Source organism: Microtus oregoni, unplaced genomic scaffold (assembly GCF_018167655.1).
Source record: "Microtus oregoni isolate MIOR12 unplaced genomic scaffold, Mior012 000006F_ref0000085, whole genome shotgun sequence".
Taxonomy (NCBI): Eukaryota; Metazoa; Chordata; class Mammalia; order Rodentia; family Cricetidae; genus Microtus; species Microtus oregoni.
The window spans coordinates 56,446,903-56,588,698 of NW_024543065.1; the positions used below are offsets into that span (position 1 = coordinate 56,446,903).

The 141,796-nt window shown below is 50.9% G+C and overlaps 5 protein-coding genes across 6 annotated transcripts; 2 read left to right on the forward strand and 3 right to left on the reverse strand.

Annotated features, from left to right (window-relative positions):
- Positions 1-7,369: 7,369 nt before the first annotated feature.
- On the forward strand, positions 7,370-15,526 carry LOC121449958 (interferon lambda-2-like). The gene is made up of 8 exons (XM_041654610.1): positions 7,370-7,379; positions 7,461-7,642; positions 8,129-8,206; positions 8,419-8,562; positions 8,661-8,747; positions 8,831-8,921; positions 14,626-14,741; positions 15,410-15,526. Exons 1-8 carry the CDS (start codon positions 7,370-7,372, stop codon positions 15,524-15,526), a joined length of 825 nt encoding a protein of 274 aa, XP_041510544.1.
- Positions 15,527-25,621: 10,095 nt separating this feature from the next.
- On the forward strand, positions 25,622-26,020 carry Sycn (syncollin). Its single transcript, XM_041654611.1, has one exon. The coding sequence runs from the start codon at positions 25,622-25,624 to the stop codon at positions 26,018-26,020; it is 399 nt and encodes a 132-aa protein (XP_041510545.1).
- A 3,477-nt stretch (positions 26,021-29,497) lies between these two features.
- Nccrp1 (NCCRP1, F-box associated domain containing) lies at positions 29,498-44,568 on the reverse strand. The gene is made up of 8 exons (XM_041654613.1): positions 44,511-44,568; positions 44,275-44,424; positions 31,870-32,226; positions 31,443-31,505; positions 31,302-31,353; positions 30,453-30,548; positions 29,763-29,901; positions 29,498-29,638 (listed from the first exon to the last, which is right to left on the reverse strand). The coding sequence occupies exons 1-8, from the start codon at positions 44,566-44,568 to the stop codon at positions 29,498-29,500; spliced, it is 1,056 nt and encodes a 351-aa protein (XP_041510547.1).
- A 558-nt stretch (positions 44,569-45,126) lies between these two features.
- Pak4 (p21 (RAC1) activated kinase 4) lies at positions 45,127-84,298 on the reverse strand. Of its 2 annotated transcripts, XM_041654678.1 has the most exons (10): positions 84,152-84,298; positions 57,256-57,329; positions 55,182-55,446; positions 52,057-52,509; positions 51,472-51,912; positions 49,701-49,834; positions 49,321-49,447; positions 46,973-47,098; positions 46,343-46,477; positions 45,127-45,984 (listed from the first exon to the last, which is right to left on the reverse strand). In XM_041654678.1, exons 3-10 carry the CDS (start codon positions 55,383-55,385, stop codon positions 45,829-45,831), a joined length of 1,776 nt encoding a protein of 591 aa, XP_041510612.1. In that variant the 5' UTR covers positions 55,386-55,446; positions 57,256-57,329; positions 84,152-84,298; the 3' UTR covers positions 45,127-45,828. The 2 variants fall into 2 exon arrangements, with proteins under 2 accessions (XP_041510612.1, XP_041510613.1); XM_041654679.1 differs by lacking the exon at positions 57,256-57,329.
- A 10,666-nt stretch (positions 84,299-94,964) lies between these two features.
- Positions 94,965-111,622, reverse strand: Acp7 (acid phosphatase 7, tartrate resistant (putative)). Its single transcript, XM_041653238.1, has 12 exons — positions 111,502-111,622; positions 102,189-102,389; positions 101,606-101,788; positions 100,699-100,822; positions 100,420-100,482; positions 100,203-100,317; positions 100,023-100,130; positions 99,889-99,946; positions 99,744-99,811; positions 99,564-99,635; positions 97,465-97,602; positions 94,965-95,062 (listed from the first exon to the last, which is right to left on the reverse strand). Exons 1-12 carry the CDS (start codon positions 111,620-111,622, stop codon positions 94,997-94,999), a joined length of 1,317 nt encoding a protein of 438 aa, XP_041509172.1. The 3' UTR covers positions 94,965-94,996.
- Between the last annotated feature and the right edge of the window lie 30,174 nt (positions 111,623-141,796).

Consider the following 141,796-nt stretch of genomic DNA (forward strand, 5'->3'; position numbering starts at 1 on the left):
TTGAGCTGTCTCCTGATTGCCATGTGTCCTTGGTGACATTCCAGTACCTAGACTTACACACACACCTTAAGCAAAAAAAAAAGTAATAAAAATTAACTCAAAATATATAAGGGAACTAAACACAGAAGGCAAAGGTGGAACGAGACAATGACACAAGGCTGGGCAGGAGTGCTGCACACCTTTAATACCGGCACCTGGGAGGCAGAGGCAGGCGGATCTCTGTGAGTTCGAGACCAGCCTGGTCTACAGAGTGAGTTACAAGACAGCCAGGTATCCACAGAGAAATCCTGTCGCAAAAAAAAAAAGAAAGAAAGAAAGAAAGAAAGAAAGAAGAAAAAGATGACACACAAGATATAATAATAGTGAACTTAAGTTTGTTCGTGACTTTTGGATAAAAATTCGCCAGATGTGGCAGTGTGCACCTTTAGTCCCAGTACTCCGGAGGCAGAGGCAGGTGTCTCTTTGTGAGTTTGAGGCCACCCTGGTCTACAAAGAGAGTTCCAGGCCATCAAAGGATACATAGTGAGACCCTGTCTCAAAGGAAAAAGGAACCCAAACCACAGTGGAAGCAGACTAGTGATGTGGCTCCGTTTTTGTTTGCTCATTGTGCTTTATGTTTTGGTTTCTCAAGTCAGGGTTTTACTGTAAAGCTCTGTCCTGGAACTTCTCTGTAGACCAGGATTGCCTCGATTTCATAGAGATCTGCCTACCTCTGCCTGGAATTAAAGGCATATGCCACCACCGCCCGGCATGACTCAGTTGTCAGTGCCTGCTGGCATGCAGGAAACCGTGGGCTTGGTTCCCAGCATGCCATAGACTAGGTGGGGGCGGCACTGGAAAGGTCTAGACAAGAGAATCGGGAGTTCAAGGTTATCCTTGGCTGCATAGCAAAACCAGCCTGGGCTATATGAGATGCCATGTCAAAAAAGCAAACCAAACAAAAATAAATGTAAAAACTCTTCACTCTGAGAAAGATGTTGCTTTGTTTTGAAACAGGGTCTCTCTATATAGTGCTGGCTATCCTGGAATTGCTATGTAGACCAGGCTGGCCAAACCATCATGGGAGCAGGACTAGTGATGTGGCTCAATTTTGTTGCTTTTTGTTTTTTTTTTTTTTTTTCCGAGACACAGTTTCTCTGTAGCTTTGGAGCCTGTCCTGGAACTAGCTCTTGTAGACCAGGCTGGCCTCAAAGTCACAGAGATCCGCCTGCCCCTGCCTCCCGAGTGCTGGGATTAAATATTTGTTTGTTTTTATTTTTGTTTTGTTTTTTCAATACAGGGTTTCATTATGTAGCCCTGTCTGCCCTCGAACTAACTCTGTAGATCAGGCTGGTCTTGAACTCACAGAGATCCACCTGCTCGTGCCTCCTGAGTGATGGGATTAAAGGCGCGCGCACCACCATGCCCAGTAAGAAAGGTACTTAGGAGATTGACTCTGCCTCTCCACTGAGAAGTAAGGTTCCAGGCAAACACAGGCCAGCCCCGTGCTAACCCACAGTCACTAGGCAAATCTGCCAGGGTGAGAGGAGGGACAGTGGTGTGTACAGGACACACTCCCCTGACCTCTCTGTTGTAATTTCAAAAACGCCATGAAGCGAAGTCACGCCATGCAACAAGGCTCACGTGGGAAGTTTATCGAAAAGGGGGTAGGGAACGGGGTAGAGAGGGGGCAGAGACTGGTCCCTGGGGACAAGAATGGTGGAAGAGAACAAGAGAGGGAAAGAGGAGGGGAGGGGAAGAAAGAGAGAGGAAGAGAGGGAGGAAGAGAAAGAGGAAACAAGAAAAAGATGGGAGGTGGACAGGCCCTCTTTTCTAAGGGAACGTAGGGAATGTGCACAGGACGTGCTCTTAGTGGCTGCAGCGAGGATGTATCCCGTCAGGACCCCAAAGGCCGGCCAGTACAGATGCCTGAACACTGACACTCCTGTCAGGACCCCAAAGGCCCACACTCCTGTCAGGACCCCAAAGGCAGGCCAGTACAGATGCCTGAATACTGCCACTCTCCATATTTCCCACATGCTCAGGACCACCCAAGACTTTTGGCTTTTACTGGGTGCAGTTAAGTCATAGGGCCAAGGACAGAGGAGGTAGGGTTCTCCTTGCAGAACCCCAAATGATCTGTTCTTCCCCTCTCCACTCCTCCTCCCCAAGTTGAACAATGACATGACCCTGTCCCCCTCCTCATAGACCTACCAGTGCCCTTCCCGGGCCCTTGTTGGCCCCCGGGTCTTGACTTCACCCCTGTCATTTTCTTCTACTGCTACCCCTTTCAAACTCATCTCCATTATCCTAAATTGATCAGGCCATCTGTTCCCTGCTGGGTCCTAACCCATATGCTATAATTAAACCGCGGGAGAACGCAAAGACATGGGAGAACGTAAAAAACGTAAAAGGCAGGCTACCAAACTGTAGACAGTAAGGATCCAATTTGGAAGACATTGCTCACAGACGGGGGTGGGGGTTGGGGGGAGGAAAGAACTGTTTACAAATTGTCAAAAATAGATGCACCTCCCCGAGGTGGGATTCAAGACTGAGTGCAGCTGTTCAGATTGGAAGCTTTGCTGGGGATGGCGTACTTATGAGCCAACACGGAAGCGCACTGGGACTCCCTGTGCACTGGAAAAACTACTGCGGGTGAGAAGTGAAACACGAGGGAGGCAATGGTACCGTGGAGTTCTGTGATTATCAAGCTTCATCCAGTGAACACAAATTGCTAATTTTATCAGGAAAAGAAGTAGGAGCTTTAATGTTTGAAGTAAAACAGAGATGTTGCAATAGAGACAAACATCCATGGGGTGTTTATATGAAAGAGAGGAGGAGGGTGGATGGATCCACAGGAAGAGATGGACAGGTATAGAGAAGACAAAAAGAGGGTCTATAAATATACAGGAGCAAAAAAAAATGAAATAGAGTTAGAAATAAAGGTCTTGGGCCGTAGCAACATTAGAAAAAAAATTGTCATCATTTCCCTTGCTGGAGATGGAACTCAGGGCCTTGCCCCTGCCAGGCAAGCCCTATATTCCTGAGCCCCAACTTCAGCCCCTCAAGATGAGTTAAAACAAGTGCTCTACCCTGAGCCCCACCCCCAGCCCCTCACTGGGGGACGTTAGCCAGGTGCTCTATCCTGAGCCACACCCCAGACCCTGACACTTAGAGAAATCTGTGTATGTAGGGGAAATCTATTTATGTTTTAGGGGCTCAGTGTTCCGTCTACAGGATTGCCTATGGTGGAACCTCACTTCTGGAAGCTTTCTGGTAATGAGAATATATGACCGGCATGCATCCGATGGTAAGAACTTGGTAGGCAGTGACTTCTATAGAAGAGCTGATTACAGTTACAGTAAAAAGAAAGAACACAGGCTGAGGCAAAGCCAGACTCAGGAGAGGAAAACTGGAGTTTGTTATCTGAGGGTTGGGCAGCTGCCACCCTGGCACAGGATTACTGGTTGGTAAAGTTCTCGCTGATTGAGACCACACAGGGCCTGGAGCCAGAGTTGATCATCTGAAAAGGTAGTTGGGGAAACCGGTTGTGAACTGTTTCTCATCTAGGCCCATAAAAGCCGCCACGGACCATCCAGATACCATTGGCCAAAGCGGGCAGCGCTCTGCACACCATCCAGGGGACAGTGGAGGACAGGCCCTGCTGTAGCAGCAGGCACTGAGTACACAGCATGGTGAGGAGGAGGGATGCTGGGTGGGAAGAGGCCACTGGAGTCCAGGCAGTCTCCTCCCCTCCATGTCACTATCACCTCCTTGGTGTGACCGTCACTGACCATCTGTGGATCCCGAGTCTTAGCCAACCTGAGAGAGTCTCTAGGGGAAGAGGTCTGACCTGTGGGGGCCCTGACCATGGTCTCTGATGCCATGGCCTCCTGAGGGCAGAAATGGAACCACATGGTGGTGGAGGTGGGGTTGGGTGTCCTGTGGACATAGAACAATGGAGGATCCCAGGAAGGTGACACTAGGTGCTAACACCTCTTCCTCTAGTAGTAGCTGGACCCCAGATTTCTGGCGGCCACCATGCCCAGGCCCATTGTGTATTAGAATATTAAATGGTTTACTAAAAAATGCAGTCGGGCAGTGGTGGTGCACACCTTTAATCCCAGCACTCAGGAGGCAGAGCCAGGAGAATCTCTGAGTTCAAGGACAGCCTGGTCTATAGAATGAGTGCAAGGACAGCTGGGACTACACAGAGAAACCCTGTCTCAAAAAAGCAAAACAAAAAGAAAAGAATCAGCCCTTGCTGATGGCATTTCCACTCAGAGACAAATGACCGAATTTATATAAAAGGTTTCTAAAGGGAGGTAATGTATGCTTGGCTTCTTCACACAGATTGGTTACAGAGAGAATCAAATCCTAGTATTTTGAAGCGAGTACAGGAGGTTCATGAGTTTGAGTCCAGACTGGGTCACATAGTGAATTCCAGGTTAACCTGTGCTATCAGAGCTGGCCAGGAACCGTTCACATAGATGCATAGCTTTTTCTAAATGTGTAAAAGTTATTTAACTATATTTTATGTGCATTGGTATGAAGGTTTCAGAGCCCCTGGAGCTGGAGTTACAGACAGTTGTAAGCTGCCATGTGGGTGATGGGAAGTGAACCTGGGTCCTCGGGAAGAGCAGCCAGTGCTCTCTACCACTGAGCCATCTCTCCAGACCCAGGTGCATATCTTTTAAAATATGCAGAATTCCTGTGAAATCAGTACATGTAAGCATCTTAAGAAATGGAAAAATTAGGTCTGAGGAGATGGCTCCATGGCTAAAGGCACTAAAGACCTGGGTTTGATTCCCAGCACCCACACAATGGCTCACAACCACCTATAGCTTCCAATTCAGGGCTCTCATGACATCTTCTGGCTACAAGAGATGCACAAACATACATGTAGGAATACACTGCCACACAAAGAATTAAAATAGCCAGGCAGTGGTGGCACACACCTTTACTCCCAGCACTTAGGAGGCAGAGACGTGGGGATCTCTGTGAGTTCGAGGCCAGCCTGGTCTACAGAGCTAGTTCCAGGGCAGAGAAACCCTGTCTCGGAAAACCAATAACTAAATAAATAATAAATTTTTTTTTAAAGAAAGCTCCATGATAAATGGTTTTCCTCATCACCTTGGACAAGGCTTTTGTCACACACACACCTACATGGAGATCCTGGTCACACCCATATCAGAGCAGATCTTCCAGGACGGGACGAGTAGGCAGAGGCAGGAGGGACAGAAGCTCAAGGTCATTCTGAGCTACACAAAGAACCCAGGCCAGCCTGGGCTACATAGAGAGAACTTGTTCCTCCCCTTCCCCAAAATACAAGGATGAGGAGAGGGTAAATGAACAAAAAACAAAAACAAAAAAACCCTCTGGAGTCCCCCAGAAAACATCAGAGCTGACAGACACTCGCAGCGACATCGCAGGATACAACAGTTTACACGCACCAGGAGCTGCTATGGAGCTGGGGCTGCACCCAACAGTAGGCGATGGAGTGTTGTCTGCCACGCATGAAGTCCTGGGTTCAGGTTCCAGGACGGCATAAACGGGACCTGGTGGAGCACACCTGGAATCTCAGCCTTCAGACAGAGGCAGGAGGATCAGAAGTCTGAGGTCATTACACGTTGATTTGAAGTCCAGCCATGCTGCACAAGGCCCTGTCTCAAACCATCAGTAGAGTTTTCTTTAACGCCAATAATAAATTTACTGAGAATGAATTAGGAAAAATTTTTCATTCACAGTTGTTTTGGTGAGATAAATAGTGGGGAATAGGTAGAAGAGGAGAGAGTGGTCCTAGCCATGTGTGGAATCAAATTTTAAGTAACAAAATTTCCTAACAAAAATAAGTAAGCAAAAATAAGTAAGCAAAGGTACACCAGGGAATAATCTAATAAGGGAGGCCACTCTACAGTGAAAACTTAGACTCTTAAAGAAGAAACTGAGGACAGCACTAGACGTTAAGAAGACATCTCTTCCAGGCTCCTGAACCTGCAAAATCAATATTGGGAAAATGACTATATTACCATATGTAATCTATATCTGCGCTGTAAGGTCCATCAGAATTCCAATGATAGAGGTGGAGGTAGTGGTGCACGCCTTTCATCCCAGCGCTCGGAAGGCAGAGAAGGCAGATCTGTGAGTTCAAGACCAGCCTGGTCTACAAGAGCTAGTTCCAGGACAGGCTCCAAAGCTACAGAGAAACCCTGTCTCAGAAAAAAATAAATAAATAAAATAAAATAACAAAACAAAACAACATAGAAAAGAGAACAACCAGCTTCACACCTGGACAAAACCCAAAAGGCTCCAAGCCCCACCACAGAGACGTTCGCACTCCTGTGGTCGCAATTGCCCTAGCCACAGCAACAGAAAAGGAGACCAGCACAGCTGTCTGTCAGCTAACAAATAAGGAGAAACGTGGGAAACATATATGGCAGGATTTCACTCAGCCACAGAGAAAAAGTGAAACTGCAAAAAGTTCAGGGCAATGAAAGGACAGGATATTATCACGGGAGAGAGTGGTACCTCAGACTCAGACAGCACACATTCCCGTCACACGGGAGCCTCCCACACAGCCTGAAACTAGAAAGTGGGCCTGGGGAGCGAAAACGAGGTTTTGGAGGAGGAGGGGGGCGGGGAGCACATGCAACATGAAATCGGAAAACTGGAAGTAGAAGAGAGGAATCCAGGGAGAATATCAACACAGACACTGGATGAAAATCCCGGTAGGAAGTCTAAAACTTTGAAGGTCTAAAGAGAGAAGAAAGAGTACTTCATGGTGCGTTTGGCCAACTGCATTCTCTCTCACAGGAAGTGGGGTCATGGGGTTCCTGACTCTGAGCCTCCCAGGCCTGCAGGCAAATCTATGTCCCCTGGGCGACTCTTGGGAATCCCTTCCACTCCCTGGGTGGGACACTGAGCAGAAGGCAGGTCTTTCTATAGCTGCAAAATCTCTGCATCCCAGAGCCGGACGTGGCACAGGACCCGTGCTGGGTCCTGAACGTGCCCCTGTTGGGCGCTTCCTGTGGGACTGACTCTCCTGACTCACTTTGCCCCAGGTGATGTTTCCTCCTCACTTTCTCTTTCGCTGGAGTCTCACCTGCTAGGGCCCCGCCCTGCTCCCGGGCTTCCCCAGTCCGGGCTGCTCTGGTGGCTGGTGTCAATCTCCAGCCTTGTTTTCGCTTTTCCTACATCAGCCGGGGCTGCCCACGAGGCCAGGTTAAAAGCATGGAGCTGGGATGGCAAGGCACAGAAAACTTACAGTCTCAGCCAGGACACAGCAACAGGCTGAGAGCCACAAAGAAACGCCGAGCAAGACCGAGGAACCCGGGGACAGCCTCGAGTGCACACCCGAATCCCCAACTCCTCACAGACCCCAGAGAGCAGCATGAAGCCAGGTGAGGCCCCAGACTGGTGCGTGGGGGCGTGTCCACACGGCCCCCTTCCTCCAGCCCTCACTCTGTCCTTCTGTGACTCAGAAACAGCTGGGGGCTGCCTGCTCCTCCTGCTGCTGCTGGCCGCGGTGCTGACGGGAACCCGCGCTCATCCTGTGCCTGGGGACACCAGGCTCCCACCAGATGCAAAGGAATGCCACCTAGCCCGGTTCAAGTCTCTGGCCCCGCAGGAGCTGAAGGCCTTCAGGAAGGCCAGGGATGCCATAGTGAGTCTGCGTCTGCCCTCCTGAGTGGATAGCCTCCAGTCCTCCCTTTCTGGGCTTCACCCCTTATGCTAAGTGTGGGATGAAAGTGGTCTTGACACTTCCTGCAGTGGGCAGACTTCAACTCTTCCTAGAGTGGGCTAACCTCAGCCCTTCCTGCAGCAGTAGGCCTAATCACCACCCTTCTTGAGTGGGGACAGATAATCCACTCTTTCTGTAGTATTCGAAGCCCACAGTCCTCCGGTGGGCTAATTTCCTCCCTCTCCTCAGTGAGCTAACCTCAGACTCCCACAGCAGGGACCTCCATCCTTCCCAAACTGGGCTATCTCTCACTCTTAGTACAGTAGCTGTCTAGTATCTGCAGCCACGGAGGAGCCACCATCTATCTGGCAGTGAACTTCCCTTTTCCTGTTGTGACCACCCCTGCCCCAATGCAGTGGTCTAACCTTGACTCTCCTATATGGGCTAACCTGTGTCTTTGCTCTCCAGGAAGAGTGGCTGCTCAAGAAAGATGTCAAGTGCAGCTCCCGCCTCTTCCCCAGAGGCTGGGACCTACAGCAGTTGCAGGTGAGCTGAGGCTAGACCCGGCCCGCCCTGAGCATCCCCCTGTTGGGCCTCTGCTCTCCCCGTCTCTGTCCACAGCAGATCTGTCATCTGTCCCCTGCCCTCTGCTTCTTTCTGTCCCTTGCCCCGTTCACTGTCCTGTCTCCTTGACCAGTCCCCCTTGACCTCCCCTCCCTGGGTCCCTCACGTGTTCTCTCTCCTGTCTCCTTGCTCAGGTCCAGGAGCGCCCCAAGGCCCTGCAGGCTGATCTGGCCCTGACACTGGAGGTCCTGGAGAACGTGACTGATTCAGCCCTGGGCCCCATCCTGCACCAGCCTCTTCACACACTGCGCCACATCCAGTCCCAGCTGCAGGCCTGTGTGAGTCCTGGGTCCCCAGCTCCTCCACTTTGTGCCTCCAGCCACGGGGACTTCCTGTGTCTCAGCAGCAGGCTTACAGTCCCCTCCTCTGTCCACAGACACAGTCTCAGCCCACAGCAGAGCCCGGGTCCCAGAGTCACCGCCTCTCCCGCTGGCTGCACAAGCTCCAGGAGGCCCAGGAGAAGGTGAGTCTAGAGAGGGGACCTGGATCTGCAGCACCTGAGAGCCCTGAGTCCCGGCAGCCCCTGAGCCAGCTCTGTCCTTTCAGGAGACCCCCGGCTGCCTGGAGGACTCTGTTAATTCCAACCTCATGCGCCTGCTCCTCCGGGACCTGAAGTGTGTGGCCATGGGAGATCAGTGTGCCTGAGCTCAGACCCTCCTACCAGCTGCACTGTGTGGACTCAACAAGCCCCCCGCCTTAATTTATAGCCCTTCGTGACTTTTTAAAAAGTATTTATTTATGTGTGTGGGTTCTCAGACCCACAAAATGTCTATTTTTCTACTTTTGTAAACAATCTGCAAATACAAGTTGAGAAAAGACCTGTGGTGTGTCGTGTGAGTCTTGGCGTCGAGTCTTTCTTTGGCTCTCATGGCAAAGGAGCCACCACTTCAGCTCTCCAGGGACACTCCTGCTTGCCTTGAGCCCCCGTGGTCTAGCCTGGGCTACTGTTTTCTGCATCTGAGATGACAGCAAGTCATTTGTATTGGGCTCTTCCTGGGTTTTCAGGGAGCATCTCGTCTCTGTGGTTCCAGGTGTTGGCAGCAGGCTTCTCTGTGCTATGCTTTGCTTTGGCTTTTGAAACGGGGCTTCTGGTAGCCTAGGCTTGCCTCCAGGTTGCTGTATAGCTGATGGCCTCAGACTCCTGTTTCTCCCATTTCCCCTCTGGAATGCTGGGGTTGCAGGAGTTCATCAGTGTGCTGGGCTCTAACAATAGCCACTCTCGCTTCACCAAAGACGCCCTGGTGGATAAGGTTCTCTGCACTCTGTCTTCTTCTCTTCTGGAACCTGCGTGGAGTCAGTGTGCTGCTCAGAGAGGTGACTCAGCATTCCTTTCCCAAAGACAAGGCTTCATGATGACACAGTCTCCTGTAGCCCAGGCTGGCCTCAAACCTACTGTGGCTTCCCTTGAGCTTCTCATCCCCTGCCTGCTGGGATGACAGGCATGAGCCACCACATCGGCGTTCAGGCAGTGCCGGGACCTGAACTCATAGCTTCATGCATGCTAGGCAGGGACTGACCCTCTGAGTCACGTCCTCAGCCTTGCTTCTCACGAGCCTTACTGTGGATGTCTGCAGCGTGTGCTGTCTACCACCTGCCCTTTAACACGGCAGCTTCTCTGGACCAGAGAGACCAGAGTAAACCAGGATGTGCATAGTCCATTGGTGATAGTCCATGCCTGAAATCCTGCACCCAGGAGGTGGAGGCAGGAGGGTCAGTTCAAGTCATCCTTGTCCATTCTTTGAGCTTCTCACCAGCCTGGACTACGTGAGACTCTGTAGCCCCCTCCAAATGCTCATCTATTGTCTACAAGGTGGACTGAAAACACTGCTCTCATGGACCGATGGTTACATCTGAACGTGTCTTCCAATAGGAGCATCCTAGACCCCTCCTCTCTCCCAACCCCTCCTCTCCTGTGCCCCACGTGATGTAGGCCTGAGTGTCAAACGTGATGGTGTGTTTTCTCCTGTTTTTATGTGCGTGTGGTGTGTGCTCATGCTTGCGTACATGCACATTTGTGCATGTGTGCATGCACGTGTGTGTGTATGTGTGTGTATGTGTGTATGTGTGTGTGCATGTGTGTACGTGTGTGTGTATGTGTGTGTATGTGTGTGTGCATGTGTGTGTATGTGTGTGTATGTGTGTGTGTGTGTGTTCGTGTGTGTGTATGTGTGTGTGTGCAAGTGGAGGATGTCAGTGGCCATCCGGTGTCTTCCTCCATCACTCTCCAGTTTGTTTACTGAGGTGGGGTCCTTCACTGAGCCAGAGCTCACTGTGTCAGAGAGACAGCTTTCCCTGGGGACCCCTGTCTCCACCTTTGTGTGCCAGGGTCACAGGCAGGTCACCAGATTCCACCAGATATTTATATGCATTCTGGGGATCCAAACCCCAGCCCTCACACTTGAGTGGCAAACACTTTACCCACTGAGCCATCTCCCTGATCCTTGCCATTTTGATTCTAAAATGTCTCCTTCAGGAGACAGCCTTTCCAGGTTTGCCAAATTGCTCTGTCACACAGAGAACCCACTCTCCTCTCAAAGCCTCCTCATCCTCCTCATCCTCCCCAGTGCCACTGAGGGCGCACAGGACAAGGGAACCCAGTGTTCGTCAGATGCAGAGATCAAAACATTTTCCCCATGATGTGCTAATTCCCATTTCCCTCCTCTGCACACTGAGAAGACGCCACTGAGGCAGTTGTCATAACTGCTGTAACTGAGAAGCAGAAAAAGAGCGTAGATGCGTGGCAGGAGGCAGTGTGGTGGGAGACAGGCTTCGGGGTCACCCAGGGACAAGCACAGGGGCGGCTGTGTCTGAGAGCCCAGTGTGGCAGGTGAGTGGAGCCTGAGCAGCAGCACCCAGGTGTCCCTCTCCTGAGCACCATGCATGTGCATGTCTCAAGAACACGGAGCTGTGACCCAGGGTGTGGGTGCTGGCCCTGCTGTCTTTAGAATAAACCCAGAGCCTCAGAGGAAAGCGACAGGTGAGGGCCTGGGAGCTGGGCAGAGAGGGGGCAGGGATTGAAGCCAGGGAACATGGCGCCTCAGTCCCAGAAGCAGAGCAGCCCTGAGATGACGCCCATCCCCAGTGCAGGCTACTTTCTCCATGTGGTGTCTGCTTCTAAGTGCAGGTTGCTCTTCTTTGTTTTGCTTAGCTTAAAACATTTAATATTTTCTATCTATACATGTGTGCATGCATGTGTAGCTTACGGAGCTAGAGTGAAGGTGGTTATGGACCGTGCAGTGTGGGATCTAGGAACCGAACTCTGAAGCTCTGCAAGAGCAGCCAGTGCTCTTAACCTCAGAGCCATCTCTCCAGACCCCACTTCAATTTTTTTTTATTGTGGAAAATACACATCTTACCATCATTTTAATTGGATCTTTTTATACTTATTATTTATTTGGGGGGAATGCATATGCCATGGCACACAAATGGGGATCAGAAGACAGTTTTGGGGAGCCAGTCTTCTCCACCGTGTGGATCTCAGGGATTGAGCTCAGGCTGTCAGGTTGGCTGCACGTGCCTTTACTCACTGAGCCGTCTCTCTGGCCCCACCATATTTGTTATTAACTGTGCAGTTTGGTGACCTCAAACACACTTGTGTTGTTCTGCAACGGGTTCCCCGAAGTCTTTACATCTTCCTGGGTGAGGTGGTTCACACCTAGAATCTCAGCACTTTGGAAGAAGCTGAAGCAGGAGAATCACGCATTTGAGGCCAGCATGGGCTACCTAGTTCTTCCCTATTTTTAAAGACACACACACACACACACACACACACACAAAACCCAAAAAATAGGCCGGGCGATGGTGGTGCACGCCTTTAATCCCAGCACTCGGGAGGCAGAGGCAGGCGGATCTCTGTGAGTTCGAGGCCAGCCTGGTCTACAGAGCTAGTTCCAGGACAGGCTCCAAAGCCACAGAGAAACCCTGTCTCGAAAAAGAAAAAAAAAATCAAACAAACCTATTTTTATTGTTGTTTGTTTTTGTTTTGTTTTGTTGTTTTACGAGACAGGGTTTCTCTGTGGCTTTGGAGCCTGTCCTGGAACTAGCTCTTATAGACCAGGCTGGTCTCGAACTCACAGAGATCCGCCTGCCTCTGCCTCCCGAGTGCTGGGATTAAAGGCGTGCGCCACCGCCGCCCGGCCCTATTTTTAAAGACAAAGCAGCAGGCTGGAGAGATGGTTCACCGGTTCTGAGCATGCGCTGCTGTTTTTGCACAGGACCTGAGTTTAGTTCCCAGCACCAACACGGGTGTTCACAATGGTCTGTAACTCCAATTCTGGACCAGAGGATCTGCTGCCCCCTTCTGGCCTCCACATGCAATAAAATACACAGGATGCACTTATAAACATGCAGCTTCTCATACACATAAAGGAAAAATAAATCCTTAAAAAACAAAACAGAGGGGCTGGAGAGATGGCTCAGTGGTTAAGTGCACCGCCTGCTCTCCCACAGGTCCTGAGTTCAATTCCCAGCAACCACATGGTGGCTCACAACCATCTGTGATGGGGTCTGGTGCCCTCTTCTGGCCTGCAGGCATACACACAGAATATTGTATACATAATAAATTAAAAAAAAACAGAATAGCAAGTCTTTTCACCATGTATTGAATTCTACTTCCATTTAAGCACTGAATTCCCTTCTTCTTCCTGGAAGCTGTCACTTTCCGGCCATCTCTGTGAAGCTGGCCTCACCAGGAGCATCATATGGGTGCAACCTCAGTGCTGGCCCTTTTATGCCTGACTTCTCTAGCTTACTATGGTGTCCCAGAGTTCATCTCTGATAGAGCGCGTGGCAGAACACGCTTCTTTTTGAATTATATTTTGCTGATCCAGCCTCTTATCAGCAGGAAGTCTGGTGGTTTTTTGTTTGCTTAATTGGTTATTTATTATTATTATTATTGCTATTATTATTATTACTATTATTGGCTTTTTGAGACAGGGTTTCTCTGTGTAGCCCTGGCTATCCTGACACTCACTGTATAGACCAGGTTGGCCTTGAACTCAGAGATTCTCCTGCCTCTGCCTCCTGAGTGCTGGGGTTAAAAGTGTGCGCCACCACTGCCCAGCTGTAAAGTCTGAGTTTTAAACTACTAAGTCTCTGGTGAGTTGTAACAGCAGCCACGAGGAACTCATGCAAGCAGCTTTTAAAGCCTACTTAGAATGAATGAAAATACGGGTGGGTTTTCTGCCTTCCATGGATGGGGGTGGTAAGTCAGAAGCCCTGCCCACGAGGTGGGTGTGGGAGTGGGGGTGCTGTCTCACACTCTGTCCCCTTTGGCAGAGCACAGGCTGGCTCTTAGGCATGGCTGGCTTCCATGTCCTGGAAGCATGGAGCTGGTGAGGGCAGCAGAATGATATTTCTGGAAGGTCTTTCACCTCTCGGCAGAGTCTCTATTTGAGTACCCTACTCTTAGAAAACATTGCCTGGGTGTCCAACATGCCTATTCCATTTTTGGCAGGAGGTGGGACATCAAGTCCTAACACACTCTCCCATACTGGCTTTCACGTCCTCCTCTTTGACTCAAGCCAAAATGGTACCAAGTCTGGTCCTGCAGTGAAGCCACCTTCCCAAGGGCCTAGGTGAGGTTTGCTTTTATTTCCCTTTCTCTCAAGTTCAGCAGGCTCTGCCAGGATCCGGTCTCCCCGAGCCTGAGGCTCCCCCTGGCGGCGGGTACAGACCTCACACCATTTTTCTCCTCTGCAGCTCCGCCTGGCTGACCTGGCAGGGTGGTTCCAGGCCAGGCTGAGATTCCAGAAAGAGCTGAGGTTTTCCACACTGTGAAGATGAAGAGGAGCATGAGGCCCGAGGTTCCCAGTGGGAGACTCTGAACCACCCAGAGAGACAGACACCCGGGTAAGAGGCTCAGGAGGTGGGGTGAGCGCAGTCAATCTTCAGGGGACACAAGACATATTGAAGCTAACTTCGTCCTTCCTGTGTGGGGTAACCTCCGTCTCTCCTACAGGGGCTAACCTCCTTACTTTTCGCATGGCAGAATATTCACCTCACCTGCAAGGGCTAACCTGTGACCCTGCTCTCCAGCAAGAGAGGCTGCTGTGGGGTGCAGCTTTTGCCTCTTCCCCGGGGGCCCCTGGGGACCAGGCAGCTGCGTTTGTGTTGGAGTCAGCCCCAGCCTGTCTTCTAATGGTCCCACGCATCTGCTTCTTTCATTGGTCCCTTCATCTTCTTCCAGTTTCTCGCCCCTACGCTGGGTCACATGTTCCCCCGCTGACCAAACTGTGTCTTCTCCGCTGGTCTTCCAAGCCTGTCCCTGGATGTTTTCCTTCTGCCTTTTCTCCCAACTGTGTTGTTCTCACCTGAAATCCTGTGTCTGTCTCCTTGCCCAGGTGTAGAAGTGTCCATGGCCTTGCAGGCTAAGACGCCCCAGACAATGAAGGTCTTGGAGAGTGGGGGAGTTGACTCAGTTCTGGACGACATCCTTGTATTCATTACCGTCATGTCGGTGTGACCGCTCTTCCGGAGAGAGACAACTTCAAGCAGCAAGGCTTTGATTTCACCCACGGGTTCAGAGTTTTAAAGTCCCCGTAGAGGGACAGCATATCAGATCAGCTCATTGCTGGGTAGTGGCAGCATGTAGCCCAGACTGTTCAAATCACAGACCAGGAGAGTAGAGAGAGAGGCAGGAACCAGGGCCAGGTACCACCTCTGGAAGTACCAGATGCTCTTACAGGGGACGTGGGTTTGGTTCCAAGCGCACAGATGGTGGTTCTAACGGCTTCAACTCCAGTTCCAGGGGATCTGACACCCTCTCTGACTTCTGGGGACACTGCACCCACATGGTGCACATCCAGGCAAAACACTCATACACATAAAATAAATGAAAAAATGCCTCATCATAGTGACATACTCCACCTCGCAGATTCCAGTCTCCCCAAAATAGTGACACCAGCTGGGAAGGAAGCATTCAAAAGTTAGCCTGTGGTTACATTTCAGATCCAAGCCAGTACCGACCAGGACTGGCCCCTTCCCACACTGCATGATAGCCACGCCTAGTTTTAGGACTGTGCACAGTCCTAGATCCTGGCCCCTGGGCCACCACGTCATGGTTTTTCCCACTCGAGCTTCCTCTGCGTCATGGCTGAGGCTCACAGCCTTCGTTGTCTACGACAGCCCACACCCCAGGCACCAGAGCCGCCTTCTCTTTTCCTAGTTGCACAGGCTCCGGGAGGTCCAGAAGACGATGAGTCTGGGGAGGACACTGGGGTCTGCAGCGCCTACGAGCCCTGAACCCCAATAGCTCCTGAGCCAGCCTTGTCCTCTCTAGAGACCCCTCACCAGGTGCCTCTGTCACCTTTAAACTTTTCCAACTGCTCCACTGTGACCAAAAATGTGTGCCTTAGACACCACTGTACACAATTCCAGGAGCCACCTCCCTCCCCGGGGTCACTGGATCTAGGTCTCCACTGCTCCCCAGATGTTTATACTAGTGACTGTAGACTCTGTGAAAAATATCACCTGGATTATTTTAAATTTTTTATTATATTAACTTATTTAGCTAATATACAAAAGGGTGGAGGTCAGAGGCTACGGTAGTGTGAGTTGGTTGTCTTCTTCCACCATGTGGATCCCAGGGTCCCAACTCAGGGCATTAAGCTTGGGGAAAACACTTTTACCAGAATAAGCCTGACTGTGGGGGTCTCTTCTGAGCAGGTGCGGTTGCTCTGATGAAAATGGCGAGAGGTATTATGTTCTGAGGACTATTCTACAGCGATGGTGAGAGACAGAGACAAAGACACGCATATACACACGCATACATACACACATACATATACACACACACACATACACACACGTACATACATACACACATACGCACATACATTTGCACACATGCATACACATGTGCATCTACATACACATATACATACATGCATATATACACATATACATACACAAATATGCACACATACATACACATACATATACACATGCACACATGAATACACACATGCACACGCATATACACATGCTTACACACACACAGGTGACTGGGGAGAGGGAAACGTGGAACAGGACAGAATGGCTGAGAGTGTCATAAGGGATTCTGACAGCCACATCATGGGATCTGTGCCTGCGTGTGATTGCAACAGGGATGAATAGTCATAGCTGACGAGCTGCCCAGAATGAGGCTGCATGTGGGTCACCCCAGTCTGAGTCTGTGCACTCCTGGCCTGGGAGCTGCTATGTGCATCTCGAGGGTCCCTAGGGATGCATCCAAATGTGCCTGTTCTCCCACCATCACTTCACGTAGTTTCGAGCCTGAGGCAAAGGCTCAAACCATCTTCCAAATGTCCATGATTGTGACTGGGTGGTTTGCAAAGAATGAAGATTCTGGGGGCTGGCGTGTTGCTCAGTGGCAGAGTTGGCATACTGAGCATGCGTGCTGCCCTGGGTTCCCCCTCCAGACTAAGTGGGTATGTTGATGTGGCTGTAAGTCCAGCATTCCGGGTCAAGGGGACCGTGAGTTTAAGGCCAGCGTGGGCTGCATAGTGAGGCCCAGGCACAGGCAGAAGGCAGGTTGTTTCTCAGCCAGGGAGGCTGAGGGGTTGCCCGTTTTCCTTTTCTCTGTCTCCAGCCGCTGAACTCACCAAGGAGCCCGGCCTGGCCTTGAGCTCCTGGCCCTCCAGCCGGTGCTCCAAGTGCGAGGATTACTGGTGTTTGCCACCTCCCTCGGCTTCAAAGAGGAGTCTCCGCGGTGTCTGTGCCAGGGTGAGGGTTCTTTGTGACGCACCTGAGAGCAGTTTCTGGCTTCTAGAACTTGCATACATTCAGCTTTGCAAGTCGATGCCAAAATGTTTCTGTCAGAGTCTCTCACATCCCTTTCCCTTATAGTACACTTCCCCTCACTAAAGCTACTTTGAGTGGGTTTCTATTGCTTCCAACCAAAATAAATTTTAACCTACTGAGCCATCAAGAATGACGACGGGCTGACAGCCGCGTCTGTGACATTCCTCCTGAGAGATCCTAACCCTACAGCTGTCACCTGCTGTGCTTTAAAACTCACGTGGAAAGTTGTCACGCCAACTGTATTGAAAGGTGGGGCTATAAGAAGTGACTACATCACAAGCGTGTCACTGTCACGAGTGGATGAAGCTGGCTGAGTGGGAGTGAATTAGTTCTAACAGGAGCAGAGGCTGAGAACCCCTCCCTTCGTGCACGCGCACACACACGCGCGCGCGCACACACTCACACACACACATACACACACACACATACACACATGCACGCACACGCGCACACTCCCGTGCACACACATACATACACACTCACACGCACGCACGCCCTCTGCCATTGCTGCACAGCAGGAAGGCACCAAGATCCTGCTAGCTAGCTCACTCCTGCAAGCTCAGCACGTGCAGGCAGAAGCAGGAGGATCAGGTAGAGTTTCAGCTGCATAGTGAAGGCAGTCTGGGCTGTAGGGATCCTGCCTCAGAAATGCAAAGTGAGACCTGGGGACAGGGCTCAGTGAGCAGCATGTCCATTGCGCAAATTTGAGGACTTCAGTTTACTTAATTAAATTAACTTATTTTTTTTTATTTTAACTTTATTATGTTCATTGGTGTGAAGGTGTCAGATCTCATGGAACTGCATTTTCAGACAGTTGTGAGCTGCCATGTGGCTGCTGGGAATCGAACCCGGGTCCTCTGGAAGAGCAGTCAGTGCTCTTAACCTCTGAGCCATCTCTCCAGCCCCTTAAATTAACTTGTTTATTTAGGTTTGTTTCTCTGTGTGGCCCTGGCTGTCCTGGAACTAGCTCTGTAGACCAGGCTGGCCTTGAACTCGCAGAGATCTGCCTTGCCTCCTGAGGGCTGGGATAAAAGGCCGCCACCACCTGGCGAGGGCTCACATTTAAAGCGTTGAGGTGCCCTGTGACCTCAGTGCTGGGGGTAGGAGGAAGAGGCACAGACAGGCAGCTCCCTGAAGACCATGGACCAAACGTTGAGCTGGTGGTGAGCTCCAGGTTCAGTGTGAGACTGGGTCGCAAAAAATGAGGTGGAGAATTGTAGCAGAACAAAATTCACATGCACGGGCAAGCACACACACACTCAAACACGTACTCATACACACAAGTACACAATTAACACATACACACATATACACACAAACGTACACATACACACAGGTAAACATACACGCATACAAACACACACACATACACATATATACACACAGGCATCCACACTTAAACACACACCTACACACTCACACACATACATGTACACATACACACAGGTATACACACATATACACAGTTATACATACACACATACACTTGCACACACAAGTCCACACACATACACACATGTACACACGTACACACACACACACACACACACAGGTCCACACACACAGTCCTCCTGTCTCTGCCTCTGAGTAGCTTGGAGGACAGTTATACACCGCCAGTTTCAATTCTTTTGGGTTGGTTTAGCTGGTATGGGCTCTGTTGCAGGTCAGGCAGGCACTGTGCTGTGGGCACACCTCTAGACTATATTTTATTTTATTACTTTAGGTTTAAGTGTGTGTGTATGTGTGTCTGTCTGTCCGTCTGTAACTTCTGTAGTCTGAGAAACCACAGCAAAAGTAGCGTACATCTCCTTTTTTCTTTCTTAGCAGATCTTAGCCTCCTCAGTAGGGGACTGCTTACTTCTCTGTCCTCTTGAGTTTTCTCCTTTTCACAGGAAGGGAGCCATCTGGGCTTCTCCTCTTCTGAGTTGCCGGCACAGATCCAGTGGGCAGGGATGCCGGCCACAGGAAAGATCAGGGCCCAAGGAGGGATTCATCTTGATTCTCACAAGGTTTGTAGATTTAACTGATGAATTGGGATAGGATGCAGCTCACAGGCAGCTTAGCACACTCAAGACCCTGGTTCCTTCCGCAGGTGGAGAGAAAACAATAAAACTTGGCTGAAATTGGGGTAAAGTAACTCAGTGGTAGAGCCCCTGCTTAGAGTCCACCAGTGAAGGACTGGGTGTGGCTCAGTGGTAGAGAACTTATCTAGCATGCATAAAGTTCTGAACTCCATCCTGAATACCAAAAAACCTAGTAATACACACACATGAGCACATTTACATACTCATGGCTCTCTAAGTGGAAGAAATCAAAATAAATAAATGCAGTATATGAATTAGGAGGCTGAAGCAGTTAAGAGCCCTGCTGCAGCTATAGAGAACCTGGGTTTGGATACCCAGGACCCTCATCAGGTGGCTCACAACCGCCTGCTGTGGTTGTCTCCTCTGAGGGCAGCCACATTCACATGCACACACCCACTGTAGACACGCGTATTTTAAAATAAATTCCCACTATGCCGAGAGGTGGTGGTGGCGCATACCTTTAATCCCAGCACTCAGGAGCAGAGGCAGATGGATCTCTGTGAGTTCAAGGCCAGCCTGGTTTACAGAGTGAGTTCCAGGAAGGCTCCTCAGCTACAGAGAAACCCTGTCTCAGAAAAAAACAAACAAAAAAAAAAACAAACAAAAAAAAGAGGAAGAGATTTCTAAATTCCTGCTGTGTATATTACAATGACGTTTCTGTCTGCAGGGACTATGTCTATGGCACGGTCCCCTCAGATGACATCACACGGTAAATCACCACCTCCCGGTGTGAGCAATCTGTGAAGCTTGCACAGCTCCACGCCCCAGTTCTCGGGATGTGTCCCCCCCCCCCCCCACCACCGTGGTTCAGTCACAGGGACTGAAGGAGACAGTTCCACTGGGTACCTCCCTTTCCCAGCAGCAGTGGCTACTGACAGCCTGGTGTGCTCAGGGTTGACTGTGTATTTTTCTGTATGCATGAATCACATTAAACATTTCCACTTATATAAAAAATAGTGGAGCAGTGTTGATGCACACTTTTAATTTCAACACTCAAAAGGCAGAGGCAGGTAGGTCTCTGTGAGTTCGAGGCCAGCCTAGTCTACAGAGTGAGTTCCAGGGCAGTCAGGGTTACATAGAGAAACCCTGACTTGAAAAAAAAAAACAGAAAAAAAAAATCACAAAACCAACCTTTTCCCTTTAATTTCTGTTTTATGTGTGGGGGTGTTTTGCCTGTATGTAGGTCTGTACACCACACACGTGCAGTGCCCACAGGGTGGGTCAGATCCCCTGGAACTGTAGTTAGAGATACGGTGAGTTGCCATGTGGATACCGGGAACTGAACCCGGGGCGTCTGACAGCAGCAGGTGCTTTTAGCTTCTGAGCTATCTCTCTAGTGCTCCATCCGCTTTGAGATAGGGTTTTTCTGTGTAGCCCTGGCTGACCTTGAACTCACAGAGATACACCTGCCTCTGCCTCCCCTAGTGTGCTGGGATTAAAGGCGTGCGCCACCAAGCCCAGCTTCATATCTACATTGTAAAACCTCGTATGTGTGAGCATGTGTCTGTGCATGGGGTTGTCAGGAGCCAGCTTTAGACACTGGTTCTCTCCTTCTGCCATACGTGGGTTCCAGGAATTGGACTCAAGTTCTCCGACTTGTCGCTCATTGAGCCATCTCTCCGGGCCAGGTTTGTCATTCAAATCCAGTGCCGTCCATAACGGTATTCATGTATTACTCTGAACAAGACACATTCCTTTTTCTCCCAGGGGTGATTTCACACGAGCAGCAATCTCCTTTTTTTTCTGGGCTGCTGGAAAAATGTCAAGTCAAGGTTGTGAGATCTAAAAAGAGGAATTCTTTTACTAATCAAAACGTATCACTGGAAATTTAAAAAAGCGAAAAAAGAAGAAAGCCAACCTTTCTTGTCACCGCATTCCCAGAATCCTTCGCGACGTGCTTGTTAGAACCGGTCTCACACAGTGACCGAGCTATCGATTTGCCGTCTGGCTCTCTCGGAGGCTCATAGATTCCTCAAGGGCAAGGCATTCTTGCATCCTTCCTCGGGGAGACGTTGTGTGAAAGATATTTCTTCTACACTTCGCTAGTGTCCGTGAACACGCAGTGAGGAGCGGAGAATGGTTCCCGAGTGGAGATACTGAGCATGTGCGTACATGAACCAGTAGGATGTGTACGTGGGGATTCGCAGGCCTGAGATTCTGTGGGATGTGAGTCTGGAATGAACAAGGAGTGGACCTTGCTGGTCATAGTGCCCTGATTGCACTGGGACCAGGAGGTTGGTGGCTGTTTATCTCTAGGCCTGTGTATTAAACCTGTGTTTGCCACACTACACTCAGAATGGCCTTAGAATCCCCTGGTGAGGGGCTGGAGTGGAGGCATGACTTAGTGGTAGAGCCCCTGCCTAGAATCCCCCAGTGAGGGGCTGGGGTGTGGCTCAGTGGTAGAGCCCCTGCCTAGAATCCCCCAGTGAGGGGCTGGGGCATGGCTCAGTGGTAGAGCCCCTGCCTAGAATCCCCCAGTGAGGGGCTGGGGTGTGGCTCAGTGGTAGAGCCCCTGCCTAGAATCCTCCAGTGAGGGGCTGGGGTGTGACTCAGTGGTAGAGCCCCTGCCTAGAATCTCCCAGTTAGGGGCTGGGGTGTGGCTCAGTGGTAGAGCCCCTGCCTAGAATCCCCCAGTGAGGGGCTGGGGTGTGGCTCAGTGGTAGAGCCCTGCCTAGAATCCCCCAGTGAGGGGCTGGGGTGTGGCTCAGTTGTAGAGTATTTGCCTAACACATCTGTGACCTTATACATCACAAAAACAAAACAGCAAAAGCACCAGAGACTAGATGACCAGCGTCTGTTCCTCTACCTACACGTGTGTTGGGTGGGAGTGCTATGCCCATGTCCTGTTCTGTACTCTCTGTGATGAGTGTGTGGTGTGAATCACATTCTTGTCTCTTTCTGGTGTGGGACATCCTTCTGTATATGTGATGCTTTCATTGGTTAATGAATAAAGAATCTGCTTTGTCCTGTGATAGGACAGAAGAGAGCTAGGTGGGAAAAACTAAACTGAATTCTGGGAGAAATTCAGAGTGAAGAGAAGCCATGTAGCTTCGTCAGAAAGAAACAGATGCTGGAGAGAACCTTGCCAGTCAGCCACAGTCATGTGGGGATACATAGATTAATATAATGGGTTAAATTAAGATGTAAGAGGTAGCCATAGAAGCTAGAGCTAACAGGCCAAGCAGTGATTTAATTAATACAGCTTCTGTGTAGTTATTTCGGGGCTGAGCAGCCGGGAACAAACAAGCGGCCTCCTACTTCCTAGGACCCTCCTGGTCGTATGCAGCTGTAGGTGACAGCACCACACTTGGTATCTATGGCTCCATGCCCACGGACGAAGAGTTGGGCCTCACTGACCCTGAAGTCCAAGAAGCTTTCTGGGAAGGTAGCAGATGGAGATTAGATTTCATGAATCACGAGACTGGAAAGAGGGACAAAGAGCTGGAACTAATCTGGGGCAGGGTGAAGTTCTCAGAATCTTGCTGAGGATAGTGGTGACATTCCAGCTGACACAGAAGGTTCCAGGCTTTAGGTTCTGAACTTTTAAATATTTATTTAATTTATTTAATTTATTTATTTTTTTTAAATATTTATTTAGGTTCTGAACTTTTATATATACAATTTCATGCTTACCTGATGTTTTCTATTAGGTATTTGCAGCATATTTATAAATATCAATGATGTGAATTGTTGTGTTGGTTTTTTTTTTTGATGTGGATTGTTTATAGTCAGTTAGGTTCATCACAAATGACATTATCGATTAGTCTTATCATTAGTGTTCCCACTGAGGACAAGAAGAAACCAAAGCTCAGAAAGATAAGTGCACCTGCCCAAAGTCACTCAGCAAGCCTTCGGCCAAGCCCTGGTTTCCTGGTTTAAGCTCCAGGCTGCAGAGATGGCTCCGTGGTCAAATGTTTGCCTTGCACGCGTGAGGACAGGGGTCACGGTGGCGCGTGCGTACCATCTCAGTACTTGGGAGGCAGGCACAGGACTCTCACACTTATTCCTTGCACCAGCACTGAGAAACAGATCCCGTTACTGTGAGGGGCAGGGCCATGAAGGAGTTGGGGTTTGGCCCCGGGCGAGCTGACTCCCTTGGCAATCCCTACTAGATGCTTTAATTTTTAAGTTATATTTATTAATACTGTGTGCATGATGGTTGGGTGTGTGTGCGCAGAGGTCACAAAAGAATGTTGTGGAGTTGGTGTTCTCCTCCCGCTTCTGTGTAGCTACAGGTACCGAACTCAGTGGCAACACCTTTACCCACGGGACCATCTCGGCAACCTCCGTACTTTCTGTTTTGTGTGTATGTTTATGGATGTTTGGTGTGCATGTGTGTTCATGTGTTTGTACATGTAAAGGCCTGAGGGCAGCATCTGGTGCCTTTCTCAGTCGCTCTTTACTCCCCCCTCCCTGAGAGAGGGTTCCTCTGTGTAGCCCTGACTGTCTTGGAACTCACTCCACAGACCAGGCTGGCCTCGAACTCACAGAGACCCACCTGTCCCTGCCTCCTGCGTGCTGGGATTAAAGGCGTGCGCCACCCCTCTCAGCTCTCCACTTCTAGTTTGAAGAAGTTGAAATCATTTTGGTCTACGTGTGTAGGTCCACCACTTGTGTATCTAGAGCCCATGAAAACCAGCAGAGGGTGTTGGGTCGGATAGAACTAGAGTTACAGGCATCAGGTGGGGGCTGGGACTTGAACCCAGGTCCTATGGAAGAGCAGCCAGTGCTCTTAACTTCTTCCAGCCCTGTCCATTCACTTTTGAGACAGGGTCTATCTGGCCCCTGGAGATGACCAGTGCAGTTTGAGCGCCTCCTGAGAGCCCTGGGCTCCGCCCGTCTGCTTCCCCAGCACACCTGTTTTTTTACATTGGTGCTAGGATCTGAACTCAGGTCCCCATGACAGAACCACCTTCCCAGACCCCAGATTTTATTTTCATACTTGGTGGTGCGAGAGAGGAGCTCCCCACACAGGCTAGGCTCGCCCTCCCTCGCTGGCTTCCATCTCGGGCACTAAGACACACTGTCAATCATCCATTGTCATCTTTACAGTGTGACAGTGTAGAAAACAATACGGCCCATTTCACAGGTGAGCAAACTGTGCGGCGTGGTGGTGCGTCTCTTTTAGTTAACATGCCAAGCCGCTTGGCTTCTTCAGCCAGTCTGTAGCCCAGGTTGGCCCAGAGCTCTCACACCTTGGTGTTGGAGTTAGAGGTTGCGGCACCATTTTCAGCAGCCCCCCCCCCCCGGTCTCTGTCTCTGTCTCTGTCTCTGTCTCTCTCTCTCTCTCTCTCGTGTGTATGTCTGTGGTATATGCACACACATGTGGAGTGTATACATCAGTGTGCATGTGTACACAGAGACCAGAGCACACGACTTATCCCTGCTCTATCACCCACTTATTCTGGAGACAGGGTCTCTCACTGAACCTGGAGCTAGGGTGCCAGTCAGCAAGCCCCAGCCATCCTCCTGTCTCTGCCCCCTGCCATGCTGGGATTACATTAGACTTTTTCCATGGGTGGTAGGGACTCCAAAGTCAGGTTTTCCTGCTGAGCCATCTCTCCAGCCCTCACATTTCCCATTTAAAAATACTTATTTTTAATTGCATGTATGCATGTGTGTCTCTGCGGGAATGTGTGATCGTGAGTGCAGGGTACAGGAGTGATGAATCCCTTGTTTCAGGGTCCTCTTCAAGGTTCTGAACTTCTGAGTCATCTCCTCCTTCCTATCATCCATCTATCTATCTATCTATCTATCTATCTATCTATCTATCTATCTATCTATCTATCATCCATCCATCTATCATCCATCCATCCATCCATCTATCATCCATCCATCCATCCATCTATCATCTATCTATCTATCTATCTATCTATCTATCTATCTATCTATCTATCATCTATCTATCATCCATCCATCCATCTATCATCCATCCATCCATCTATCTATCTATCATCCATCCATCCATCTATCATCTATCTATCTATCTATCTATCTATCTATCTATCTATCTATATCTCTGCTACTCACCCAAGATCTGGAATACATCCCAGGGTAGCCTCCAATTTGCTTTGTAACCCAGGATGACCCTGAGCTCCTGATCCCCCTGCTCCTACCTCCCCAGTGCCCTCACTGCTGCAGCAGCACTGTGAAGGTAGGAAGCCTCAAACCCAAGTCTTCCTGGATGCTAGGCAAGCCCTCCCAGCCGCATCTCCAGCCCTTGACTGCTTTTATAATGGTGTTTGACTAGTCAGACTCTGAGATGTTAGGGTCTCACTTCCACCTTGTGTTTATTATTCAGGGTTGTGGGGTTTTGCACGCTGACCAGCGAGGTCTCTGGCTCCTAAGGCAGGGGGCGTGTCCTCTTTCCTCCGCAGTTGCTCGCAGCTTCTCTCTTCCCACGGGTCAGATGCATAAATGCACCGCAGATCTCTCGTGGCCCATTGTCGCCATGTCACCCCTGTGCCCGCTGTTGCTGGCTCTGGCCCTGGTGGCCATCCCAGGTGCCCGCGGTGCTTGCCCGGCGCCCGCAAGCCTGAAGCTGGACGATGGGACGCGCACGTGCGCAAAGATCTATGACAAGAGTGATGCCTACTATGACAATTGCTGCCAGGGGGCAGAGCTGTCCCTGGAGCCGGGAACCGACCTGCCCTATCTGCCTTCGGACTGGACCAACAGGGCATCATCTCTGGTGGTGGGACAGCGCTGCGAGCTCACTGTGTGGTCTCAGCCTGGCAAGAAGGGCAAGTCGCGCAAGTTCTCTGCCGGCAGCTACCCCCGCCTGGAAGAGTACCGCAGAGGCCTCTTCGGAGACTGGTCCAACGCCATCTCTGGTCTCTACTGCAAGTGAGCCCTGGGACTTTACCACTCCGAACCCCCTACCCAGCCCCACCACCCAAGCTCAAGGCTCACCCAGAATCCAGAGCCACCCCGGCCCCGCTCCCCCCGAGACTAATATTAAGAAAGGTAGATTTTGCCCGGCGGTGGTGGCGCACGCCTTTAATCCCAGCACTCGGGAGGCAGAGGCAGGCGGATCTCTGTGAGTTCGAGGCCAGCCTGGTCTACAAGAGCTAGTGCCAGGACAGGCTCCAAAGCTACAGAGAAACCCTGTCTCAAAAAGAAAAAAAAGATAGATTTCCTCTAGAAACTGTTCCCGGAGGCCCTATCTCCGGGTGTACCCCTAGACTGGTGGGCCTCTTATCTTCCATCTATGGCCCTTGGCCCCTGAGTCTCTCAGACAAACTCTGAGCTCCCCAGACTAGGAAGCTGCACTCCACTCTACTTGGGCTTGGTAGTGCACTCTATTCTGTGCCTGCGTGAGATTTCCTGACCCGAGAATAAGGAGTTTATTGGTTTCTTCCGGGTTCTAGATTCGAACTCACCCCCCCTCATTGCATTTGAAAGTCCCCCCTAGACCCAACTCAGAATCTTCAGAATCCTCTCAGACCTCAAGACCCCAGGTCCAAGTCTCGAAGACTCCATCTAGCCTAAACGTCCACCCCCGAGCCCTCCCCTCTGTCTAGATCAGCCTCAAACCCAGAAACCATTTCCATACCTCCAAGACCCAATCTTGGGGATCCCCAAGCCCAGCAATCATCCCCAAATCCCATAGACCTCAGATATCCTCTATCTTGCTGTAGTAGCCCTGCTGAGCCCCTCAAAACACTCATCAGCCCCAAGCCCTCCCAGGCCAGGCCCCCAAGCTCCTAAGCCACAAGCCTTGAAGCCCCTCCCCTTCCACCATGGGGCAGCTCTGTGCCCTGGCACCCCCTGTTGAGAATTCCTGTTTCTGTTACAGGTGCTCTTGATGCCTCCAGGGCCTGTGATCTCTAATTCCCAGAGTGCTGAGTCGGCCCTGCCTGACCTTGGGGATTGCTGTGGCCCCAAGAGCCAGGAGACCAGATGGCCCTGCTGCCTGCCATCACAGCTGTCCTGTAATACAGCCCTTGAGAAGTTACCCCTGTGCCATTGCTTGTGTTTGAGACCCAAATCCACCCAGGCCTGGGTGAATAGGGGAGAACAGAATGATCAGGTCTGGGTCAGCCTTGGGACACAGCCTTAGATTCCGACTTGGGGTTAAGGTTGAACAAAGACACCCAAGTGGCAAGGGAGGGCAATGCTGTCTACTGTCTATATTTAAGCACTATTTACTTCAGGTAAATATCACTCAACCTCCCTGGGAATTTACAGACCCTCACCATTCAGGGGTCATTCTAGGACTTTATCCCAGGCTAGAGCCATGGTGTGTTAGGTGATGTGGTGGTCTTTGATTTCTGTCGCTGTTGTTATTGTCATTTTGTCTGTATTTATTTAGATGTTGGGGATGGAACCCAAGGCTTTGCACATGGTAGCAGGGGCTCTACCACTGAACTATGCTCCCAGGCCCTTACCAAGGGATTCTAGGCAGGGGCTCCACCACTGAGCCATGTCCCAGCCCCTCACTGGGGATTCTAGGCAGGGTCTCTACCACTGAGCCACACCCCAGGCCCTCACTGGGGATTCTAGGCAGGGTCTCTACCACTGAGCCACACCCCAGCCCCTCACTGGGGTATTCTAGGCAGGGGCTCTACCACTGAGCCACACCCCAGCCCCTCACTGGGGATTCTAGGCAGGGTCTCTACCACTGAGCCACACCCCAGCCCCTCACTGGGGGATTCTAGGCAGGGGCTCTACCACTGAGCCACGCCCCAGCCCCTCACTGGGGGATTCTAGGCAGGGGCTCTACCTCTGAGCCACACCCCTAGTCCTCTCTTTACTTTTAATTTGTGACAGGGTCTCACTAAATTGCCCAGACTATCTTTTAACTCCTTAGATGCTGAGATTACAGGCTTGCCTCTGGGTTGTTAATTACAGTTAATGTTCCTCGTCTGTCTGACACATGGGAGACACTTCAGTTCAAACTTTTGTTTCTGTTCAGGTTGTGATCTCTGCTTCACCTTTGCCCCATGCATGAGGGCTCTTAATGTCTGTCTGGTTTGGGTGGCTCTGGGGCTTCTGGGTACACAGTATCCTGGGCAGAGATACATGGGAACAACTCTGCCAGAATGAAATCTAGGGGGATCTGGAGACAGGTCTCAGATTTGGGGAGAGTCTAAGAGTTAAGAGAGGAGGGAGAACTGGTAAGTGGGAATCCTTCAGGAGCACACACCGCGGGATAGAAAAGAGATCGGCTGTCGGGCTATGAGATGGATCAGCGGGTAAAGGGTTTGTTACCAATCCTGATGAATTGACTTCGATCCCCAAGACTCATAAGGTGGAAAGAAAATAGAGGTCAGGCTAGGCCCTGTGCTGTAGACCTTTAGCCTCAGGTACTCGAGAGACTGAGGCAGAGGATTGAAAATCGAAACCAGTGTGAGCCACTTAGCTAGACCCTGTCTCAGAATCTCAATACGTAAAAGAGCTCTAGCGATGCATTTTAGTGGTAGAGAACCCATCCAGAATACACCAGAGAACCTGAGGTCGATTCTAAGCGCCGCAGAAGAGGTCAGAGTTCACTGTCAAAGTTCCAGAGGTCAGAGAAGTGCCCAGAGGTCAAGGACCTGTTGAGCGGGTGAGCCGTGGACCAAGGGAGGCTCTAAGGAGTGAAGACGGGCAGGTACCCAGGCTCTCTGAGCACGTGTGTTCTTAGAGCCACTCAGGGGAGGTTTATTGAACGCCTGCTAGGAGAACGGCAGTGGGTTTACAAGGAGCAACCCCAGCTCAGCGGCACATTCAGGGGATGTGGAGACATCGAAGATCCTGAGGTCAAGCAAGATCTGAGAGACTTTGCTAGAGACATTGTTAGGGGGAGCCAGGGGAGGGGAGGGAGCAAGGTAGGGCCACGGGGTGAAGGAGACAAGGGTTGAGCATCTTGGAGGGAAGCAAGGGTACAAAGAATGAGAAGAGGTCAGGAAGGTAAGGAGATAAAGAAAGGTCAGAGATGTGAGGGGAGGGGTTGGGTTAGGAGGGGGCGGGGACGAAGGGGGAGGTCAGGGGTTGAAGAAGAGCGAGGGGTGAACAGGGTTTAGGGAAGTAAGGAGGGGTCAGGGTAAGCAGGAATCAGGGGGTAAGGAGGGGTCAGAGGTGAACAGGGTTGGGGTGAAGAGGAACCAGGGAGGTAAGGAGGAGTCAGGGTGAACAGGGATAAGGGAGGTAAGGAGGGGTCAGGGGTGAGCAGGGGTCAGGGTGAACAGAGGTCAGGGAGGTGACCAAGGGGGTCAGATTTTGGCTATGCACACACATAGGGAGGGGTAGGAAGCAGTAGCATCATGGAAATGCTAAGGGCTCAGAGGTGACAAACACCAGGGACTTCCAAGGGTCATGATAGACTTGGCGAGCCGGTCAGTAGTCACTCCCGGAGCTGCACAGACACTGAGGAGTCGGTCACCCTTGTCCTCCGCAGCCCGCCAGCCTCCATGCGGTTCTTGGCCTTGTGCTGGAAGTGGACATAGCGCACTCCGGGACCGTACTGGCGGAAGACGTGGGACACCTGTGGCAGCCCAGGGTTAGGAAGAAAGTCTCAGCAGGGTGGCCACAGCCTGTTGTCCCTCCTCCCTCTGCCCAAGGTTTGGGAAAGAACACCTGTGTGGGCAGGACCTGTCAAGGCATCTCACCTGAACCCAACGGCCAGGGGGACCTCTGCCATTGGTCCGAGGGGCCACGTGGTGCTGGGCAATGACAGTGCGGCGGTCAGCTGCTAGCAACCAGACGTGCAGCTCGTAAACACACTGGTCCAGGCGGCTGTCCTCGAACCTGGAGGAGGGCAGGCTTTCACCACCATGCAGCTAGCCCATCATCTCAGCCCTCCAGATCCAACCCCATGCCCTGTCTAGTGGGGGAGTAGACATGTCACCAAAAGTGACACTATATATGTAGATGGGGAGGAGCAGGTGGGAATCAAGGTGAAATGGGGTACAGGCAGGGGGAAGAGCAAGATGAAGGTGTAGCGGAGGTTAGGGATGGGGTGGGGAATGCAGGGCACTGGAGCAAAGGTGGATGGCCCCTTCGTATAACTGGGGTAGGCGTCCAGGTGGAGCCCTGTGAAACTGCCCCTTAACAAGAAGAGGGGAATCTTGGAATCACAGAGGGGTGCAGTCTTCAGCGGGTAAAGGAACAGCCTGGCCCAGAGGGACCCCACCCAATTGATTCCTGAAAGACACAAAGGCTGTAACAAAGGGCCAGTGGAGGCAGGACCCGGTGGGACCACATGTCAAGGGGACAGGAAAGCCTGAGCTCTGGGGAGCCTGGGACAGCCATGATCAGGCAGCCAGGCAGGGCGGGGCATCCAGGTGGGTGGGGCTCACCAGTCCATGATGGTGATGTCAGGCTGTTCATCATCCAGCAGTTCTTCCCAAAGCTTCTTGGCCAGCAGGTTCACACATTGTTCCTTCACGGTCCAGCTGCAGAGGAACAAGAGAGGACATGGGTCTGGGCCTGAGGTCGCCCAGGGAGCAGGAAGCATGGTCACAGGGCTCTAGTGACAGCAGGGGAATCTCCCCGAATCCGTCCCTCCACCTCCATTCATGAGGGCCTGAAGTCTTGGTTCCTAGGAGACCCTAGAGGACAATGTACACAAGCCCTCTGCTCCAGAAGAGAGCTGACACTTAGTGCAACCCTATCTTAAAATAAGAAGTAAAGAGAGGACTAGGGGTCCTCAGTAGTAGAGCCCCTGCCTAGAATCCCCCAGTGAGGGGCTGGGGGTGTGGCTCAGTGGTAGAGCCCCTGCCTAGAATCCTCCAGTGAGGCCCTGGGGTGTGACTCAGTGGTAGAGCCCCTGCCTAGAATACCCAGTGAGGGGCTGGGGTGTGGCTCAGTGGTAGAGCCCCTGCCTAGAATCCCCCAGTGAGGGGCTGGAGGCGTGGCTCAGTGGTAGAGCCTCTGCCTAGAATTCACCATACAGGAGCTGGACTGTGGTCAGTAGAGGACCCAGGTCACTCTCTCCCAGGGAAAGAGGATGAGAGTAAGTTTTATCAAACACCTACTGTGTGCTGGCCAGACTTCTTGGGTGCCTAAGTTGCATGTTTAATAGGGATTCTGTTATGACTAATCCTCTCACCAGAGCAAGAAAGAGGTTCTTCTGCAGGAGAACAGCAAAGAAGGCTGGAGAAGGGAAGGTGGAATTCCACCCCATCCCCACCCCTGTGGCAACTCACCTGAGGGGCCCCTGCAGGTTCTCAGTAGTAATGTACCATCCGCGGAAATTACCTGGCCGGTGGGGAGGAAAAAAGCGTTGGTTGGTGAGACTTCATTCCTTGAGGGGCGCCATCCTCCCTGGCAGAGCCCCCAACACTTACCCAGGTCTGTCAGGGGCTTCCGCGTGGGACCCGTAGGGGGCGCCGGCTGGTAGATATTAATGCCTGAATCACAAAGGGGAACCGAGCCTTAGGTCAGTGCCTACCTCCTCCCGTCTTCCTTCCCCTGGAGCTAAACTGGAAGGGCAGGAACCCAAGCCGGGCTCGACCAGCCTAGCAGGGACTAAGGAGGACGGTGGGCGGTTATGGTGAGTCTCAGACGGAGCTCCAGACGAAATCTAGAGAAAGGGACCGAAACACAGGCCGAGGCGAGGGAGAGAGACAGGGTGAGACACGCACCGAGACCATATGCAGAGTAGGATAGAGATACGGAAACACAGACGTGCAGTGACAGACGAGGAACCACAGAGGAAGATGAAAAGACGGAGGGTCTGAGCAGCGCGCCAGGTGTCCCCAGCTGCGTCCCCACCTTCGGGGTTGGGTGAGCTGAGCAGGTTGCGGTAGAGCGGCCGCTCCAGAAACAGCAGCCTCCAGCTGAGGCTCGGGGGCAGCTCGAGCTTCCCGCTCAGGGGTCCCCATTCTTCCAGCAGCAGTTGCCTGGCTTCGACCTCGGTGGGCGCCTTGGGCTCTGGGAGCTCAGGAGTCTCCGGGGACAAGGGAGACCTTGGGGACGGCGGTGGTGGTGGGGACTGTGCAGGCGGTGGCAGCTCCTCAGAGTTCTGGGACCCCTCAGCTTCCATCCTGCCGCTGAGCGCGTCTCTGTCCTGTGGCTTCTCTAACCCTAAGGTTTGGTTGACTGGGTCGCGGTTCCTAGGATCCAGGTTAACTGGGGGTGGAGGGGTGGGACAAGTCATCAGGCATTTAAGAGAGGGTGTGTTAGGGGAAGGATCCGAATCCCGGGGGCCCTCCTCCCTCAGACCAGGAGTCCGGTATGCAAACTCCTCCTCCTCCTAACCTAGAGTTCTAGGTTCACAGCCTACCTTCCCAGATCCAGGGGTTCAGACACCAGCTGTCCTCCCTCAGATCCAGGAGTCCAGGCTGCAGTCCTCCTCCTTCAGAAGGGGTTCAGTCTCTGCCCCCTCAGCTTCTCACTCCACTGCCCCAGTTTCCCCAAGGCCAGCTGAGGACCTTTCCTAGCGCCTGGGGCTAAGTCAGGCTCTCTGATGACATGTAACCTCCTTAAGGCTGACCCCGCAGGACTGAAGCCAGTTAAAGCTAACCCCAGTGGGCTGGGGCAGGGGTCTAGCCTCCAGCACGTCTTCACCTCTCCTGAGACACTTCTCAGGTACTCAGACATTTTTGTTATTCCGAAAAACAAAATAGGTCAGGGTGAAGCCGGAAACAGAGATGTCAGAGGTGGGCGACCCATGGAGCCTGGAGGCGGTAGCCCCTGACTGGGCTACTCTGGGTGACTGTCCCTCCCTGCCTCCTCCCCCAGGAAGGATGGGGCACCGAGGAGGCAGGGCTTTGGGGCGTCAGGAACCTGTAGGGCCAGATACCCAAGGCCTCTTCCTGCCTGTAGCCCATCCCCACCCCGTTCTGGTTGGCCCTGAGTGGAGACCATCCCTAGCCGGAACTTTGGTGCCAGAAGGGCGCCTTAAACCTATTTCACTAACAAAGAGGAGGAGCAATGAGAAGATGGGCAATTTGGAAGCAGATCTGGGGCCTGAAGCCCCCCACCCAGATCTCACCCCCATCAGCCCTGGGCAAGCTACTACTGGCTTTTTGGTTATTTTGCTGTTATTTAGGGGCTTTTGTATTTTATTTTGTTTTGTTTCCAGACATAGTCTATACGTAGCCCAGGCTGGCCTTGAACTTCTGATCTTCCTACTTCTACTGTCTAAATGAGGTTGTTACACAAGCTGTACCACATGCCCTGTGTGTGCTGCCATTGCTATCCCATTCTCCCAGGCTAGACCCGCGCACACTTCCACACTCCCTGTCCTTCAGACTCTTGGAGTGGTGCTCATGCTCAGTTCACACTCCAATTATGATGCCTGCCTTGCTCTCATTGTTTCCAGCCTGGAAACAGGGTAAGCCATCCTGTCTCCTCATCCATCTTAGAAAGAACCCACCCTGTCGTTCCGCCCATTTTGCCAGTGAAGAAACAGAGACCCAGAAAGGTCTAGTGATTCACTGGAGGTTGCACAGCATGGACGTGGCAAGTTGGACAGACGCCCAGGAAGTCTCAGGTGTGCTCAACAGTGATCAGATTTGAATCAAGAAACAAAGCTACGGGCTCACGGTGACGAGGACTTCAGCCGATGATAGATGTTGATATTATAGTTATTAGAGTTCTTGACTTAGACCCATGCACGCGCAGCAGCGAGAGCCCGTGATAAAGCGTGGGCACAGCTCAGGGAGCTGAGGCAGGAGGCTGTTGGCTGTTGGCTGTTGACCTGCACACTGAAGGGCTGGGAAGTCACCAGGCCCTAGGAGGGCTGAGGTGACAAATATACCTTCCAGGTGCCACACCTCAGCGGATGAGCCCACGGCACACACAAGACTGCACGCACTCCTGGGGCCACCCCGGCCCACACTCCTTGTCCTAGCTACAATCCCGCCCGCCTACCTCAGGCCTGTCACGGTGGGTGGGAGGGAAGCCTGATGAGTGGGCCCAGAATCCGGGGCAAGGTGTGGCTGCAGCCTGCAGGAACCTGGAGGAAGAAGCCCAGGACTACAGAGGCTTTCTGTTCTTTTAAAAATATATTTAATCCTTCCCTAATTCATACATACATAAACAGATATGATTTAAAAATGTGCTTTGATTATATTATCCCCCATTATCCTTACCCACCCCTCCCTCTGGCCGAAACTAATATGCCCCGTCCTACTCTGAAGTATTTATCTGTTTGTTTTCTTTGAGAATATATTCTTAAGGAGCTCAGGCTGTCCTCCAAGTCCCAGCTATGGCGCTGGGCTGTCACACGGCCTGTGGAATGTGCTGGATTGTTTCTTTGTGTTGGGCTCTGTGAATATTCACCCAGATTGTGCCCCAGCCACACCCCCAGCCCCTCACTGGGGGATTCTAGGCAGGGCCTCTACTGTGGCGCTATCTTAGGCTTTTTCTTTCCTTCTTGTCTGTGCCTCCATGCTCAGTGGCCCCCAAATCCTGGGGTATATCTGATTCACAGGGGAGCTTCCTTGTCCCATCGCAGGAATCTGGCTGGGCCCCAGAGCCTCGGGTTTGCCTGATTATGGGGACTCAGGGTGTGCAGCTTTTGCTCTTTCAGAGAGAGTGGGTCCCAGTGCTAAGTCTCCAGCTTCTGCTCTGGCCACCGGAAGGCCAGGAATGTCTCCAGTGTGGCGGTTAGCTAAGAGCACTTAGAGCACATGCTCGCGCAGAAGCGCTCACGCAGAGGCTCACACGCTGGTCGTGGCAGCCCCGCACTGGAACAGCTCGTGCGCACACACCTGGATTAACACCCGGGGATGTAGCTGGAGTCTGGGTGCTCACCAGGGACCGTGTTAACATGGGCATGGTCTCCAACGTGGCACTGGCAGAAGGTGATTAGACCTTTCAGAGGTGGGGTCCAGAAGGTGCCCTTCAGAGGACAAGGGACTTCTACCTCTCTCCATTTTGTTCCTTCACTTCCTGACCACCATGTAAGTGTGGCTTGGCTCCACTGTGAGTCCTCACAGTGACCAGAAGCAACGAGGTCAGAGGTGATATAAGACCTCTGAGGCTGTGAACCAAATTAAGCCTTTTCTTTTTTACTAGTTTAGCCAGACAGAGATGACGTACATCTTTAACCCCAACAAAGGCAAAGGCAGGCGGATCTCTATGAGTTCAAGGCCAACCTGGTCTACAGGGTGAGTTCTAGGACAGTTCTGTTATATAGAAAAACCTGTCTCAAGAAACAAACAAGATGTATTGTATAGTGTTCTTACTACACTGGTTGGCTTAGGACACACTGTGCAGACCAGGTTGGCTTTGAACTCAGAGATCTGCTCTCTTATTTATTTTATGGGTATATGTTTGTCTGCATGCATGTTTGTTTACCACATGCATGCCTGGTGCCCTCAGAGGTCAGAAGAGGACATCAGAAACCCAGGAACTGGAGCTACAGATGGTTGTGAACTCCCCTGTATGTAGCTGTGTTGTTTTGCTTTGTTTTTTGTTGTTTGTTTTTTTAATATTTGGGAGCTCACCACCCAGCTACCAAATAAATACATTCTTTCTTATGAATGTCTAGCCTTAGCTTTGCTTGTTTCTAGCCAGATTTTCTTAAATTATCCCATCTACCTTTTGCCTCTGGGCTTTTCCCTTTCTCTATTCTATGTCTTTCTTTACTTCTTATTCCATGACCGGTTGTGTGGTGGCTGGCCCCTGGCATCCTTCTCTCCTCCTCTTCCTGTTTATTCTCTCTGCTTACCAGCCCCACCTATTCCTTTCTCCTACCTAGCTACTGGATGTTCAGTTCTTTATTAAAACAATGAGGTATTTCAGGCAGGCAAAGTAACACAGCTTTAGAGTTAAACAAACACAACATGAAAGAATGCAACATATCTCTGCATCATTAAACAAATATTCTGCAGCATAAAGGAATGTAATGCATCTTCAAGCAATATTGAAGAACTAATACTGAACACTGCAGGTTCTGGGAATGAAACCCCAGTCCTCTGGAAAAGCAACAGCTGCTCTCAAGTGCTGATGCACCACCCAGCTCCATCTCATTTTTCAAAGTTGAGGGTCTCAGGAATTTTGTTATAGCAGCAGAGAGCTCATCTTACTGCTACACCGATACACCGGGATTCTCTCTACTCAGCAGATAAAAGGAACGAACTATCCAAACACATGAGAATGTGGATGTGTGGACAAGTCTAAAAATCCCTACCAATAAAAAACAGGCACCGGGCAGTGGTGGCGCACGCCTTTAATCCCAGCACTTGGGAGGCAGAGGCAGGTGGATCTCTGTGAGTTCGAGACCAGCCTGGTCTACAAGAGCTAGTTCCAGGACAGGCTCCAAAACCACAGAGAAACCCTGTCTCGAAAAAGCGAAAATAAATAAATAAATAAATAAATAAATAACAGGCAAAACAATAGTACCTATAGCATGGTTTCATTTATATTAACAATGGCACCTATGGCATGATTTCCTTTATATAAATACTGGAAAAGGCGAGATTAACTAACATCACAGAAATCATGCTGATGGCCATTGGAGGCTAAAGGAATTACAGTCAAGCGGCATGAGTGACGTTTCATGGGCAATGGGGTACAAGGTCTAACTTTGTAGCCCAGGCTGTCCTGGAACTAGATGTGTAGACCAGGTTAGCCTGTAACTCACAGAGATCCACTTGCTTCTGCCTCTTGTGTGTTGGGATTAAAGGCGTGTGTCACTGCAGCCGGCCAGGGAAATTCTGTCTTAACTCTGGTTATCACATGGGTATATGTATTTGTCAAAAAACATTAATATATATACATATATATATATATATATATATATATATATATATATATATATTGAGGCAGGATTTCTCTGTGTAACAGTCCTGGCTGTTCTGGAACTCACTTTGTAGACCAGGCTGGTCTCGAACTCACTGAGATCTGCCTGCCTCTGCTTCCCAAGTGCTGGTATCAAAGGTGTGCGCCACCATTGCCCGGCCACATCTGGGATGTTTTTAAAATCAGTGTATTTATCAAGTTTTAATTATATCTTGATCGGAAACAAAACAATCGAGAATCCAGTCATTTTCTCTATACTCTAATTAAAGGGATGTAGAAAATAACTATAACAGTGGGCCTCATGGGCACTCATGTGACAGAAAATAAAAATAAAAGCATTTGTCCAAGGAGGCTTAAGTTAGCTTATAACCAAGAGGACTGGACTTGTAGGGTGCTGACTTGGCACACTCCTGGGAGTGAAGAAATGGAACATGGTGGAAAATGCCCCAGAAGGTAGAGGCAGGATTGCAGGTAGGGCGTTCACAAACAGCGCTGGGATCCATTGATATAGGTATGAATAATCTGCATTGGTGTGGATTTTAAGGTCAATTTTGCTATATGTATATGTATTTCTGCTCTTGATTAAGGTATTGTGATTGTGTAGTTCATTTTAAAAGTATAATGTATAATTAGAAAATATAGGTTGTTAATGGATAATCATTAATAATAGTCAAGCTTGTAGTCATGTTAGTTAGATTTTCTAGATATATAGAGATATATTTCAGTTAGATAGACATTCTTCATATCTTTCAAAGACTGCAGAATATGGCATTTAATGTTTTAATAACTTAGGACTTTTCATGACAATGAGACACTCTGCTCCTGGCAGCACCAATCTACTTCAAGAGGAAGATGGGCATCGAAGAGGATCCTTATGGAGTTTGATAGCCATTTGGGCAAGAAACTGCTCTTGCCTGGACTGATGCATGAACTGGACACAGAGAACCTGCAGAGAGAGGACTGCTGAACTTGCCTAAAGGTGAGATGGTCTTTCGGGGTTTCTGACTCATGAAAGAGTCTGCGAGACATTCTGCAGGATACAGCAGAAAGAGACTGAACTGTCTTTGGAATTTCCTGCTTGATGAAAATGTCTGCTGGATACTTTGGGCCTGAAGGCTGAAGATGGATGCCCCAACGGTACAAAAGAACTTTGGGTGACTGTCCAGGCAGCGAGATGTCTCTGTTATTTCTAAAGTTTTGGACTTCGTGTTTGTTAGGTAATATTATATCCTTCTGGAGTCTTTGATGGAGTTGAACAATGAATAGATAGTTATAGTTTTCCATTGTTATGATAAAATATAAAATAGATATAAATATTGTAACTGTAATTCTTGCTTGATAACTGTTTTGTTATATGTAATTTTGCTATGTTAAAGTTAAAGCCTTCCTTTTTTTGTTTAAACAGAAAAAGGGGAAGTGATGTGGGAGTGTCATATATCAATCTGTTGATTTCATTGGTTAAGCAATAAAGAAACTGCTTGGCTGGCCCTCATAGGTTAAAACATAGGTGGGAGGAGTAAACAGAACAGAAGGCTGGGAGAAAGAAGCTGAGTCGAGGAGTCACCATGATTCTCCCACTCCAGGCAGACGCAGGTTAAGATCTTTCCTGGTAAGCCAGCTCGTGGGCTACACAGATTAATAGAAATGGGTTAGATCGAAATGTAAGAGCTAGCCAATAAGAGGCTGAAACTAATGGGCCAAGCAGTGTTTAAAAGAATACAGTTTCCGTGTAATTATTTCGGGTAAAGCTAGCCGTGCGGGCGGCCGGGTGCCAGGGACGCAGCCCTGCAGCTCATATTACTACAATACATGAGACCCCAAGAAAGAAAGAAAAAAAGAACACAGAAAATTTATCATAAGTACCGCAAATGTAGTCCAGTTCATCACAGAAAAGGTTATTTTGGCTCACAGTCGTGAAGGCATCAGAAGTCACCATTGGCCTTGTTGGCTTGGGCCTGATTGACACTGTGTGGGGAGCATGGGTGATACAAGATCTTTGCCCATGGCTGGGAACCAAAAGAGGAACAAGATTAGGCCAGGGACAAGAAGATCTTTTGCTAGGCACAACCTTGTAGAGGTTACACATCCTCCCAGTATGGCTGCTCCAGGACCCCAAATCCCTCACTGGGGGATTCTGGGCAGGGTCTCTACCACTGAGCCACACCTCAGCCCCTCACTGGGGGATTTTAGGCAGGGTCTCTACCACTGAGCCACACCCCAGCCCCTCACTGGGGGATTCTAGGCAGGGGCTCTACCCCTGAGCTACACACCTCAGCCCCTCACTGGGGGATTCTAGGCAGGGGCTCTACCCCTGAGCCACACCCCAGCCCCTCACTGGGGGATTCTAGTTGTGTCTTCTGCTGCTATCCTCCAAGGTCTCTTTCACTTTATTTTGAGACAGAGTTGGATCTGGTGGCTCGGACTGGAATCCTAGTTCATCAGTGCATCAGGCTGAACAGCTGACTACTAACAAGCCCCCAGGGTAGCACTGCTGCCATGGTCTCGGATTCCTCACGTGGTAGATAGACCACTGTACTCCAAGCTCTAAGTTCCATTCCCATCACCACAAGAACAAAACCAAGATCACTGTTCTGAAGCAGTAGGCTGCCTGGGCCTTTGTCCTGGCAGTTGGCTTAGCTTCACCCTAACTACTCATTGAGGCCGTCCACACGGTGCCCCCCTGTTCCAGCTAGCGCTCAGGCCTCCACCTTCACCCCACTTTATGGTCTTTGCACATGCTCCTCCTCCTGTCTGCAAGGCTTTATTGATATTTCAGTGCCTGTCTTCAGTTTGTCCCTTCCTCAGTCTGGAGACGCTGTTCTTAATCTCTCGTACCAGTGTGGTGCCTGTGGACCCAGGCACAGCCCCATTGCTGCTGGGGCCCCTAGGCCAGGCCTGCTGTACCCACTCCACCCTTCAGTATTACACTTCCTGGCTTCCTGCCCTCTCTGTGATCTGTCTGAATGTGTGGCTCTCTGGGTCACCATCTGGCTCACCTTGCTAGAATGTTGCCTTGCCAGGGCAGGGCCTCCACAGGTTCTGTTTACTGTTTGTCTCAGTCTTGGGCTGTGACCATGCCTGCTGAGCAGGAAAGAAGTGGAGGCCAGACACTGCTTTGGAGAGGAACCATGCCCAGACATCCTGCATCCAAATCTTTACTCTGTGGCTAAATCAATATGTGTCCCATGAACACAGGACTTGTGCCTGCTGGGGGGTGGCATGCAGGGCTGGAAAGGGACATAAGTCAGAGATGCAGGAGTGGGAAGGGGCAGCCAGGCTGGTTGGGAAGAAAAGCAGATTGGGTTAAATATTGTTTGATGAGGTAGATGGATGTGATCCAGCTCTGCTCTGCAGGGAACAATATATGCATGCATCCAGCCCTTCACTAATAGGTCTAGGCAAGCCCTCTGCTGCTCAGCCACACCCCAGCCCCTCACTGGGGGATTCTAGGCAGGGGCTGTATCACTGAGCCATGTCCCCAGCCCCTCACTGGGGGATTCTACGCAAGGGCTCTACCACTGAGACATGCTTCTTCTGCATGCCTGCCTGTGTGCATGCGTGTGTGCGTGCGTGCGTGCCTGCATGTGTGTGTGTGTATTGGAGGTCATAGGAAAACCTCAAGTGTCAATCCTCACCTTCCACCTTGTTCGAGATGCTGCAGACCCTAGGCTGGATGGTTCACAAGCTTTCAGGGATTCTCCTGTGTCCACCTCCCATCTTACTCTAGGAACATTGAATTTACAGACATAATCTACAATACCTTAGCTTTCCCTGGGTTCTGGGGATTTGAACTCAGATCTTCATGTTTGCATGGAGAACACATTTGCCCATTGAGCAATCTCCTGAGCCTCATGCATTTAACTATCTGTCTGTCTATCTGTCTATCCATCTATCTATGGTTTCTCAAGACAGTGTTTCTCTGTGCAGCCCTGACTGTCCTGGAACTCACTCCATAGACCAAGCTAGTCTCAAAATCACAGAGGTCCTCCTGCCTCTGCCTCCCGAGTGCTGGGATTAAAGGCAGTGTGTCACCACACCTGGGATTTTGTCTTTTAGTATATATGCTGCCTAAGCAAGCACGGGATTTTGTCTTTTAAAAGGAAGACTTGGCTCGCAGTTTTAGAGCTTTCAGCCCACGGTCCCTACTGTCATCAATCCTGGGTCCATCTTGAGGTAGCAGCCAGTTTAGATGGGTAGTGTACAATGGCACCCCTTTTGGAACGTGCATTTCTTGGATAATGAATCAGGTGGCCTCACGTCCTTTGGGCGCTTCCTTTCCACCTAGTCTGGCTAAGCTATCACCCACGTCCCTGCTGTGCTTGTGTTCTTACGCTTGCTAGATTCTGTCTCAAGTCTCAGCAGGGCAGGCATGTGAGAAGTATTGCCTTCCTGAGGGGTCAGTGCAGCTCCAGGAGGCTCATGGGAAGAACTGCTTCATTCAGTCTGAGCAGCATCAGTGTTCGCGAATATTTTGCCCATTCAGAAACCCACCTATTACATTCTGAAGCCTGCTTGTTACACATGAAAATTATTTGATTACTTAGTTCATTTTGAGTCAGGTACTCACTATGTAACCCAGGTGGCCTGGGACTCTCTCTCTTCCTGCCTCAGCCTTTTGTGTGCTGGGAAGACAGCTGTACCGCCATGTCTGGTCTAAGTGAAGCATCTTGGTTTTTATACTATCAACTATTTTTCTTTTTCTTTTTTTTTTTTCGAGACAGGGTTTCTCCGTAGCTTTTTGTTCCTGTCCTGGAACTAGCTCTTGTAGATCAGGCTGGCCTCGAACTCACAGAGATCCGCCTGCCTCTGCCTCCCGAGTGCTGGGATTAAAGGCATGCGCCACCACCGCCGGCTTAAAGTTCTTTTTTTTATATTTATTTATTTATTATGTATACAATATTCTGTCTGTGTATATGCCTACAGGCCAGAAGAGGGCACCAGACCCCATTACAGATGGTTGTGAGCCACCATGTGGTTGCTGGGAATTGAACTCAGGACCTTTGGAAGAGCAGGCAATGCTCTGAACCTCTGAGCCATCTCTCCAGCCCTTTATTTTTCATTTATATTCTGCGTATAGTTTTTTTCTTTTCTGGTGTTCTTTTTGACTCTGCGGTCGTGGACAACTTCTTCTGTCTGCTTTTGGTCACAGCCTTTCACTGCCATGACCAAACACTTGAGGGAAAGCCACATGGAATTTATATACTGATGGCTAGCCTGACGGTTTAGAGCCACCGAGGAGAGGCCTCTGTCCCTCACAGACATCTAAATTAGCCGAGGTGGGACAACACCCTGAGCATGAGCGGAGTCATCCCATGGGCTGAATCCCAGGCTGAATAAAAAGGAAAAAGCAGCTGGGGCTGGAGTTCAGTTCAGCAGTTAAGAGCATTGGTGTGGGACATGCCAGTCAATTTCCTAGACACTCAAGGGACCATCCGTGAGCTGCCACGTTGGTGCTGAAGTCAAACCCGGGTCCTCTGCAAGATGAGCCAGTGCTCTTAGCCGCTGAGCCAGCTCTCCAGCACCAGACTGCTTTTCATTTCATTTTATGTAAATTTTTGTTTGATCTTGTGGTGCTGAGAATTAAATCCAGGGTCTCATGGATGTAGGCAAATACTCCACTGGGTCATACATTAGCTTAAAATTAAATAGGCACCCACTTTTGCTGTTTTGGACAGCACAAATCTAAGCTGCCTTTAAAATTTTTTAATATCTTGTTTTTGTCTGTCTCAGGGGACAACGCAAAGAAATTGGATCTCTCCGCCACCATGTGGGCTCTCTTTCCACCCAGTAGGTCCTGGGGTCCTATACTATGCACTCAGGTCACTGGGCGTGGCGACAGACACCTTTACCAGCCAAGCATCTCACAAGCATGTAGGCTGCCCTCTTGTTCAATCGGTAAGGCCATTTTTCTTCCTCAGGGTGAAACGAACCAGCTTCCTGAGTACTGCATGGTGGAGAGCACCATTCTTGTCTGGAGCTTCTGGCACACACTGTGTTTTGTCTGGAGCTTCCGGCACACACTGTATCTTGTCTGGAGCTTCCGGCACACACTGTATCTTGTCTGGAGCTTCCGGCACACACTGTGTCTTGTCTGGGAGCTTCCGGCACACACTGTGTCCTGTCTGGAGCTTCCGGCACACACTGTATCTTGTCTGGAGCTTCCGGCACACACTGTGTCTTGTCTGGAGCTTCCGGCACACACTGTGTCTTGTCTGGGAGCTTCTGGCACACACTGTGTCCTGTCTGGAGCTTCTGGCACACACTGTGTCTTGTCTGGGAGCTTCCGGCACAAACTATATCCTGCCTTTGAGCTCTCTGATGTGTCATTAAGCCAGTTCCTATGGGGAAACCCAGCAAATCCAGTGAGCCACTGGGGTGGGTCCATGGCATAGCAAGGACATTTTCCAGCCTGCCATGCCCCTGGGCATGGCCAAACACCTGGCCAATGAAGAGATGGTGCAACCCTTGGGTCAAGTCCTTATAAAGGAACTGTCCTGATGCAAGAGGTTACAGTCCCAGGATGGAGGGCCCAGGAAGGAGGGCCCAGGAAGGACCAAATTCCAGCTTCGTGTTTAGCACAGAAAGGTTGCCTTTTTTTCCTGTTGTTTCCGTATGGAGCAGATGTCAAGAGTCCCTTGTTGACATACAGGTTGATGGGCCCACCCAGGTCCTGATTCAGCTTGGGCGGAACCCAGGAAATCAAATTTGCAAATTCTCAGGGTGGACCAAGGCTGAATACTTTAGAGACCCGCAGGTCTGACCAGTTTCCACCATTTGTTTGGGTTCTCCGTTCACACCCCTCTGACTTGAAGAATAAACACCTCGAACTCTTGGGCCCCACTTGTCACCCGCCTTCCCACCCAGCTGAGTTGATTCATTGCTTGGAGAGTGTGGCATCTGGGCAAAGCAAGATGATAATTTCATTCTTTCGTCTATGCTGCCTCCGCAGGTGGCACGCCTGGGGTCCTGCTCTGCAGTCTAAAAGCGCAGTGTAGAAACAGTCTTGCCAAGGCACCAAGAAGGCTCTGCCCAGGAAGATACCCTTCAAGTTCAGGGTGGGCAACTGGGGGGAGTCATCTCGCTCCAGCCACAGCAGAGGTGACCTTCTTTCCAGGGTTGGGGTACCACCACTGAGTGGCCCCGTGAGTCTGGGTAATTCCTCCAGTCTTCCCGACAGTGTGACTGACGTCCTGACTGGGGCAGTCAGGGTTGGGTGTTATAGACAGTAGGTGGCTGGCCCTTGGGGACATTTCTGCACAGATGACAGGGGCAGGAGGCAGAGCTGGGAGAGGGGTGGACCTCTCACAGAAACTTCTGTGAGACCCGGAGCCACCCTCCCAAATGCAGGGACAGTGACTGAAGATGTTCAAACCTGTTCAAACTTGGAGTAGAGCATACGGCAGGGGTCCTGGGTCATTTCTTCACCTGCACTGTGGAACCTCCCAGAAGCGTTCAGTCGCCAAGGGGATCGCAGGGAGCTCAGGTACCCAGCTGCAGGGCTCTGGAATCTCTCCATCTGGAAGGTCACCAGGCACTGGCATGGCTCCACCACATACGGTCCCGACCCTGCCAGAGCTGTATGGCAGTGGACATGGGGTGGACTGCACAGCCCGGAGTCCAAATCCCGGTGGCTGGGAGCCAGCTGGCCCTCACTCCCCCACTAGCTTCCTCTTGGGGGATCTCAGACAACAAAGGCAGGGTGCTCGCCGCTACTCCCATCGTTGGGCTTGGAGGCTTCTCCTTAGACCCGTGTCCCTGGCTGCTAGCTCCAGGAACTGAGCCTCAGTTAACCCCAAAGAGCTCGTCTGCTGGTTCCTACACTAGAGGACCAACACCTACCACTTCCAGGTCAAGGCCATGTGTGGAGACTGGCAATATTCTCCTGTAATCACAGAAGCAATCAGGAGACAGAGGCAGGGGAGTGCTGAGAGCCTGCCGCTAACCCAGGCTTCATGGCAAGCTGAGGTCAGCCTAAAAGACTCTGTCTCAAAACGACAAGTACTTTTTTTAAAAGGAGGAAACAAGGGGGCTGGAGAGATGGCTCAGTGGTTAAGAGCACTGACTGCTCTTCCAGAGGACCCGGGTTCAATTCCCAGCACCCACATGGCAACTCACAACTGTTTGAAGATCCAGTTGCAGGGGATCTGACACCTTCACACCAATGCACATAAAATAAAGTTAAATAAACCATAAAAAAAAAAAGGAGGAAACAATAATTCCAGGTCGCCGGGATACGGGGGATCATGGGACAGGAGCCTTCACACAACACACAACATAAAACAAGAAAATGTTTTAATTGTAAAACTAATTTGAGGGAGCAGTGGGGGGATGGGGGACCATAACCTGGGCCACCCCATCTGTCAGGGACCTGGGTAGTGTTATAAAATGACAATATAAATAGATCCTAGAAAACAGGCTGGCCAGGCGCAGTAGTCATTTGCTGCAGAGGTGGGGAGGGGAAGCCCAACCCGTCTCTCCTGGGAAAGAGCGTGCGGGGCTCCGGGAAAAGGCCACTCTTCAAACATTCATGATTGACCCTTCAATGGCTCAGGGTCAGGGGCTGGGCACCAGGCAAGGCCCGAGTTCCCTACTGGCAGACTGAGGACAGAGGTGGACTTTCTGAATGCACGCACACGCATGCACGTGCACCACTCTCTCTCCCCTACATAAACCTTTCTCATAGTGTCATCTGTGCCCCCAGTGGCCCCTGATGCAGACTTCCAGTGATGGGGCAGCTACCTTCTCTCCTCTGCCCTGGAGGGTGAGGGACCCATGGAGCTCGCTTGCTCCCATGTCCTGGTGCTGCTTTACAAGTCACGGAACCAAAACCGGAGTTCAGTAGTTGGGTCCCACGAAACCCCCAGCACAGTGATGGCGGCTCCCCACAGTGTCTCATGGGCTGTGGGAGCGGATCGGCCCCTACTGGCCTCTGCTGGGCAAGGGGCCCTAGGGCTCTTTGGTTCAGGACCTGGCTCCGGCTCATCTAGTTCGGTGCTGGCGCATCAGGGGCACGATGCTGGCCGGTGGTCCCGCCTTGGTGAGGAATGGGTGCTTCAGTAGCTCAGCAGCAGTGGCCCGCTGGGCTGGGTCCCGTACCAGCAGGCGGTCCAGGAAGCCTTTCAGAGATGGTGAGGCCTGTGGAGGAGCAGAGGTCAGCAGGACAAGGTTACTTGCTACAGGGCCACTTTCCTGTAAGGTCCTGTGGGCTGATGGCATCTTAGGGCGGGTCGGAGCTACCACTGGGCCACAAGGGGCACGACACCCAAAGATCCCTAAGGCTCATTTCCTTTCCATTTCTGTGGTTTAGCAGGGAGCACGGGGGAGGGGGGGGGCAGCCCCTTCCCACATGCAAATCCTCCAACAGGACAGACATACAATCAGACAACCTGGGCCTAAGCTCTGGGGTAGCCTAGGGCTGAAGGGTCCCTGAGGCTCTGCCTCTGGCCTGGGGTGCCGCCGGGAGTCAGCAATGGCACAGCCTAGTTCTGTTCACCTTGTGCAGGTTCTTCAGTCGGGGCGGCAGGTTGTCCCGAATCATCTTCATGGCTTTAAGGGGTGGCTCGTTGAAATAGGGGGGTTCCCCATCCACCATCTCGATCACCATCACTCCCAGTGACCAGATGTCCACCTAGGGTGGGAGAGGGACAGAGGGCTGAGTGCTGAGGGCAGTCAATCCTCTGTAAGCCCAGGAAGCATGGCCCCAGTTGGTCCCCACCTCTTTAGTCCTGGGCCTATAACCCAAGGACAGCGGAAGCCGGCCTACCCTGAATTCTCAGGTCTAGGGAACAACAGCCACCATGGATTGCTAATGTGTCTGAGCTCCATTCCTGTCACTTACGAGCCACCGTGACTGAGAGTCCCAATGATTCTCACGCTGGCCTGGCTCCCTGTGGGACCTTGTTCCAGCCTGTCCACCCCCATGTCTAGTGGGAATCAAGTTTGCCGACCGACAGGGAGGAAACCTCAGGGCTAGACAGGGCACAGCATCTAGTGGCAGGCCCAGGTGTCTCCTACAGCTGGAATCAAAGTGGCAACCTTTCCCTAGCAACGGGGCCTTCCTCATCATCAGCCATCCTCACACACACACTGCTCAGGACTGGGTGGGGGCCACCGCTAGGCTTACCTCTGGCCCATAGGGAAGGCGGGAGATTAGCTCTGGGGCCATCCAGTAGGGTGTGCCCACCAGTGACTTCCTCCTTGGCACCTCCTTGCTCACCTGGGCGCAGAACCCAAAGTCGGACAGTTTCACCTGGGCAGACAGGGGCTGCAGGTCAGAGGTGCCCCCTACCTGGCTGCCTTCAGACACAGAGGCTCCACTGAGCAGCAGGGGGAGGGCTCTGCTCCCTCCTGGCAGGGCTCTCAGGTATCCTGAGGGTCTTAGAGGATGTGGCTCAAGGCCTGCACAGTGAAGGCTCAGCAGGGACCAAGATAGGCTTGGCTCTGAAAGTCCAGGGATCTTGGCCCTTAGACCTAGTGGGAGAAAGTGCTATTTACTGGTTCAAGAGGAACACAGTCCAGCCTATGTCTGTATGTGAGAGAGAGAAAGCAAGAGAGAGACAGAGCACAAGAGAGAGAGGGGCTAGACACCTCTGCCATAACTAGTAGCTAGGGGGAGCGCACCTTTGCCATAACTAGTACTTAGGGGGAGCGCACCTCTGCCATAACTAGCAGCTAGGGGGAGCGCACCTCTGTCATAACTAGTACTTAGGGGGAGTGCACCTCTGCCATAACTAGTACTTAGGGGGAGCGCACCTCTGCCATAACTAGTAGCTAGGGGGAGCGCACCTCTGTCATAACTAGTACTTAGGGGGAGCGCACCTCTGTCATAACTAGTACTTAGGGGGAGTGCACCTCTGCCATAACTAGTACTTAGGGGGAGCGCACCTCTGCCATAACTAGCAGCTAGGGGGAGCGCACCTCTGTCATAACTAGTACTTAGGGGGAGCGCACCTCTGTCATAACTAGTACTTAGGGGGAGTGCACCTCTGCCATAACTAGTAGCTAGGGGGAGTGCACCTCTGCCATAACTAGTACCTAGGAATCACACCCTCTTGGGGCTGTGGGCCTTTCTGGACTCTTGATGATGTGTATGGCTCTTCTGGTCCCCAGAACTCATGTCCCTCGGCCTACGGGTACTACCTGACTCAACCATGGCCCCAGATTCAGAGTAAGACCTCAGTTTAAAGAGGGGAAGCCAGCAAAGTCAGCTTCACACCACAGGTCCAGACTGTTATCTGGCTTGCTGAAGTGAGGGAGGCAGTCAGGATGACACAAGGACCAGGAGGGGTTGGCATTTGGTGCACAGCAAATCTGGCACAGGTGTCCAGCGGTTGAGTGCTAGGTATCAGGGCAACAAGGCCCTGGGGGTCCTGTCTGGAGGAAGAGACAGTGGAGCAAGCCCTTAATCTCTTGGAGTCTAAAGCAGGAGAAGCCAGCCTGGGGCAGTGTAGCAGGTATCAGACTTTGGGGAGACACAGAAGACACTTTCTCAAAAAACAAACAAAAGCCAGGATCTTGTGAACTCAAGGCCGGCCAGGTTAACACAGCAAGTTCCAGCCAGCTGCTCAGCTAGGGAGCCCATAGCCTGGAGCTGTGCCTGTGGCCTCAGCCCTTCTTCTCTGGGCCGGCAAGTCTCTAACTTGCAGTTCTGTGAGGGCGGTGCTCTCCACCAATCTGGACCCTTCTCTGGGCTGTTGTGAGGTACAGATCAGTCAGCTGTTCTCCCAGTCACCAAACAAAGGCTCAGCTGCCACCCTAGCAGCAGCAGAAGCGGGGACAGGGCAGGGCAGGGACCCCAGCACTGGCTGTGATGGTGACAGCTGGAGAAGGCTGAGAGGTGCCTCACTTTGGGGTGCCTGAGGATTAACTGGGGCAAGGGTCACCCTGCGCTTGGTGGCACTACTCTATAGGCTGAACGAAGGGAAGGAGGTCTCAGCACGAGTTTTCTTTTCTTTTCTTTTTCTTTTTCTTTTTTTGGTTTTTCGAGACAGGGTTTCTCTGTGGCTTTGGAGCCTGTCCTGGAACTAGCTCTTGTAGACCAGGCTGGTCTCGAACTCACAGAGATCCGCCTGCCTCTGCCTCCCGAGTGCTGGGATTAAAGGCGTGCGCCACCATTGCCTGGCTCAGCACAAGTTTTCTTTTGCTTCCTGGCCACCAAGACCGGAGCTGCTTGGCTCCTGCCTACTCTACCACGATGGATTGAAACCTCTGAAATGCTCAGAAACAAAACACAACACAACACTTTTCTCCTTCAAGCTGTTCAGTCAAAAAAGATGAAAAGCTGTTGGGCCTTGGTGATGCAAGCCTTTAATCCCAGCACTTGGGAGGCAGAGACAGGCAGTCTCTGAGTTCAAAGCCAGCATTGACTACAGAACAAGTTCCAGGATAGCCAGGGCTACACAGAGAAACTGTCTTGAAAGGCAAAAGAAATGACAAAAGCCGCTTCCGACATCTAGCCACTCTCCCACTTACCCGGCCATCGTGGGTCAGCAAGATGGAGTCACTCTTGATGTCCCTGTGGATGACGCCCTGGGCATGGAGCACAGACAGCGCCTGTAGCACAGCAAGGCACACGGCGGCAATCTGTTCCTCATTCATCCTGCGTGGGAAGAAGGAGCAACTGGGCAGACAGGGCCCTGCTGGGAATGTCTGGCCCTGGGGTGAGGGTGGGGAGCTGAGAGGTCCCTACTCTGCTTCAGGACATGAAGAGGTCAAGAGGACCTATCTCAATAGGGGCTGGGGAGCTAAGATGACCCCATCCTGTGAGCCTGGCTTCACTGTCCCACCCACACTCTGGAAGGTCCCAGCTCCACCCCTGGGAGCACAGAAGCCAGCAGGTTGCCCAGTAGTACCTGGTGTGGGTGACAATATCAGTGAGGGCGCCTCCTTCCAGGAACTCCATGACCACCCAGAGCTCGTCGCCCACCAGGTAGCTGTTGTACATCTCCACCACGTTCTCATGCCGGTAGTCCCGCATGATCACCACCTGCGCGGGGCAGCCATTATGGGAGCCTGGGCATCGGCTCTTCCTCTACGGCTGGCGCCAGTTAGCCTCACTGCCTTCTAGCAGGCTGCACTGGGGCAAACCGGATCACTCCAGCTGTCCCCTTCTCCAAAGCCAAGAATACTTTGAAGGCAGCCTGAGGCATACTCCTCCATTCTAGGGGTACACTCTGGATCCCTATCCCACCATGCAGGTTCTTTAATCCTGACGGGTCCTGACTGGTCTTTGAGTGTTCTGACCATCAGGGGGACACAGGGGAGAAGAGGACAAGCAGGTAGGAAGAAAAGCTAAATTAAAAGGTGTGTGTGCAGGGGAAGGCGAGTGGAGAGCTAGACGAAGGACCAACTGGCGAGGGAAAGGTCTAGGAGCTGAGGGTGTGGTAGGGAACACTATGCTTATAGTGATCAGTTTAGCATAACGAGGAATTCCTGGTGTGGATGGAGCACTGGGATGTGGTGTGAGGAACAGGTGAAGGTTGTGGAGGAAGAGCTAGGAGATAGACAAGCAGCTGGACAGCCTCTGAGTTGGACCTCGGGCCTCCTATGGCAGAGGCAGGAGGGACCTGTCATTCCTACATACACCTCTCTCTGCCTTTACGATGGATGCCAAGATGCTGACACTCAGAGCCAGAAGTGGGGTTGAACCAAGTGCTTAGCTATGGGCTAGACAGAACAGGCTATAACAGGACAAGAGGCTGTGCTGTGGAATGTTAGCTTAAAATGTGTCACATTTGTTTATGCTCTAGAACATCTGTTTAATGATGCAAGGATGTGTTGCATTCTTTTATGTTGCATTTGTTTAACTCTGTGAAGCTGTGTTACTTTGCCTGTCTAAAACACCTGACTGGTCTAATAAAGAGCTGAACAGCCAGTAGCAAGGCAGGAGAAAGGATAGCTGGAGCTGGCAGGCAGAGAGGATACATGTGAGGAGAAATCTGAGAGGAGGAGCAAGAGAGAACAGGGAGAGGATACTAGGGACCTGCCACCTAGCCAGTCACGGAGTAAGAGTGAACATAAGACATACAGAAGTAAGGAAAGAGCCCAAAGGTTACGTTAATAAAATTTATGTTAATTTAATTTACGTTAATAAAAGCTGGCTAGAAACAAGCCAAGCTAAGGCCAGCACTCATAAGAAAGGATAAGCCTCCATGTGTTTTATCTGGGAGCTGAGTGGCAGCCCCCCCCCCCCCCCCCTGCCAAACAAGAAGGAGTAAAAGAGCCGAAGAGTAAGACAGCAACCACAGGGCTGGACTACGTGAGACACACACTAAGCCTGTGAAGGCTTCAGTGTCAGAGTCCTCCCTTGGATGTCACATACAGAATGTCCAGGGTAGACCTGAGAGAAAAGCTAGAGTAGGAGCCCAAGGGGAGAGAGACTGCACAGAAGTGGGGGACTGGAGGGAAGGGGTACTGGGTTGTGGTCCAGAGTGAGGTATGATGGGTTTCCCAGAGACAGGGGCCTTGAGAGAAGCGGTCTGGAAGGGAGAACACAGGGACTAGTTGGAACACATCAGCCTGGGTCATGGGCACTTGGTGGGACAGAGGCACAGGCAGGAGCCTTGGGCTGGGTGGGGACAGCTGTGAGGGGAGGACAGTGCTGGGCTCCCGGACTGCGCCTACCTCATTGAAGAGCAGTTCACGTCTTTGCTGCTTGCGCAGGTCCATCTTCTTGACAGCCACCAGTTTGCCTGAGCTGCGCACGGTGGCTATGCACACGATACCTGTGGAGCCCTCACCAATCTTGATGAAGTTATCTAGATAGGAACGTGGGTCCCCTGGGTCCACTACCAACTGCAGAGCAGCCCGGAACTGCTCATGGGACACTCGCTGGGGCTCCCGCTGTGGTGAGCGGGGCCCAGGGGCCCCATGGGCGGGGGGTGCAGCAGGGGCAGCAAGAGCACGTGTTGGGGGAGCCAGCTGGGGCTCAGAGGCATGGGGACCCAGCACGCCTGGGCTGGGAGCACCACGGGCTCGGGTGGGAGGCCGGGAGGATGATGAAGACTGAGGGGCAGCCAGGCCCGTGGCTGATGGCCCATTAGGGGCCACATTGTGTGGCTCCCCCTGCAAAGGAAGAAAGGAGGTGCTGTGAGTGGAGGCTGCATTAGCTCTCCCCAGCTGGATGATACACGTGCGCGGTCAGGATGGGATGTGGCTGGGGAAAGGGAAGCAAGGGAAGAGGACACTGAGGTGTTGAAGTGGGGTTACCTGGGCACCCCGGGGTGGGTGGTCCGTGTCAGCCCGTGGGTATGTGTTAAAAGGTCTGCCAGCTGCTAGTTTCGCTCCGCTGGCCAGACTGGCAGGCTGGGGGGTGCTAACATCAGGCCCGGAGACGGGGCGCTTATCTCGGAAGGCCTCCTGGGGCCCTCCTGGGCCCTCCCTCGAAGACTTGGGCCTTTTCTCCGGCCCCACCCGCCGTCTGTCACCACTGCCTGCCTCGCTGTGGCCTGTGGCCCGGGTTCTTCCTCCAGCCTTGTCTGCGGCCACTCTGGCTGGGGCTGCCCGCTCCTCCAGCACTCCATTCTCCTGGTGGGCACGCGCAGGTGGTGGTGGGCTGTCTCTGCGCAGGGAGTTGGAGCGCGTCACCGACATGTTCTCAAACTCGTCGAGCAGCAGCGTGAGGGCCCCATCCTTGGCACCTTTGCTGCCCCGCACGATGGTCTGGGGTCCAGGCAATGGCAGGGTAAGGCCAGGAAGGAGGGGACACAGGTGGCATCCGACACAGAAACAAGACAATACAACACAAAAACAAGACAGAGACGAGTGATGTGATGATGTGGTGACGATGAGGTGGGGTGACGGGGACCCTACAGTGCCCCAAGAACTGCTTTCATGCCCATCACCCACTCTAGGGTCTCCCCCAAGTGCCTCTTGACTTTTCTTGGCTCCCAGCCTGATGGCAGGTTCTGCCCTGTGGACTGGGGCAAGGGAGGTAAACACAGCCTGTAATCAACCCATGAAAGCTGCAAATTACAGGCCACTTGGCTCAGCACTTCCTCTCTTGCAGGCTGCCAGCATCATTAACCCCCAAACCATGCACTCTGATCCCCTAGGGCAAAGGATGGGGTATAGAATAGAAAGCCCACAGCCTAAAGTCAAGGCCAGGAGGCCTGGGAGCTATGTGGCAAATATCAACTGAGAACCACCAGCCCTCACACGTCCCTGCCCCCACTGAGTTATGGCCACCATGTTTCCTCTATACCCTCAGCCCCAGGCACACAGCTTCTTCAGTTTTCCCAGTACACCAGACATGCACCCAGCAGCTCTTTGTCCTGCCCACAACCCACATCTTCCAAACGTCTCCACCGGGGCCTCACTCCCTCCCCCAGGTCTCTGAGGACTCTCTAACTCCTAGCTTAAATGCTAGCCCTGCAGGTCTCTGGCTCTTTCCTTCTTCCCTGTGGGCTCTTGGTGCCAGCTGACATGGCTGTGTACCCACCAGGCTGCTGGACCAGTGAGCTTCCAAGGACTGAGTGCTCTTGCTGCTTTTTATGGTCCCACCTATGTCTCGGCCTTCATCAGCTTGGAGGAAGGGAGGAGGGAAGCAGAACACACACGTACAGACACACACACAGACACACACAGACAGACAGACACACACACACACACACACACACACACACACACACGTTGGGGAGCTGTCCCACCACTGCCCCCAGGTGGCAGGGAGAGACAGGACCTGGACGGCCTCTAACAGATGGAGGGTTATGCTGAGCTCACAGGAACAACCTGTGGTTCCAGCCTGTCTGGGGCACTGGCTGCCTGCCTGCCTAGAAGCCTGGCCTTGTGCAGAGAAGAAAAGTGGATGCTGGGCCTCAGACCCCAGACAAATAGCTGAGGTGCCTATTTAACACCCTGAAGCTGACCTGGCTACCAGGTTCTCCCAGCATCCCTCAGTGCCTACCTGTTACAGGATCTTTCTGGATGGCATATGCTGCCCCCTACCCTAAACTTCTCCAGCCCAGGGGCTAGGCAGCCCTTCCCCAGCTGCCCTTCTCTAGATAATCCAGCCATTTTTGCTGAGCCGGCCCTTTTACCTTTTTTACCTTTCACCCTCCTGGCCGCTTGGTCTCCTGGCTCTCCCCTCCCGCTCTCCTCACATGGCCCAGCCATGTCCACTCTGGCTATGCTCTCCCTCAAATCTACAATGAACGTTTTCCCTCACCACACCTGGCAGCAGTCATGCCCTCCTTTTTATTTCTTTTTTCATTCAATGGACACCTGCCAGGCTTTGGAATTAGACTTGGGGTCAGTGGCCAAGAACCTTGGACGTGTAGGCAGTACCAGCTAAGGTGCCCGCATGTCAATCAGGGCCAGTGTTGTCCCATTGCAGGCTGGAAGTGGGGGGGTGGAGGGGTGGAGGGTGCAAGGAGCAGGGGTGAAATTCTGGGGACATCTAGCATGGATATAACCTGTGAGAAATGGCCACAGAGCCCTGTGAGCCATGAAGGGCCTGGGGTGGGCCCGGAAATGCAGGGCTATTCCAGAGGCAGTTGCTGGCTCCCAGCTGGCCCGGGTCATACATGAGAAGTCCACATAGAATCAGATCACAAGAGGGGCTTTCTAAGCAATGGAGAGAAGGTAAGGCTCTCACGTGACCCTGCGAGGGCCACAGAAACAAGAAAGGTGCCCGCCTGGGCCCAAGCACCGTGGCCGTGGCCACCCTGTTGATTCTGCCTCTTTCTTGCCAGGCCTGGGCTGGTGGCTGGGAGAGGAGGAGTCAGCTGCAGTGCCAGGCACCCAGCCTGCTGACCACAGGCACACCCAACTCCACCCACTGGGGACAAGCGTGGCTGTGCTCCCCGGGGCCCCACCACCCGTGGACTGAATCCAGCTCCAAAGTTGGCTTCAGCAGGCCCAGCAGGGGCATTCTTATCACTAGGCCTGCGTGGCTACAGTCTGTGCCGGGCAAGGAGACCACAATTCCTCACTGCACACGGAGGTAGAGGAAGGGTAGGGAGAGACCTTGGATCCAGACCTCAGGTCCCGTTCCAGCCCTGCCATTTTGCTCAGGATGACAGGAAACCCCCACAAGACTGAATGACTTGGTGCCTCACTGGGGCCACAGCTTCTCTCCTGCTTACACTTGCCTCAGCTGCTCCCTTTCAGCCCTCGGGATGCAGCTGTCTGGGAGGGGGCTGTCTCCTAAGTCAGGAAGCACTGGGGAGACCACGGTTGAGTGTGTGATGCTGGGGCCAGCGTGGACTTCCTGGATGGGGCTGGTGGGTGGAAGGCTAGCACTAAGTTACAGAGGTGGTTCTGCAAGGAGGCCAAGACTGAAGGGCTGGGTCGCTATGGCAGCATGGCTGTGTGGTAGGAATGGTGATGGCTACCTTGGGGGCACCAGGCTGGATGGAGGTGATGCAGGCGGGGTCAATGAGGGGCTTGGGTCGGCGTGCTGACTCCTCAATCAGACTCTGCCATTGGCGGGGCAGCCCTGTGAACTTCTGCTCATGCTGGTCAAAGCCCGTGTGCACACGATGTTCAAAATTGGATGGGGCCGAGATCTCCACCCGCTTCTTCTTCTTTCCAAACATGGTTCCAGGGCCCTAGCACAGCAAATGTGCGAACGTGGGTGGCTTGGGCTCTCACAGGCACCTGTAGGAGGGAAGCCAAGGGAGGTGGGACCAGAGGCAGGTGGTCTGTCACTCTGTCTCTGCCCGACAGGTTCAGCAGCTCTCTCTCCCACATACCAGCAGGGGGCAGTAGTCTCTTCCTGGGCCCTCTACTTTTGTGGGTTTCTCACGAGCAACCAGAGCAGTGGTTCTCAACCTTCCTAGCGCTGAGACCCTTTAATACAGTTCCTCAGCTGGGCTGTGGTGGTGCACGCCTTTAACCTCGGTACTAGGGAGGAAGAGGCAGGTGGATCTCTGTGAATTCGAGGCCAGCCTGATCTACAGAGTGAGCTCCAAGGTAGCCAAAGAGACACAGAGAAACCCTGTCTTGAAAAACAAAAATAACTAATAAATAAATTACAGTTCCTCATGTTGTAGTGATCCCAACCATAAAATTATTTTTGTTGCTACTTCATAACTGTAATTTTGCTACTGTTATGAACTGTAATGTGTGTTTTCGGATGGTCTTAGGTGACCCCCGTGAAAGGGTCAATCAAGCCCAGAGGTGTCGCAACCCACAGGTTGAGTAGGAGTCAGGCTCAGCTGTCCCCTACTCACAGTTACAGTTAGCATCCTTCTCGTGGCCAGAGACCACATCTCCCATAAGCTCTCATACTTCAGGGCTGGGACACCCTTCCCTATTATCCCCCAAGCTCCCTCCCTTTCCTCCTTCAGTTATCACCAAGCCCCCAACCACACAGCCTACCGGCCATCACATCACCTTCAGACGTCCTCCACACACGGGGAACCTGTGGTGGTGCTTGTGCAGTGTCTTTTGTCTCCCCACTTCACTCATGCTAACAGTGCCTAAACTAGCCCGTCACACAGTTCTCCTGGTCTAGCCCTGGGCCTGGCACACTGTGAGTATGCCAGTGTGTACAGCGAGCAGTCCCCCCCTCCAGTCTGGTCACAACAACCAGTGGCTACAGACACATGGGATGCCCCTCCACAATGTGACATTACCCTATATTTAGGGCCTGGGTCTTCAATTGGGCACTTAGATAGTACCAGCCACAAATAAAAGCCTTGAGTCAGGCATAGTGGCACGCATCTTTAATCCTAGTACTTGGAGGGAGAGGCAGGTGGATCTCTGTGAGTTCAAGGCCAGGTCTACATAGTGAGTTCTAGGCTAGGACTACATAGAGAGATCCTGTCTCAAAAAAACGGATGGGAAGCTGGAGAGGCTCAGCAGGTAAGAGCACTGACTGCTCTTCTCGAGGACCCGGTTTCAATACCCAGCACCTACACAGTGGCTCACAACTGTCTGTAACTCTAGTTCCAGCAGAATCTGATGCCTTCTTCTGATCTGGACACCAGGAACACATGTGATGCACAGATTATATGCAGGCAAAACACCCACATAACATTTAAAAACTAATAATTCTTTAAAAGTAAATTAAAAACAAATAACACCAACGACAATGAGTCCAAGGATGGGCACGGCCAGGGCCACAGGCTGGCATCCATCCACAGACTCAGCTACGCAGGAGGCAGGAGGTGGCAAGCCCGAAGCTCTCCTGGGTGGAGAGTGAATTCAGGTGACTCTGGACAATTGGTGAGACGGACTCAGAATAAAATACGAAAGGTCTGGGCTATAGCTCTGCAGTGGAGCTCTGCGCAGTAAGCAGGAGGCCCTAGGCTCCTGCCCAGATGAAGGAGAGGATGATGGCGGCACCCCACAGAGGAAGCCTGGCAGGCGAGGCACAAGAAGCTGCCCCTTCCTCTGCCCCTCACTCTCACCCCTCATGCCAGGAAGACTGGCCCACAGAAGGAGCCCTGCAGTCGCACAGACCTGGTCTGAAGCTGGCTGGACTAGAAACACCCTTGCGTAGGTGACGTCTCCTCCTGGGGCTTTGAGTTAATCATCTACAAGAAAGGAAAGAAGACGTCATTGATTCATTCCCTAACCCTCCGTACCCTGGCTGGCGAGTGTGGGACATGATGACAACCTATGGCCACTCAGGTGTCCACGTGGCCAGACAGACCCATCCCTAGATAGTGGCAGTGCACACGGGTAGGGACTGGGCTGACAAAGTGCTACCAGCCATGGAGGGATGGGCAACGGGAGGCTTCCTATAGGAGTCGCCCATGAGTGGAGGCCCAAACCTGGCTTCCCAGTACCTGACAGGGTGGAGGACAGGTACAGGGCCAGCACCAAGCCTCAGCCCCAGCCCTAGCGAGAGTCTGCTGGGGAAGTGTTCAGGGAGCCCCACCTCCTGGCACAGTTCTCTTTCTTGGGGAGCCACCAGCTCAGCCCACAAGGACATTAATGGGCAGGAAGCCAGGGAAACCGGTTTGGCAGCATAGCCAAGGCAGTTTGGGGGGGGGGGGGGGGCTCAGCAGCCAGCCTGTCTCAACTGATCCCAAGAGGCAGGCAGGTGGCCAGCCCTAGGTCTGGACAGGGCTTTCCCAGCTAGTCCAGAGGTTCTGACTGAGGGTTGGGACAGCTGGAGCTGAATGGGCACCTCTGGCTTCCAATCTTCTCTGTCCGCACAGCACCCCTCCTCCCAGCCTTTCCTGCCTGGCTCATTCCCATCACCTTGACCTCTGCACCAGGCTACCCAGACCCCTTCCCCGGCCTCCTTGAAGCCAGGCCTGTCTCTACAACCCCAACAGAGGCACGCCTCATGCTGCCTGGCATGGTGTGGAGGCAGGCGTTATGACCTGGTGTCTAGCTTGCTCCCCATCTTGAACTCTTGGCTCTACTCTCCGCTCCCCCCTCCCACATCCAGGCAGCCCAAGGCAGCTCCCAGACTATGATCTCTCACCAAACCCAGGGAGGCTCTCAGGATGGAAAAGTGGGGGAGATGAGGCAGTGCCTTCCCGTGCTCCCACACACAGACCCCACCCATAACCTACAAGCCCCCTTGCACACTGCAGCCACTTGTGACTCTGCAGAAGGCGGAAGGGCACACCTCCGGATATTTGCCTGGGCCACCCCTTCCTTTGGGCAGCACATGGAGGGAAGGACAAACAGAGGAACTGGCCATGTTTATAATGACCTGGTGTAGGCCACACCCAGGCTCTCCTAGGCAGCTCCTGACCTTGTGGGTTAGGAACTTCAGAGTTGAGCAGCCCGGGCCTCAAAACCCGTTGAGCTAGCATAGCATGACCTAATTTTTCTATCTGAGAAGACCCAGCCCACAGCTCATGCTAGGAAGCTCAATGTGTGACCCCAGGGAAAGAACTCCACACTCAGGCCTCAGTTTCCTCTTGTTAAGATGCTGATGACAGTAGCTGCTTCCAGCAGCTTTTACAAGGAGTCACGAAGAACACAAAACAAGCAAGGCACTAGGGCATGGCCCAGAGCCTCTAGGACCGAAGCTAGGAGTGCTCAGTGCTAATCACCATGACGATGACAGCAGGCAGCAGGAATGTGCACCTACTGTATGCTACCTCTCTTTGAACCACTTTTCCCAGCATCCCTCAACCTTTGCTCCTGATCCACAAGAGGCCATGAGCACATGCCTTAAATAAGGAAAATGAGGCAAAGGTCCTCATTTAGCCAGGGGCAAAGCCAGGGTAGACATTAGAGCAGGACGCCTCCTGTGGCCCCTCCTTCTGGCATAGGCAGACCCTGTCTGTGGTGCCCAGCCCCATGCCATCTGCACAGTCCTGTAACAGAAGGGTCATCATCCCAGTTGTCTGGAAGGAAACTGAGACTCCAGGAAGAAATCCCCTGTCCAGGTACTCAGTCAGTGAGAGGCTACCAGGATTTGAACCTGGGAAGCATCACAGCCTGGGCTTGACCACCGTGCTGCCTCTACCTCCCTGGCTCCAGACTTTGCCTTTCTGCCCCTGCACCTCCTACCAAGGCTGTCCTGGTCCCATGGGGAATGGGCCTCCTGGCCACCCCTCCCAGGACCTTTGGTGAGACAGCTGACCATAGAAAAGATGCCTGAAGCCATCCCTGTCACAAGTGTACTTCATTCTGCTCTAGTGCTGACATGACCATCACTACCGTGAGGACCTGTGGCCCTGGGAAGTCACCACACAAGCCGCCTGGGTGCCAGAAACCTCAGGTAGGGGCTATTCTGAGCCAGTGTTGGAGTACCTTATTGGACCCCAAATGTGAAGGGGTGACTAGGTACCCATGGAGAAGACAGACAGATGGAGCAGTACGACAGGCAGCTCCACCCAGCCAAGACACACACTAAAAACTGTAATACATATTTAGTTTTTTGTTTTGTTTGAGACAGGGCTCCTGGCTGTCCTAGAACTTGCTCTGTAGACCAGGCTGGCCTTGAGCTCACAGATCCACCTGCCTCTGTCTCCCGTGCTGGGATTAAAGACATGCAGCAAAACTGTACTATATTTGGAAATGCTTATTTCAGCTTTGTTCTTTTTTTTTTAATCTCTTAACTTCTTCAAGCTGTGGGACATTCATGTTTTCCAGTTACCCCCTGCACCCCTTGCTCTACTCCAACCTTTCCTGAGAAGCAAATGCTCCTCCTATACTCCCATACTCCCAGAAGGAATGAACCACCAGCTCCGAAAGAGCCCTCCCTGCCTCAGTGCACCCTCTGTTTTACAGTCCCGACCTGTTAGGACAGTTAGACACAAGTAAGGTATGTAGACTAGGGATGGCCATGGTCCTCCCACAGGCTGCTGCCGCTACTATCCCTGCTGCTGCTGCGGCATGAAATAACGGCTAAATGAGAACACAACGAGGACACCTGTCACAGTCCCCCTCCTAGCATATATGTGGTAGTGTCACTTTCCCCAGAGTTGGGATGGGGAGTATGACAAGCTGCCACAGTCTGAGGACTGGTTTGTCTCATCCACTTGACTGGGAACCTCAAGAAGACAGGAGTAGGGCCATTACAGCCAGCTGTGTGCACCACGGGGCAGTGAGGGTGAACTGCAGAGTAAGGCTGAACGAGAATTGCCCAGCCAGCCACTGCTCTAATCTGGCCAGGCACAGCTGTCCTGTGCTCGTCCCCATAGTGCCTAAGATGGGAAAGCTGCCACAGAAAACCTAAGAGCATACGTGAGCTCTGAGGGCTGGAGACATCCGATCAGGCTTCCTCTATTCTTCCCCTGAAGCCCTGCATGAAGAGAGGCAGAAAGAAGGCTCCTGGTCTGTCCCTCTTCGGACATGCCACCTCACACACCAGGCCACCACAAAGACCCTCCGCTACCATGCAGCCAGTGATAGCTATTAATACACACACACTTGCTACATCACAGGCCCTGCGACAGTAAACCAAACAAGCCCACGGACAGATAGATACATGCAGTCACCCTGAAAACCCCTGATTAGCTGGAGCCCATAGTCATCCACCCTCCACCTCATAGCATCCTGAGCACAAGTGCAGCTGTCGTGGCACAAGAGCAGCGGAGCCAGCGGCTGGGTCGGTGCTCACTCTGGAGCGTGCTAAGGTGAGTTCAGAACTGAGTTCCTGCTCCCCAAACACAGGTACCTGCACAGCCTGGAGGAGGAAGCTTAGGAGGCACCAAAGGGGATGCAGGGAAGTAGCTTACAGGCCCAGGCTCAGAGAAAGTGCTCAGCAAGTGGAAGGGCCGGGGACCCTTGTGCAGCCCACTGTGGGCCGCTCTGAAACATGAAGAGCTTCTTCACCCCAAAGAGGCAGGGGCTCCCTAAAGATACCACAGGAGCTATGATACATAAGAGCCCCAGCGTCTCTGCAGGTGCATAGTTGCACATATACACACAATCCCTGGGTCTAGCAACTGCTAAACCTGCTGAAGGATGTACTGAGGACCACAACCCAGGCTACAAGGTTAGACCCTGAGACCCACCCAAGCGCAGGGCCATGCACAGCAAGCAATGAGCTCCTAATGTCTGACACCAGTCCACTCAAGAGTCATCAGGAAGATGTTTGCAGAGGTTCAGGGGCCTGTGCTCAGACACCAAGTTCCCAGGAGCCTGCCACCTCACACATGGGAACAACAGTCACCCCACCCCTGGACTCAAGAAAGGTGTGGCCATCCCACACACACTGGCTCCAGTGGCCAGCCCCGCCCTCTCCTAAGGGCTGTAGGCAGCATGCTTACCTCTACCATTCTCTCCTGCTTCCTGGGCCACTGCTCCAAGGGCAACTGGTGGCCAGACCTCCCAGTGCAAAAAGAGAGACGGGCTTGAAGGTACCCTGAGACTGGCCAGCTGGCTCTGCACCCAAAGGTCTCTAACAGTGGTGGGGACACAGCCTAGCTCTGGTAACAGCTCAACTGGAGCTGTGGCTCCCACCCACAGAGGGCGGGAAGCAGGGAGGCGGGAGGTGGGGCTGGAGCCAGTAGGCCTGGGAGGGTGGCCCATAGCTGAGGGACAGAGGGGAAGGTTGGCAGGGACCCCAGCCACAGCCTGGTCTCGCAGGACTTGCCTCCACTACAACAGGCACACTCATCCTACCAACTCCCCCTCCACACACAGGTTGGATAACAGGGCCCACGAAAGCGGGTGGGGCTTACCCAGGCTGCACACGGAGTGGCTACTGGACCTTGCTCTGGAGACAATGGGGGAGGAGCTGGGTGCAGGATAGGCCTCTGAAGACCTAGGGCTGAACTGAGGGCTGCATGTGGGCCCTCTGAGGTGGGGAGTAGCTAGAGAGCCTGGTGGGCCCCATCCTGGTGTAGGAGGTTCATCTGTTCATGTGTTGCTTTTATTGATTAATGAATAAAGAAACTGCTTTGGGCCTGATAGGACAGAACTTAGGTAGGCGGAGAAGACAGAACTAAATGTTGGGAAGAAGGGTAGAGTCAGGGAGAAGCCATGGATCCTCTAGCCTGAGACGGACGCCATTTAGAATCTTGCCAGTAAGCCACTGGCACATGGCGATCCACAGATTAATAGAAATGGGTTAAATTAAGATGTAAGAATTAGCCAATAAAAAACTAGAGCTAATGGGCCAAGCAGTGTTTTAATTAATACAATTTCTGTGTGATTATTTTGAGTGTAAGCTAGCCGGGCAGCCAGAACAAATAAGTGGCTCTCTCCTTGCAACAGTTTGGCGCCAAAGTGATGGACTAAATCCACTTAAAAACCTGAGAGAGCTCTCTCCGTGCAACACCATCCCCTTTCCTTCCCTGGTGGGATTGTAGCAAGTGGTACAAGCAGGGGAGCTGAACGTGGAGAGATGGGTGATGGGAGGGAGAATGGTGGTGCGGAGACTGGGACCAATACAACCCCATGAACCCTGCTGGGGAGAGCAGCTCACCTGAAGGAGCTGTGCTCATGCCCAAGTCCTCTGGCTTCAGCACTGCCCAGCAAAGGCCTGCTGCTTTAGCAGGCCTCCTTTACAGCAGAGCAACCGGAAAGTCCAGAGGTTATGTGACTGGCCTAAGGCAGCACAGGAACACAGGGAAGCTGAGTGCCAGGATTCAGAGGCAGGTCATTCCCCCTGATGCTTGTACCCTTAACCAGCTGCTCTGAATGAGGTAGTGTTGCTTGGTGCCTCCATTCTGAACAACAGCCACTCTGGGAGTGGCCTCCTCCCTTACCTCTGCTCCTGACCCCCTTCTGAGAAGCCCAGCTGGCTGCTGGCCCTGAGCAGAGGTCTCCTGTGCAATCGTTTTCAGTGCAAGGATCTGTCATTCTGGGTACAACCAGAGCCCGCCTCCTGTACTTGCTCAGCAAGCATTTCCTATCAGCCTCGGCTGAACCACACATGCCTCTGGGCTGGCCACAGCGTCTGACCTCTGTCTACTACTGTCTGTAGCCCCCAAATTTACCAAGCTCCGTGCATATTTGGTGGCAGGCAATCTGGCCCAAAATGCCCTGTCCCAAGGTGGGGGGGGGCACCTAGAAGGCAGGTTCTGGACCAATGAGCACAGGGCACGGTCTGTGGAGCCCCTATGAAGGGCCATGAGGACCACCAGCAAGCGGCAAGAGCTGCCTGTGTCCTTCCAGTCCCACTCCTTCCCCACTTCAGAACAAGGCCTGGAAGAGCCTAAAGCCCCAGGTCTCTGGTCACCGCCTCCCCTTGGGGGCAGGGCATCTAGGAAGCAACCACCCAGAGAAGAGTTAGGTAGGGCCTCCCCCCACCAACCAGACCGGCAGGTTTGGGCTCTGGTGGGGGAGGTGGTGCGGCCTGGCCAGCTCTGGCCAGCTCCAGGAGACAGGTCTAAGAGGAGCGCTGAGAGCATGACTCACTAATCACGGTTTGTCACACAGGAGCTTATCTGTCTCTTTCCTTTCCTTTCTTTCTTTCTTTTTTTTTAAAGATTTATTTATTTATTATGTATACAGTGCAGGCCCAAAGAGGGCACCAGGCCTCATTACAGATGGCTGTGAGCTACCATGTGGTTGCTGGGAATTGAACTCAGGACCTTTGGAAGAGCAAGCAAAGCTCTTAACTACTGAGCCATCTCTCCAGCCCCGTCCCTTTCCTTTTCATCTCTCCTGTCTTGAGGACACAGTCACATGGTACCAATGCCAAAAGGTACCAAAGGGTAAACAGAGGCAGGATACACTCTCCCCAGGCACCTTGGTTTTTTCCTTTGGAGAGACACATGTGTTCCATGAGTACACTTGAGCCCTTAAAAGAACCCCACAAAATGCAGCACACTATATACACAGAACCTTTACCTACTCCAAAACACGCCCTGCCACACAGCTGGCACTTGGGAGGGAGGACTCTGGCAGCACCAGTTAGGTGGAAACACACCAGGGACCTGGCAAGAGTTCTCCTGAGTACAACACAAGCAACGCATGTCAGTCCGTGGGCCCGGGGAAAGGTTTAGAGCAGTCACCAGACATAGGAAACAAGACAAACACCCTTTGGTGTGATCTTCTGGGTCCCTGGAATGACAGCATGGGGAGCTAACAGTCTGACTACATGGGGGTGGGTCTCAATAAAAAAGCCTAGGACACTATTTTGATAAAGCACAAAACCCGTGGAAAGGAGGTGGCTGTCAGACTTTGTCAAAGGTGGCAAAACCAAAGAGGAAGGGGTAAGGATGATGGTCCCAAGAGTCAGGAAGATCACAAGTTCAAGGCTGCCTGGACTACAGTGAACTCAAGATCATCCGGGGCACTAGATGAGACCCTATCTCAGTATCAAAAAACAAAAACAAAAAATAGCCAGATGTGGTGGTTCACTCAGTAGGCTGAGCAGTGGGATTGTCATATGAGGTCACCCTAGGATATGATATAGTAAATACCAAGCTAGCCAGGGATACACAGCAAGCAAGACCTTATTTCACCCCTACCAAAGTGTAAAAGGAGGGCAGTCTGACAGTAGAGCCCTGCTTAGACTCTACCAGGGAGGGGCTGGGGCATGCAGGGCTCAGCGGTAGCACGCTTGTCCAGCATGCACAAGGCCCTGTGTTAAATTCCCAGCATAGGAGAAGGACCAGGAGCTTCTGAGAGTGCAGAATGATGGCACCACTTGTCTCTTCCCTGGGAGGGGGCAAGAGACAGTAACTGTTCTGCTGTAATGTTAGTGTGTGAGGTATTTCAGCACACAGCCCAACATCCAGTCACGGTTTCAAAGGAAAAGACTACGTACGCGTGTTTAGATGTGTATCTTATGAATCTCAACGTGCCTCATTTTGCGGAATGCCAGCCCTCACTCTGGCAGTGGTGGCTTGGGCAGCCCCATGGGGCCAGCCTGGCAGCTTGTGTTCTACTCTCATCAGCAGTGCAGGGATGCTAACAGGATACAGCAGGCACCTTGCAAGTGTTTCCAGCATCTGTGTGCGATGCCAGTGGCCCTGCACCAGGACTGCCTTGCTCCCAGCACCCTCAGCAAGTCCAGGGCCACCACCAGTCACATGCATCATCAGAGCTGTCCATCTCTGCTCTGCAGGACAGGAGAGGTCTGCCCAGCTCACCACTCAGCTCAGCCTGGGTTGCGTCTGCATTTTCTTCTTCTGTCTACCGAGCATCCTTTCATGCTCACAGAAGCTGGTAGAATGTCCTCTTCTGCTAAGTGTCTATTCAATATCTTTGCCTGGTTTTCTGCTGGGTCAGGGAGACCTTTGTAACGCTAATCTGACCATGTCTCTTTCTGCTGAAAACCAACTAGGGCCTCACAGCTACAGCCATCTCCCCACTAGGAGCCCCCAGGCCATGCCCACGACCACCCTCATTTCCTCCCACCCTTACCCAGTGGCCTGCTACAGCCACATGCAACCTCCTCCCCTGTACTTGGTCCCTCTGCAAGGGGTCATCAGTGTCCACCAGCCACCCTGTGGGGCTTCTGACCAGAAGTCCCACCACATGAGATCTGGAATTCAGCTGACAAGCTGGGCGGTGGGCAGCAAGGACAGGGTGAGGGGAAGATGAAGTGGTGGAGGCAGGCCATGGGGAGCTGCGGCAGGCTGCCAGGGTTAGGCATGAGTTTGAGGCTGCTTGGAGACGGTGTGATCCAGAAGATCAGAGTGGGTGTGGAGAAAAGTAGCCAGGATGGAGCACAGGCCAGGTAGCTGAGAAAGGCAGCCAGGAGAATGAGAGCTATGAAGGAGGACATTCCATCTACGAAGAAAAGTAACACTAGGGAGATGGCTCAGTTGGTGACTGCCTGCTATGAAGAGCACAAAGACCTGGGTTGGCTTCGGGCACCCACGTGAAAAGCTGGGCATGGTGCATGTGTCTGTAGTCCCAGTTCTGGGGAGGTGGGGACAGGCTGATACCTGGAGCTCAGTAGCTAGTCATTCCATGCAAATGGTGAGATCCAGCCTCAACAATGTGGAGGTAACTGAGGAAATCAACCTCTGACCTCCACACGTATGCACATACATGAGCATGCACACACACAGTGACACTGTGATAAGGGGGACACTGGGAACAAAGTTAAGGGAGGTGGCAAGGATGAACTTCTACTATCTTGGAGAAGTTCCAAACTGTCTGAACCAGGCCCAAGGGGGAAACGGCTCAGCACCTGATACTGAAGTCTGCTGCACAACAGAGAGCAGACAGTGAGCCGTGACCTGACCTGCGGATCAGTGCTGGAGCGCGGAGAGCCCAGAAACACTCCCACCAACATGACCTCACTAGTTTTATTCTTTAGGGATTATTTTTTATTTATGTATGAGTGTTTGCCTGCTTCTATGTCTGTGCACACGTGTGTGTGCAGTGCCCAGAGAAGTCAGAAAAGGGCATCGGATCTCCTGGAACTGCAGTTATAGACAGTTGTTTTTTTTTTTTTTTTTTGAGACAGGGTTTCTCTGTAGCTTTGGAGCCTGTCCTGGAACTAGCTCTTGTAGACCAGGCTGGTCTCGAACTCACAGAGATCCGCCTGCCTCTGCCTCCCGAGTGCTGGGATTAAAGGCGTGCGCCACCACCGCCCGGCTAGTTATAGACAGCTGTACGTGGGTCCTCTGCAACAGCAGTCAATGCTCTTAACCGGAGTCACCTCTCCAGCCTCAATGCACTGGGCTTTAAAGATGACGTGATCTTCTGCCTGGTGTGGTGCAGCATGCTTTAAACCCAGCACCAGGAGGCAAAGGTTAGCCAGAGGCACATGTGAGTGAGACTGCCTCAGAAAACTAACAAGATAAAAGTGCCTTTTTTCCCACTGTGGTGAAAGACACACATTATGTATCATTTTAACACTGGGAAGTGTGCATGCAGCCCAGCATCTTTAAATACACTGAGAGCTGCACAAGCATCGCCACTCTCTCTACCCCAGCTTTTTCAGCCCTTCCCCGTCCACTCAGCCTCCCCACAACTCTCCTAGCATCTGCCTCTCTGTGCTATTTATTCCAGGCCCGGGGACAGGAGAAATCATGCAATCGCTCTTCCTTATGCCTGGCTTTCCTCACTAGGATAATGTTTTCAAGGTCCAGCCTCACAGTAGTGCTGATAGAGGCTTCATCCCTTTCTATGGCTGAATGATAATTTTCTTCCCATTCACGGAGAGATGCAAGGTTGTTTCTACTTTCTGGATGCTGTGAAGAACACTGCAAGGGACTGGTTGTGCAAATATCTCTCCAGTCCCTGCTTTCAGTTTTTGGTTTTTTTTGTTTTGCTTTTGTTTGTTTGTTTTGTTTTGTGACAGGGTCTCTGTACACAACCCTGTCTGCCCTGGAACTCACTATGCTGACCAGGCTGGCCTCAAACTCACAGAGATCCACCTGCGTCTTCCTCCTGAGTGCTGAGATTAAAGGCGTGTGCAGCCATGCGTGGCCCCTGCCTTCACTTGTTGAATGTGCGCCGGGAGTGGACAGGATCAGTCATATGGAGTGTGTTTTGTGTTTAGCTCTACAAGAGGACAGCAAGCTCCTTCTCATGGCAGCTGCTGAGGATGAATGAACTTCTGATTCTTCTGCCTGCCCAATGCCTGCTTTATCCCTCTCACCACCCAGCCCAGGCTAGCTTTGCAAAGACCGCCTACCTCTGTCTTCTGAGAGCTGGGACTGCAGGCCCAAGCCAGCATGCCTAGCTATTCTTCTTGTTTAATAGTAAGTATGCAGTGGTAACAGACCGTGGTAACTGGAAAGGTCAGTAAAAGAAGATCAGTAGCATTCATAGAAGGTGCTAGAACAACTGGCTTCCCATACACACACTTAGGAACCTGCACACAATATATAAGCAATCACGCCCTTAAATGTAAAACTCTAAGATTTCCAGAAAACAAAACAGGTGGAGGTAGGAGGATTCTAAATTCAAGGCCTTGGGGCTGTAGAGATGGCTCAGTGGTTAAGAGCATTGCCTGCTCTTCCAAAGGTCCTGAGTTCAATTCCCAGCAACCACATGGTGGCTAACAATCATCTGTAATGAGGTATGGTGCCTTCTTCTGGCCTGCAGGCAGACACAAAGACAGAATATTGTATACATAATAAATAAATAAAATATAAAAAAAGAAAAAAATAAATAAATTCAAGGCCTTCCTGGACAAAAGAACAAGTTTATAGCCAGCTTGGGCAACTTAGGCCTGGTAAACAGTAAGAGGCCCAGGGTGCAGAAGTGGGTGACAGAATGTCTGCTGAGCAAGTGCAGGGACCTAGGTCCATCCCCAGCACTACACACATGAAGAAACTGGAAGGAAGCCCCCAGGACCTAGCTCAGGGCTCTCACACGCCACACCAAAGGCACAAACCATAAAAGGAGAAATGAATGTAGGGACCTCACCAAAATTTAAGAATTTTTCGGTTAAGAGCATTGGACTTGGGCTGGGCGGTGGTGGCGCACGCCTTTAATCCCAGCACTCGGGAAGTAGAGGCAGGCAGATCTCTGTGAGTTCGAGGCCAGCCTGGTCTACAAGAGCTAGTGCCAGGACAGGCTCCAAAGCTACAGAGAAACTCTGTCTCGAAAAACTAAAAAAAAAAAAAAAAAAAGGAGCACTGGCCTTTCTACCAGAAGACCCCAAGTTCAGTCCCCAGCACCTATATGCGGGGTCCCAACCGTCTGGAACTCCAGTCCAATGCCCTCTATTGGGCTTCCCAGGTATCAGTCAGGCCCACGTGTATATACATACATGCACACATATTATAGGCAAACACCCATACATATAAATAAGCAAAATATTTACAAACAAAACTTTATTTTGTTTAAAGAAGACTTTTCCTCTAATAAAGTTCACGAGAAGGGGATAAAAAGACAAGCTACAGGCTGCAAGTGTGGGCCTGTGGTAGAGGGCTTGCCTAGCAAACACAAGAGGCCCTAGGTTCAATTCTCAGTACTGAAGGGAAAAGAAGGCAAGCAACAGACTTAGAGACATTTACAAGTCACACATCTGACAAGGCCTAGCACTAAGAACTGAGCGGTAGAAAAGGAAATAGTTCAGTAAGAAAGTCAGCAGAAGCCACAGGACACGCCACCATGGGACATCGCAGATGGCAAATAGGCCTCCAAATGCTCAACAGCATTAGCCATTAGGGAGCTGCAAATTAAGGCGACTGTGAGACCGTGCTACGCACTTACTACAAGCGTTAGTAAAAGACGGGACAACAGCAAATGCTGGCGAGCTGCAGAGAAGGCGTGTTCTGCTCGCGCTGCCCTGCTGATGGCAGCAGAAAATGGCGCAGCCACTCTGAAAAACAGCCTGGCATCCTCCCTAAAACCTGTAACAGCCATACCACCAAGCAATTACACGTTGGGGTATTTGTCCCAGAAAATGAAAATTTATGCTCCACACAAAATAACACTATGGGAACATTTACAGAGGCTCTCCTTGTAATAGCCAAAAAACTAGATACAAGCAGATGTCCTCCAGGGGCGGATGGTGAAACACGTTGGGGTATCCTGACTGCCACCCAGCACACACGACCATCTGGGAGCATCTCCTGAGAACTAGGCTGCATGAATGAAGACAATTCCAGAAGGTTCTCTGTAGAATGATTCTGCTTATGCAAGCCTAAAATGAAAGAATTCTAAAACTGGGCAGTGGATATCCGTCCAGAGTAGGGTGAAGGGGCGTGGCCGTAGCAGGCCTTGGGTGGGGAGGAGCGACTGTGATGGAATGCTTAGTCTTAACCAGACAGAAGTCACATCATGGTTGGGGATGTTACCCCCGAGGGAAGATGTGGGAAGGATGTGGCAGATCTAGAATGCCTTACAACAGCACTGGGAACCTACAGTTCCCTAAAAATGTAAGTTTACTTCAGAATATTTATCATTTATTTAAAATGACAGACCTGCTTCCATCTCATCCCTCCTTTTGTTTTAGACAAAGCCTCACTAGGCAGTCCAGGCTGGCAGGTGTATGTCACATGCTCAGATCTCTTAGCATTGAATGTGCTGTTCTTTCCCTGGTTTCTTCTTCCACATACTAGTTCATGTTCCTACTTCTGGCCTCGGTCTACAGGTCTCCCCCTCCAGGAAGCCACCTCTGGTTTCAAGGAAAGGCTTCTGTCACCCTGCTGGCCTCCCTAGACTAAGCGTTCTCTGAGTGCTGGTCCTTGACTTAGCAAGTGACCTGGCACAGGGCTGAAGGGACAAGGGAAGGAATGAAGGGCGACAAGGACCATACTGTTGATGGTTGCCAACTTCTGGGTTTAGAATCACCACAGAAACACCTCTCGGTGTGTCTATGAGGGTACAAACAGAAAGTTAGCTGAACAGGGAAGACCCCCTAAATGTAGACAGCGAGGGGCTGGAAAGTCGGCTCAGTGGTTAAGAGAGCTTGCTTGCTCTTCCAGAGGACCTGGGTTCAGTTCGCATCATCTATATTAGGTGGCTCACAATACCTATGACTTCAGCTCCAGAGAATCTGACTTCTTCTGGTCTCTGCGTGGGTGTGTCACACACTCACTCACTCACACTCACTCACTCACACACACTCACTCACACACACTCACTCATACACACTCACTCATACACACTCACTCATACACACTCACACACACTCACTCACTCACACACTCACTCATACACACACACACACTCACTCACACACACTCACTCACACATACTCACTCACACACACACTCACTCACACACACTCACTCACACACTCACACACACACTCACTCACACACACACACTCACACACACTCACACACTCACACACACACACTCTCTCTCACACACACACTCATACACACTCACTCACTCACACACACTCACACTCACTCACACACACACACTCACACACACACTCACTCACACACACACACTCACACTCACTCACACACACACACTCTCACACACTCACACACACACTCACACACACACTCTCTCACACACACACTCACACACTCACACACTCACTCATACACACTCACACACTCACTCACACTCACTCACACACACTCACTCATACACACTCACTCACACACACTCACTCACACACACACTCACACACACACTCACTCACACACACACTCACTCACACTCACTCACACACACTCACTCACACACACTCACACACACACTCACTCACACACACTCACTCACACTCACTCACACACACTCACTCACTCACTCACACACTCACTCACACACACTCACTCACTCACACACACTCACTCACACACACACTCACTCACACACACACACTCACTCACACACACTCACTCACACACACTCACTCACACACTCACTCACACACACACACACTCACACACACTCACACACACTCACTCATTCACACTCACACACACTCACTCACTCACACACATACTCACTCACACACTCACTCACTCACACACTCACTCACTCACACACACTCACTCACACACTCACTCACACACTCACTCACACACTCACTCACACACTCACTCACACACACACTCACTCACACACACACTAGTTTTTTTAGCAGAAAGAGAGCAGCACACCAGCATTCGTCCCTTTCTGCTTCCTGCTGGCAGAAAGCAAGTCTGCTGCCTTCCCTGTCATGAAATCTGAGCCCAGAGAGACTACCTTTCCTTCAGGTGCTTCTGTTGGGTATTTGAGCACAAAAACCAGAGAAGTAACTCACACGACTGCCAGTGGGGACACTAGAGGTGCCAGCTCTTCTGAGAGCATCACTGTGATGGACTAACCCTCACATGGTTTCCACAGTGGTTCCCTGAGGTGTGGTGGGGTTTGCACATGCCTCCAGACTACTAACTCGGTGCAGAACTGGGGGTAAACCCCAGCTGATCTGGACTCTTGCTAGTAATCACTACAGTGGCCCCCCATTGGCTTTGTAAACCAGCTTAACAGGGTGGGTCAGGGTCAGAAAAGAGAGCCATCCTGCTCAGTTATGTCACCCCCCCCCAGGAGATATCAGAGCCCTTTTATAGAGCATAGGACTAAAGCTAACCCCCATTTGGTGACCAGGGATCTCCCAAGTTCTCTCCTGCTGAGCAGGGAGGGGAGTGGGGGGGGTAGTAGGAGGCGGGGGACCCTGTTGGAGAACATGCCTGCTGATGCTTCCTTCCTTCACTGGCTGGTGAGCCCTCAAAAGCAAAATACCAGACAGAGAAAGCTGTGGCCAAGAGCTGTCAATCGCATGCTATCCATACGCAGTTTACACCTAGAGAAGGATCTGGGGTGTTGCAGGGACTGCAGGGGTGTCACTTTGTTTTAGTTGGGCAGGGGACCCAGAGCAGCAGGTGATTCTTTGTTCTCCTTTGGGCAGTAAAAGGGAAGGAAGGGGCTGAAAACCATGAGTGAGAGCCGCTGAGAGTTCACTTCCGGCTGCCAGCCCTTACCCTCTGTTCTGGGTGGCACATGGGACGTTTGCTTGGTACCTAGGTGCTGGGGTGAACCCAGAGACTTTCACGCTTCATACAGGGTTAGACTTTGCACTGCAGAATAAGTTGAGCTTTGTGAGCTTCTGAGTGTGTGTGCTGGCCAGTCCCTCTGCCTCTGTCCCATTTTCCTGCCCACCCCCTGCCCCTGCCATAAACACAGCAGGCCCCTCACATCTTCTTGCAGCAGGTGACAAAAGCCAAGAGACACCCTGGAACCCTCAGACCCAGGCAGTGAACCCAGGCCTCTCCATACACTGAGGCATCCACTCCCAAGTTCTACTCCTGTGACACTGGGAACAACCTGGTCTGAGGTTTCCTTGTCTAGGCAGAGGCACACTGTAGCTAGTTCCAGGACAGAAGTTACTGTTTCAGAGTTTATCAACTAGACTGTTCTGAGGGCAGCAGCAGTCCCTGGTGGCTCATCTGTGCTCCATGCCGGAGATATGGGACAGCAGTGAGGCCAGTGACAAGGTATTATGTTGGGCACCATGCAATGGCACAGGCATGGCAGAGGAGGCTGCCAAGGCTCCATTTCAGAGGAGGACCAGGAAGCACCAACCCCAAGTCACACAACGTGCCTGTGGCAGGTCTGGGCCACTCACTGCACCTCCAGCAGTCTTTCGTCCTGTCACTCCAGGATGCTTGTCTGTTTAGGACAATCTCCCTGCCACCCAGCCTCGAGGACTCCTTATTGAAGGTGCTGGAAGCACAGGCATGCACCATCATCTTTTTTTCTTTATAAATTTTCACCCTCAAAGTTAACTTGATAGTCATGCAAACATTAAGTCATTAAATCATTAAACGCAGATGTTTGCCCACAGCAACAGCTTCAAAACTGTGCACTTGTGTGCACGCACGCACAGACACACAGACAGTCACAGAGCTTCCTCCTTCCCACACACAAGTCAAGTGCAGGGATAGAAGTCTGCTCAAGAGGCCTTGGACCTAGTCTGGCTCAAACTGGACAGAACGTGAAATGACCTTAGGGTAACTGCAAAGTGTGAGGCTATTATGAAATTCCTGTAACAGACAAACCTGAGAGTTTCTGACTATGACTTTGTTGGAGAAGGATCACTTGGGATGGGGCTACAGATGGCAGCTGCTGCTAACAGGCACCTGGGGTGGGTAGGAAGCAGTTCTAACGTCTGCGTGGACGGAACACAAAGATGTCCCTGTTGATGAAGGGGATGCCTGAGTTACGGTGACTCTGTGGGAGCACCGCCCTCCCCAACTACACTGGCAACAGCAGTGATCAGGACTCTTAACAACACAGCGCCTGTGCTTCCAGGCTGCACACCGCTGACTTACTCAACCCCCAGCCACCCTGGATCACCCCCTAGCTCCAGATGTGAGGATTGGGAATTGAGACCTTACACCAAAGAGGAAGCCCTTCTAGAGGAGCCTGGGGAGGCACAGGTGGTGCAGCCACAGCTCGTGGGAAGTAAAATAACATAAGCTCTTCCATGTGATATTCACATCTTTAACACAAGCTCTTGCTGGCACTAAAGCTGGGTCAGCAGACAGTCCAAGTCCTGGCAGCCAGAACTGCAACTGACAGTGGTGACCAGACATGGGTCCACAGAGCGGATGGAGGCTTCAGGTGACACAAGAACCCCAGGACACTGCAACTCTCTGTGCTAGGAGTGAGGACAGGGTGGGAGGCAGGCCCAGTGATGGGAAGAATGTTCTGGGCCTATGGAAGCCATATCCCCCACCCCAGCCTCCCGGAGACCTCTGCCAGGTATGGGGAAAGAAGACATGGGCAAGATAGGGGTAGGTCACAGAAATATGCATGTGCATGTATGTAAGTGTGTGTGTGTGTGCAGAGTACTGCCTAGTCCCCTGCATGGCCCAGGGAGAGGTGGCTGCCACACCACCAGGCACAGAAACCTCCTGCAGCCCTTTACTGCCACCTGTGAATGCGGGCAACAGTCCTGCTCCCCGGAGTGCAGTGCGCTGTGACCTAATCACCTGGTCGGATGCTTACAAAGGACAGGAATGCCCCAACGTCCTGAAAGGTAAGATAAGTGCCATTCTCCCCGCTCCAGACCACCAGAGTGTGTGTCCAAGAGCATAGACCTGGTGAGTCTTTCTGCTGATGAAATGGAACTAGCCAAGAACTCACCCAGGCCTGAGACCTCATGGGGGCAGATTGAGGCTGACAGTGGGGGTAAGGGGAGGGCAGGACCAGTACCTAGAGGCCTTTCTCCAAGCTACTCTCCCCCAACCCAGGGCTATCAGAGCTCTGGGGCCTGCCTGTTGAGGAATGCAAGGAATGAAATCCCTCCTGGTGCAGCTATCTCTGGGTCCCTCCCCCTCCAGACACTTTCAGCCCTGGGGTCCAGCCAGCATCCTTTCCTGAGAAAGCCTAGGCCATCATCCAGTGACTCTGCTGCCCCACCTCCCACTACCAGCCCTCTTCTCAGCTCCAGAAGCCCTGTGCCCTCAGGACCCCATCTACAGGGCCCAGTCCCAGCAGCCCCTCTGCCCCTCTGGGCCCTTATCCGTGTGTACACTGGGCAGCTGGAACCAGCCGGGAGCTGCAGGGTTGATGCCCAGCTGGGCAGCCAGCACCTGCAAAGTCTTCCTAGCACCCTGACTTCAAGGCAGGAACCCCAGAATAAGTAAAGTGAGAACACGAAGCAGATACTAGCTGGAGAAGGGGACACTGGGACAGCGGCCCTTGCTGACACAAGGAAATACAGGATATCCCCAAATGCTACTAAGCCTACCAGGGGCCTCCCGATTCCCTTCCACCACACTCTGGGGAGACCCCAGCAGAGTCTTCCACATTCCTCAGTCTGCTCCCTGATAATTAAACAGTAAGCTGATTAGTCAAGGAAAACCTTTAATTAGCCCCTGAAACCGTTCAGGAAAATTACAGCCTCTCTGGGCACCCTCCCCGTCCTCTGCAGGGACCACAATGGTGGCACAGAAACAAGCAGGGAATGGGGAAGGTCTTCGCCCTGCAAAGTGAAGCCTGGGGAGCCAGGTGTCTTATGAGAGTGAAGGGGAGAGACCTCTGCTCCATCATAAAGTGGCTGGAATAAGCCAACAGGAGGCAGACAAGACCCCTGGGGGAAAGCATGACATTGTTCTGAGGGCCAAGAGAAGACATAGACACTGTAATGATGTTCTGTCCCTTTAAGAGACAAGCCACGCCCACTCCCTCCCTTGACCGATGAGACAGGCAGATCATCCTTCCTACTTACAGCCTGAGTCCCTTCCTTCTTCCGTCTCCCTCTCGAAGAGGCAGCTTCTGTCTTCCCTTCTCCTTCCCTCTCTCTCTGCTTTTCTCCCCTTCTCACTTTCCCCTCCATAGCCTACTAAATAAATATCCAACCTCACTCTGCATGGCATACCTATCCGTGTCTCTATCTCTCACCCGCAATGTGGCTCCCTGCCTGGAACCAGCTGCCTTCAGAGACCTGCTGTATGTTTTGTGGCATGCCCATCTGTCTGTCTCTCCTCATGGTCTTATGTACCTGGGACTGACTGTTCTCAGGACCCCGTTTGCTGCCTGCCAGCCACATGGCCCACTCCTGCCGACACTTGGGGATCTGCAGCACTTTTAATTAATCTATTACACATACCACATTCATGGATTGGGAGGCTGGGGGGTGGGCAGGCAAGATGGTTCAATGGGTACCGACCTAAGTCCAATCCCCAGAACCCACATAAAGATGGAAGAAAGTTAGTGTCACAATGATGTCCTCTGACCCCCACAAGCACACCGCAGCACACTTGTGCACACTAACTCAGAAATGAGAATTAAAACGGCAAACAGTCTGATGGCAGAGTGAGCAGGTGACTTGACTAGGCCTTTGGGTTTTAAAGACCATTGAGAAGCTGCCCTGCCTGATGACTGCCAGGGAGATGCCAATCAAATGGGAGGAGACACCAGGATCATCTTGGCACCAGGCTGTGGCTGCACCAAAGATCCCCACAGGTGCCAGGTTCATATTCTCATCTGGAAAGTGGGTCAGATGGGTGTGGTATCCCCAGGATTCCCCGGGAAGGCCTGGGTTACAGTACAGGAGCCCTGCATAGGGCAAAGGGCCATGGCATGCACCATCGACTAGTTTCCCTTATTAAAGACCTAAAGAGGACAGGTATCCTTATATGAACTTCCTTGGCTCAGAAACAGATGGGGTGTGTCAATGGAAGGAAGGGAGTATTGATGGACAGTCAAGCAGATCTATCTCACAGAGGGGAAGAAGTGGGGTACAAAGACGAGCCACTGGGAGATTCCATGTCAGCCTAACAGCAGCTAAGATGGTGCTGATTCATGAGCGGTTAATTGGTCAGGAAGAACAAACACACCATGGCTAGCAAGGATGGGGTAGAGCCCATGGAGGGCGTGATCCCAGGGGAAATGAGTGGGCTCCAGGGTGCTGTGTCTTCTGTCTATCTCCCCTGAGATGGGGCCAAGCATGTAGAGCCATCTTATGATGTCTGGTTCAGATAACTGTATTCTATGCACTGTTCTAATTTTGACAATTAGCCGGGCGATGGTGGCGCACGCCTTTAATCCCAGCACTCGGGAGGCACAGGCAGGCGGATCTCTGTGAGTTCGAGACCAGCCTGGTCTACAGAGCTAGTTCCAGGACAGGCTCCAAAGCCACAGAGAAACCCTGTCTCGAAAAACCAAAAAAAAAAAAAAAATAATAATAATAATAATTTTGACAATTAGTAACAAGCCTTTAAAAGGCAACAGAACTGGGGCTTTTAGAACTAGCTCGATGGAAAACAGTCGTGTTTGGTAAGCACGAGAACCCAAGTCCTGGTTGCATATACCTATAGCCCCATGGGTGGAGACAGGAGGCTCTGGGAGCCTTCCGGCAGAAAAGGTAAGTTTTTATCCTGTGAGAGACCCTTTCTCAATGCAGGGACAGAGCTCAACAGAGGCAGACAACTGAGGTCCCACGCTGGTTTCTGCACAGAACATGAACATAAAAAGCAGCAGAGTTGGGCTGGAGGGCATGGCTATGGGATGGAGTTCTTACCTAGAATCCATCAGTGTGCTGGAAGTGTGGCTCAGAGGTGAATTCTCACCTCCCATGTACACAGACCCTAGCTTTAATCCCTAGCAACACAAATACACATACATACACATACACATGCAGCACGATCATAAATGCTGTATGTGGACACAGCATTTCAGTTGAATACCTCTAAGTGGGCCCCTGTGGAGATTTGTGGGGAAAGAAAGGCAGGCTGTGGAGACTTGTGGGCAGCAGGGCGGGAGGGGTCCCTCAAGAGAGGAACAAAGCTGCCTTAATGCCTTAAGGTGGAGTCGCCAGCTCGGGGGTGAGTGTGGAGAAGTCTTCAGTGTCCTATTTCTTCCCCTGGCCAATCTGACTGCTAATAGTGGGGATAGACAAGAGGGCAAGCCTTGGTCCTGGCCACTTTATCCTGTGGGAGTGGTGAAACCGAACCGGGAATCTGGAAAACTGCACAATGGGGCTTTATCAGAGTTCCCAGGGCAGGGAGGGGCGGGGCATCCTCTCCTGAGAGGCCCCACCTGTCTATGTCCCTTTGGAGCTCCCCAGCAGCCAGGAATGAAAACACCACCTTGGAAGTGGCCAAAGTGCTAGCCAGTTAGCAGCAGCTCTCCAGAGTCCAAACCCCAGCCCTGCTTACTGTGGCCAGCTGTCCTGCCTGGTCAGCCTTCCAGGCTCTTAATTTCCTGCCCTGCAAATGGAGATATGCGACACTTGCATTGACAGCAGGAGCCAGCAAGTTCAAGGACCTTAAGTTCAGGCCATACTCAGAATGGGGCCTGGTGGCTCACACCAGTAAACCCAGCAGGGATGACAGGACAAGAAAACCACTAGTTCAAGGTCAGCCTGAGCTACACAGTGAGTTCCAGGTCAACCTTGGCTACAGTGTGAGACCTTTTCTTTGTTTGTTTGGACAAACAGACACCGGAAACACGAAGACAGATTAAACAAGCAGAGAAACGCTGAGTATTCAGCCAATAGCTTTTGCTACTGCGTTCTGACTGTGGAACGTGCACTGCTGTCCCCAAAACAACCCTTTGAGGAGCAGCATCACCATTAAGTCTTTGAAGATAAAGTCTATGAAACCCATGCTGGTCCTGAACTCGGTCCCCCTGCTTCCCTCCTGAATGCTGGGATCACAGGTACATGCCACCACACCCAGCCAGGAGGCATCACCATTATCCCCATTTCACAGATGCTGGTGGGCTCCAAGGCAGACAAAAGCCATGCTTGTCTTGGGTCACACATCAGTGAGTAAGGGACAAAGCTGCCTTGAGAGCAGGGGGCCAGGAGGCAAGTCCCAGATCTATTACCAGCTTGCTAGAGGACTGTGCCCCAAGCCTCTTTTGGGAAAAGGGAAGCGATCAGGTACAGCAGCACCCAGAAAAGGACACTGAGGGGCCCTCTCAACAACACACTCACTTAAAGGACTTAGAACAGTGAGGCCCTCAGACACAACCTAGGGATCCACAAAGTGCCAGACAAGATCCAGCTAGAAGCAGCAAGAGTGTCTTGAGATGCTGGCAGAGCTCCAGGTGCACAGCTCTGACCTCACACTCTGTTCTAGGAGCCCATACTAGCACAGCCGTGTTCAGTTTCCAGCAGCACAGACGGGGCAGGAGCATGCGAGTCATGGGACACTCAAGGATGTGCTCTGCTGTGATCAAGAGCTTTGGAGGCAAAGTGCAAAATGCAAGCCAGGTGTGACGGCACTCACTTGGGGCTGAGGCAGGAGGATTGAACGACACAAACATGGTGGTCTGCCCCATCTGAGTGAGAGCAAAGGCCATGCTTGCAGGAGCGGGAGAATGACTGACCCGGGAACAATGCGCTGCGCATCCTAGCCACCGCATCTCCGCATGTGGGTTCCAACGATGGCTTAGCGACTAGGTAACAATGCGCCTTCGTAAAAGGAAAATGCAGGAAGAGAAATGAGATCAGTGACAGATGGCTTCAGGGTTCTCGTGGCACATGTGCTGGGGTGGTGGAGGAGGATATGGGGTGGGAGGGGGCTGAGCACTGCAGCTGTCTTCAGGTATGGCTGGGGACAGAGCACCAGGAGAGACATCTGGAAAAGCCATCAAGTTAGAACTTAATGGAGGACTCAGCAGGCTCGGAGCCGAGGAGCACTTTGCAAAGGAGTCGGAACTGAAATCACCCCATTTCACCAGGAAGAGGCTATCTCTTCCCCAGAGGATCCCAGCGAGAAGGACTGGCCAAGAGATATGCCAGTATTGAATAATAGTTATGGAAGTCCCCACTGCCCCTTGGATTGCTGGCAAGAGTGGGACACCAGCAGCCCCAGGAGACAGGCTGCAATGAGCTGTGGCTTCTGTCATATCTGTCACTGTGTGTTCCCCTGGGATCTGGGGGAGTTCCCCTTCTGGCCTTCCTTAGCACACCCACAAATCTTCCTGTGGGCCCAGGCGTCCAGCAGACAATAAGCTTAGGCCCCAGATGAGTGAGGGGGGCAGTTCATTTCCCTGGCCGTGACTTGGAAAGGGACAGCTTCCTACTGGCAGCAAATGTGACCACCAGTCTGAGAGGGAGATGCAAGAAACAGCTGCTGGGGACACCCCTGACCGGCGTCTGGCCAGGAAGTCTACATTATAAGCCACAGGCCAAGAAAGGGTGCACGGTAATACAAAAGGAAGGGCGGAGTCGTGGGGGTGCCAGCGGGGACACGAACTCAACGTGTACCACTCCTCACATCCAATGGGTCCCCAGGGAGCCAGGTGAAGCCCATGGGGATAGAAATGGCCACTATACCATCAAAGCTACTCTCAGATCACTGGAGGATGACCAGTGATTCTGGAGCCCTGAACCAGGGTTCGAATCCTGCCCCTCTGTCCTGACACTTGCCTGCTAGGTACCTTAGATGTGCCTCCTATCTCTCTGGGTCTGTTTTCTCAGGTCTAAAGCTGCAGGATCCACTTTTAGATTGTTGCAAAGATCATGTGAGTTAATAGGGGAAGAATTCACACAGGACCCTCCTTCCACCTCTTCCATAATCCATCCCTCTGATAACATCCTGGGCTACCTCATGCTTCTGGTCCTCTGAGGTTACAGGCACGCACTGTCAAGTCTGGTTTTATGTGACACTAGAATGGAACCCAGGGACTCACCATGCTAGGCAAGCACTCTACCAGCTGAGCCATATCCCCAGCCAGCCGAAGCACTGCCTGAACCACCCACTCAGACCCCTCTGATCTGGCTGTCACTATCAGGGGACAAATCTGCCAGGCTCTTGGGACCAATAACCATACAGGCAGAGTAACTAGGCTCATCCCCCTCCCAAGTCCAGGCCATTTCCCAAATGTCTAGCCTGGGAGGTATGCCAAAACTGTGGCCAATGTCATACATGCCCTAGAGAGTAACGGCCAAAGCCCCTGAAACCTGCCCTCTATCCTGAACATGAGACTGGAAGGGCATCGGGCACAGAAGTCCCACAGGCTGACTGCTCAGATGGTCTCCACTGCCTGGAGTAATGGAGAGCTGTCATTCCAGCCAGAGCCACAACCGTCCCAGCAGAACAAGACAATCACTGTGCACTGCCGGGAAGCACATAGCACAACCCTCTAGGAAACCAATTTCCCAGCATCGGGGCCAAGTGTGATCTCCACCACGAGGTGTTAGGACAGGCACACTGCGGCCATAGCACACAAGGAAACATTCAAGACTATTCATTGCAGCACAGTGACAGCTCCAGCAAGGAACTGACCACATGACCACCAAAATGTAAAAGGATGACTCCTAGGTGACCTATCATGAGACAAGCCGCCCACCCAAGGCCTTTACAGTGCAGAACGCAGTATGGGTGTTCAGATGGCACCGTATCTGTGCACTGTGGCACAGTGGACGCGAGACACACAGGGGCTTCCAAAAGGACTGCGGCCACCTCAGCCCAACCTAGGGAAGTCAGATGTGGCTCTGTGGGCTGATCAGGTGGTGCTGACTGGTCTAGGGAAAGAACTATCAACTATTAGCCTACCGTCTTCTCAGCAGTGAGGGTGGCTTTGCTGATCAAGTTCCTCAGAGAAGCTACGCTGGGAGAGGAGATGTGCTGCGTAGATGGCTGTCCTGTGGCCTGACAGGGATGGCTGGGTGACCCCTAGGCTGTCCTGTGGCCTGACAGGGATGGCTGGGTGACCCCTAACACTGAAAGCTCTGCTTTTTCTCGCTAGCCTACCACGGAGCATAAGGAACAAAACTAGTCAAAATAAAAACACTCACTTAAGGCCCCAAACTGAGCTGGGCAGTGGTGGTGCACGCCTTTAATCCCATAACTCTGGCAGGAGGATCTCTGTGAGTTCAAGTCCAGCCTGGTCTACAAAGTGAGTTCAAGGACAGTTAGGGCTACAGGAAGAAACCCTGTCTCAAAAAACTTAGAAAAAAAAAACAAAACAAAACAAAAAAACCCAAACTGGTCAGAGACAAGGCAGGGGCCTGAACCTGGGCCTCCCATGACACAGCCCCCCATCTCCCCTGCTACGGCAAGGCTGGCAGGTTGGGCAGCCTTGCAGATCTGGTGCCCACAGCGTGCCAGCTCCCTGACACTGCCGTAGCAGTTTGGGGTTGGCTGGCTGTGGGGAAAGTCTGGAGAGAGGAGTAAGACTATGGTATGACTTCTACAGTGTGCCAGGCTACCTGGTGCAGACTGTATGCCAAGTGTCAGGCCAAGCCCTCCACACCCAGCACTCATTAGGCCCACTCTGCAGAGAAAACTGGGGTATTTCTAAGTGGCCCTTCTCAGGTTGAACTTCTGGGTCTGCCCCCCATACACACACAGGAGGGCTTATGCACATATTGCTCTTTCTGACCTTGTGTCCCTTCCTGTCCCTCTTACTCACCCTGCAGAGCTTCCTCAGGGACTTTCCAAGGACAGGAACCTCAGAACAGACCCAGACTGTTGGCACTCTCCCTGTCTTACTTCTTTCACAGAGCTGAGGCTCAGTGTCCCTGGCTGAGCTCTAATCCCAGCCTGCTCCCACAGAGACTGAGCGGGCCCTGTGGGTAAGGCTGTGTGGCTCTTGTCCTCCTGCTGATAGTCCCAGAAGCCAGCACAGTGCCTAACAGCCCCCCAGGGTGCTTGGCAGCCAGCTGGTGCTGCGGGAGCACTCGGAACCAGCAGAAATGCTCATGCCCTCAGGAACCAGGAAGAGGCAGAATGGGCTCTCTCACCAAGGAAGAAAGAAAGTAAGGCCAAGAGCTGCCCAGAGCTGGCCAAGTGTGGTGACCAAAGTAGAAAGATGGCTGGCTAGGACAAGAGGTCAGAGCCCAGGAGGAGGACCAACCCCAAACTGAAGAGTTTGGGAGCCACGGAACAGCAGCAGTTTAAACGATGGGATCCATTTAAGACTACAGGGCGAGCAAGGCCGGTTAAGAGGGAACTCCTAAGGTCACACCCACCCAACCAGAAGCTCACTGGACTCTGGGCCACCCACCAACATGCCACTCCCATAGGCCCTGTGGAACCTCCCCTCCCAGGTCACACCCTCCCAAGGAGGCTAAGCAGACACTCTGTTCCCATCCAGGGAGTGGCTTGGCTGTCGGCTTCCAGGAACAGACCTCCTAGGAAGTGGACGGTGTGGCAGGTAGGGGCAGGAGCTTTGGTCAGCTTCTACCCCGTAGCAAAGCTTTCCTGGCGTTAGTTTTCCTGTCGGGGAAATAGGGGTATCCTTTAATACTCAACTCCCCACCTCACGAGAGAAGGGATGAAAGAAGCCCAAGGCGTACCCAGTGCGCTCTCGCGTTAAACATTAACCGGCACCAAGACTCTTTCTTTGAAAGGCAGCAGGCCACGGCAGCACTGGGGCTGGAATCCAGCTGCTCACCTTACTCATTAGCTGACCTGGGGCAAATCACTTAGCGTCTTAATAATAGCTTCGGCCCCAGCGATGCTGTAGTGACGGCTAAATGAGTACGTACGCAGAGCGGTCGCGCCGAGAGGGGAGCCTAGCCCATCATCAGCGTGCTCCCGGTGTGTGGCCTTCATTATTTGTGGGAGGGGGCTCCCTTTCTACTTCCACCCAGGATGCGCTTTTGAAGGCTGTTGGATGTCCCGGCCCCCTCCCCGCTGAACGCGCCCCGCTTGGGTGGGTTTTTAGCTTCTGACCCTAGCCATCAGATGTTTATCTCTGTACGCTCTACCTACGCCCTGTCTCATACACCCCAAACCTAAAACTCATTTACCTACTCCGCGGGTTGAGACTTTTAAATCGCCAACCAGGCCATCGCCCCTTTCTGTGACCTCTGGTCCTTACAGGCACGCCCTCTTCTTAAATTACTTTGAGTGCCCCCTTTTATGAGACCTGTTCCGAACCCCTCCTACGCGCCCCCACTTAGTGTTTCAAACTTTGCACAAATTTCCAAACACGGCCACGCCCCCTCCGCCAGTCGAGCCTCCGACCGCGACAGCCCCCTCCCCCTCCCTCACTGCCTGCGACCCTTTTCCAAGCGACCCTTCCTCCGAGAGTGAACTTTGACCCCTCCGGCCCCGCCCCCAAGCCGCTCTCGCACAGCGCGTGCCCGGACCACCCACCCCCCACCCCCGGACCCCTAACCACAAGCTTCCTGCACGGTAACCCCCTAACCTACCGGCTTGGCGCCGCGGTCGCTCGCGGCCTAGCTACCCGGCCCGGAACTCTGCGCTCGCGCACCGCCTTCAGCTGTCTCGCGCCGCCGCCGCCGCGGCTACTGCCGCCGCCATGTTGAAACCCCAACGAACATCCGGGGCCTCCCCTACTCCTCGCCGCCCACTAGTCCCCATAGCAACGGAGCTGACCGGGTGGTGGGCGGGGCCTTTGGGGGCGGGGCTATGCGGCAGGCAGGGCTCCCTGCAGCCGCTGATTGGTGAGAATTGTCCAATCGGAGCCCGCAGGAAAAGAATGCGGAGCCGAGATTGGAAAATTTGGAAAAATTGTGGAGACGCTAAATCCCCGCCCACTCTGGTTCTTAAAGGGGAAATGACAGCTTTCTTGTCACAGAGATTCCTACCGGCTCCCAAAGAAGTAAAGACAGTGGAAGACAGTAACATAATGGCCAGAAACAGTTCTTACGCACCTTGTTTACCTGTGTTAGCACGCGACTAGTTCTGGAATAAGTTGGATATCACAACCCTGTTGATTTAATTTCTATTTTACTGGTAAAGAAGCAGTCTTAAAGGATGGTACTTGATAATGACCTCAGGAAGCACGTAGTAAGTTTTGAAAGCAGTGCCGGCAGAACCTGGGAATCTGACACTACTTGATCTTTTTAAATTTTTCTTTTTAAAAATAATCTTTTGTTATTATACATACCAATCCCAGTTCCCCCTTCCTCCTGACCTTATGTGATCTTAATCTTTTAAACAAGTTTGGGTTTGTTTGTTTGTTTGTTTTGTTTTTGTTTTGATAATTTGTCTCGAATGTGTGAGATGCCTTAGTGGGTAAAATATGCTTGCTGCCAAAACTAGAGTTCGATCTCCTGGACCCACCAGTTCCTCTCTGACCGCCACAAGTGAGCCATAGACATAAATTAAATGAAGAAATGTAATTAAAAAATTTAAATTGGTCAGTATAAAAAACACTGGGAAGCCGGGCGGTGGTGGCACACGCCTTTAATCCCAGCACTCAGGAGGCAGAGGCAGGCGGATCTCTGTGAGTTCGAGGCCAGCCTGGTCTACAAGAGCTAGTTCCAGGGCGAAAATCCAAAAAAAAAAAAACAAAAACAAAAAAACACTGGGAAGCCAGGCGATGGTGGTATACGCCTTTAATCCCAGCACTTGGGAGGCAGAGGCAGGTGGATCTCTGTTAGTTTGAGACTAGCCTGGTCTATAAGAGCTAGTTCCAGGACAGGCACCAAAAACTACAGAAAAACCCTGTCTCGAAAAACCAAAAAAAAAAGAAAAAGAAAAAAAGAAAAAACACTGGGAAAAAGAAACCCATAACCAAATACACCCTTTTGTCTGTGGTCTTACTGAAAAATAGAGATGCTTTCTCACCTGGAGGTTTTTGAGGGTCTTGTTTGTCTATTTGGGTACTAGGCATTGAACCTAGGCCTGTATAGTGAGAGGCAAGCCGTAGTAGGTAAGCCGCCAGCCCTAGGAGTTCTGGGCAAGAGCTGGGCTGAGCCATTTGGGAGTCTGATATCAGGCCTGGCTGTCTCTGGTTCTTGTATTGGCTTTTCCCTCTGTCTGGAAGAGTCTCTTCTTGAAGGCATCCTCCTGCCTCCGACTCACCGCTCCTTCAGGTTGTCTCCCCCACCTTCGTAAGCTTCCTCTTATTTTCCTTGGCTGGCTCTGGTTTTGTTTGGCTGGCCAGCTTTAGCTTCACAAGACAGGTCTTCGGTCTGTGACCCAGGCTGACCTTGAACTCCTCTTTGCTAACCTCCTGGCTGTATTCCCAGTGCCTTGATTTTATTGGCGCGTGAGTACTCAGTACTATTTGCTGAAGGGGTGGTTGAATAAGGGGTAATTCTCCCCTCTAAAGATTCAGCGGGTGCTTATTGCCTGCTCTCTGCCTGGGCACACAGACGCAGAGCAGGCATTTGGTGTGTGTCTGTGGAAACTATGGTTGACAGGCTGCTGATGAGGGATTCTCTGTTGACCGGTTTTCCTCTCCCTCTCTCTCCATCGTATTTCAGGTTGAACCCAGGGTCTCTGATGCACTTAAGGAGTGCTCTACCACCAGAATGGCAGGCATTCTACCATGCCTGGAAGGATGAACAGAATATTATATCTTTTTATATTTTATTAATTTTTTTATTTTAGCTCGGCATGATGGAGCACACCTTTAATCCCAGCACTCGGGAGGCAGAGGTTGGTGGATCTCAGTGAGGGAGGTCAGCCTGGTCTATAAAGCGAGTTCCAGGACAGTCAGGGCTACACAGAGAAACCCTGTCTCAAAAAAAAGAAAAAGATTTTTTTACTACTTCCTCAGTGTGTGCACATGTGGCGTGTGCACGTGTGGCGTGTGTGCACATGTGGTGTGTGTGCACATGTGGCGTGTGCACGTGTGGCGTGTGTGCACATGTGGTGTGTGTGCACATGTGGCATGTGTGCACATGTGGCGTGTGTGCACATGTGGCGTGTGTGCACATGTGGCGTGTGCGCACATCTGGCGTGTGCGCGCATGTGGCGTGTGCGCGCATGTGGTGTGTGCGCGCATGTGGTGTGTGTGCGCATGTGGTGTGTGCGCATGTGGTGTGTGCACATGTGGTGTGTGCACATGTGGCGTGTGTGTGCACATGTGGTGTGTGCACATGTAATGTGTGTGCACATGTGTGTGTGCACATGTGGTGTGTGTGCACATGTGGTGTGTGTGCACATGTGGTGTGTGCACATGTGGTGTGTGCACAAGTGGTGTGTGTGCACATGTGGTGTGTGCACATGTGGCGTGTGCACATGTGGTGTGTGTGCACATGTGGCGTGTGCACATGCGGTGTGTGCACATGTGGTATGTGCACATGTGTGTGTGCGCATGTGGTATGTGTGCACATGCGGCGTGTGCACATGTGGTGTGTGCACATGTGGTGTGTGTGCACATGTGGCGTGTGCACATGCGGTGTGTGCACATGCGGTATGTGCACATGTGGTATGTGCACATGTGGTATGTGCACATGTGGTGTGTGTGCGCATGTGGTATGTGTGCACATGCGGTGTGTGCACATGTGGCGTGTGCACATGTGGTGTGTGCACATGTGGTGTGTGTGCACATGCGGCATGTGCACATGCGGTGTGTGCACATGTGGTATGTGCACATGTGGTGTGTGCGCGCATGTGGTATGTGTGCACATGCGGTGTGTGCACATGTGGCGTGTGCACATGTGGCGTGTGTGCACATGTGGTGTGTGTGCACATGTGGCGTGTGCACATGCGGTGTGTGCACATGTGGTATGTGCACATGTGGTGTGTGTGCGCATGTGGTGTGTGCACATGTGGTGTGTGTGCGCATGTGGTGTGTGTGCACATGTGGTGTGTGTGCACATGTGGCGTGTGCGCATGTGGTGTGGCACACATGTGCATGCAGTGTCCTCAGAGTCCTGAAGAGGACCCAGAAATACCTTTAAAACAAGGCATATATATGAGCAGTGACACTCCCTGTCACTATCTTCAAGAAGTTTCATTTTAGGGTTGCCTATCAATGAACTTTAATTTTCTTAAACACATTTTCTTGTTGAGCTTCCATGCTGTGGTAAATATTTCTCTCGTATAAACCATCATCCGCATCACCAAGTAGTGTTACAAGCCTTTAATTTTTTTTCTCCTTTTTGGTTTTGCCTATGCTGAGATTATAGGCGTGCGCCACCAGCCCCGCTATCCCAGGCATTATTGTACACCGGGAGTTTTATGCTGAAATGGAATTGCTGGTCTCTAGATCACTCATTGACTGCTCTCTGTTGCCTCCCCATGGTCGGGGTGCACATTGCAAGATCGTAAAACGAATTTATGCTCCATCCGCATTCAAAAAGTATCCTCTACAAGGGTCCCTCCACCCCCCCCCCCACTCCTTTTTGTTGTTTTTTCTCCTTTTCACGTTTGTTCGTTTCACCTGTGTATGAGTGTGAAGCAGAGCAAAGAGGATGTTCCCACCTTCCACCATGTGAATCCTGGGGTCGAATTCAGGCCGTCGGACTTGGTGGTAAGCTATCTTGTCCACTGAGCTGCCTCCGCAGCCCTTTCGGGATTTTAACTGAGCTCTAACATCAAAGGCCACGTTCTTAAACACTGCTCACACTGGCTCCGTAAATATATCCACCAAGCCCTCTCTGTGAGCCAATCATGTTGAACATTGGTAACGCCAACGTTGACAGAGCGTGCTATGCAGCAGTCCCAGTACTAAGCATGTAACAAACACTCCTTAAATTTTGCGGTGGGGCTCTCCCAGGAAGATGTAAAATTAACGTCTGTTTCCACGCAGGGATGGTCCGTGCCAACAGCACACAAGTTTATTAGGGTTATTTATGGGGCGGTAGAGAGCTACAAATCACTGCACACCCCCTCAAATCATCCCCTTCCAACTCATCCAATTTCCTATCCCTAGGGTTACCCCAAAATGGCACAAATCAGGGCTTAGATCGCCACCTAGTGTTATAAAAGCCAATCACAGGCCCGGGGTGGGGGTTTTGTGATTATTTCTTGATCCTTAGGGAATGATGCTGCTGTAGGTGCCAGCAAAGGCTGTTTGAGCCTGGGAAGGGTCACTTGTCTTGCTGCTGTCTGGTATGGAGACCAGCTAACAGGTGTTTGCAAGACGATTGTTCTAGATAAGATCGGGAGGGCTGGTGTCACTGAAATCCTCACAAAAATCTATATGCACTATTGGTTATTCCCATCCAAAAGCTGCGCAAAAGAGGCGCAGAGAAGGTAAGTAGCTTCTCCAAAATCACACAAGCAGGCTGACTTGCGGGTCTGGACTTCTGACCACTTTTTTTCTTGAGAAAAATAGCACGAATAAGATTTAAAAACACAAAATAAAATGATGAAGACTAGAAAATATTTTATGTGGCATAAAATACTCCCATGTGGCGATAAAAAGATCATATAGGGCTGAAGAAACAGGCTATCTGGAGAGCCCCTGCCTAGAATCCCCCAATGAGGGGCTGGAGGTGTGACTCAGTGGTGGAGCCCCTGCCTAGAATCCCCCAGGGAGGGAGTGGCTGGCACTCTGGCTGACCTGCGGAGTGCAGCGTGGGTGGATTGCAAATGAGCTGGCCTGATTGAAAGAAGCCATCTACAAAAGGCCAGTACTGCCCAGCTCCACTCCCGGTGTTGCAGGAAAGGCAGAGCTAATGTACAGTGGCAAAAGTAGATTACTTGATGCCAGAGACTGGTGGGGGCTGGGGCTGTTTGCTGCAGGGAACCCCGGGAGACAGAAATGTTCTCTCTCAAGCCGGGTGTGGGGCCACTCCCCTCTAATCTCAGCACTAAGGAAATGGAGGCAGGAGGATCAAATGTTCAAGTCCACCCTCGGCTGTATAGTGGATTTTGAGGCCAGCTTGAGCTACATGAGAAACAGAACCATGAATCTCACATAGCCTCAACCTAGAACGCATGATCCTCCTGCCTCCGCATTGCAGCCATGAGTCATGCACCAGGATTCCTTTTTCTATTTATAGCCATCAGTCGATAGGAAGGGCACCATCCTTCTGCCCAGTCTATCCATCCATGCCTGCTGGGTACGCTGGCCACTTAGGTGCTATGTTGGTTATCAGACCACCTCCTGGAGTGTGAAGTGCAGGTGATCAACTACCAATGCCCTTGCGCCTTCTCTCATTATGTCACAACCTCACAGGAAAGGAAGAAGGCCAAGAGAGGAAGGGAGGGGGTTGCGAAGTCTATGCTGCTGAACACTGCTATATGTGTATGACGGATGGGTGTTCGTCAGCTCCAGCTCATTGATTTTGAGGGAGGAGATGCAAATGCTGTTTCTGCCTAAGAGTGGCCCGCTTGGGGCTAGAGAGATGGCCCAGCGGTTATGAAGGCATACTGTTCTTACAGAGGACCCCAGTTTGGTTCCCAGCACCTCTGTCTATACAGCTCACAATGACTCCTGCTTCAGGGAATCTTGATGCCCTGTTCTGACCTCCTCACCTGCTCACACACTCAGCATTCACTCACACAGACAAACATAAAAATAAAATATATAAAAGTGGTGTGTGGGGCCAGGGGGAGAGGTGGAGGGCGGGCGCTTCAGTGCTGACTCCATGGTCAACAGCTTCCAGCACTTACACACATAGCCACACTCATGGGCACATCTTTTTTACACAAATTCTTTTTAATATTACTACGGAGATAGAACTAGGCACGGTTCACTGCTGCTTTAAATGTGACCAATCTAGCTGGGCGGTAATGACACATGCCTTTAATCCCAGTACTCGGGGAACAGAGGCAGGCAGGCAGATCTCTGTGAGTTCAAGGCCAGCCTGGTTTGCAAGAGCTAGTTCCAGGACAGACTTCAAAGCTACACAGAAAAACCTTGTCTCAAAATAAATAAATAAATAAATAAATGATCAACAGAATCAATTTAATCCCCATCTAAATGCCCGTGACATTCTCCAGAAATAAAGAAAAAAAAATGATAATCAAAAATTAAAAAGAGCCGGGCGGTGGTGGCGCACGCCTTTAATCCCAGCACTCGGGAGGCAGAGGCAGGCGGATCTCTGTGAGTTCGAGACCAGCCTGGTCTACAAGAGCTAGTTCCAGGACAGGCTCCAAAACCACAGAGAAACCCTGACTCGAAAAACCAAAAAAAAAAAAAAAATTAAAAAGATGGCTCAGTGGTTAAGAGCACTGGTTGCTCTTCCAGAGGAACTGAGATTAATTCCCAGTGCCCTCTTTGGCAGCTCACAACTGGTTCTAGTTCTTGAAGATTAGATCTGTGTGCATGCAGTGCACAGACACACACACACAAGCAAAACACTCATACGCAGAAAATAAAAATAAGTCTTTTGAACGAAGCTCCCAAACCACCAAACAATGAAACCAAAAAACAAATGTACTATCATATGAGATTTTAATCATAAAAGAAAGCTGGGCGCGAGGCTCCTGTGGGAACTCTTTTATCTTTCCAGTTTGCCTGGAAAACCATCCCCCAAGAAAAAGCGTATTTCTAAAAATGAAAAGACAGCACAATAGAGATGGTGACGCGGCCATGTTCATTTCAGCGGGCTGGGAAAACAGGTCAGAAACCCTCCTGGGACTCGAGAGAACATTTCTGTGCTCGGCGAATCCTTCCGAAGCGCCTGAGTTTCCCATGCAGGGCACATGGACCAGCTGTGGCAGTGGCCTCGTGCGTGTGGGCCTCCCTCTCACCAGGCTGTGGCTCTCATGGCTGGCCTTTCTGTGAGTCACCTGAAGCAGAGGCCTGGCGATTGTGAGTGAGATTCTGGAGGGATATGCTGGGCTGGATGAAGAAGCTTCTTTTCTGGTTTCCTTCTTCCTGTGCTCTAGAGTTGGCCCTGGGTGGTAGCTAACTATGGACGGGTGATCTGGGCTGGGGAGGGGGGCGGGGCTCCAGAATCCAAAAAATCCTTGAGGTTCCCAGAGGTCAGATTTTGAAGATGACAAAGAACAGTTTAAAAAACGTGTATCTACATGGTAAATGTTAAGACCTGTGTATCCTGGGAGGGGCGTGGCAGTGTGGCTGCATGGCCCATCATACCAGTACTTAATTAGGGTCAGCCTGGGCTATATAGTGAGACTCTGTGCCAGCAAACTGAAACGTAAAACAAAATCAAGGCCTGCGGTGGTGGTGGTGGAGGCAGCGGAGATGCACACTTTTAATCCCAGCTCTTGGGAAGCAGAGGGAGGTGGATCTCTGTGAGTTCAAGGCCAGCCTGGTCTACAGAGAGAGTTCCAGGACAGCCAGGGCTACACAGAGAAACCCTGCCTCAAAAACAAACAAAAAAAAAAATTAAAAGGGCAGCTAGGTGACTGGAGAGTTGGCTCAGCGGTTGAGCGCATTGGCTGCTCTTGCAGAGGACCTGGGTTTGGTTCCCAGCACCCATGTGGTGACTGACAATCAGCTGTAACTCCAGTCTCAGGGGAGTCCGATGGGGTGGCCTCAATGGGCACCAAAATGTACATGGTGCCTAGATACATATGTAAGGAAAACACTCACACACATTAGATAAAAATAAATAAAAACAACCAAAAAAAGGCAGCCAGGAATAAAGGTGCTTCCCTGTAACTCCAGCTCAGAGAGGCCAAGACAAGATCACCAGATCAAGGTCAGTCTGTGGAGAAGGAAATATGTCACTTGCCGTGACAAAGAATGGAAACCAGGGTGTGCGTCAGCGGCTGGATATGGAGGAAGAAATAGGATTTGGAGTTGAAGGAAAGTGAGATAGGAAGGGAGGGGAGAAGAGGGAGGGAAGGAGAAAACACAGGGTGATGATGAGCTTTCTGTGCCACGCAAGCTCTCCCCACAGGCTCTCCTCCCGCACATACAGATGGAGAAGAGAGGGTCACAAAGGCCCTGTGACCTGCAGCCATCACACAGGAAGTGGTAAAGCTGGGCTTGGGCCCCTGGTGCTGCCTGGCTGTGGGCCTTTGTCTTCTGTGGACTCTTCCTGCAAGGCATGTCCACCACTTGGCCCAGAACATGCCCATTCTGTGGGACCTTCAGTTTCAGTCCACAGTGGCATCCTGGGGTACCCCCACAGCCTGAGCTGGTCCTTCATGACACGCCTTCACTGCTCAGCATTCTCTCCTTATATATCATTCGGGCTGGGCGACCTGGATCCTCTGCCTGATTCATTGCTGTCCCCGACATGGCCAGGTCAGAGCTTGGCATGTGATATCCTTATAGGCCTGTGTTGTGCTGGGCCACACTGGACCCTGTCCTCCTTATCATGGACAGTCCAATAGGAGGCTGAGAGACACCCATCCCAGGACGGCAGTGGCCTGAAATGGGCCGCGTTGGGCACAGGGGACACCCAGGACTCCAATCTAACCCGGAAGGATTAGATGGAGGTGATAGAGTCCAGTGTCACCATCACAGAGTCCCGAGCCAGGAGACAATGACTGATGATGGAGACAGACAGTGAAGGCATTGGGGACTGAAGCAATTATGGAGCCCAGAGATCTGGCCTCAAGGGGGACTCGTCAGAGAAGGCTATGAGGAGGAGACAATAGGAAGGAAGCCTAAGATGGAAGAGTCAACCTTGAGTCAGACACAGTGGTGCACACCTAGAATTCCAGCAGTTGGGAGGTGGAGGCAGGAGGATTAGAAGTTCAAGGACATCCTTAGACACGCTCAGACACTTAGGAAGTTGAGGACCAGCCTGGACTAAGCGGAGGACCTGTCTAAAAGCACCCTGGGGAGGAGACACTTCAGAGAGTGAACTCAGAAAGCCCAGACAGTGAGCGCATCAGCTTTGCATAGGGAAAGTGCTTGACATGTTTCATGAGCCTTCAAGTGGGTGTCAGGCCACTGAGGCCAAGGTCCACGAGCCTTTCAGCTGGGTGACAGGCCACTGAGGCCAAGGTCCACGAGCCTTTCAGCTGGGTGACAGGCCACTGAGGCCAAGGTCCACGAGCCTTCAAGTGGGTGTCAGGCCACTGAGGCCAAGGTCCACGAGCCTTTCAACTGGGTGACAGGCCACTGAGGCTAAGGTCCACGGACCTTTGACAGGGGCAGGCCACTGAGGCTAAGGTCCAGGGGCCTTCAACTGGGAGGCAGGCCACTGAGGCTAAGGTCCACGGACCTTTGACAGGGGGCAGGCCACTAAGGCTAAGATCCACGAGCCTTTGACTGAGTGACAGGCCACTGAAGCCAAGATCCACAAGTCTTCAACTGGATGACAGACCACTGAGGCCAAGATCCACGAGCCCCGACTGGGTGGCAGGTCACTGAGGCTAAGCCCCGAGAAAGGAACTGCTCAGCACAAGGGAAGAATAGCTGGAGGTGATCCACACGGCAGGAATCTGCTGAGGTCAGTCTAGACTGTCCATGACTCCATCCAAAGTCCTCACTGTGGCCCACAAGGCTCTGTCACTGCTCTGTCCTCTTCCCCTATCTCCTTCATTATCAGGTGACAGCCACAGCAGCCTCCTCAGTCTCTGGGGAAATGGTGATCTGCCTCAGGGCCTTTGGGCTGGCTGCCTGGGATGTCCTTCCTGCCTTACCTGTGTCCCTTATCAACAGCTCTAGTCCAAATGTCACCCATCTCCCTGAAAACTGACACCGTTCCTCTTTCCCTTCCTGAGCACTTATCCCTTGTAAGCTGTTCAAGTCCGTGTCCACACTGCGAGGGGAGAGATCTGTCTTGTTCCATTCCTGTCGCGTGATAGATGCTCAATGAATCGTAAAATGGGATTCGTAAAAGGACAAATAAAAAGAGAGGGGCATCAAGGGGAGAAAGTAGCAGATCTGTGTGCTCCTGAGTCTCCTCAGCTGTGCCGTGGGGGAGCCAACAGTCTTAGCCTTTTCTCTATGCCTGGAGAAGATGGTGCTGGCTGGGAAACTGAGGCACAAGGGGACATTAAGCAGCACATCACGGGCCAAGCCAGGGACCACACGCAAGTCAGAGTGGGAAGACAGAGTGTAACCCTGCTGGCAACTCCTTCGCGAGGGTGTGTCTGCCTTGCTGGTCCCAGCGCAGGACACCCTTCCGGTGAGGGCAAGTGGAGAGGTGGCCCAAGTGGAAGTTTGAGTCCAGGGAGCCATGACGGTAAGCCTCTTTATTCTGAGGTCCATGGGTCCCCTGCCCTGTCAGAGCGATGCAGGAGGGCAGAGCCATGTTAACAAGGCAGCCCTGCTGGTGCCCATGTACTTGCCCTCCCTCTCCAAGCAGTCTGGGCCCCACCTCTCCAGGAGGCGAGAGCCGTCTGGCCTCTGTCAGGGCTGCACCCTCAGGCTTCTGGATGGCGGGGAGTGGGGTCCTGCCCTGACTCCCAGCCCAGGCCAGGGTAATGCCTGGTCACGGCAGCAAAGTGTCTTTGTGTGGGAAGCCATAGTCTTAGTGGTACATCATCCGGCCAAGCAAAGGTCTAACTATCCAGAAGTCGTCCACAATCTTCCCATCCTGTGGAGATCAGAAAGGAAGTGAGATCAGGAGACAGTGAGGAAGGGAAGTCTGGCCTGCAGGGCCAGGTGGTTGGGGTTCAAATCCCACCACTGCCTCAAAGGCTTGATGACCTTGGACGAGTTCCAACAGCTCTCTGAGCCTCAGTTTCCCTCATTTGAAAAGTCATGACAAAGCCAAGGGTGTTGTGTGGTAACACACCAGAAATGCCAGCTCTTGGGAGGCAAAGGCAGGAGGATCTGTCCCAGGTCAGCCTGGGCTGTGTAAGAACACACTTGTCTTAACCTCCCACCTGAGGCAGTAGTGATGTGTTATCTCTAGTGAATGGTATTTTGGTTGTTTGTTTGGCTGGTTTTCTGTTTTGTTTGAGAAAGGGTTTCGAGTCACGTGGCCAGCCTTGAGTTTGACTTTGAACACCTTTGTACTCTATCTTAGGTGCTGGACTTACAGGACTGAGCTGCCATTTAAGCCAAGCTGAGGATCAAACCCAGGACGTCATGTTCGCTAGGCAATTGCTCTATACTGAGCTGCATGCCCAGCTCATCTGGACTACGTCACCGAGAGCCTGTCCTCCAGGTATCTAGTGTCCATGCTGCCCTAAGCACTTGTCTCGTTGCTCAGCGGCTGTAGCGAGAACTCTAGGATAGGATAGCTACAGGGCCACGGTGACAGCAGAGACGAGCACACCTACGGCACTGCTTGGTAAATGATCACCGTGTGTGCTGGAAATGTGGTCTGTGGGTGGGATTACAGCACTGCTCTCTGGAATCTGTGTGACCCTGGGAAAATGCCTTTCTCTCTCTAGAAAGGGAAAGAATCCTGTCCCTGTGGGAATCACCGCGAGGGGTAAGTTGCTTACACTCAGAGGAAGACAGTCCAATCCCACGCCCAACACAGCAGTGCTCACTAAACTCTAATTTTTATTTTTGTTTGGTGTTTTGTTCTATTTTTTCTGAGGTAATGTCTAGCTATGGAAGCCCATGCTGGTCTTGAGCTTGTGTTCCGATTCTCCTGCCTTGCAAGTACACCACCGCACCTAGCTTGTTACGATTTTAAAACCACCATGAGGAGTGGTTGGTGAAATGGCTCATTGTCTAAAGATCTTGTCACACGGTTCAGATCTCGCTTTCCCACATAAAAGCCAGGCCTGGGACTAGAGGCAGAAATAAACAAGACCGTGATTCTTCAGGTCCACCACACACACATCCTCCTCACTCCCGTCAGCTACCTGTTCTCTCTTCTGTTTCAAAGTGACTAACCCTTATCTAACTTCCCACTGCCAGGTTAGGCTCTTGGTATTTTATGGGTGTTGTTACACGGTTAGGGCACCCTGTGAACCAGAAGCTGTGGTACACCCTGGATTTGAAAACTGAAGACCACAGAGGTCAGAGAAGTTATTTAGGGTCTCATGGCTGGTAGGAAGCACAGGCAGGATTTGAACCCAGGCTTCCTTTTTTTTTTTTTTGGTTTTTCGAGACAGTGTTTCTTTGTGGTTTTGGAGCCTATCCTGGAACTAACTCTTGTAGACCAGGATGGTCTCGAACTCACAGAGATCCACTTGCCTCTGCCTCCCAAGTGCTGACAGGCTTCCAATTTTAGTGTATATATATTTTTTCTCTTCTGAGCTCATGGTTACCCTATGTAGCCCAACTGGCCTTGAAATTTAGGTCTTATTGCTTCAACCTCCCAACTCTTTATGTTTTTATTTTATGTTTTGTTGTTCTTTTCAGAACTAGAGATTGAACCTGAGGCCTTTCACATTAACCAGGTGCTCTATCGCTGAGACACACCTCATCCCCTCACTGGGGGATTCTAGGCAGAGGCTCTACCACTGAGTCACACCCCCATCTCCTCACTGGGGGATTCTAGGCAGGGGCTCTACCACTGAGTCACACCCCCATCTCCTCACTGGGGGATTCTAGGCAGGGGCTCTACCACTGAGCCACACCCCAGCCCCTCACTGGGGGATTCTAGGCAGGGGCTCTACCACTGAGTCACACCCCAGCCCCTCACTGGGGGATTCTAGGCAGGGGCTCTACCACTGAGCCACACCTCAGCCCCTCACTGGGGGATTCTCCTCAGGTGCTGTAACAATGAGCCACGGCCCTAATTCTTCTGCTGCAGTCCCTCAAGCGATGGGATTACAGGCATGCCCACCACACCCAGTGTATTGATTTACATTTTTGTTTGTTTGTTTTCCAGACAGGATTTTTCTGTACAGTCCTGACTGCCTTGGGATTTGCTTTGTAGACTGGGCTGGGCTTGAACTCAGAGATGTGCCTGCCTCTGCCTCTAAAGACCTGCAATTAAAGGGGTGCACTACCATGAACAGCTTGATTTACTTTTGAGCCCCCGCATACCCTGGACCAGGCGGTGCAGCTTGTAACCCACGCCCGACAGACCTGGTCATCAGACACCTGCTGGATGTGCATGTGGGTGCCGTTAAGGATGTGCATCCGCGTGTACCCGTATTCCTTCACACGCAAGGCGCTCCACGGTCTGGCTTTTATAGTAAAGGGAGTCAGCAGCTCTTCACAGCCCTGTGGAAGACAGACGGTGAGCTAGCACAGCACACGAGGACACATTTGGCCAGGGCTCGGCGGCCTCCAAGGACTGGTCAGCTACAACTCAGTCCCTGCACGTGGGAGACAGGAGGATCCCAAAGCTCAAGGCTAGTCTGGTCTGTGTAGTCAGACAACCAAAGCAGCCTGGATTATATAGATGCTGTCTCAAAAATAAATGGGGGCAGGGCAGTGGTGGTGCGTGCATTCAGTCTCAGGGCTTAGGAGGCAGAGGAAGCTGGATCTCTAAGTCAAAGGCCATCTCTGGCCTGGGGCTGGAGAGATGGCTCAGAGGTTAAGAGCACTGGCTGCTCTTCCAGAGATCCTGAGTTCAATTCCCAGCAACCACATGGTGGCTCACAACCATCTGTAATGAGATCTGGTGCCCTCTTCTGGTGTGTGAGCATACATGAAGGCAGAATGTTGTATATATAATAAATAAATAAATCAAAAGAAAGAAAGAAAGAAAGAAAGAAAGAAAGAAAGAAAACCTGTCCTAAAAAACAAAACAAGCAATAACATAAAACAAGCTGGGAGCTGGTAAGACAGCTCAGCAGATAAAGGCACTTGCCATCCAACCCTCGCAACCCACAGGGTAGGAGAGATCCACTCTAGGATATTGTCTCTCACTTCCAGATGTGAACCCTGCACCCCGACATAAAAATAAACAGTGACAACAGTAACAACAACAACAAAAGGACATTAAATGAACTATAGCTCAGCTGAGAGAATGCTTTCCCAGCATGCACAGTACTCTAAATTCAATCCCCAGCACAACACAAAACCTTACATGGTGATTCATGCCTTCTAACCCCAGCACAAGATCAAAAGTTCGAGATCAGGGGCTGGAGAGGTAACGTGGTAGTTAGGATCATTAGCTGCTCTTGCAGAGAACTTGGGTTTGGCTCCCAGCACCCACATGGCAGCTCACAACCGTCTGTAACTCTTGTTCTAGAGCTAGGACGCCCTCTTTCGGTCTCCCCAGGCATTGCATGCACATGGTGAGCATACATACATGCAGGCAAAACACCCATATACGTCAAATAAAATAATAAATAAAATATTAATTTTAAAAGTTCAAGGTCAATTTAAACCATACAGTAACCAGATCTCAAGTTTGAGATCAGCCTAGACTCTATGAGCTGGTCTCAAGATTAAGTAGTGAATTAAACCAGGGTCTAGGGTTCAAGGCTAGCCTGAGTTACATGAAGAGAAAAAAAGAGAACCATGGTAACTTCACTGTGAATGAACCCTAGACTAACTGTTTGTTTGTTTGTTGTGTGTATCTGTCTCAGGCAGCTCACAGCTGCCTTGTGTGGGTGCTGGGAACTGAACTCTGGTACTCTCCGAGAGCTGTTTGTCCAGGGCCTCATGTAGCCAAGGATGACCCCGAACTCCTGATTCTCTTGCTTCCACTTCCCAAGTGCTAAGAGTGTAGGCTGCTCCGTGATGGCTGGCTTTGCTCTGTGGTTTTGGTTGTCTTATTGTTATTATTTTAAAATTACAGTCATTCAGCGTGTGTGTGTGTGTGTGTGTGTGTGTGTGTGTGTGTGTGTGTTAGATTCTCTTTCCACCCTGGGACTTGAACTCAGGTCATCAGGTTTGGCAGCGAGTACCAATACTCGCTCAGGCTCTTTTTTGCCTTTTGAGATAAGGTCTTGTGCTATAGCCCAGGCTGGTCTAGAACTCACGGATCTTGCACTCAGGACAGTCCTCTGTCTCCAGCATCTGGAATGCTGGCGTCAGAAGCACATACCACCAGTCAGGGCTCCCAACAACTGCGGTTTAACTATCTGTGACCATCATGTATCCTCCCTGGCCTCCATGTCCCCATCTGTGTGACAAATATATATCATCAGCAGCACCCAGTCAGAATGCAGTGGTGGCCGCCACCACCCTGTCTTAAACTAGTCTAAACTAGTCCCTTCCCACCTGCTCACCGCAGATCCTGTGATGATGTGAACTGGGCCTCGGGGATTCGTATAGGGCTTCTCCAGGCTGCCGTTAAACACCTGGAGGAAAGGACAAGGTGGGCAGTGGGTCACAACTGGCCAGGCCCTGGTGAGAGTCTGACCACATAAACACCAAGCGTCTGGTCCTGAGTCCTCCTTGGGCCTCACCTGGTAGTTGTAAATTGGCCAGAGCCGTTCGTAGGAGTGTTCGTGTGCCCAGAACTCCAGATCTACACCTAAGGCAGAAGAGTGATTGATGTTCAGGCTCCTGGGTGGACAGAGGGAGGGCCGGGGACTCCCCAGGGTCTCTCACCATATTTATGGAAAAGGTCCTCTAGCCCGAACAGCTTGCCTTGGAGGCCTTTGCGGACCTGTTGGGATGAGCGGGGAGGTGAGAAGGCCCGTCCTCCCTCCAAGTCTCACCGCTACCCAGGGAAGAGACCTCACCCGGCTTTCGTGTCTTGTGCAATCATCCAGATCGGCATTGGAGCAGTACATAGGCCGATGCCCCATGGTGATGATCCACGGTCGGGCTACCCGGTTCCTATTGGCTTTCTAGAGGAAAGAGGCCCGAGTGAAGGACAGCCATAGGAGCTGAGAGGCCAAGGGGCTTGGACCCGGGCCTACCTGGAGGTCATTCTCCAGCCAACGGAACTGCCTCTCCACCAAGTGGCGGCCATAATGGAGAAAGAAATACACCTCAGTGGAGAAGGAGATGATGTGAGCAGGACCTAGGTCCCAGCTGCAGGGGTCAACAGACAAGGGTCAGAGATTGGAAGTCTGCAATGCCCATCCTTCAGGGGGGGTCAGTCCACACACACACACCCAAAACCCTCCATATTACCTGTACCATAAGCCTTCATTGTCCCCTGGCATACTAAAGCGAGCCTTGTAGTTAGAGAAATTGCTGGAAAAAAGGAATTATAAAGAGCAAGGGGTAAGAACCTGGATTCAGCAGCCTCTGCCTCTCAACTTCCCAGCCAGAGTGTGGTTCCCAACCCATCCTTTCTTTATCTCTTCTTTCTCTACCAAGATGAGGCCCCTACAGCATGAGGAACTTAAGTGAGACTTTGAGAAGGACACAGCTGGTTTCTCTAGTCTGGCTTTTGCCCACCGCACTCACTAGCGTTGTTCATGATTTCCAGGGCATGTCATGTATGGCAGGCTGGCAGCGACCGGTTCGATGAGCCGCATAAATCTGTCCCCAACGCGAGCATTGTCCTGGTCCATGTTGTAGGCAAAGTCTCCTGGAGGGTAGTCGGGAATGGGAGAGAGTGAGGCCCAGGCTCTGCTTCCTCTAGGATCAAGACCTTGTGGGTCCTGATCCCTGCCTAGGACCTTCTCATGTGTGAGCAGACACAGCTCCCAATTCTGCATCTTGTTGGCTCCCATGACACAGCTGGGCCTGGTTTGATGCTGATTTTTAGCAAGCAAACTTTTCCTTTATTATCATTAGGGATTGACCCCAGGATCTTCTGGACACCAGGCAAGTGCTCTATATTTACTGGCCCCTCACTGGGGGTTCTAGGCAGGGGCTCTACCACTGAGCCACACCCCCAGCCCCTCACTGGGGGATTCTAGGTGAAGGCTCTACCACTGAACCACATCCCCAACCCTTGCTCCTTGCTTTTTTTTTTTTTTTTTTAAAACCAGGCCTCACTAAGCTGTTCAGACTGGCTTTGAATTCTGGGTAACCCTCCTGCTTCAGCCCCTTCACTGCTGGGATTATAGACATGTGCTACCATGCCTATTCATCTTAATTTATAATAACATTTCTGTGTATTCTGAATGAGCCTTACCTCTCATAACAATAACAATAAAAAAAAATAGGAAATCAGAGCTGGAATTGGTATGGACCAGAGCTGAGGTCTTAACCTCGGACCTCATATCTGGGGTAAGCCTCGGGTCCCACCTTCAGCCCACAGCCACGGCCCTTCTGAACCACCCCAGCCGCCCCCAGCCCATCCCAGCAATGGACTGATAGGCACCCAGGCCTCCAGCCTCCGGGTGCACCCTCGCCGATGCCTCACCCACATGGAGCACCGCGTCAAACATGCCCTGCTGGGTGTCTCTTCGCAGTCTGGGCAGGGCTCTGGCGTTGTCAGCGCCCATATCCCCAAACACAGCCAGGCGGGGGCTCCAGTGGACCCCTCTCTTCAAGGCCGTGAAGCGAAACCGCCGGCTCCAGCCCTGAGCGCTGCCACAACGGTAAACTGAGGGAAGAAAAAAACCAGACCTCTGTCAGCTGGGGAGGCAGGGAGCAGGACCTTTCCACCAGACCTCACCCTCAAGCCCTGGAGAGGGAGGGAAACACAGGGACATCGCTGCCATCATCAGTACTATTATTATTAATGATGAAAACTAGCCTGGGCTACCTGACAACGTCTCAGGTAGCCCAGGCTAGTCTCCAGCTGTCTATGTAGCCCAGGATGAGAATTTCGAATCTTCTTGCCTTCTTCCAAGTGCTGGGATCAAAGGCTTGTGTTAGCACACCTAGAATCATATCCCAGGGTCTCACACGCGTGGCAGATGAGCCACCAGCCCAGCTTCAGCTACAGGTCTCCGATAGCTTCTAGGACATACCTCCCTCTTGCCCACCGACAACCCTCTCACCATACTGGGCCCCGGGCAGCAGCTTCCGAAGCGTCACGCGGTGGATGTAGAGCTTGCGCCGCAGAATGCCCCCATCCACGAAGGTGCTGGCGGTGCCATGGGCACGGAATGGGAGCGGCCCAGACAGGTGCATGCCGAACTGCACCTCCGACCGCGCTGGAGCCCACGTGGTCCAGGTCACAGTCATGGAGCCCGGCTCATCTGGGGAGAGAGAGATCAGAATGGAACCTGAGGAAGGCTATCAAGCAGGAAGAGGGGGGCACTTAGCAGTCAGTCCACGCCCTCCGTTATTGCCGAGCTGGGCTTCCGGTGCAGTGGCTTCGCCTCCCCGAGCCTCCGTTTCCCCTTATGTGAAACAGAATAGGGTTATCTATCCTGCAAGATTGTGAGGAAGCATGGATATACAAACACAATCGGCAAGGTGCATCCTAGGTTATAGGTCCTGGAATTCAATCACCTATGGGTTGAAAATGCTCCGGGGAGAAAAAGGAATGTCAAAACGGCTCAACCATTGTGACCCGAGGTCATCCCCAAGACACATGTGGCTTCCAAAAGTTGTCCTCTGAGCCGGGTGCTTTTTAACCCTAAGAGAGGATTAAAATTGTCACAGGCAGATGTCTGTGGGTTGATGACAGCTTGGTCTACATAGTGAATTACAGGTCATCCAGGGCTACATAGTGAGGTGTAGTCTTAAAAAGAAAAAGAAAAAAAGACCTTTGACCTCTACATGTGTGCTGTGGCATAGTTGTGCCTACCTCCCACATAAACTAAATAATAAATAGATTTATACAAATATTTTTTATTTATTTATTTTTTTTAATTTAATTTTATTTATTTATTTATTTATTTTTGGTTTTTCGAGACAGGGTTTCTCTGTGGTTTTGGAGCCTCTCCTGGAACTAGCTCTTGTAGACCAGGCTGGTCTCGAACTCACAGAGATCCGCCTGCCTCTGCCTCCCGAGTGCTGGGATTAAAGGCGTGCGCCACCACCGCCCGGCTTATACAAATATTTTAAGGCTATTTGGGGAACATGGAGAGGTTGGCTGTTCTTTCAGAGGACCTGGATTCACTTCCCAGCACCAAGTCTGTTCACAACCATCTGTAACTCCAGTTCCCCGGAATCTGATGCCCTCTTCTGGTCTTGGAGGACACCAGACGTGTATATGATTCACAGACAAACATGCAGCCAAAGCACCCATACACATAAAATAAAATAAAATAAAATAAAATAGACAAATTTCTGGGCGCGGGCCTGGGGATGTGGCTCAGTGTGTAGAGCGCCTTCTTGGCGTGCTCACAGTCCTGGGTTCCATCTCCAGCACCACGGGCGCAGCATCCGGAGACTGAGGCCAGAGAACTGGAACTTCTTGGCCAGCCTGGGATACATGAGGAATTCTGAGCTAACCTGGGCTTCATAGCAAGGGTCTGTTTAAAAAAAAATTAAACTCGAAGGAGGGAGGAACACACAAGCCCAGCCCTTCCCTAAGGATTTATTCTGCTGTGGTGTGGCTGGTGCTCCTATGAATAGCCATTCACCCATGCTCCTGTAAGCAACCCCAAGGAAACTCACAGGGTTGAACACACACACGCATATACACTCCCATGCATACACACGCGCACACACATGCATGTGCACACGCATGCAAGCACACACATATATACACTCACATACATGCATGCACACAATGATGTGCATGTGCGCGCACATGCATGTACACGCATGTGCACATGTGTGTGTACATGCACATGCACTCACGCACACACACATGTGCCTACTCGTGCACAAAAGACTTTAAAGTAGGAGAAGGGTCTAATTGGAAGAGGAAAGAGACCAATGGAGGTGGGGGATGGAATAAGAGAGGGTGAGGGGTTAGGTGAATGTAACCCATATCCATTATATACACATACAGAAATATACATATTAAACACATTATACACCTGTACAAAAATGGGTCAGGCAATGGTGGCACATGCCTTTAATCCTAGCCCTTGAGGCAGAAGCAGACAAACCTAGGTGAGTTCAAGACCAGCCTGGTCTACAGAGTGAGTATCAGGACAGCCAGGGCTACACAGAGAAACCCTGTCTTGAAAAAAACAAACAAACAGACAAAAACAAAAGACAAAAAAAGAAAAACTTAAGCAAATAAATAGAGAAGAGAAAATGTCATTACGAAGCTTCTGATGTGTGATTAATATAAACTAATTAGGAAGAAGACAAAACAAACAAGAAACGTGGCAGCACAATAGCTACTTTCCAGAAGACTGCGCTAAGCACTGAGTCACAGGTAACTTACTGTGTGCTGGGGTTCTGTGCAAACACCACAGCCTTGTGCTTTGAGGTGACCTCGGGTTTGGCATCCTGAGAATGCCCTGGTAGTCATCTTTAGTGAACAGGAGAGACAACCTTAGGCAAAGAACTCGCAACAATGAGATTTGTAGGCTGAGTCAATGTCCCTATTCTTTTCAGTGTGTGCTAGCCTGCAGCCAACATTGCGAGGTCATGATGTCATCTGAGAGCTCCGGACAGGTATCTGGAAGCCAGCTAAATAATAAAGTGGGGGAGTGGGGACAAAGGCCAGCTATAGGGCAGGCCTGCAGGGAGGGACAGGATCTCATACTGTATCCCAGGTTAGCTTGGAACTCCTTAGGTAGCCCAGAATGGCCTTGAACCTGCAGTCATCCTCCTGCTTCAGCTGGGATAATAGGAGTGAGTCACCATGCTTGGCTCTAGAGTAAATTTGTACACAATGGCTTTTTATATCATAGGTCAGGTTCCTTAAAATTGGCCTCTAATTCTCAAATTCTCATCTCCTCTCTCTCTCATGCATGAAAACACACACATACACACACACACACACACACACACACACACACACACACACTAAAATTCCTGAAGCTGGAGGAGTGGCCCACTGGTTAAGAGCACTGGCTGCTCTTGCAGAGGACCTGGGTTCAGTTTCTAGTACCCAGACAGTGGCTCACAGCTATCAGTGAGTAGGGGTTCAGGGGATCCAGCACTCTCTTTTGGCTTCCAAGAGTACTGCATACATATGGTACACACATACAGACACACACACACACACACTCATAAATGTACAAAACTTTAGAGAACATTAAAATCAGCCAGATGTGAAAGGAAAGTAACACAAGCTCGTGGCTATATTGCACGATGAGTGATGTCAACACACTGAAGGGAGTGGTGGAGGTGGGGGGAGTGGGGAGGTGGGGGGGTGCGTGGGAAGCAGCGTCCTAACGGATTGAGGAGGCTAGCAGTAAGCTGACCACGCAAGAGCAAGCGCAGTCACTTGGTCAATCAGGCCTCTTACACAGGAAAAAGGATTTTCTTTTCAGGCACAGGAGAGCTCAGAGCTTGAGACATACTAGGCAAGTTCCACAGACTTACTATACCACCCCCACCACTACTCCCAAGCCATGCAAATTCCAAGAGACCAAATCCGGGACCCAGAGAAGAGCAATAAGCAATGATAGTACCGGATTTCCACCCAGAGAATGAAAAAATATTCACAAGTCTGGCATGGAAAGAAATCATTGAATACATAAATGAAGTAGGCAAGAGGGAGGGACAGCTCTTCCTAACACTAAATTTTAATTAGATGGGAAGGAATAGCTGGGGTCATGGCTAGAATCCACTCTCCCCCATGAGGGGCAGCAGCATGGCTCAGGGGTAGAGCCCCTGCCTAGAATCCCCCAGTGAGGGGCTGGGGTGTGGCTCAGTGGTAGAGCCCCTGCCTAGAATCCCCCAGTCCTTGCCTAGTGGGTGGAAGGCTGCGATTCATATGGACTCACACAAAAGAGCATTTTTTACATGTATATATATGGAAAGAGGGAATAAGAAAATTAAAAACTCCCAATTAGGCAAGCACAACACTAAGAATTACTGCAGTTAGGAGCCACTGATGAATGCTAAAACAAACTAGTGGGTGAAAATTTGTGGAGCAACAGGACTTGCTTCTTCTTGAGCAATCTCTCCCCAAGCTATTCATTAGCCACAAAGCAAAGAATAAAGGCTCTATAGTGGATAGGCCCAGCAGGCATCTGCTTAAGCAGCCAGTGAATCAGGGTCAGCACCAGCGGCGGCTGTAATAAAGCCTCTCTACCGTGGACCCTCCAGTGCCACGTGCAGAGAGAGACCCAAAGCCACAGCCGCGGTCTTCTCTAACACCCTTTACTGCCTTAGGAATTCCTCCTGAAGTCTCAACACACTTCAAATGTAAAAGCTTCACATTCGTGTTTTGTTTTTGTTTTATTTTTTGAGACAAGGTTTCTCTCTGTAGCCCTAGCTGTCCTGGAACTTGCTCTGTAGACCAGGCTGGCCTCAAACTCATAGAGATCCTCCTTCCTCTGCCTCCTGAATGCTGGGATTAAAGACATGAACCACCACCACCTGGCAAAGCCTTAAATTTTTGACCAACAAGAAGCAATCATATTACATTTTGGGGTAGTTTTGAAGAAAAGGAGCCACTGTTACCCCAACTGCATCAAGTTCTTGTCCTCTGCTTCTTCCCATTGCTGAGAGTTCACTTCCTCCCTCTCAGCAGCCAGAGAGGTCGATCCAGACAGGCTGAACAGGAAGTAATCAAGGAGAACCCACATCTACTCAGACTAACATTACAGACATGTAAGGGCTGCTGAGATAGCCTCGTGCGTAAAGGCAGCTGCCACCAAACTGGCAACCCTACAAGCCACAGGCCTTCTATCCTCCACCTGTGTGCACACAGCAGGAAATCCAGAAGGTTTAAAAAGGGAGGTTTGGAACCACGAAGTCAGTAATATTCCCGTCACTGACCTCCACACAAGCCTTGCTGTGTGTGCATATACAGACACACACTCGGCAATAAAAATTTTTATAATTCGATGATTTAATAATATGGGCTTGTAAGATGGTTCTGTGGTTAAAGAGGCTGCCACCAAGCCAGGGCCACGTGGTGGAAGGAGAGAACCGACTCACGGGTTCTCTGACTGCCACATACACGCTAAGTGATAAATAAATAAAACGTAGGGTTTTTTTTTAAAAAAATTTGCGTAGGGGCTGGAGAGATGGCTCAGTGGTTAAGAGCATTGCCTGCTCTTCCAAAGGTCCTGAGTTCAGTTCCCGGCAACCACATGGTGGCTCACAACCATCTGTAATGAGGTCTGGTGCCCTCTTCTGGCCTGCAGACATGCACACAGACAGAATATTGTATACATAATAAATAAATAAATATTAAAAAAAATAAATAAATAAATAAAAAAATTGCGTAAAACCACAGCATTTTCACTGACTTAATATAGTTAGTGAATATAGTGCTCATTCAGTGAAAATGACATTTACACAGGAGGTCCTCGTTACTGCTTTCTTCTTACGGAGTTTTGTTTTGGCTCTGTTGGGGATGAGCCCCACACCTTCATGTGTGCCTGGCAGCGGCTCCGTTATCAGTTTCGACCCAAGCTCTCAGTTTCCCTTCCCTCCCACCCCCCCTTCCTCCCTTCTCTCTCTCCTTTTTCTTTTTATGGACAGGATGCCCTGTCGTCCAGTCTAGCCGAGCCTTCTGCTCGCTGAGTGGCAGAGGATGACCATGAACGGCTCCTCCCCCTTCCTCCTCCTGAGTATGGGTCCTGGGAGAGCGACAATATACCTCGCTGGGTTTTCCCTTTCTTTCTTTCTTTCTTTCTTTCTTTTTCTTTTCTTTTTTTATAGATAGGGTCTCACTATGTACCCCTAGGTGGCTTGGAATCTCCTATGTAGACCAGGCTGGCCTCAAACTCAGAGACTCGTGTTCCTCTGTCTCCCGGGTGCTGGAATGAAAAGAGTGTACTAATCTGTTTGGCCTGAATCTTAATTTTTTTTTTTTGTTTTTTTTGAGACAGGGTTTCTCTGTGGTTTTGGAGCCTGTCCTGGAACTAGCTCTTGTAGACCAGGCTGGTCTCGAACTCACAGAGATCCACCTGCCTCTGCCTCCCAAGTGCTGGGATTAAAGGCGTGTGCCACTACTGCCCGGCTCTGAATCTTAATTTTTAATATGATAAGTATGGAGATGTGAGATTATATGTACATCACACACACACACACACACACAAACAAACACACACACACACATATCACATAAGCCAGGTATGGTTGTGCACACCTCTGAGTTCAGCTCTTGGGATGCTGAGGCAGGAGGATTGTGAGTTCAAAGCAAGTCTGAGCTGTATGGTGAAACCATATGAAAAGAGAGAGGTTACGATTTCCCTTACACGTGGAATCCAGAGTTAAGTGCATGCGTGTGTGTGTGTGTATGTGCGTGTGTAAAATCTTAACCCACAGAAGTAGAAGAGAGACTACAAGGGAGAGGAAGCCATCTAAAAGAGAGGGGCGGGAGAGGATGACGGAGATAAAGAGACAAACAATCCATGTTCCTCTCATACGAAGGCTCTAAACTGACCAACCACATATGCACGTGTGTATGCCTGTATGAAAGCGAAAGGAGATTATTTGAGGAGGAGCAGTGAGAGAGAGGGAGGAGGGACAGGAGAGGGAATAGAGGGGGAGGAAGCTATCATAGAAACTGAAAAAGTCCTGGCCCTGACCGGATTGCTCAGTGGATAGAGGTCCTTGTCGCCGTACCTGATGACCCAAGCTCAATCCTGGGACTCCCATGGTGGGAGCAGAGAAACCCCTCCTGAGAGTGGTCCTCTGATGCGTGTGCAAACACATACACACACATACACACACACAGCAGGGGCACACTCACCATTACACACACATACACACATACACACACACAGCAGGGGCACACTCACCATTACACACACATACACACATACACACACAGCAGGGGCACACTCACCATTACACACACATACACACACATACACACACACAGCAGGGGCACACTCACCATTACAAACACATACACACATACACACACACAGCAGGGGCACACTCACCATTACACACACATACACACACATATACACACACAGCAGGGGCACACTCACCATTACACACACATACACACACATATACACACACAGCAGGGGCACACTCACCATTACACACACATACACACACATATACACACACAGCAGGGGCACACTCACCATTACACACACATACACACACACAGCAGGGGCACACTCACCATTACACACACATACACACATACACACACACAGCAGGGGCACACTCACCATTACACACACATACACACACATACACACACAGTAGGGGCACACTCACCATTACACACACATACACACATATACACACATACAGCAGGGGCACATTGACCAATACACACACACATACACACGAGAGGGACACATACATGACAGAGACACACCCACACACATATACACATCCACACACACAAAGTAAAGAAACACATGTAGTAAAAGACAAATCCTAAAGAAAATGTCGTGAAACCCACTATCTTGCTTTAAAAGTCAAAACAAAGCAAGGCACACCAAAAGGAAACCCCTTGCATGCATCAGTTCCCCAAGGCTGGCAGTCACTCCTGTTGGTATAACTAAGACAAATTCAGGTGAGAGAGTTTCTGTTCCACCCAGAGCTCAGTCAAGTGACTCCACAGAGAACAAATGACAACTCCCACCACAGGTCACCTGCTGTCGGCTAACTGGCCCTCGGTGCCCAAGCCTACCTTAGCAGACAAGTGAGAAATCTGGGATTTGAACCCAGGCAGTCTGCACACAGAGGGACAAGAGTCTTCAGCCCTGTTCCATGTGCACCATCACCTCTTTTTCTTTTTGTTTGTTTTGAGACAGGGTCTCACATAGCCCAGGCTAGCCTGAAATTCACTATGTAGCCAAGGCTGGCTTTGAGCTGATCCACCTGCCTTTATCTCTTAAGTGCTGGGAATAGATTGTTTGTTTTCTTTAATTTTGAGGCAAGGTCTCATGAAGCCCAGGCTGGCTTCAGATTTGCACTTTAGCTGAAGCTGGTCTTGAAAGCCTGTCTCTAGTGCCTCAATTTCCTGAGTGTTGGGGGTAGAGTTTCCTCTTCGGCTCCCATCACTCTTTTTTTTTTTTTTTTTTTTTTTCGAGACAGGGTTTCTCTGTAGTTTTGGAGCCTGTCCCGGAACTAGCTCTTGTAGACCAGGCTGGCCTCGAACTCACAGAGATCCGCCTGCCTCTGCCTCCCGAGTGCTGGGATTAAAGGCTTGCGCCACCACTGCCCGGCTTAAATATTTATTTATTTATTTATTTATTATGTATACAATATTCTTTCTGCGTGTATGCCTGCAGGCCAGAAGAGGGCACCAGACCTCATTACAGATGGTTGTGAGCCACCATGTGGTTGCCAGGAATTGAACTCAGGACCTTTGGAAGAGCAGGCAATGCTCTTAACCACTGAGCTATCTCTCCAGCCCAGCTCCCATCACTCTTGATAAAAGATTTCCCCAGCCTGTGGTCCATACCTGAAATCCCAATATTTGGAAGGCTGAGGCAGGAGGGTTGAGAATTCTAGGGTAGCCTGGGCTACAGATGGAGACTCTGCCTTAGTAGACCAGATATTAAAACAAACAAACAAAAAACAAAACAACAACAAAAAGTCCTGGGGTATCTCAGTTTGGTAGAGTATTTTCCCAGCATGCACAAGGCCCTGGGTTCAACCCCAAGACCAAGTCTCAAAAAGAAAAGAGAAAGAGGGAGAGAGGTAGAGACAGAGGGGGGGGGGAGAAAGAAAGAAAGAAAGAAAGAAAGAAAGAAAGAAAGAAATCCGAGCACCCAAAAGCCTACAGGGAGACTCCCAGACTCCCAGGCTAGCCTGGGCTACAAGTCTAAGAAACTGTCTCAAAGAACACAACGAACATATGGGAGGTAGAGGCAGGAGTTTTAGGAATTCAAGTCCAGCCTGAGATACAAAGAAGTTTGAGGCCAGCGTGGGCTACATAAGCCTATTTCCAAAACTACAGTGGGTGGGAGGGACCCTTTCCCTGCCAGAAAGAAGAGAAGAGGGTTGGAGAAAGAAGGGACCCAGGGAGACCTAGGTCCCCTTCATTCATTTACTGGTCTCTTCCCCAATGCATTTCCGAACTCAGCGTGGCAACATGCCAGGCCATGGAGAAAGACAGCGAGGCGGTGAGCAAGGACAGCTCTCCAGAGAGCCTCGGCTTGTGATGGGTTCACACCATCATCCCTCCCCACATGAGCCCTCTGAAGTCCCATTTCACAGAGGCACATCACTGAGGCTCTGAAGGGCAAATCACCAGCCTGGGCTTCGACAGAGATTCCTGAGCCCTTCACCTACAGAGAACCCCAGGGCTGAAGAAGGAGAGGCAGAATGAGGTGAGAGAACAGGGACACTTACCTGGATAGGACAGGTGGACTTGCTCCGGGGTAGCACGAGGATATTCTGGAGCTCCCAGGACTCCCAGGGAGAAAAGGAGGAGCAGACAGTAGTAGAACCAGCACCCAAAAAAGGGGCTCATGGTAGGGGGGATGGTGGGGGCAGAGTCAAACGCAGGGACCCGATCAGATTCCGTTGGTGGGTTCCGGTCACAGAGGAAATGGAGAGATGCCAGGCAGGGCCGTCTGTGTCTGTCCGTCGGTCAGGGTGTCCGTGGGGGAGGGAGACGGAATGACTGAAACGTCTCTGAGGGGAGTGGTGAAGCAGGTGCTGGAGAGAGAGAATAATTACTGAGGTCTCCTGGGCTCGCTGCTCAGCACTTTGCATAGATTAACACCGGGAGGCCTCGCAGCATTCCTAAGAGGTGGTGGCCGCAGTCATCACCAACCTGTCATATATAGGAAACTGAGCAACCAGGTGACTCAGAGGGACGGCTAGCATGAGATGAAGTTGGGGTTTGAACCCTTCCGGCCCGGGCTCCAGCTACTGGGAGGGGGCTGGGTGGCTGGGGCAGGGTGTTTTGAGAGCCATCCTCAACGTTCCCTCGGGCTAACTTTAGCAATCCCAGCTTCTGGGGACCTGGAGGTCAGACACCTTTGACAACTCCTTCCCTAACATCTCAGCCTTCCTTAGCAATCAATTGCCCCAATTCTTAGCATCCATCCTCAGATTTCCACTTTATTCTTCAGGACCCGATAGCTTCCACTCTACTCCCAGGCTGCTTATTAACTCCCCCTGCGTTAAGCAGCCTCCTCGCTTTCCTCTCCTCAGCATCCCATCCTGCCTTCAGGCCCCACTCCTCCCGGGCTCCATCCTCACCCCAGCTGCCTCCCCGGCCCTAAACCTGCATGTGCCAGAACCCCGTTTTCTCCCTAGCTTTCTGGCCAGTTCTGAGGTTCGGTCCACCTGCCCTCGGGATCTGGGAGGGTGCATGGGGTCTGGAGACACCGTCCACCGGACCGGAGGTGGGGCGTGGGGAACGCAATAGGGGAAGGGACACCGGCTCACCCTCAGGGGCGCACGAGCTGCCCTCACGGTCCTCTCGGCCACCGATGTGCAGCAGTATTTATGAGCTTGCAGGGACACAAGCTCCTGCCGCCCACAGGTGTCCCAGCCCCGGAAGAGCCGGCTGCCTCGGGTGACGGGCTCCCCGGACAGCCAGAGCCCCGGGTCCCACAGGTCCGGCCGGTCTCTGGCACCCCACGCCCACCCTCCCGCCCCCCTTAGGGTGGGGCGCAGAAAGGGGGACCCAGAAAAGTATGGGACACTGCCACCTCCGAGCCAGACAGCAGGTGCGCGCCGGGACAGGTAAGGCTGCGCTGTCCCCAGGCGTCCCACCGCTCCAGCTGCGGAGCCCCGGGGGTGACAGACACCCGTCATCAGCCCCACGGGAGGCCGCGACTTCGGGGGTTTTCAGCCTTTTCTGTCCGGCCCGCAACATCTTCCTCTCAACTCCTTCCAGCTTCCCAAGCTCGGGACTTCCCCCTAGACCCCCGCTGGGCATTCTGGAAAACAGAAACTCTAAAGGTCCTGGTGACAACGGCGTTTATGAGCCCGGCGCCCTAGGCGCAGTTGCTCAACCTCGACGCAGCCTCTTGTTTTCTCACCTGTAAAAAGGAGGGGGATAGTAGGCACGAATCCCCGTGTTCTGCGCCGAGAATTCAAGTTCAAGTCCAGAATCCGTCCCCGGAGTCTAGGTGGGAACAAGTGGGGATTTGGTGGGTAAACCTTTATAAGCTGTCTGGGTGCTGAGGGAGCTTTCGGCAAAGGATGCTTAGGGTTCCCCAGACCCACCGCAGACACGTTCTTGGGAGGGGGTGTTAGGGTTTTCTGTCTTTCACCCATTTTCTGTCTGCAGACGCGATGACTCCGCGGTTTAGATTAGTAAATTAAGTGTCTGGGTCTTTGCTGGTGGAGGGTGTGGAGGCGGACTCAGGGTGGGGGTCTCCAGTCTTAGCACTTTTGAACTCCATAACCTTTCCAAAATTTTCATTACAGCTTAACATGCAATAATAAACAAATAAATAAATACCTTGGGCCCGGGTCTAGTGTTTCGGTCTTTAATTTCAGCGCTGGGGAGGCGGAGCGTCCTTGTACATCCTAAAATAGCTAGCCTGGTCTGCAGCGAGTTCCAGGGCTACGGAGTGAGAGCCGGTCTCAATAATAAAATAAATAAAAGTAAATCATTTGGGTGGTGCACCCTCTTAATCCCAACACGTAGGAGGCTGGAACCGGGGCCAGGAGTCTGAGGCTACATAACCAGACCTTATCTTAAACAAAATACCACAAGAGAGCTCTTTTCGTCAATTTCCACTTTTGACTCACAGCTACTGCGGCAGCCACGCTAAAACCCTTGCCTTCTGTTATTTTTCCTGGTGGCCTTCCAAAATGGAAGCCTCTTGACTGCTTTTATGCAAAGGGCGCCTATGGCAAGCTACTGAGGCCCACACAGGTCGTGTTTTTACATGTATAAGATAAACATACAGATTTACAAAAGAAACCCAAACCACCAAGTTGCACATAGCCAGATATTTTTAAAGCAAGTGTGTCGTACAGAACATATGTGCTCTTGTGTTTATTTGTTTTTTTTTTTTTAAGTTTTTCGAGACAGGGTTTCTCTGTGGTTTTGGAGCCTGTCCTGGAACTAGCTCTTGTAGACCAGGCTGGTCTCGAACTCACAAAGATCCGCCTGCCTCTGCCTCCCAAGTGCTGGGATTAAAGGTGTGCGCCACCACCGCCCGGCTCTTGTGTTTATTTGAAAACAGGGTTTTATGTCTCTCAGACTGGCCTGGAACTTACTATGTAGCTGAGGATAGCCCCAACCCCTGAACCTCCGGACTGAGCCTGTCAAATGCTTCAATTACAGACATAGGAGATGATGCCTGGCTTTTTCATTTGCTTGTTTTAAATTCTTTATTTTTTTGTATACACATGTGTTTGTATTCTTGTGGACCCTCACATGTGTGTCTGTGTGTGTTTTTTAAGTTGGGGGTCTTGAAATGTAGTCCAGATTGGCCTGGAATTTATTTTGTAGCCCAGGCTGGCCTCGACCCTTTCTGCAATCCTTCTACTCTGACTCCTGGGTACTGAGATTACAAGCACCAGCAAGCCAGGCTATGCTGATTTCTTAGTTTATCGAACTTCAGTCTAGAAGCTTTGCTTTCCTCCTCTTGGTTTGTCTTTCATTTTATTCTTCATACGAAAGCTTTTCAGCCACAGGCAGATCGCATCACAGGGTCCTGGGGGCAAGACTTCTGCTTGTCTAGATGATGACCTTGGTCTGCTGTCCTGTGGGGGGCAGGGAGGAGGGGAGGCAGGGATGTGGGGGGGGGAGTAGAAAGTTCAGCTGAATTCCAAGTCCCACCCAGGCCTGCTCAACCTCAGGTTGAAGGGATTGCTGAGGACCCGAGTCCCATCCCCAAGCCCCACACGGTGGGAAAGGGGAACGGACTCCCCTGACCTCCACAGGCTCACACTGCAGCGCTTACACACCCACAGTCAAACCCCGCCCCGCCAAAAAATAAATAAAATAAAAAATTAAAGAGGAGTCACAGATGTGGACATGTGTCTCATGAGACAGTCCCAGCACTTAAAAGGCTGAGGCAGGAGGACTGCTGTAATTAATAGCTCAAGACCAGATCTGGCTATACAGTGAGGTCCATGTCACTCTAGGCTTGAGTGAGAACTGTCTCAGAAAAAAAGGGAAGAAGGAAGGAAGGGAGAGAGGAAGGTACACCCTTATAATCCCAGCATTTGGGAAGTGGGAGCAGGAAGATTAGGAGTCCAAGGTCATCCTCATCTATGTACTGAGTTTGAGGACATCCTAGGCTGTTTGAACCCTGGAAAGAAAGAAAGAAGGGGCTGGGCGGTGGTAGCATGCACTTTTAATCCCAGCACTTGGGAGGCAGAAGCAGGTGGATCTCTGTGAGTTCGAGGCCAGCCTGGTCTACAAAGCAAGTTCTAGAACAGGCACCAAAGCTACAGAGAAACCCTATCTTGAAAAACCAAACCAAACTAAAACAAAAGAAAACAAAACAAAAAAAATCAAAGAAAGAAAGAAGGGAGGAAGAGAGGGAAGAAGAGGAGAGAGGGAGGGAGGGAGGAGGGATCATGTCTGTGAGAGCTAGCGCTGAGTACTCACAGCACCCATAGCTATAATCTTGGGTCGAGCATAGAGCATCAACTGTGGGACCCAGTGACCTGTGTTGAAATCTAGTTAGTGCATCAACTTTAAGCAAGTCATTTGGCCTCACTGTGCCTCAGTTTCCCCATCTGTTGAAGAGGATGACAATAGTAAGTTCCTGGGTCTGTTGCAGGGGAGCAGATTAGATCTCAGATGGAATCTCTTAGAATTGCGCCTGGTGCAAAGAGTGTGCCCTACATAACGTCCCTTCCAATTAGCGCGATACCTAAGCTATGTAGTCGGCACAGTTTGGAAGATACATTGTGGGGAGCCTGCTTTCCTGAATCTCTTTAGAATCCCGAGGAAATAGCTCGCGCAAACAGAAGAGCGCACGAAGCAGGGGGTGGGTCGTACCTGTGCTCTCATTACTCGCGAGGTGGTGGGGAACAACACGACCACGTGATCTTAGCAGCTTCCTACTCACACCTCCCTGGCACCACTACGGTCCTCCTCACAAAGGAAGCCACTATCCTGACTTTGACCTGACCTTGTGTTACTGCTGCCTGCTTTCTGGTACATACTGGTTTCATTTTGTCTCTCCGTGCCTGTGGGGAGCTCTGTGCCTGAGCTCCTTCTCTCCGCTTGAGCATTGTGAAATTCATCTGGGCGGATACAATCTATTCTCTTTGCCAAGGAGTATTCCACGGTGTGTGCACACCATGACTTACTGCCGTCTCTCAATGAAAATGCCAGTTTATACATTGAAGACTTTGACTCTTACAAGTAGGATCCTTCGAACGTTCTTGTTTAGGTTTTGTAGGTGAACATACATCCACCCTTCTTTTAGGTATAGAGCCAAGAGCAAAATGGCTGGGTCGTGTGGCATGTACATAGGTGTGTGTATGTATATGTGCATATATATATATATATGTATGTGTATGTGTGTGTATGTGTGTGTATGTGTATGTGTGTATGTGCGTGTATGTATATGTGCATATATATATGTGTGTGTATATGTGTATGTGTGTGTATGTGTATGTGTGTGTGTGTGTTTATGCTCATCCTAGGTCAGTACTAACAGACGTTTTCCCAAAGCAGCTGTAGTCATTTCTCTACCTCCTACTATCCACGTTGGAACATTTCCACTGCTCTAGATCCTTGCCAACACTTGGCATTGTCCGGCAATTCATTTTTAGTCATTCTGTTGGGTGTGTAGTAGCAGCTCCTTGTAGTGTTAATTTGCATTTCCCTGATGAGCAATGCAATTAGACAGCTTTTTGTTTGTACCTGGTCCTCGGATGTCCTTTTCTTTCATGTGCTTGTTCAGGTGTCTTGCCCTGTTTTCTTTCAGGCTATTCGTTTTTAGAACGATTTGCTCTCCTGCTATCCTGAACACAAGCCATTTGTCGGTTCTGCGCACTAGAAACCTGCTCCGTGGTTTGTTTTCTCACACTCTGAATGACTTTTTGTTTAGAGAGTGTGTGTGTGTGTGTGTGTGTGTGTGTGTGTGTGTGCGCGTGCATATGTGTGTGTGTCTGTCTGTGTGGGGGTATGCTCAAGTAATGTGAAGCACACATAGAGGCTAGAGGACAGTTTATGGAGCCAGTTTTGTCCCTCTTACAATACGCTTTCTGGGGATCTAACTCAGGTCATCAAATTTGGCAGTAAGCACCTTACGCACTGAGCCGTCTCATTGGCTCCTAATGAACTTTTTTTTGACGAACAGAAAGTCTTTAGCTTAATGTAGTCAAGCTTTCCATTAATGGCTATGAGGTGGTGGTAAAACTTTGATCCCAGCACTTGAGGCAGAATCAGGTAGACTTCAGTGAGTTCAAGGCCAGTCTGGGCTATGTAGTACAATGGTTCTCAACCTGTGGGAGTTGCTTATCAGAGTATTACAGTTACGAAGTAGTAACTGGTTGGAGGATCATGACAAAGACACCGTAAGCAACTGTATTAAAGGGTCGCTGCCTTAGGAAGGTTGAGAACCACCGACATAGTGAGTTCTGGGCCAGCCAGGGACATGTAGTGGAACCCTGTCATAATGCAAAACAGCAAAATTTCTTTTTTGATGAGTTGGGCCGGATGGTTAAGGTCTGATTCCAGCTACTCCGGAGGCTGAGGCCAAAGGGTCAAAAGTTCCTATGTGGGCTACAGAGTGTTCAAAGCCAGCCTGGCAATTTAGTAAAACCTTCTCAGAATTAATGAAAGGCAGAGGAGGATTATATGAATTAAATGAAAATCAAGTGAATTAAAATGAAAATTAGATGAAAACAGCTGGGGATTATAGCTCAATGGTAGATAGATTGCCTAGCATGCACAAACCACGGTCCTAGGTTCAATCAGTAGGACAGAGGGAGGGCTGGGGTGGGGGGGCGCTCTGTGCCTCTGAAGCACAGCTCAAGTTGTTTACTAACAGACAACTTGCATCCCATTTAGGCCATCTGTCCAGAGCTGATTTTGTGGATGGTACGAAGCAGATTTTAATTTTATCCGAGCAATAGAGTGACGCACATAGCTAATAAAATGATGACAAAAGAGCCATTAAAAAAAAAAGCAGCCTGGCAGTGGTGGTGCTAAGGCGGGGTAGAGGCTCTGAGTTCGGAGGCCAGCCTGGTCTACAGAGCAAGTTCCAGGACAGCCTGGGCTATGCATAGAAACAAGATCTTGAAAAGAACAAAGAAAAAAAAAGCTTACTTTTATATTTTATTATTTCTGTAGGTATTTGCTGCATTCATGTGTATCCGGGCCCGTGGCAGTCAAAGGGTGCAGGGCGAGGGCGTAGGTCTTGCCTGACCCCTGGTGAGGCAGCCTTGCCACTGTACTGTGTACTCTAGACTGGCTGTCCCTGGAGCTTCTGGGTGATGTTTCTCGCTCCACCTCCCACCTTGCCCTGGGAATACTGGTATCACAGAACAGCGGGCTTTTGACATGACTCCAGGGATTACCTCAGGTGTGCAAGCCTTTGTCCCACTGAACCATCTTTCAAGACTTCCTTTTAAAAAAAAATATTTTTCCATTATGAAAACAGTATTGTTTCAAATTAGAAGATGAAGAGTCAGGGAAAGCTGACAGCCCTGAATCTGAATCTTGCTTTGCGAGCCCCTTAGCTGGGTGACCCATGTTCTCTTAGGCCCCATGTCCTGGTGTTCGGAGTGAGGAGAACAGGACCTCCCTGAAAGGGCTTGGAAACATACTTCCCACGTGGCTAACACAAGGTGGGGCGCAAAGAATGAGCTTGGTAAGTAATAGCTGCAATTATTTCAAATTTCATTTAATCCCTCCATGTTTCTCAGTACTCACAAACCTAAGCCCTAGGTTAGTCCCTGAGCATGCCGTGGTGCAGTGGGATTTTTCCTGGACTCTCTCCTAAGCGTTTTTCCAGTCTGGCTCAGCAAAGCCCACTGTGTGGCTTGCGTCTCCCGCTCTGAGGAGAAGGTGGCATGGGCAGAAAGCCAGGGCTTTGGAGGGGAGTGGTCCAGGTTCAACGGCAGCTTCAAGTAGTTAGCGTTTCTTTGCCTGTCTGTGCCTTGATTTCCTCACTTGTAAAATTGGGGATATTCTGCCATACTTGACATATTTTACAGAGCTGAAGGCAGGATGGATAAGTGAATGAATAAATGCAATAAACAGAAAATTAAGCAGAAATTAGTGCTTGGTATGAAGCTGAGTCTTTTCTTTACTGTGGTACTGGACCTGGAAACCAGGGCCTTGTGTGTACTAGGCAATTTAAGGCTAATCCACAGCCCCAGTCCCTCCCTGGGTTTCTGGGCAAGGGCTCTACCATAGTGAGCCCTCAGTCCTGGATTTTTGTTTGTTTGTTTGGTTGGTTTTTGAGACATGGTTTCTCTGTGTACCCATGACTGATTTGGAACTTACTCTGTAGACCAGGTTGGTCTCAAACTCACAGAGATCCACCTGCCTCTGCCTCCTAAGTGCTGGAATTAAAGGTGTGCACCACTACTGCTTGGTTTATTTTGTTTTGTTTGAAATAGGATCTCCTCACGTAGACCAGGCAGACCTTGACCTGACCGCCTTCCTGCCTTGGCCTTCCTGGTGGATTACAGGTGTGTGTCACCATGCCCAGTTCCTTGACGGTCCTATCAGGAGTCCCCCAGGAGTTTATAATTCCTCATAACAAATAAGATGGATTGTTGCTCACACAACGGCTCAGTTATCTGGTGTGAGACAAAGTGGGAACAATAAGCTGTGGATAGCAGAACCCAAGTGTTTTGTGTGTGTGTGTGTGTGTGTGTGTGCGCGCGCGCACACGCGTGCTTATGTGTACGCACATGCTCACACACGCCATCCTTGCAAAAAGCCTTCTGTGATTCGGTGGCTCATGCCTTTAATCCCAGCACTTGGGAGGCAGAGGCAGGAGGATCTCTGTGTGTTTGAGGCCAGCCTGGTCTACAAGAGCTAGTTCCAGGAAAGTCTCCAAAACCACAGAGAAACCCTGTCTCGAAAAACAAAAAACAAAAAAAGAACTGTTCTTTGGGAGAAAGAGTTGACATCTACGTGGCTTCTTCTGGTGACAGTCACAGAAAATCCAGTGTATGAAAAGATATCTCACTGTGCCAGGCACCTTGTATATAAAATAGCCCCACGGAACAACCCCAATCTAGAACGCAGTGTCCAATTTCCATTTTATTTATGTGCATGTGTGTCTGTGTTTGTGTGAATGCTGCACACGTGTGTGCAGATGCTCGTGTAGGCTAAAAGAGTATGTCAGATCCCGTGCAACTAGAGTTTGTGAGCCCCCTGAAGTAAACATTAGAATTCTTTCTTTCCTCCCTCTCTCCCTCCCTCCCTCCCTCCCTCTCTTTCTTGGTGCATTGGTGCTTTGCCTCTGTGTGTATCTCTGTGTGGGTGTCAGAAGCCCTGGAACTGGAGTTACAGACAGTTGTGAGCTGCCATGTGGGTGAAGGGAATTGAACCTGAGTTCTCTGGATGTGTTTGTAATCACTGAGCCATCTTTTCAGCCCCAAACATTAGAATTCAGATTCTCATCCTTTGATTGAACAGCAAGCATTTGTTCTGAGATGTGATCTCAGGTAGCCCAGGCTGGCCACAAACTTGCTTCACTGTGAAGAATGACTTTGGATTCCGGTTTTATCTGATGGTGTTTTCTGTGTTGGTTGTGTAGTGAGATGGGATTGAAGTTTCCGGCCTCATCACACCCACAAACAGATCAAAACATCAATATCTTTGAGAACAGTGACACCAATGAGGGTGTAAGGGCACAGTCCAGGATACCAACGAGGGTGTAAGGGCACAGTCCAGGATACCAACGAGGGTGTAAGGGCACAGTCCAGGATACTAATGAGGGTGTAAGGGCACAGTCCAGGACACCAATGAGGGTGTAAGGGCACAGTCCAGGACACCAATGAGGGTGTAAGGGCACAGTCCAGGATACCAATGAGGGTGTAAGGGCACAGTCCAGGATACCAATGAGGGGGTAAGGGCACAGTCCAGGATACCAATGAGGGGGTAAGGGCACAGCCCAGCAGAGGCAAGCCGCTGGGATATGGCCCCTGTCTTTCTGGTGGCAGTACCCAGAGTCAGCCCTGTGCCCGCCTTTCCACCCAGAAGGGACTCTGATGAATTCTCGAGTTAATTCCCTGTGCCCAGCATGGCATTTCTCCACACGACAGCCTCTTATCCCAACCAAAGCTTAGAAATTTCCACGTTAGCAAGCTGAGCATGACAGTGCATGCCTGTAATCTCAGCACAAAGGAGGTAGAGGCAGGAGACTCGGAAGTACCTGGGCTATGTGAGACACTGTCTCACAACAAAGGTATCCCAGTCATGGCCTAGGAGTTAATAGGCTATGCAGAAAGGAACATAGGCTGGGTTTGGCATGTCTGACTTTTCCCCCCATGGCCTCCATCATTCTTGCCTGTTCGTCTGTGTGTTGATGGGTTTCCCCACTGTTTGTCACACTCAGGAAGGCTGGGGGCACATGCAACAGGGACTTCTGAAATGACTACACACACGTGTGATGCCTTATGATTACTGCCAGCGTGAACCCACTCTCTACCTGCTCTTCCCTGGTGTCACCTTCCTGCTGCTGATCAGCACAGCCAACACCCACACCCAAGGGCCAACTCAGCGTCCGAAGGGAACTGACCAGGTCCCAGGGACAGGAATCAGAGACTGGGAGCAGGAAGAGCATGAAGACCCACTTCCCCTCTTCCTAAATGGTTCTGATTTCATCATGACTGCGTGCTGTCATGCACCAAGGGACCATGAGGCAGCGGAGGTGAGGGGCGTGTTCTGGACACAGCTCACCTCCTGGAGCATGCATGCCACATACCTCAGTTACAACTGGAAGGAAGCCTGAGTCACTCTCTTCACTACGAGAGCTACAGGGATGGGCCCAGTCAGCGACTTCGGCAAGTTAGGTGTCCACTATGATGGGGCTTTTGTATTGCCTATCCCAGCGTCCCTAGTTTTCCAAAGAGGAAGCTGAGGTACAAGACAAGTGAGCATGCTCACCTGAGATCATGCTGGTAATGAGAGCTACATTCATCCCCAAGGCATCAATCCTTAACCACTGGGCATCACCATCTGTAACAGGACACTGTGCCAGGGCCAGTGAGATGGCTAAGCGGATAAAGACATTCACTGCCAAGTCTGACAATATGAATTCAATTTTTGGGTCCCATAGATGGAGGGGGAGAACCAGTCCCCATAGTTATTCCTAATGTATGCACACACACGCACATATGCACGCAACGCACACGTGCATGCGCACTCACACACACATACACACACGCGTGCGCACACACACTCACTACAAACAAATACATTTAAAACAAAATTCAGATGCTGTCCTGAACATCTGCTGCTGCGTTCTGGATTTTAGCCCTCAAGTCCAGCGCGATCTTCCAGATCCAGATGTTGTGGTAACAAAAACTGGCAGCGTTTTCCACTGGAGTGAGGTTGAAGGGTAAGAAAAGTCAATGAATGAGAGGCAAAGGTGGCTACTGAAAATGACCTTTCAAAATAGTCTTGGCCCTGGAGAGATGGCTCAGCAATAAGAAGCACCTATCCAGGGTCCCATTCCCAGCACCTACATAGCGACTCACAAGCACTTGTAACTCCAACTCCAGGGGATCTGATGTCCCCTTCTGGTTTCTTCAGGCATCAGGCATACATGTGGTGCACAGCATACATACATGCTGACAAAACACTCATACACATAAAATTATATATATACATACACATACACACACATACACACACACACACACACACACACACATTTTTTTGAGGCAAGTTCTTCCTGTGCGACTTTGGTTGTTCTGGAATTTGCTATATAGACCAGGCTGACCTTGAACTCACAGAGATCCCCCTGCCTCTGCTTCAAAAGTGCTGGGATTAAAGGTGTATGTCACTTTGCCTGGCACTAAATTTTTTAAAATTAAAGAAATCTCTTTAGGGCCAAGGAGATTGCTCAGCAGGTCAAAGCACTTGCTGTGCAGCCCCAGGGACCTGAGTTTGATGCCCAGGCCAACCTGGCCTGCAAAGTTTGTTCCAGGACACACTGGGCTAGAGTGAGACAGCAAAATGGAAGTTAGCAGGTTGGTAGCCACAGCCCTTACCGCAGTTCTCATGAGTCATGTGATCTTATTTAGATTACTTGGCCCATAACCTTGATGCCCGGCTACCACGCAGGAATCCCTGCTTACATCATCCTGAAAATTCCCCTCCTCTCTCCTGTGCTGGGTCTGCTGCGTCCTGAGCCCGGCTCTTCCACTTTCTTAGTGATGCTTTGTTTTTCTGGTGTGCATCCCATATTTATATTATTGGGAGATCTTGCACACTTGAAAAGGCTTCCATACTCCCCTCTTTGATATCGAAAATCAGTTTAGAGAATTTTGAAAAAATGACTGAAATCCCCCAGGGAGGGGCTGGGTTGTGGCTCAACGGTAGAGCCCCTGCCTAGAATCCCCCAGTGAGGGGTTGGGGCGTGGTGGCTCAATGGTAGAGCCCCTGCCTAGAATCCCCCAGTGAGGGGTTGGGGCGTGGTGGCTCAATGGTAGAGCCCCTGCCTAGAATCCCCCAGTGAGGGGTTGGGGCGTGGTGGCTCAATGGTAGAGCCCCTGCCTAGAATCCCCCAGTGAGGGGCTGGGGTGTGGCTCAGTGGTAGAGACCCTGCCTAGAATCCCCCAGTGAGGGGCTGGGGTGTGGCTCAGTGGTAGAGCCCCTGCCTAGAATCCCCCAGTGAGGGGCTGGGGTGTGGCTCAGTGGTAGAGCCCCTGCCTAGAATCCCCCAGTGAGGGGCTGGGCTGTGGCCAGTGGTAGAGCCCCTGCCTAGAATCCCCCAGTGAGGGGCTGGGGTGTGGCTCAGTGGTAGAGCCCCTGCCTAGAATCCCCCAGTGAGGGGCTGGGCTGTGGCCAGTGGTAGAGCCCCTGCCTTTCTCATTTGTAGTATTGTTCTTGAGAAGTGCAGAACATTCTGCTTCTGTTTGCTTCTCTACTACATTGTCTTGCTATGTAGCCCAGGCTGGCCTGAAATTCAGAGTCCTCCCATTCAGTCTCCTCACAGTGCTAAGATTAGAGGTGCACAGCTACACTGAGATAACCATTCTACTTCTGGATTCTGCCTATTATTTCTGCTGTCATTTTCATTTGTCCTCTCATCTCCTGTGGTGCTTTGAATGAGTGATTTCCCTTGGCTCATATATATGAATACTTGGTCCCCATTGAGTGGAACGGTTTGGAAAGGACTAGGGAGTGTGGCCTTGCTGGAGGAAGTATGTCACTGAGGGTGGGCTTTGGAAGCTTCAAAAGGCTCCTGCCAACCTCTCTGCTTCTGCTTGCAGTTCAAGATTTGAGCTCTGAGCTGTTCCTTGCTGCCATGACTTTGCTCTGCCGTCATGACTCTAACTCTGAAACCATGAGCCCAATGAATTGAAGGCTTTTTTTTTTTTGACGCATTGCCTTAGTCACGGTGTTTTTTTTAATATTTATTTATTATGTATACAATATTCTGTCTGCGTGCATGCCTGAAGAGGGCACCAGACTTTATCACAGATGGTTGTGAGCCATCATGTGGTTGCTGGGGATTGAACTCAGGACCTCTGGAAGAGCAGGCAATGCTCTTAACCGCTGAACCATCTCTCCAGCCCCCAGTCACGGTGTTTTTATCATAGCCACAACAAGGAACTAATCCATCCCTGAACGCCGCTACTGCTCCTGCTCTGAAAGCCCTACGTTTTCTTTCTTTCTAAAACCCACATTTATTGACTGATGTGGGGTGGGGAGGCAGGGCGTCTGCCACACTGCACACGTGGAGGTCACGGGACAGCTGGCAGGAGTCAGTTCCCTCCCTCCACCCGGTGGGTCTCCGGGATCCAACGCAAGTCATCAGGCTGGTTGTATCCGCCAGAGTGTTCTGGAAGGCTGCAGAGATCTGAGTCTTCACAGCAAACTCTGCCATTATCTCCTGAGTGGGTTTGAACTATACAGGCACCAAACTGTGAGTGGGAGAGGAGACCAGGTGGGAGTCTGGGAGAGATGCTCACACCTCAGATCAACTGTGAAGGCATCAGAGGGAATCTGATGTCAGATTGGTCCCCACATGGTAGGAAACAGGAGTCAAGGACAAGCTTGAGCCACTGCAAGAAAGGGACACTTCTGCTGGAGTGAGTAAGAGGGGAAATTATTGGAGCTGGAAAAATCAGGATTCTATTTTTTCCTCTTGAAAAACACTTATTTTGAGCCAGGTAGTTGTGGCACACGCCTTTAATCTCAGCACTCAGGAGGCAGACACAGGTGGGTGTCTCTGAGTTTGAGGCCAGCTTGGTCTACAGAATGAGTTCTAGGATAGCCAGGGCTACACAGAGAGACCCTGTCTTTAATTTGTATACCTATTGTTGTTTAGCCTGCATGCATGGAAGGCCACCATGTGTGTGCAGTACCCTAGGAGGCCAGAAGAGGGCATTACATTTCTAGAACCAGAGTTACGCATGGTTGTGAGCTGCATGTGTTGCTGGGGATCAAAATTCGGGACCTCTGGAAGAGCAGCCAATGCTTTTAACCATTGAGCCATCTTTCCTGCCATAGTATTTTCTTTTTCTTTTAAAAAAAAATATGTTTCTTTGGTGGGGCTAGAGTGATGACTTAGCAGGAAGGATTGCTTACTATCAAGCCTGACAACTTGAGTCTGATCACCAGAATTTACAAGATGGAGTGAGAGAACTGACTCCCATAAGCTATCCTGTGACCTCTGCGTGAACACTGTGACATGCGCGTGCCAATACATATATACTAGATCAATCACCAATCAATCAATAATGTAATTAATTATTTAATATATACATATTTTTAATATTTATGCTATTTTTATACTTGTTTATTTAATGTGTATGTGTGTTTTGCTGCAATGTATTTCTGTACACATGTGAATCGGGAGCCGAACCCAGGTCCTCTATAAGAACAAGCAAGCGCTCTTGACCACTAAGCCATCTCTCCAGCCCTATTTTAATTACTTTTAATTATGTGTTTCGTGAAAGGGTATGTGCGTATGAGTGCAGGTGCCCTCAGAGCTCAGAGACGCAGGACCCCTGGAGCTGGAATTACGCCAGTGTGGGTGCTGGGGCCGGAGCTCCAGTACTGTGCGAGAGAAGTGTCTGCTTTTAACTGCTCAGCCCAGAAGTTCGGCTCCTGCTGTGTCCATTTTGTTCAGTGGTTAATTTTCTGGTTTGTTGAGACAGGTCCAGTATAGCCTAAGCTGGCCTCCAACTTGCTGTTTAGCTAAGGCAGATCCTTCAGCGCAGGAGGGAGGGTCGTGTGTTCAAGATTAGCCTGGGTTGTCTGGTGAAAGCTGCCTCAAAATATAAGCAAGAAACCTGGTCTACAGAGTGAGTTTCTGGACAGAGAGAAACCCTGTCTGGAGGGGGGGAGATACACACACATACATATATGATATATTATATATATATATAATATGGTGGTGAGGGCAGCAAAGCACAGTGAAAGAGAAATGCAAGAGGGTTCAGAGGTAGACCTCACAATTAGAGAACAATTTATAATAATCTATTCTTGGAACTAACCAGTCCACCAAGGCCTCACTAACCCCTGCAGAGGATAGACCAAATTCCCTCGCAGTTAAATCATACCATGAGAGGGTCTGTCATGGAGCCAGGGAAGGAGCTTGGTACAGTGCTCGTCTACTCTGGCTTCATCTCCAAGAAGCAAATAAAAGTGCACACAGCTATAATCCCGGCACTTAGGAGGTAGAGGAGGGCTGACCTGGAGTTCAACGTCATCACTGGCTGGCCATCCTTGACTACGTAAGGAGTTTGAGGCTAGCCTGGGCTACAGAGCCTACCTCTTTAAAAGTTAATAAAAAAAAATAAAGTTCCATCACATTTTAATGCCAAGACCCCACTGGAAAGCAAGCGTCTAACATATGTTCCTTAGGGGGACAAACCACGTCTAAACCACAGCATCTGTGATAGCCACCAGTCACCCACCTAGAGACGTCAAGCAGGCTGTTGAAGGAGGACATTCATTTAGGACAGCGAGCAGGACGGCTTGTTTGTTTGTTTTGTTTGTTTGTTTTTTGAGGCAGGGTCTTGCTAAGTAGCTCTGACCATCCTAGAACTCGCTCTGTAGGCCAGGCTGGCCTCGAACTCACAGGACTTCACCTGCCTCTGCCTCCCGGACACTGGGATCAAAGGCAAGGGACCTCTGCCTCCCGAACACTGGGATCAAAGGCAAGGGACCGAAAGCCTTGTACCGGTCGCTTCTGGCTGCCACAGTAGAACTGCTGAGGCTGTGCTGACAGACTGGCTTTTCACGGCTGTATCAGAAATTCTGTGTGGATTTTGTGTTTCTTTGGGGAGGTTATTTATTTTGTTGTACTGGGGATTAAATCCAGGATCTTGCATATGCTGCCCTGGCCCCACCCCAATCCCTCCCCACTAAACTCTAGGCTGGCATTCTCCCCGGGCCACACCCCCAACCCCTCGCTTCTGAAGTCTAGGCAAACATTCTACTGCTGGGTCATACCGGCAGCCTCTGACTGGTGGAGTCTAGGCAAGTATGGACCACTGAGTCGCTGCATCCCAATCTTCTATCCCTGTCTCTTTCGTTTCTGTTACCTTTTAAAAAATGTATTTTGTGCGGATGAATGGGGGTGGGGGCAGGTGTGTGCCGTGGCACACGTGTGGAGGCCAGAAGATGCCTGGGGGTTAGTTCTCTCCTTCTATCATATGGGTCCCAGGAACTGGACACAGATCACTAGGCTTGGCTGCAAGGGTCTCCACTGGATGAACCATCTTGCTGGCTCCCTGTCCTCCCATTATGTAAAAAGCCCCCCCTACAGACATTACCTTTGCTATGTCAAACCGTGTGACTCTGAGGAACCTTGGGACATCATTTGTAATTGCACACAGATGTCCTAGGTCTGAAGTCCTGGGTCAGGCAGTTGGGTGCAACAACTAATGGGTGCTACAAACTGTTCCCCATGGAGATTGCATTCATTAATATCACAGCCACAAACCCTGAGGTCTGGCCAACACAAGAGCATTACCAATCTTGTCTTTTACCTACTAGGTCTATTGAAAAGAAGTATCCGTGTGTGTGTGTGCACGCATGTGTGTGTGTGTGTGTGCTTGCATTCATGAATGCTTCCAGAGACAGGAATCAGGGCCTTGAAATTACTACCTGCTCAACCACTGAGTTACACCACCGGTTCTTTTAAGTTTTGTTTTGAGAAAGGGTCTTGTTGGCCCCGCAGCCCTCAGATTTGCAATCCTGTCACCTCCAGAGTGCAGAACCGCACCCACTTCTGAGGCTCTCGCCTGTATTTGTCTACTATCAATTGCATTGTTATCTTCTCATGCCCTTTAGAGTCATTTCGTGTGTGTGTGTGTGTGTGTGTGTGTGTGTGTAAGAGAGAGAGAGAGCGCATGTGTGCGTGTGTTTGTGTGAGCACGCATGTGCACACACACATTTGAAGGCTGGAAAAGGCTGTAATTCCATTGAGACAGGGTCTCTCCTTGAACATGACACCATTTCTATTAGGCTGGCTGGCCATCAGGCTTCTGGAACCTGTTTGGCCTGCTTACTTCCCTCCCCCACGATGACGGGCTTGCAAGTACACATGGCCAGTTTTTTACCTGAGTGCTGAGGATTTGAATTCAGGTTCTCATGTTTGTTCAGCAAATGATTTTACCCACTCTACAGTCCAGGAACAATTTTTTTAGAGATTTATTTATTTATTTGAAACAAGGTCTCAGTGTGTAGCCCTGAAGAGTCTAGAACTTGTTCTGTAGATCAGGCTGGCCTTGAACTCACAGAGATCCTCCTGCCTCTGCCCCAGAGTGCTGGGATTAAAGGATTAAAGGTGGGTACCACCACTGCCCAGCTTTGACTATTTCTTTTAAGTGTGGATATGTTTATGCTGCAGGACTTTAGGTTCATCAGGTGGGGACAGGAGTCCTCAGAGGCCAGAAGCAGGAACCAAATCCCCTGGCATTGGGGTTACAGGAGCATGTGAGCTGCCACGTGGGCACTGGGGACACAGAGTAGTCAGGGCTTTGTTTGTTTGTTTGTTTGTTCATTTGTTTGGTTTGGTTTTTCCAGACAGGGTTTCTCTGTGTAGCCCTGGTTGTCCTGGAACTCACTCTGTAGACCAGGCTGGGCTTGAATTCACAGAGATCTGCCTGCCTCTGCCTCCTGAGTGCTGGGATTAAAGGCATGTGCCTGACAGGACTCTTAAGCCCAGAACAGTCTCTCCAGCCCCAAGAACCATTTTAATTTCCTTTCCTATGAACCACCTATCATATTCTACGTGAATGATCTTCCTCATGGGATCATCCCTTTGTTGCCTGTTTGTGGGAAACTTGTGTGTTCCATAGACGTGATTCGTCCTTATGTGTAGTCCCTGTTCTACTGGACGAGACCTCACTCTGTAGCCCCGGCTTTGAAACCACAGGAGCTCTTTGCGTTGGCCTCCGCAATGCTAGGGTTATAGCATGAGCCACACTCCTGGCGCAATTCGTATTTTTCCTTTTGTTTATTAGTGTTAATTCCAGGTGAATCAAATTTAAAAATATCTCTGACCTCCTTGGTATAAATGATGGAGACTTAATTCCCTTACCCTGCCTGTCGTTTCTGTCACCGGAACTCCCTGATCCACACATTAATCCTCTTGCACACACAAGCTCCTGACAGGCAAGCTTTTCAGGTATCCGCCGTGACAATCCAATTGCATCTGCTATTTTGTTGTTTAAAAAAATATAGGAATGAGAGGCCAGAGAGTTGCTCGGTCAGTGCAATGCCTGCTGGGCCAGCGTGGGGACTGGAGCTCCATCTCCAGCACTCGAGTGACAACTGGGCCTGGCACACAGAGACAGTTGGGTCCCTGGAGCTCTTTGGCTAGCCAGTCTAGCCAGACTGGTAAATTCCAGGTTAGATGAGAGCCTGGGTCTCAGAAATACGGAGGAGAATGATTGAAGAAGGCAACAGGCATTGGCTTCCAGCTTCCACATGCGTGTGTACACAGGCACACATGCACTTGGATGCATGTGTGCACACTTGCAGGCCTGTACACACATTCTCTCTCTCCCTTTCCACACGTTATCCTGGGAAGGTGTTTCAATAGGTAAGTTTTTGTCACACAAGCGTGAGGACCACAGTTCTGAACCTTAACACCCACTGGGGAAGCTGGGTGGGCGGGGTGACTGTGATCCCAGCAAGCAGGAGGCAGGGATGAAGGGCAGCTGCTGGAGCAAGCCGACTGGACTAGCCAAACTGATGACAGGGTCCAAGAAAGAGATCCCGCCTCAGCATATAAGGCAAGGCACCATTTGGAAGACAGCCAACATCAATCTCAGGCCTCCATGTGCCCACACATCTATGTGCACATGCACACGTGGACACGCATGTCCACACACGGGTAAGCACACATACACACGCCAAGACCTATATCTGCCAACCCCTCGCTTCTGTCTGAAAGCCTGCACAGAGCCTTCGGACACCATCACCCAGCATTTCAAATTTACATCAGAAGCCAGCACACGTATATACACGTACATCATACGCGTATGTCATACACCTCCATGTGTGCATCCATCACAGAATTAAAACTTTTTGTGCGATTTAGGAAAGGTCCTAGTGCTCAGTTTGTCTTTGAATGGTTGATGCTGTGTGCTCTGCTCTCTCCTTCCCTTCCTCTTCTTCTTGTTTGTTTTTGTGTTTGATTTTTGAGACAGGGTCTTTCCAGGTGGACCAGCTGGCCTTGAATTCACAGAAATCCTCCTGTTTTTACTTCTCAAGTGCTGGGATTAAAGATTAAATGGCCAACAGCACTCGGGAGGCAGAGGTAGGCGGATCTCTGTGAGTTCGAGACCAGCCTGGTCTACAGAGCTAGTTCCAGGACAGGCTCCAAAGCCACAGAGAAACCCTGTCTCGAAAAACCAAAAAAAAAAAAAAAGATTAAATGGCCAAATGCATTTATGCATTTTTAAAGTTTCTGTACAGATATTTTTGAATGTATGTTCGATTCCACTCATGAAAGATATAATTTACTGTTGAATTGCAACAAAAATCTGCAAGCCTTAACTGTGCTATTTGATGGGTTTTGACAACTATACACTGCCCTATTTCAGGGAAAGACTGTTTCCAACATTCCAGAAAGTTCCTTTGAGCCCCTTTGCAGTCTGCCTCCTCACCACCTACTTCTTAACTCCTGAGGTAACTGCCGTTTTGATTTTTATCATCATGGATTTATGTCATAACAAATGCTTTTATATTCTTTTATTATTCTGAAGTGAGATTTATGGATAATATAATGTACCTACATGTAAATTGCTTTTAGATCAAGATGATTTCCTTATTATAGTAAAGAAGGAATGAGAAGGTGAGGGGTTTTCTGGGGAGGGCAGGGATTGTGGGGACTCACACATGCTAGGCAAGCACCGTGCCACCAACTCAGGCCTCCAGCACAAGGAGAGAAGTGTACAAAGTTGTCTCCTGACTTCCACAGACATGACAACATGGTGTGTGCCCCTGCACTTACACGCTGTGGGACAATGGTCTGTACCCTGTCACTTGTATTTTAAATAAACGCTCATTGGCCAGTAGCCAGGCAGGAAGTATAGGCAGAGTATATTCCTCTCTGTCACCCAGACAGAGAGGAAGCCAGACACAGAACAAGCAAGATGCAACTGCCTCGCCAAAAAATACCAAGCTACGTGGCTAACACAGACAAAAATTATGGGCTAATATAAGTTATAAGAGTTAATAAGGGCTGGGCGGTGGTAGTGCATGCTTTTAATCCCAGCACTTGGGAGACAGAGGCAGGCAGATCTTTGTGAGTTCGAGGCCAGCCTGGTCTACAAGAGCTAGTTCCAGGACAGGCTCCAAAGCTTCAAAGAAACCCTGTCTTGAAAATACAAAACAAAACAAAAGTCTTAAATTTCAGGGCTAGAGAGGTGACTCAGTAGTTAAGGGCACTTGCTGTTCTTCCAGAAGACCCGGGTTCTACTTCTAGCACCCATATGGTAGCTCACAACTGTCTGTAACTCCAGTTCCAGGGCATCCACCCCCACATAGACATACATGCCAGCAAAACAGCAATACACATAAAATAAAAACAAATAAGTCATTAAAAAAAGAGTTAATAAGAAGTCTGAGATACTAGGCCAATCAGTTTTTAATTAATGTAGACCTCTGTGTGATTTCTTTGGGATTTAATGACTGCCGGAACCGGACAGGACAGAAACCCAGCAACACACACTCATGCACACACACACACACACACACACACACACGCACATGCATACACACACACATGCATACACACTCACACACACACACACACTGATAATAATAAATGTTAAAGTTTTAAATAATGAGGGCTGGAGAGATGACTGTGGTTGAGAGCATTTAGTACCCCTGAGATTCAGTTTCCAGCACTCACATCTGGGGGCTCGCAAACCACCCGGAACTCCAGCCCCAGGAGATCTGAGGCCTTTCCTGACCTCCTTGGGCACCTGAATTCACATAGCACACACACTAACAAGTGGGCACACACTTACACATGAAATAAATAGGGCTGGAGAGGTGGTTCAGGAGTCAGGAATACCCACTGACTACCCAGCTTCAAACCCCAGCACCCACAGGGTAACTCACAGCCATCTGTAACTCCAGTTTCTAGGGATCTGATCCAGCGCCCCCTTCTGTCCTCCTTGGGTACTGCATGCATGTGGTACACATAAAAGCAGGCAAGACTTTCATACACATAAAATAGAAATAAATAAATCTTTACAAACAGAAGTGTTTAAAATTATCCCTTCCCCAGCTCTGAGAACCAACTGGAAGGCTTGTTAGTGAAAAATGTCGGTTAAGCCGAAAGCTTTAACAAAAGGCTTCAGAATCTGCTGGGGCAGAATTCTTCTGAGTGCTGTGGGGAGAATCATAAAGCCAGACACAAGGGAGCACCATGGCGTCACGATTCAGGAATCAAAACAGTGACCAACGGACAGACTGCCCTTTACCCAGTCAGTGAGTTGCTTTGCTGAGGAAAGATTATGATTACACTTACGCAAAGAGTGTGTATGATGGTGTGTGTGTGTGTGTGTGTGTGTGTGTGTGTTCACCTGGGGGTCGGAGGACAACTTTAGGGATCTCTCATTCCACCATACAGGCTAAGGGATCAAGCTCAAGCTAGCTCGGTCCATCGAACCCGGTGGCAAGTATCTGACGAACCATCTCACCAACCGCCTCACTGGGGATTTTCTAATTGTGCTTGAGCAAAGATGGTTCACTACAGGCTTAGGCGATTATAAACAAGTTCTTCCTCTAGACCGCATTGTCATTCGGTTACTGTAATGAAATCGCCAAGGCTGTGTAAAGAAGAAAAGAGTGGACAAAACCACACGGACTGGTCCTCAGGTGAGGGAGCCCTGCAGATGGCATCGGGATGGCAGCCACTTCGGCAAGAGAGGGAAAGTGAACTGGGACACTGTAAGGACATGGAAAACTTTAAGAAGCTTTACTTGAATAGGATCTGGTTAAGACACATGCCCTTTGCAACATCATAGGAGTCAGCAGGGGAAAAAAAAAAAAACTGTCCCTAGCAACTAGCCCCTGTCAACACCCAGCTTTGTGGTGGAGCAGAAAATAACTGCTCGGGGGGTGGGGGGAGCACAGAAGCAGAAGTAGCGCTTAAAGGAGGAAGGGGGTATGCAGAAGTAGTCCATCCCCTGCACTCAGCCAAACTAACTCCCTAGACCCTGAGTAAACCTGGCTTGTGGTTTTTGCCTATATATGTCAACCCCAAATGATGAGGAGGTCTCTTCCCCACTGCGCTGGTCAAACCCCCAGCCTGGCTGGAGAGTGAGCTGAATAAACTTTTGCACTCTGGACTTGACTGGATCCCGGTGGTGGTCTCTCTTGGGGGTCTCAACTTGGGCACAATAGACACAAAAAGCCAGAAGATGGGGCGGGCTCACCAGCACCTCCCACATCCTCACCACACTGGACAAATCACAGAACCCGTTAACAAACAGGCTGGGGAGCGGAGGCAGGAGGCGGTGTCCATCCCTGGGATGGGTCTCTAATGAAATCTCCAAAGCGTTGCTTTACAGAACACTCTATTGTTCTTTCCGTGATGCTGGAGGACTGGGAGTGTCCGGCACCTTAAATGCTGGACCGTTGGGCTTTGGAAAGTGGGGAGGGGCGGCAAGAGCGTGAGCTAAGGAAGTCAGAGAGCTTCATTGCAGCCCACCCCAGCACCACCTATGGCATTTCCTTCATCCCTCAGCCCCTTCCTGCAGGTTCTGGGCCAGGATTCTCCTTTACTGACCCAAAGTGATGCAGGTCATCTATGCCCGGTCACGTGTGTGCTCACGAACTCCTTCTCGCCTTCTCGCTTCCGTCACTTCCTACTTCCGGTTTGAGGGCACTGGGGGACCGCTGCTGGCCTCTGTTTACCTTAGCCAGGTCAGCTCTCCACAGCCACACCTTCCAGAGACCTGTGCAAAGGCCAAAAAAATCGGCCGCCTTGACTGGGGGACACCTGGAACCAATCACCGGCAGGTGTCTGCAACCCCACGACAACCCTATGACTCAGAGGCCTGGGATCAGCATAGTCCCTGCAGGGTTGGCTTAGGAAACCCCATTATGAACTGGACTCCACCTGGTCCTGCCAGGTTGCCAGGCCAAGTCATTGTCACACCCACTTCCAGCCCCAGAGCCACCTCTTCATCTGACCTACCTACCTGGAACCCGCTGGCTTCTCCCTCCACCGTGGTTCCTCCCTGGTCCTGTTTATCCATCTCCAGCCGGGACTAGCAAGCAGCCCTTCCCCACCCATTTATGAAGGGCCGAGGAACAGCTGTGTGGGGTTACTAGCTCAGCACACTCATGGCCTATCATCTGGCTCTCAGGACAAGGCGAAGCCCTAGGTGTGGTCCACAAGTCCCCACATGATCTACCCCTGTCATCTCTCTGACCCAGTGACTTCCACCTGCCCCCTTCTCACCATTAATACCCCGTGACTGCCTAAGGCCCGGGGATCCCAGCCTCCCTAATGCTGCAATCCTTTAGTATAGCTCCTCATGTTGTGGTGACCTCCAACCATAAAATTATTTTTGTTGCTACTTCATAACTAATTTTGCTGCTGTTGTGAGTCATATTATAAATATCTGATATGCAGGATATCTGCTATGCCACCCTTGAAGAGATTGCAACCCAGAGGTTGAGAAATGCTGACCTAAGGTATACTGTATGGCAAGCACAGGGCCTTTACTCTATGAGTCCTCAAGGGAGGGAACACTCTCCTGAGGGCTCAGCACTGTGCCCTCCTTCCCTCCCCGAGTCCCACTCTGGCCTGGAGATGTGGAGATGTAATTCATTTGGTACACTGCTTGCCTAGCATGCCCGAAGTCCTGGGTTGTTCCCTATAAACCTCATAAACCAGGAGTGGAGGTGCACTCCTGGGATCCCAGAGCAGGGGACTTGAAGACGGGACACGCGGGAGTTCAGGGCCAGCTGGGGTACCTGAGACTCCTACTTGGCTTCCTATTGCTGATAGACGCCAGGACCAGAAACAGCCTGGGGAGGAAGGTGCTTTGCTGTGGTTGTGATCTGTGAGTCTACCCCTCAAAAAATAACTCAGTTCTGAGCTGGTGTGGGATTTCTTCCGTGTCCCCATAGTAGGCCAGCATCGAGGGAAGCCAAGGCGGGAACTCAGGCAGGCGCTTACTGGCTTGCTCTCCCGGGCTTGCTCAGCCTAGAACCACCTGTCCAGGGGTGGTACCACCCACAGCAGGCTGAGCACAATCATCAGTCACGAAAACGTTCCCACAGACTTGCCTGCAGGCTACTCTGAAGCAAACAGTTCTTCACTGAGCTTCCTCCTTCCCCAGGGACTCTAGTTTAGGTCAAGTTGTTGAAAACTGACCAGCTCGGGTCTGCGTTAAAGTTGCCTCCTCTGTCGGGTTTTCCCTAACCACTGCCCTCAGTTTACCTTCCCACCACCTTTCCCGTTCTAACACTTACTTTCTTTTTGTTTTTAAGATGTATCCATTTTTATTCTATGCCCATGAGTGTTTTGTCTGCATGTGTGTAAGTGCTCCATGTGTGCAGGCCTCAGGTCCTCTGGAGCTGGAGTTGCAGGTGCTTGGGAGCCACCATGTGGGTACTGGGAACCAAACCCAGGTCTTCTACAAGAGCAGCCAGGGCTCTTAATTGCTCTCCATCCTCAATTTTAAATTATTGTTTAGTTTTGAAACAAAAACTTACTATGTAGCCTTGGCTGACGTGGAATTCCCTAAGTAGACCAGGTTGGCTTTGAACTCATACAGCATGGCTGGCCTCTACCTCCTGAGTGCTGGGATTAATCTCTCTCTCTCTCTCTCTCTCTCTCTCTCTCTCTCTCTCTCTCTCTCTCTCAGACAGGATCTCATTATGTATCCCAGGCTTACCTGGAACTTGAGATTCTCTGCCCCCAATGGCCTCCTCTGGCATGGAAGGGGAGTGCATGTGTGTGTGCGTGCACGCATGCACATGTTTGCATACACACTTGTGTGTGCGTGTGTGTGTGCATGTGAGTGTGTGTATTCATCCTATCATATCTGTTCCTCCAGAGAGCTCGAATACAGGGAGGACCCTAAGTTTGAGGTCACCCTGAGTTGCAGACTAAGCTCTCCATCTAAAAACCCCACGAACAAGTGCTGGGAAGCTGGGGAGCTGACAGCTGGAGCTTGATCCCCAAAACCCACACTGTGAAAGGAAAGAACCGACTCTGCAGGCCGTCCTCTCGCTGCAGGCTGTCCTCTCGCTGCAGGCTGTCCTCTCGCTGCAGGCCGTCCTCTCGCTGCAGGCCGTCCTCTCGCTGCAGGCTGTCCTCTCGCTGCAGGCACGTGCCTTGGTAGGAGCACTGGTGAATCACAGGCTGCAGAAACAGCAGCTGCTGCATTGTCACCGCGGTCACCTGTCAATTACATTCCAGAAGGGTTGTTTTGGTGTGTGCGGCTCGAATTGGACCCCAGGGCCTCTTGCATGCCAAGCAGGTGTTCTAGCACTGAGCCACACCCCAGCCCCTCACTGGGGGATTCTAGGCAGGGGCTCTACCACTGAACCACGCCCCAGCCCCTCACTGGGGGATTCTAGGTAAGTGCCCTAGAGCTGAGCCACACCCCATCCCATAGTTTCATTGTCACCAAGATTAGTAGCCACTGCTTTCTTCGTGTGTGTGTGTGTGTGTTCACTGAGTCTCCAGAGGCTTCTCTTTTCTACAGAGTGTCTCTTTTGGAGACAGGGATGTTGTTATGGAGCCCAGGCTGGCATCTAACTCATAGTAATCTACTTGCTTCAGCCTGCAAGCACTAGAAATTACAGGCATAGGTTAACACACAGGGTCCTGAGGCTTCTTGCAATGGAAGAGGCTCCTGAATCAGGGAGCAAACACTCAGAGGGTCCTTCATGCAGTCAGTGGATTGAGTATTGGAGAGTGAACATCAGTGGGGTCCAGTGTTACAGTACATGAGAGAGCGCCATAGGAGTGCGGCACATTGACCCCCCAATCCTCAGTATGGAGCACTGAGCATCTGAGAGCACAGGGGCCTCCCCCAGCCCTAAGCATGCTGGTCTAGGAACCAGGCAACCAGCCCAGTTCTAACCAATGGGATACACCAGGATGCATCCTGCAGGTTCCAGGCAGTGCATGGTTTGGAGGGAGCCCAGTGAGCCTGCACCCTATGGAAGAAGGCAGTGCCGGGACACCTGCTTGGCAGCGTGGCTACCACACCCTCAATTCTTGAGATGTGTGGATAGAGTGACGGTCTCAAATATTGGAAGCAGACAATAAGACAATGGCCAGCTAGATGGGATGGCCTTGCATATGGGGAAATAACGTGGACTGCAGGCCACCAGCCAGCTACAGCCCGGGCCCCTTTGCAGAGATCTTAGGGCTTCAATCACTTGGCCTCAGTCTTCCTATTTTTAGTTTATATTTTTAGATTTATTCTGTTTTTATCTCTGTGTGTGTATGTGTGTGGTGTTTGAGAGAGAGACAGAGACAGAGAGAGACAGAGAGAGCAAGCCTCCTGTTGATGGCAGGAAGGCCGTAGGGATGGATGAGGTAGGACTTCTCCAGAAATGGGCCTCATGTTTGTAAAAATTGAGATATGTGAGTGTTGCCTTGTGCCAGCTGGGTCCTCAGCTTATCTTCTCCAGCCCTGATTTGTTTATCTTTGAGACAGGGTCTCAATGTAGCTCTGGGTTGCCTGAACTCCCAGTGTAAACCAAGCTAGCCTTGAACTCACAGAGATCCACCTGCATCTGTGCTCTCAAGTGCTGGGATTAGAGATGTACCTCTATTCCCAGAATTTTATTTATTTATTTATTTTTATTTTTTAAATATTTATTTATTTATTGTTTATACAGTATACAATATTCTGTCTGTGTGTATGTCTCCAGACCAGAAGAGGGCAGCAGACCTCATTACAGACGGTTGTGAGCCACCATGTGGTTGCCGGGAATTGAACTCATGACCTCTGGAAGAGCAGGCAATGCTGTTAACCACTGAGCCATCTCTCCAGCCCCTATTTATTTTTATTTATTGAGACAAAGTCTTACTCTATAAGCAGGCTGGCCTCAAACTTCAGTGATCCACCTGCCTCAACCAAAATGTTGGGATTACCGGTGTGCACCACTGGTGTTTCCCATCAACTTAGCAGCTGCACATGAATCTACTGATATTTTAATCATTCTCTGTGGGCCCTGGCTTGCAGACAGCACCCCATTTTGGCAGAGACCTGGCAGGGCTTCCTGTTTCTCAGCCATGGCTCTGCCAAGGCTGAGATATGTAGATTTAAATTAAGCCTCTATTCTATTTACTAACAAAGACTGGAAAGTCAGATGTGGGGAGTGAAAACCTGCTGGATCAGAGAAGCCAAGAAGCAACCAGCTGACCTTGCTTTTTGGCAAGAGACCCAGCAAGAGAGCGTCTCTTCACTCATCCCCAAACCCAAAAGCAGCACTAAATCCAGTCCCCACTCTTTCCTCCTGGGTGTCTTCTCTATCAAAATTGCCGGCTTTTCTATGGCTAATTTCGATTGGCTAGTTGCTGGTTCAGCCCCGGTTCAAGGGAAAATGTTATTGACAATGTCAGAGTGTGGCCAAATATCTTGCAACCCATCTCTGTGCTCAATCTGTTTTATTCTGCTTTTTCTTCAGACTCACTATGTAGCCCAGACTTTCTTCGGACTCTCTATGTAGCCTATGTTGGTCTTGAACTTGCACTGCTTCTGCCTCCATCTCCCAAGAGCTTGGTAAAGAAAATACAGGACTTCGTCATGTGGACCAGGACTTTGGCTCTTTCTCTGTATTAGTCTGTTTTACATTTACTGTCATAAAGCACCTTAGAGTATGTGTCTTATAGAGCAAATGGGTCTGAAGAAATGGCTCAGTGAGTTAACACAGTGAGGACCTCAGTCCAAATCTCCCGAATCTGCAATCCCGACACGTGGGAGGCAGAAGTAAGTGGCCAGGGAAGAGGTCAGGTAAGCCGTCAGGACGTTCTTGATGACGCAGGAAGTCCTGCGTCACTCTGGGATACCTGAGCCCTAGCTTTAAAACAAACTGAAGCTGGCGGTGGTTCGTGACTTTAATCCCAGCACTCAGGAGGTAGTAGCCAGCGGACCTCTGTGAGTTCAAGTCCAGCCTAATCTGCACTGGAAGTTCCAGCCTGGCCAGAGCTGCACAGTGAGACGCTGCCTCAGAACAAACAACTAGACAAAATCCGAAACAAAACAAAATGTCACAATAGCCCATAGGCTTATCTCTCTGGTCTAGAAAAATATAATTTTGTATGACCTTAGGAATGTGTGTGTGTGTGTGTGTGTGTGTGTGTGTGTGAGAGAGAGAGAGAGAGAGAGAGAGAGAGAGAGAGAGAGGTGGCACTCCTTTTGTTCTTGTTTTGATTTTTTTGTTTTTCAAAGCAGGGTTTCACTGTGTAGCTCTGCCTGTCCTGGAACTCCCTCTGTAGACCAGCCTGGCCTCACAGAGATCCGCCTGCCTCTGCCTCCCAATTCTGGGATTAAAGGCGTGTCTCTCCACCAATAAACTCTGGCACTCTCAAACACACACATACTCACGTAGTAAATAAACAAGTGTACAAAATTTAAATATCTCAAAAAGTTATAATAAACAATATATTGGTTATTGTTAATCTAGTTGCATATAAATCTTTTCTTACAAGATTTATTTTTAGGGTTGTCAAGACAGCCAATGAGGCACTTGACTCAAAAGTCTAATGACGTGAGTTTAGTGCCCAGAATCCACATAGAGGTAGAACAGAAAAAACTCCCACGGGTTGTCCTCTGACCACCACACGCATGCAAGGCAGGTATATCTACAGGGATACACTCACTCATACACACAAACGATCAAATAAATAAATGTTTAAAAGAGATGTACTTAGGCTGGTCAAAGTGGCACACACACTCGGGAGACAGAGGCAAGTGGATACCCAAGTTCAAGGGCAGCCTGATCTCCAGAGCAAATTCCAGGACAGCCAGTGTCATGCAGAGAAACCTTGTCTCAAAAAACAAAAACAAAACAAAAACCCACCATAACAAAAAAAAATTTAGAAGCCCCATATAAATTGTATCTATTCTTTAAACAAATTATGGATGTCATTTGTAGATGTAAACACTGCATATTTATTTATAGAAAGCACAACCAGCTGGCAGAGTGTCTAGCCAGCAGGAATTCCCGGGCTCGCTCCTCGCCACAGCAAAAATGGAGCAGCATGGTGCGTGGGTGGTCCCAGCACTTAGGGTGTGGAGGTGGGAGGATCAGGTGCATTCAGGGTCTTCCTCTGCCATGTGTGGAAATTGAAACAAACCTGATGAGATTCTTTTTGTTTGTTTGTTTTTTGTTTTTCGAGACAGGGTTTTTCTGTAGCTTTGGTGCCTGTCCTAGAACTAGATCTTGTAGACCAGGCTGGCCTCGAACTCACAGAGATCTGCCTGCCTCTGCCTCCCGAGTGCTGGGATTAAAGGCGTGAGCCACCACTGCCCGGCCCAACCTGAGATTCTGTCTCAAAAAAAAAAAAATATCAAACAAATGAAAAAAAGAATAAAACGTCTATGAACTTTTCACCTGCTGTGTCTGTGAGACCTATGGCCTACATCCATCCAGATGGAAGTGCATCTGTTATACGCCTAAACGTTGAGAGAGAGAGGTGGCTTGGTGGTTAGAGAAACTTGTGGCTCTTGCAGAGGAACCAGATTCCACAAAGTCCAAAGAGAGAGTCAGATCCCCTGGAACTGAAGCAATGGGTGGTTGTGAACCACCACGTGGGCACTGGAAATCGAACCCAGGTGCTCTGCAAAAGCAGCAAGTGCTTCCTAACAACCGAGTCAGTTCTCCAGTCCCCAGATTTGGATCTCTTGTTAACCTCACCTCCTGGGTACCAATGACAAACCAAGATACTGTTCTTCCAAGTTCACCCTGGTGAACCAGTGAGTCTGTTGGGCTCAGTTACAGCAATGGGCGAGCAGTCACAGGCAGGGGCTGCTCTGGAAGGTCTGCACGTGGCATGGGTGATAAAGCTCCCTCTCCTAGCTCCTTCCCACAGGTACCCGCTAGCCTTTCCCC

Coding starts and splice junctions, on each gene's coding strand:
- Acp7 (XM_041653238.1), bottom strand. CDS start 111,622: ATGAGCCCCTTTTTTGGGTGCTGGTTCTACTACTGTCTGCTCCTCCTT. Junction 99,812..99,888: donor GGACCTTTTCCATAAATATG/GTGAGAGACCCT, acceptor CTTCTGCCTTAG/GTGTAGATCTGGAGTTCTGG. Junction 99,636..99,743: donor GGCCAATTTACAACTACCAG/GTGAGGCCCAAG, acceptor CCTTTCCTCCAG/GTGTTTAACGGCAGCCTGGA.
- Nccrp1 (XM_041654613.1), bottom strand. CDS start 44,568: ATGGGAGTAGCGGCGAGCACCCTGCCTTTGTTGTCTGAGATCCCCCAA. Junction 44,425..44,510: donor GATCCCCCAAGAGGAAGCTA/GTGGGGGAGTGA, acceptor ACTGCCATACAG/CTCTGGCAGGGTCGGGACCG. Junction 29,902..30,452: donor GACATCACCATCATGGACTG/GTGAGCCCCACC, acceptor GCCCTCCTCCAG/GTTCGAGGACAGCCGCCTGG.
- Sycn (XM_041654611.1), top strand. CDS start 25,622: ATGTCACCCCTGTGCCCGCTGTTGCTGGCTCTGGCCCTGGTGGCCATC.
- Pak4 (XM_041654679.1), bottom strand. CDS start 55,385: ATGTTTGGAAAGAAGAAGAAGCGGGTGGAGATCTCGGCCCCATCCAAT. Junction 51,913..52,056: donor ACCCACCCCGGGGTGCCCAG/GTAACCCCACTT, acceptor CTTCCTTTGCAG/GGGGAGCCACACAATGTGGC. Junction 45,985..46,342: donor GACTGAAGAACCTGCACAAG/GTGAACAGAACT, acceptor GCTCCTCCACAG/GCCTCACCATCTCTGAAAGG.
- LOC121449958 (XM_041654610.1), top strand. Junction 8,748..8,830: donor TCCAGGAGGCCCAGGAGAAG/GTGAGTCTAGAG, acceptor CTGTCCTTTCAG/GAGACCCCCGGCTGCCTGGA. Junction 8,922..14,625: donor TGTGGCCATGGGAGATCAGT/GTGCCTGAGCTC, acceptor CTCCTTGCCCAG/GTGTAGAAGTGTCCATGGCC.